At 40.1% G+C, this 144179-nt stretch overlaps 2 protein-coding genes and 3 long non-coding RNA genes across 10 annotated transcripts; 1 reads left to right on the top strand and 4 right to left on the bottom strand.

Moving 5' to 3' along the window:
- Positions 1–34428: 34428 nt before the first annotated feature.
- On the bottom strand, positions 34429–36258 carry LOC142172394 (uncharacterized). The gene is made up of 3 exons (XR_012701740.1): positions 36007–36258; positions 35593–35649; positions 34429–34743 (listed from the first exon to the last, which is right to left on the bottom strand). It is a non-coding gene; the product is annotated as an uncharacterized LOC142172394 (long non-coding RNA).
- A 632-nt stretch (positions 36259–36890) lies between these two features.
- Positions 36891–41746, bottom strand: LOC142172513 (uncharacterized). The gene is made up of 5 exons (XM_075236145.1): positions 40198–41746; positions 39963–40047; positions 38657–38937; positions 37802–38551; positions 36891–37171 (listed from the first exon to the last, which is right to left on the bottom strand). Exons 1-5 carry the CDS (start codon positions 41744–41746, stop codon positions 36891–36893), a joined length of 2946 nt encoding a protein of 981 aa, XP_075092246.1.
- A 366-nt stretch (positions 41747–42112) lies between these two features.
- Positions 42113–43924, bottom strand: LOC142172393 (uncharacterized). The gene is made up of 3 exons (XR_012701739.1): positions 43637–43924; positions 43223–43279; positions 42113–42373 (listed from the first exon to the last, which is right to left on the bottom strand). It is a non-coding gene; the product is annotated as an uncharacterized LOC142172393 (long non-coding RNA).
- A 13071-nt stretch (positions 43925–56995) lies between these two features.
- LOC107776387 (rho GTPase-activating protein REN1-like) lies at positions 56996–125947 on the bottom strand. Of its 6 annotated transcripts, XM_075236866.1 has the most exons (25): positions 125830–125947; positions 125647–125726; positions 125480–125551; positions 124939–124975; positions 122903–122979; positions 116988–117058; positions 116802–116880; positions 103750–103894; positions 102584–102703; positions 98424–98501; positions 86963–87018; positions 86793–86862; positions 86108–86192; positions 83710–83953; positions 68059–68250; positions 67065–67349; positions 66769–66818; positions 66163–66223; positions 65958–66041; positions 65351–65434; positions 60526–60639; positions 60282–60442; positions 59839–59908; positions 58274–58483; positions 56996–57771 (listed from the first exon to the last, which is right to left on the bottom strand). In XM_075236866.1, exons 2-25 carry the CDS (start codon positions 125674–125676, stop codon positions 57574–57576), a joined length of 2673 nt encoding a protein of 890 aa, XP_075092967.1. In that variant the 5' UTR covers positions 125677–125726; positions 125830–125947; the 3' UTR covers positions 56996–57573. The 6 variants fall into 6 exon arrangements, with proteins under 6 accessions (XP_075092967.1, XP_075092966.1, XP_075092968.1 ...); XM_075236865.1 differs by lacking the exon at positions 125830–125947 and having other exon boundaries at positions 125647–125818; XM_075236867.1 differs by lacking the exon at positions 125830–125947 and having other exon boundaries at positions 59839–59905; positions 125647–125818.
- On the top strand, positions 60956–65225 carry LOC107776388 (uncharacterized). Its single transcript, XR_001645931.2, has 3 exons — positions 60956–61125; positions 61206–61330; positions 64795–65225. It is a non-coding gene; the product is annotated as an uncharacterized LOC107776388 (long non-coding RNA).
- Positions 125948–144179: the final 18232 nt, after the last annotated feature.

Raw genomic sequence — 144179 nt, 5'->3', positions numbered from 1 at the left:
AGGATTAAAATGAGCTTGAATTGTAACTCGATTCGGAGACCATATCCAAAATAGTTAACTATGCAAGCCTCCGGGCCACTGTTACACCCCAAGTTTTCATACATGAGAGTACGTCGTAAGTCATTGATGTAAGCTCGGAAAAGAGATTATATTTGGAAGAAAATAAAGTAAGTTAATCATGTTACCTTGGAGGTTACAAATATTTAAGATCATGAATAACAAGTACCAAGAGGGTTGGAAATCTTAGAAGCTAAACCAATTGAAGAAAATAAGTTTCGTCAAAAGTCGATAAGTTTGGAATGTTATAACATGTACTTTGGGGTGAGACTAGGGTTCTTAACATGATAAGGAGGTTATTATATGAGTTATTTTAGTCGTATAATATTCACTTTCTACATTTGGAAGGCAAGCAAGTTGTGGAACAAGAGTTGGCAAAGGTCATCACAAGTTACATTCATAAATTTGCTGAAATTTAGGTCAAATGTATCTGAGAATTTCTCCAAATATACTTGGAATCATGGGGTGTTCTACCTACCAAATTGAAGTTCTACGAGTCTCGTTTCTAACGCATTAAACTGTTTGTCAATACGACATCAGAGTATAGAGATATTTGCATTTTCGCGAGACCGCGCAAGCAGCTCCCAATGGGACCCACTTAGGCGGTGGTTGACCTACTTCAATTTATAAACGATTTGGACGCCTATTTTTGCTCATTTTTCAACTAAAATTCGTCTCCAAACTTCTCCTAACCCTCCTAAACATATACCACAAGGGTTTGAAGTGATTCCAAAGTGATTACACCATATTTCAACATCAAAACTTAGTTCTAGTGAAGAACAACACCTCTTTGAGGTTGTGTTGTCATTGAGGATTGTTGTGGGCTATATTTGGATGAAATTACAAGTTGTTGCTGCTGTCTAAGGTGATTATAACAGCCTACTAATTGTGCTTAAGCTTTCTTGTATGTTGGTTAAGTTGTTAGGATGATAAACTACAAGATAATACTTGGATTAGCTTAAGTCACTTCTATGGTGTTGTATTGCTATTAAGGGTTGTTGTAAACTGAATATAACTTGGATTTTAACTTGATGTTACTGTATAAGGTATGTATATTGTGATCTTGCTTGTGCCTAAGGTTATCTCGATGTTGATTAAGTTAAATGGATGGGCTAGACATGAACTAGTGAATAAAGTTGCTAACTAAGGATAGTTGAAGTTGTGGATTATTTTTGTTGTTATAAATATATGGTATAAGGATGGAATCATTGATTAATGACTTCATTATCATGTTAATGATACTTTTATGTTGAAGTAAGAAGTCTATAAGGATTGATAAGGGGTATACAGATTCCAATCGGAGCTTGCCGCTCGTCGTAATGTAGTTGTGACTTGTTGTTGTTATATGGTGTCTTGATATTGATAATTATGTATTGATGGATTGATCTGGTAATTGTTGTTGGTATATGATATTGGAGGAGGCCCTTGTTACAAGGGAGATGCTGCCCAAATTTACGTAAACGAGCTACTAGCTTAAGTTATAGACTTAGCCTTTGCTCAGCACTGATTTTGAATCTCCTAATACTATGATAGATTGAGTTGACTTGTTTAAAGAGTTACTTGGAAGGGATTAGGGACTCAACGGGTTTAAGGTATGTTAAGGCACTTTCTTCTTTCTTTTGGCATGATCTAAAGCGAAATGAATACGCTACTTCATAACGGATCTACTCCTAGCAACTAAGGTTGTCCATGTTGTTCTTTCCTCATAAAATTATTCTAAGCAAGTGTGTATGATCCTTGAATCCTACTAAGGTTCATATTGAGGGCATGGATGTCCATAGTGCTCTTAAGTCACTCCAAAAGGTTTAGAAGGTGATTCCATGAGTTGAGCATGCATTATATATATGTATCTATTTTACTCTACCGAGCCGCGCTATAGTCGGCCGGGTACGACACCTATTGTGCAACCACTGATCAGTTGGTTTACCGAGCTCCACATGGCCGGGTACGATTCTACCGAACCTTATGATGGTCGGGTACACTTTTACCGAGTCCTTTTTGAGGCCGGGTACGATATGATGATGATGATGCCCACAGAGGCGAATGTTTTAAAAAGTTTATGTATATATATGTATTATGCATTTCATATCAGTAACCCCCAGAGGCACTCTGATGTTACAGGTTGTATCTCCTCTATCTCTCTCTTTACATTACCATTCTTGTTTATGCTTTCCTGCCTAACATACTCGGTACTTTATTCGTACTGACGTCCCTTTTGCCTGGGGATGCTGCATTTCATGCCCGCAGGTCTCGATTGATAGGTTGACAGTCCTCCAGTAGGCTATCAGCTCAGCGAAGGTTGTAAGCACGTGATTTTTGCTTTACCGGCAATCGCTCCAAAAAGAAAATAAAAAATAGCGACAAATGACTGCGCTATACAATGTTTCAAGTTTTCCGTTACATGTGTTGTTAATCATGTGCGGGTCTGTCCATTTTGCATTTAGTCCTACCGATCAAAATACAAAGCGTGTATGTCAGGGTAATTAAATTCGGTCGTTAAAAGAAAATCCACAAAAAATATGAAATGCATCTAGGTGGTGATTTAAACCTACTTGAACATTTCAATATGCGAGTGATAACTGTGTTAAAGGTTTAAATTAATAATTGTTTTAATTTCTATTTATTTAATTTTAAAATTAGGAAAAAAGAACAAAAAGAAAATAGTGCAAGATTAACCGGACTTGGGCCTATTTGTTTTGAATATTCTAAGCCCAAAAGCAGCCCAAATCAGCAGCCCAAGCGACCCATTCCCCAGGCCATCAAAACGACGTAGTTCAACACCAAAACTACGTCGTTTCAGGGATGATTAATCTGAGCCGTTCATTTCCAGTGATCCGATGGCCCTTATTAGCCCTCATGACCCGACCCATTCCCGTTTTTGACCGACCCCTTGATTAACCAAACGGCACCGTATGGTCTAGCCTCCCCAATCCTGGCCATCAATTTTAATCAATCCAACGGCCAGGATTGAATCAGCCTCCCCGTATATAAGCCTCCTATCACACCCCACGCCCCCTATTCTAACCCCCCCCACTCATCGTCTTCATCCAAACACTGAAGCCCCCCAAACCCTAGCAGCCGCCCTAGCTTCCCTTTCACCAGAACCCGGCGGCATGGACGCCGGTGGCCACCTCCTGAACACCCTAGGACCACCTCACTGTCCTGAACACAAATCCACTAACCACGAGCCTCGAATCACTTCCGTTCATCTCGAATCTTCATTTGAATATTTGAGTCGAACCCGGATCTATGCCAAACCATCCCATCTTCATACCAGACACTCCCCTGACCTTCCTCGTGACCAAACCAAGCTTGGTTTGGTCCGAATCTACCCACAACTCCTAAAAATCCAGATCTGGAAATCCAGAACTTGAAACACATGCACCTGGGGAACCCGGCCAGTTTTGACATGGGTTTGAGGTCTAATAGACCTTAATCAAGGTGTTCTCATGTGAGAACACCCTGATTAAAGTTTGTCCGGCCTCAAAAATTCGAAGTTGAATCAGATTTGGGTCTGTTTGATTTAAACATTTTGGTAAGTTTTCCTTTCTTTTGTTTTATTTCTAAATAAGTTGTCAGCATATCTCTTTGTGTTTGGTTGTTATTTTGTTATTTTTTTCATTCGGATTTCTTTCATCTCTGTAAAGACCTTTTTATTTGGTCGATTGTGTTCTGTGTATGATTCTGAATGTACTCTGTGATAAACATGATCGTCGATTAGTTTAATCGTCAGATAAGTTAACTCATATAGGCCCCAGTAATTGAACAAAAATTGACTGATGCCCTTTAGGTCCCTAAATGTATTGTTTATGTGAGCGATTGATTATTACCTGCTATAATTAGTATAGTCGACTCGATAAATGTCGTCGATTAGTTTTCTATAACTAATGAAACGAACGAACTAATAATGTCGCATGACTAATAAGCCTGTATTGTGGTTTGAATTGGGCATTGCCTATGAATATTAGTTTGTAACTACCTTGTAAGCAATTAAAAAAGCCAGGCTGGGGCAATTCTGAAATCGAATGGTTAAAGCCCAAAGTGCCCTGATACTGCAATGGGCAGGGCAGTGATAATCAAGGGCTAGCAAGGGTAGTCTGGGGTTTGAAAAGAAAAAAAATGATTAGTTTAAATGAGCTGACAAGTAGGGTACTAATTTGGGATTAAATTAATGCCAATGGGGAACAAGACATAAGAGCATGGGAATTTAAAATGAATACTAAAATGAACCCATAACTCTTGATTAAAGAAAGCCAGGCGTGGGGAACAAAAGGGCTGGCATCAAAAGATGCTTAAGGATGGGCTTAATAGGGATGGGCAGACTGCAAGTTGCAGGAAGCAGGCAGCTTAGCTGCACTAGGTCGATTAGCTTATAAAGAAGCTGTTTTAGAACATAAGGGGGCTGGACTTTTAGTCTTCAGAAAAAGAGAAAACAAAAGGCTGGAAAATTTTTAGTCTGAGGAGAGGTCTTGTGAGTTTAAAGAAAAAGACTGAAAACATAAGTTAATTTCCAGTAAACACTGTAACCAAACACTGTCTGAAAAGTTGTATAAGAGTTCATATTGGTCAAGCTGTCTCGGCCAAGTTCTGTGGTTTGCATTGACTGAGCTGCTTGTGATTGTTGAACTGTTGGTGTTGCTGCATTGAATACTCTGGTATTGCTGTTGTTTCATCACTCTTTCCTGGGATTGCTCATTTGGTGCTCGACTATTTGCTGGTTTTCTTTGTTCTGGGAAATATCGCTGGTTGTTTGTGGGCTGTGGAAAACATTTGTGGTTGTTGGATTGTTGCTATGTTATTGCTGTTTATCTGCTGTTGTTGTATTTGCCGCATACCTCTCAGCTGACAATTCTCCTTCTTCTTCTGCTTTGCTATACCAGGTACGCGATTAACAGTGCCAATGTAACTTGAGAGTTTAAGCATGAATATAAAAGAGAAGAGCTGAAGTTGTTTATTTCGTACATAGACTGTTATATTGAACCTCATTTAATGTATAATAGTTTACATTCTTGTTTAGATACTGAAGGTAGCCTGTGTGCCCAGTAGATATCAATATATGGTGATTGAATGTTAGTTTGTATATGTAGGCTGATAGATAAAAGGGTCCCTAATGCAGTAGGTTGTATCTTAGGTTTTATAAGGTTAGCATGTCCTTAAACACATAGAACTATCCATGTTAGTTAATTTTGTGTCCTTTTGATAAATTGTCCACCTATAATTGGCAAACCATTGCCTTAAAATAAACGGCGCAAGCCTGCACTTCTCAACCTCACGAAGGTCGATCTCGGATCAAACGAACCCAGCAGGCTTTCATCAGAAAGGCATCGGCCCAGGTCCAGCCGATACTGTGTGGGCTGGGTTTGGGCCCCCAATGCTCGATTAGCTGTCCATGTGCATGGCCATGTTTTCTTACTCTGCAAAGGCACTCGGAATTCCGTTATAATAACCTGCAAGCATGTAATTGAGTAGGGTCATTTTTTATTCTCAACTAATGGAGACAAATGCGGCAAGAAACGTAGTTGCTATAGGATATCCTTTTAAAATAAAAACGAGATGAGCCTCGACAAATAGAAACGCACAAGCTACGGGGCCCTCGCTAAATGTATATTATCGAAGCATTCAGTTTTCCAGGATGGGTCGTTTAGCAAACCTCACGGCCCTCCCAGAATAATAACGCGATAGCCTCTTTAAGCGCGTATTTAATAATTTTACCTTCTTAAAATCGGGTGCGCATTTATGTGACCCAAATCCAAATCTCGACGGATTCGAAATGTATTTCTAATCACGGGTACATTGATTGTGACGTGGTTCGAGATTCATGTCCATGACATCGCAAATTCCTTTTAAAAGTAGAATGAGACGAGCCTCGTCAAACAAAAAATGTACACAGCTGCGGGGCCCTCTAACTGTATATATATTAAAACACTTAGAATTCGGGACAGGCCGTTTAGCGAATTTTTCGGCCTTCCCCAAAACAACAATACGCTAGTTGCTTTAGGCGCGTCTTAATAATTTATTCTCCTTAATTCGGGTGCACATTTATGTGACCCAAATCCAAATCTCAACCGAGTCGAGATATGTCAACAACCACGGGTGCATTGATGTAACATGGTTCGAGATATGTTTTCACGACGTTGCAAGTCTTATAAAATAACAGTAAATGATAAAAGCGGTTTAAAGTTAAATTTTGCACATAAGTTCACACTTGTATAAAATCAGATAATCAAGCCGAATGTAACAGTTGAGCGACCGTGCTAGAACCACGGAACTCGGGAATGCCTAACACCTTCTCCCGGGTTAACAGAATTCCTTATCCGGATTTCTGGTACGCGGACTGTAATATAGAGTCACTGTTTTCCTCGATTCGGGATTAAAATTGGTGACTTGGGACACCCTAAATCTCCCAAGTGGCGACTCTGAAATAATTAAACCAATCCCGTTTCGATTGTCCTTTAATTGGAAAAAACTCCCTTGTACCCCCTCGGGTACGGAAAAAGGAGGTGTGACAGCTCTGGCGACTCTGCTGGGGACTGTATAACCCAGAACCAATGGTTCAGGGTTAAGAATTCGAGCTTAGAATAATTGTTATTATTTGGCTTTATTTGTTATCTGATTATTACATGTTTTTGAGACTAATGTGCTGAATGCTGCTGTTACCGCTTTGATATTATTTGAACTGTATATAAACTGTGTCGAAACCTTTCTCTTCTTACCTCCGGGGATGTGCTCACTGGTTGAGACTCCTTATTCTGTTAGTGTCATACCCTAAATAAAAGAGGCTCGGAAAGTTTCTAAACCGGCTGGCCTTTTGGTTCCCGGAAAGGAGCTCCTTCCTCAACTCGAGTTGTCCGCTCGGGTACACTGTCTAGAACACCGACCCATGTTTTGAACATAGAATAACGTGACTTCATGCCGGATCCCTAGTAGGAACGCTTATTTGCATCACGTTGCATATGACTTAGGGGACTCAACACAGGGGTTGGGTCCGTCTAGGACTAGCAACCTGATATGAAAAGACCATTCTGGTACATCCCATTGTTTTCCGTGCATTTATTTGTCTCATGCCCGCATGCTGACCGGTGTTTGAATATTTGGAATATTGTGAAAAAAAGGGAAATAACGGTTAGGAATTGATTGTTTATTGTTGAAAAAAAAAGAAAAAAAACAAATACTGTCAAAACTCTGCCAAAATTTTGAAAAGTCGTTGTTCTGTCTTTCAAAAAATAAAATATCAATAGAAATATATAGTTTGTCTTGTCGTAAAAAAAAAAGTCTTATTTTGTCTTAACTTTTATTATTTATTGCAAATATATGTATATATATAAGTAAAAATTTCAAAAGTTTTTCTTTACTTCAAAATGTATATATATCTTTATTTGTGGCAAAAGTATTTGTCTTGCTAAAGGTCTAGAAAAAGTCCTTTCAGGCTCCCAGTTTTCGAAACAAAAATCCAAAATATTTTCCGTTATTAACTTCTTTAGAAAGTATTTTATATATATATACGAAAATTCAAAATTCACAAAAATCGCATATATTTTGTTTTTATCAGGATAAGTGTCGTCTGTTAAAATCTTATTAATAAATGTGCAGAATGAGCACGATGCCGAATGAACCCTTTTTAATCATGAGCAAAGTTCCCCTCCAATTGCGGCTCTGGTGGAATGATTTGGGCAAAGAAGGTCATGACGAAATCAAGAAGTATCTGAAAGGCCTCACGAGTTTGTTGGATATCAGGCCACGAGGAGATATCATAAGGGCACTAGTCCCCCACTGGGATCCTGCGCACAATGTCTTCCGTTTCTCAGATTTTGAACTTACCCCAACTTTAGAAGAAATAGCAGGGTATATCGGCAGCACTGAGACTCCTTTGAGGCACAAATATCTGATTGCTCCAAGAGCTGTAGCAATACACCGGTTCCTGGATTCCTTAAAGATAGTCAGAACAATCCATAACCCTGACTTGGCAAAAGGTTTTTGCAGCATGAGTTTCATATATCAAAGATATGGTCACATAGGAGGATTCGACAAGCCAGAAAACCAGTTGTGCAGCAAAGGTAATCGCCAAAAGTGGGAAGAACATAGACGGATTGCTTTCATGATAGCTTTCTTAGGACTACTAGTATTCCCAAGAAAAGACGGGAATATTGACATAAAGATAGCAGGGGTCGTCAGTACGTTGCTCACACAGAGTGATAGTACGTTGGCGCCCATGATAGTATCTGATATATTCCGGGCACTCACTTCTTGCAAAGCCGGAGGAAGCTTTTTCGAGGGTTGCAATTTGTTGTTGCAAATGTGGATGATCGAACACCTATGTCACCGAGCCCAGTTTCTGAGCCATGGATCCGCTGGAAAGACCTGCATAGAGGAGTTCTATACCAGAGTTGATGAAACCTACCTACCAGAAGGAGTTATAGCATGGACCTCATATTTTCATACCCTCAACGCCAGTCAAATACAGTGGGCGCTAGGGTGGCTACCGATCGACGAAGTCATATACATGCCAGCAGCCAGGCCCCATTTTCTCTTAATGGGACTTAAAAGTATTCAACCATACGCGCCGCATCGGGTTTTAAGGCAACTTGGGAGGTATCAGATAGTGCCGAAAGACGAGGATCTGAGCATCCAGGTAATCGAGATCAGTCCCGACGGCCAGTTTCCTGAAGCAAGGGTTCGTCAAATTTGGAGCCAATGTCAATACTTAGAAGCAAATACTTGTGTAATGAATCGGGCAAAAGGGGAAGTTTCGCCCGGGTATCAGGCCTGGTACAAAGGGGAGACATTATCTGGAAGACCGACCAAAAGACCTCACCTGCAAGAATTTGCCAAATCTTCACAAGAACAGTGGGGCTGGTTGACCAAAGAGCAGGAATATCTTGTCAAAGCAGGCAAACTGAAGCAACAAGTTCAGGATATGAAGTTTGAGTGACAATTACAGTCTGCTGCCCACAAGGGAGAAAAGAACAAGTTAATCAGAGAAGGCGAGATCCTCAAAGCTCAGATCCGGAGAATGAAAAAAGAGGCTAATAGCCAGCTAGGAAGCCGGGCAGATAAAAGATTGATAGCAGGGTTAAAAGATCAGGTTGCGGAATGCCAGGAAGATTTGGAAAAAGCCAGGGCCAGCACAGCAAAATTGCGAACCAAGTGGGCAAAGGGTGCGATGGCTCGGAGGCAGCGCCTGCAACAAGTCATAAGGGAGTATGAACTGAGCATCGGGACATTAAGGGAAATGAATGCCTCTCTTCGAGAAAGGATCCTCAAGCAAACACGAAATGCCCAAGCCGACAGAAGGCAATATTACGATGCAATGACCAGAATGGAAAGGCAAATGGAGATGTTCCAGGATCAGCTTGCCAACAATGCGCAAACACTGGGATTGAAGAACCAACAGATAAGGCATTTGTTCACAGAAAGGGACAACATCCGGGGAAGGATTGATGAAATAGGGCATTACATCTACATGAAATGCTTGGCATATGAGCGAACACCTCGGAAGACCCTCCTTGTTTCCATCATGGGCTGCGTCCGCCGGATTATGAACGAGTTGAAGAGCTTGCAAAGAGACCTTACACCTAGAGCCGCGAAAAGGCCGGATGATGCCTCGCGGCCCCTTAAATTGGAGAATTAGTTTTGGTCAAGTCCTGTTTATTTGGCTTTGGTTGTTTTTCCATATGTTGTTTTCTTTTTTGTTAAATCGAGTTTAAAACCGTGGAGTCTGTACTATTGCTATTCCTTGCTTGATGTAATTTGTAATAGCAAAATTTTGAGAATGAATTCAATGATTTCACAAGAATTGTGTGTTTCTTTACTTTAAGGCAGAACTACGCCTGGTCTGATTCACGCGGGGACGTGATACGTAGGCAATCCCCATAAGATTCGACCGCTTTCAAAAAAAAAAAAAAAAAAAAAAGAGAAAATGTAAATAGAATAAAACGCAGGGTTTCGCAAAATACTTTAAAGAGACGAATGAACAAACCGGGATGACGCATGTGGATTGAAGCAAAGCATGTAGAAACGGTTAACTGCTTAGGTGCATTGCATCCTCTATGTGTTATGATCAAATCTGTTAAGCTCTAACACTAACAAAGTTTGTTGTTGTCTGATACCAGACAGTTAGTTGTTAAAGAATTCTGGCAACACATTCATACCAAACCAGATCCAATGGACCGGTAGCAACAAGCATGACTACTTCAGAGAATAGTAATGAGGAAGAAAGGCCGATGAGCCAGTTGCTAAAAGAGGCAATGGAAAAGATTGAAAGGATGGGACTAGAGATGCATGCAATGCAGCTAGCCCTGGCCAAAACGCAAAAGAGCCCCGAGACACTGGGACACGTGCCGGAGTACCCTCACTCTGGCCCTTCCACAAGCCGCCCAAATCCCCTCTATCATCAAGAAAGAAGCCCTCATGACTCCCAAGCTCCACCACCCCATCAACCTCTCCCAACACCCAATATTCCCATTTTTGTGGGACCTGCATCAGCCCCTTTGCAGCGAACGACCAGTGAGCCATTGTTTCAGGCTCACGATACACAATACTATCCCCCTGAGCCTACATTCCACGCACCGGAACCACAGGCTTACAATCCCCATTTGGAAGTACCGGCAGAGGTTGAGAAGCCGGTTAAGGCCCCTGAACAGGATGAAGTGTTAAGAAAGTTCAAAAGCCTGGAGCAATCCTTCAGGAACTTGCACGGGCTGGGCAATCAAGTCAGCGTGGCATACAAAGATCTGTGCCCTTTCCCAGATGTCCAACTCCCGGCTGGGTTCAAGATGCCCAAGTTTGATTTATATGAAGGGCACGGTGATCCCATGGCACATTTGCGGGGATTCTGTAGCAAAATGAGAGGGGCAGGAGGCAAGGATGAGCTTTTGATAGCTTATTTCGGCCAAAGTCTGAGCGGATCTGCACTGGAATGGTATACCAGGCAGGATTTCAGCAGGTGGTACACGTGGGATGACCTGGCGCAGGCTTTTGCAGGTCATTTCCAGTACAATATGGAGATAGTTCCTGACCGTCTCACGTTACTGAGAACTGGGAAGAAACCCGGGGAAAGTTTTCGCGAGTTCGGGTTCCGCTGGAGAGAATAAGCAGCTAGGGTCGATCCTCCCATGAGAGAGGGAGAGATGGTAGACTACTTTTTGCAGACATTGGATCCAACCTACTTTGGTCACTTGGTGACAACGGTTGGAAAATCTTTCAACGAGGTGGTCAAAATAGGGGTCATGATAGAAGAAGGTTTGAGGTCGGACAAGATCTTAAACTATTCGGCACTTAAGGCCACAACCCAGGCTATTCAAAGCGGCACGGGAGGTGCATTAAGAAGAAAGAAAGAAGAGGTTGCCACGATCGAGGCAGGCAGTTGGTCCAGGGCTAGTAGTCCACACTACAACCAACCCAGGCCTCACAGGTCAAACTACCCATACAACCCACCACAAAATTTCTATCCACCTCGAGAACCACATTGTTCCGTACACCAAGCCCAGGTATACACTCAGCCTCCGGTTCTCCCACAATGGCGCGCACCGGCTCCCCAGAACATATGTGCACCACCACAAAACACTTACCCTCCACCAAGGGCATATAGAAATCCTTCAGGGGCAGGTTTCCGGGGAAATCCAGATGCTAGGAATGACAGGTTGCGGAAGCAAAGAACCTTCACCGAATTGGGAGAAACCTACACCGCTGTGTTCCACAAGCTGCGGCAATTGGGTTTGGTTAGTCCTGTCCATACTCGGGAACCAAATCCCCCGCCTCAGAATTTGGATCGTTCAATCAGTTGTGAATACTGTTCAGGGATGCTCGGGCACGATACCGAGAAGTGCTGGAAGTTAAGGCATGCCATACAGGATCTTATTGACACCAATAAGATCGAGGTCCAGACACCAGAGGCTCCTAACATCAACCAAAACCCACTGCCAGCGCACCACGAAACTCACATGATTGAGTTGGTGTGTGAGGGAGGAGAATTAAGAAAACCCTCACAAACAGTGATGATGATCCAAGCTGCCCCAAAAGAAGTCTTAACCAGTGGAGAAACAAATGTACAGTCGCAGGGAGAAGGCGTCAAGCCGGTAGTAATATGGGGGAAGAGCCCGTCCGTCATAGCAAGCAAACCCGAGCCAAGCAAGTTGGTAATACCAGGGATCCTGCCCACACCGGCAGTCATGTTGAAAGGGGTATGTAGAGAACGGGTGACCATAAAGCCGGTGGTCCAACTGCCAATGCTTGACAGCAGGGCTGTGCCCTGGAAATATGAAAAAGCAGTGGTGACATACCAAGGAAAACAGGTGGAAGAAGTCAGTTGTGAAGCGCAAGGGCTGACTCGATCAGGTCGATGCTTTGCTCCGGTGGAGTTAAGAAAAACCAACCCAGTGGCAACCAAGAAGCCAGTGTCAGAAGAAGAGGCTGAAGACTTCCTGAGGAAGATGAAAGTACAAGACTATTCTGTGGTTGAGCAGCTGAGAAAAACACCTGCCCAGATCTCACTATTGTCATTACTCCTCCATTCCGAGGAACATCGTCGGGCCCTGTTAAAGATATTGAACGAGGCCCATGTACCCAGTGAGATTTCTGTAAACCACCTGGAAACCATTGCTAGCAAGATTTTCGAGGTGAACAGAGTGACATTCTCAGATGATGACCTGCCGGTGGAAGGTACGGAGCATAACAAAGCTCTATACCTAGCTGTCAAATGTGAAGACTCGGTGGTAACCCGAGTATTGGTGGATAACGGCTCAAGCGCCAATATTTGTCCATTATCCACCCTGGACCAGTTAAAGATTGACCGTGGAAGAATCCGGGAGAATAGCATCTGTGTCCGGGGGTTTGACGGAAACGGAACAGCCACTGTGGGGGATGTTGTACTTGAACTGACCATTGGCCCGGTCCTGTTTACCATGGAATTCCAGGTATTGGACGCCACGGTATCTTACAACTTGCTGTTAGGACGACCTTGGATTCATGCAGCTAAAGCGGTGCCTTCCACCCTACATCAGACAGTGAAGTTCGAATGGGAAAGACAAGAGGTCGTGTTGCACGGCGAGGATACAACATGCACCATGGGCGGAACCATTGTGCCTTTCATAGAGACCACTGATGACAAGGGTCCCTGGGTCTACCAGATTCTCGATACAGGGTCGGCCAACAAAATTTCTGAAGGAGAAATCATCCCGCACCCTAGGGTAGCTGCCGCAACAGTCATGATGATATCAGAAATGCTGGGTAATGGGTTTGTGCCGGGCAAAGGCCTGGGAGTTGAACTTCAAGGGATAGTCCAACCTGTCTCCCTTCCTAAGAATCTGGAAACTTTCGGGTTGGGGTTCAAACCAACTGCAGCAGACAGGAAGCAAGCGCGAAAAATGAAGAAGAGAGTTTGGTTTCTGCCTAAACCAGTGCCACGCCTCTCAAGGTCTTTTGTTAAAGCTAGTACCAAGGGGTCAGCGATCCCAAAGATTCGAGGACCTTTGATCGGCATAAGTGAAGACCTGAATCAGAGTTTTGAGAGACTATTCGCGGATGTCAGTATGGTGGAAGCTGGAGAGGGTTCCAGCAGAGTAGAGATACAATTCGTGGGGCCTGAGGCCAAGACCAACAATTGGACGGTTACTCCTCTTCCTGTCCGAGGGGAGTCTTGTTCTCCTTTTACTGGTCCTAATGACATGGCATGCACAGCGGATCCTCGACCTAGTCTAATAAATCAATCTGAATCTGACTCAATGATGCAAGAGGTCGTTTGTGATAATGAATCCGAATGTGACGAAGGGGAAGCCTTCGAAGAAATAAACCGAGAACTGTGCCAATTTGAAGAGAAACCCAAGCCTAACCTAAATGACACTGAGGCTGTGAACCTAGGAGACGCTGTTAACATCCAAGAGACCAAAATTAGCGTCCACATTGAGCCGAATGTCAAAGCAGAATTGATCGAAACTCTCAGGGAATTCAAAGATGTTTTTGCATGGTCATATGATGATATGCCTGGATTGAGCACCAATTTAGTGGTTCACAAACTACCCACTGACCCGGCATACCCTCCGGTCAAGCAAAAACTAAGGAAATTTAAAACAGAAATGAGTGTGAAAATCAAAGAAGAAGTGATCAAGCAGTTGCAATCGAAGGTCATTCGGGTCACTCGATATCCCGAGTGGCTGGCCAATGTGGTACCAGTCCCAAAGAAGGATGGAAAAATCAGGGTGTGCGTCGACTACCGCAACCTCAACAAAGCAAGTCCCAAGGACAATTTCCCGTTACCCAACATTCATATCCTGATCGATAATTGCGCTGGGCACGAGATCGGATCCTTTGTGGATTGCTATGCGGGTTATCATCAGATCCTAATGGACGAAGAGGATGCTGAGAAGACAGCGTTTATTACGCCATGGGGAACCTACTGCTATCGGGTAATGCCGTTCGGGTTAAAGAACGCCGGGGCAACGTACATGCGAGCAATGACTGCTGTGTTTCATAACATGATACACAAAGAAATAGAGGTGTACGTCGATGATGTGATCATCAAATCTTGGCGTCAGGAGGACCATGTGGTAGACCTAAGGAGATTTTTCCAAAGACTCCGGAGGTATGATATCAAGCTTAACCCGGCCAAATGCGCATTCGGGGTTCCATCAGGAAAGTTGCTAGGATTCATCGTCAGTCGACGGGGGATTGAGTTAGACCCATCCAAAATTGAATCCATCCGAGACTTGCCACCGCCAAGGAACAAAACAGAGGTAATGAGTTTGCTGGGTAGACTCAATTACATCAGCAGGTTCATCGCTCAACTCACAGCAACTTGTGAGCCCATATTTCGGCTACTGAGAAAGGATGCTGCAGTAGGTTGGACGGCAGAGTGTCAGGAGGCTTTCGACCAAATCAAAGGGTATCTGTCTAATCCACCCGTATTGGTCCCGCCTAAGCCCGGGAAACCTCTAATCCTTTACCTGATGGTTTTAGAAAATTCATTTGGTTGTGTACTGGGGCAACATGATGACACAGGAAGGAAGGAGCAGGCCATCTACTATCTTAGCAAGAAATTCACAGTGCATGAGGTCAAGTACACTCAACTCGAGAAAACGTGTTGCGCCCTAACTTGGGTAGCTCAGAAATTGAAGCACTACCTGTCTTCGTATACTACTTATCTCATATCCCGTTTGGACCCGTTGAAGTATATCTTTCAGAAACCTATGCCCACGGGAAGGTTGGCAAAATGGCAAATTCTGCTCACAGAATTTGATATCATCTACGTAACGAGGACGGCCATGAAAGCCCAGGCACTGGCAGACCATTTGGCAGAGAATCCCGTTGATGAAAAATACGAGCCCTTAAGAACGTATTTTCCTGACGAAGAGGTGATGCATACGAATGAGTTGGAATTACCTGAGGAACCGGGTTGGAAGCTTTTCTTCGATGGAGCTGCGAACGCAAAAGGGGTTGGAATAGGAGCAGTACTCATTTCTGAAACAGGACGGCATTATCCTGTTACGGCTCAACTGCGCTTCTATTGCACCAACAATATGGCCGAATATGAGGCTTGCATTCTGGGTCTGCGCCTGGCTGCCGACATGGATGTCCAAGACGTCTTGGTCTTGGGAGACTCGGACCTCTTGGTACATCAAATTCAGGGCGAATGGGAAACACGAGATCTAAAGCTCATACCATACCGACAATGCTTGCATGATCTGAGCAAGCAATTTCGATCGGTGAAGTTCAAACACATCCCGAGAGTTCACAATGAGGTTGCGGATGCCTTGGCCACCTTGGCATCAATGCTGCACCACCCTGACAAAATGTATGTTGATCCTCTACACATCCAGGTCCGTGATCAGCACGCCTACTGCAACGCCATAGAAGAAGAAGCAGATGGCGAACCCTGGTTTCATGATATCAAGGAATACCTCAGGATGGGGGCATATCCAGAACATACCTCTGGAGACCAAAAAAGAGCCCTCCGGCGTTTGTCGAATGGTTTCTTCCTCAGTGGGGGAATATTGTACAAAAGAACCCCGGATCTGGGATTGTTGAGATGCATAGACGCCAGGCAGGCAACAACGGTTATGGCAGAAGTACATGCTGGAGTTTGTGGGCCGCACATGAGCGGATATGTATTGGCAAGAAAGATCCTTCGAACAGGGTGTTATTGGCTAACCATGGAACACGACTGTATCACTTTCGTGAGGAAATTCCATCAGTGCCAAATACATGGAGACTTGATTCACTCTCCGCCAACAGAGTTGCATACGATGTCAGCACCCTGGCCGTTTGTAGCATGGGGCATGGATGTCATTGGGCCCATCGAGCCAGCAGCGCCCAACGGTCATAGGTTCATTCTAGTGACCATTGATTACTTCACCAAATGGGTTGAGGCTAAAACCTTCAAATCAGTAACTAAGAAGGCAGTGGTGGACTTTGTTCACTCCCATATCATCTGTAGATTTGGGATCCCAAAAGTGATCATCACGGATAACGGTACGAATCTTAATAGCAGCTTGATGAGAGAGGTATGCCAACAATTTAAGATTACACACCGCAATTCCACCCCATATCGTCCCAAGGCGAATGGAGCAGTCGAAGCAGCCAATAAGAACATCAAGAAGATACTGCAAAAAATGGTGGAAGGGTCCAGACAATGGCACGAGAAATTACCCTTTGCTTTGTTGGGTTACCGCACTACCGTCCGAACTTCCATAGGCACAACTCCTTATTTGTTGGTGTATGGAACTGAGGCCGTGATACCAGCGGAGGTCGAAATTCCGTCCCTCCGAATTGTCACTGAAGCCGGAATTGATGATGATGAATGGATCAAAGCTCGCTTGGAACAGTTGAGCCTGATAGATGAGAAAAGATTGGCAGCAGTGTGCCATGGTCAGCTGTACCAGAAGAGAATGGCAAGAGCGTATAATAAAAAGGTGCGCCCCAGGAAGTTTGAAGTAGGGCAGCAGGTATTGAAGAAGATCCTCCCACATCAGGTCGAGGCGAAAGGCAAATTCGCCCCAAATTGGCAAGGGCCTTATATCGTGACCAGAATATTGTCCAACGGTGCTTTGTGTTTGACAGATGTCGAGGGTAGATGTGTCGACATGGCTATCAATTCAGATGCAGTCAAGAGATATTATGCGTAATTTCTTTAATTATGGCAATTTTTGGTTTATTTGTTTGTATTTGGCATTTATTGAATAATGAGATGACGGAGGCAATTCTTTCTTCTATCCAAACACTTTTAACCCTCGCTTCCCCCTTTGAGCCTTAAGCAAATTCTTTCAATACCCCTCTTTTGGAATCACTAATGGGAAAGATATGAAAAAGAAAGAAAAGAAAAGAAAATAAAAAAAAACATGAAAAATAAAAAAAAAGAAAATCAAATGAAAAAGAGGAATTGGGAACTACGTTTGACCTGATTCCTCAAAGAGGATACGTAGGCGCCTCACGGCTCGGTCATAGTATGCATCATAGAAAATATAGGATGCATAATGTACATAGTGTGCACAATATAGCACAATGTGCGCAACGCACGTAACTCAACATAAGCGTAAAAAATAAATTCCCCAAGCAAGAAAACCGGGGCAGAGGTTATGTTTTAAATTCCAACAAAGGTCTGATTCCAAAAGTTGTAGCACATCACCCTTCAAGTTGTTTTCATTTTTATAGCCCTTCTTCAATCCCACACCAAAACCAACGTCAACATCCAAAAGACCTCCCGATCAATGTTCGAGAGATGCCAAATCCGGCAAATAAGACCGAGAATAATACACTGATCCCCAGCAAAGAAGAGGATCGTGAGACTGAGAATGAATTGATAGTCAAAGGAATCTCCAGAAGAGAGGGTCGTATCTACAACGCCCCGATTCATCGAAAGAAATAAAATGAGAGAGTCTTATCCGGTGAAAACCTTCACAGGCACCGAAAGGCGATGTAAGATGAGGGATATGAAATGAGAGAGTCTTATCGGTGAAAACCTTCACAGGCACCATAAGGCGCCGGGAGATGAGAGAAACGAGAGAGTCTCATTAGTGAAAACCCCTCGAAGGGCACTATGAGGCGACAAGACAGATCGGCAAAAGCTACAACATCCAAAACGGACACTCCTTTATCATCCCCCGCAAGTCAGACCATCGGGCAAATCAATTGATACAAATAGACTGGGTCGGAATCTATGGTGCACGCCATGATCACGGGGACCAATTGTGTCCTCCAGATAAGTTCTTTTGATTGTCTCCTCCCACAAAATATTGGTTCAGAAAGATTTTCTCCTTTCCATATCTTTATTTCTTTTCCTAAAATGTGTCTTTAAAGGATTTTTTAAAGCTTACTACCAGAAATCGAAGGGGAATTCATCCAATGCAGGAGAATACAAACAGTCTTAAAGGCCGGCCCCGGGCAATACAGGGATTGTGCTCGGAAATTTTGAAAGAAGTAAGCTCCAAAAGGGAGTGGTTTCGGGGGTTAGAAGCAGACTCCCACATCATGTGTTTAAAGAGAAAGCAGAAAAGGGGATAAATTGAAAACCAATCCCCAGCAGGCTAGAGACCCCCAACAGGCAACCTTGCCCACCAACCAATTATGGGGACAAAGAGCAAGAAAGGGGGAAGAGAGAAAAATGGCTCGCCAGAAAGGCACCACCACGATTAAAACTGACTAAATCCTTTTGTCTGTTGCAGGAGAGCAAAGAATTGATGATGGCAGCAAGATGCAACGCCATGGAAGTTACCAAAAACCGGGGCAGAAAATTTTCAGCCGATTGTCGAAAATTTTCTCGAAAAAACGGGGAAGCAATTTCAATACATTTTAAGTTCTAGGTCGCCCACCAGTATAATGCGGGAATACATTTAAGTTCTAGGTCGCCCACCAGTATAATGCAGGAATACATTTAAGTTCTAGGTCGCCCACCAGTATAATGCGGGAATACTTTTAAGTTCTAGGTCGCCCACCAGTATAATGCGGGAATACTTTTAAGTTCTAGGTCGCCCACCAGTATAATGCGGGAATACATTTTAAGTTCTAGGTCGCCCACCAGTATAATGCGGGAATATTTTTAAGTTCTAGGTCGCCCACCAGTATAATGCGGGAATACTTTTAAGTTCTAGGTCGCCCACCAGTATAATGCGGGAATACTTTTAAGTTCTAGGTCGCCCACCAGTATAATGCGGGAATACTTTTAAGTTCTAGGTCGCCCACCAGTATAATGCGGGAATACATTTTAAGTTCTAGGTCGCCCACCAGTATAATGCGGGAATACTTTTAAGTTCTAGGTCGCCCACCAGTATAATGCGGGAATACATTTTAAGTTCTAGGTCGCCCACCAGTATAATGCGGGAATACTTTTAAGTTCTAGGTCGCCCACCAGTATAATGCGGGAATACTTTTAAGTTCTAGGTCGCCCACCAGTATAATGCGGGAATACATTTTAAGTTCTAGGTCACCCACCAATATAATGCGGGAATATATTTTAGCTCTAGAATTTGGAATCAGTAGCCCCACCTGAAGACGGAAGGTTACAACAAAGATCCCCAAGCAGGAAACCATAAAATCCCCAGCACCAAGAAGCAGACAACTGCAGAGGCAAGCGCGCAATTCAAAAGGAAAAAGGAACGCATCTCAAAAGAAGCAGTTTGGGAGCGTTGTAGCATGCCCAGTATGACGATGCTGATGAAGAAACATACCACTGAAGAAACCATTGGAAAATTTAAAGAAGAAAGTCGTGTCCCCAGCGGATCAAGCAAAGTGATGAAACTGGCATTCAAACGTCAGCAAAGGACCAGCATCATCTCCCAAAGTCACAAGATAAAGGCATCGGAGGAAAGTGGTAGCCGACAAGAAAGCAAGGCAACAAGAACAAGTTGAAGATGGATGAGATTTCAGGATCCTCAGTTTAGCTTAGCTTCTTGTTTTCCTTTGAGCAATGTAATAGGGAGATCGGTTGAACAGTAGCATCCTACAGCAGCATACAACAGCGCACAACGACAGCAAACACTACAGTCGCACGGTAGTCCCAGCTGCCAAAATTTCCCGAACTACATTGACCTGATTCCTGTTCAGCCCAGGATATGTAGGAAACCTCTGAAGCAAAGGTTCGGTCAAATCCTTTTCAAAAAAAATGCTTCACACGGAGTATTCGGACGGGCAAAAATCGCTCGCTTTATCTTTGCGCGAAAACCTTCGTGTCTTCGGGCAAAGAGGGGCAGTTGTAAGCACGTGATTTTTGCTTTACCGGCAATCGCTCCAAAAAGAAAATAAAAAATAGCGACAAATGACTGCGCTATACAATGTTTCAAGTTTTCCGTTACATGTGTTGTTAATCATGTGTGGGTCTGTCCATTTTGCATTTAGTCCTACCGATCAAAATACAAAGCGTGTATGTCAGGGTAATTAAATTCGGTCGTTAAAAGAAAATCCACAAAAAATATGAAATGCATCTAGGTGGTGATTTAAACCTACTTGAACATTTCAATATGCGAGTGATAACTGTGTTAAAGGTTTAAATTAATAATTGTTTTAATTTCTATTTATTTAATTTTAAAATTAGGAAAAAAGAACAAAAAGAAAATAGTGCAAGATTAACCGGACTTGGGCCTATTTGTTTTGAATATTCTAAGCCCAAAAGCAGCCCAAATCAGCAGCCCAAGCGACCCATTCCCCAGGCCATCAAAACGACGTAGTTCAACACCAAAACTACGTCGTTTCAGGGATGATTAATCTGAGCCGTTCATTTCCAGTGATCCGATGGCCCTTATTAGCCCTCATGACCCGACCCATTCCCGTTTTTGACCGACCCCTTGATTAACCAAACGGCACCGTATGGTCTAGCCTCCCCAATCCTGGCCATCAATTTTAATCAATCCAACGGCCAGGATTGAATCAGCCTCCCCGTATATAAGCCTCCTATCACACCCCACGCCCCCTATTCTAACCCCCCCCACTCATCGTCTTCATCCAAACACTGAAGCCCCCCCAAACCCTAGCAGCCGCCCTAGCTTCCCTTTCACCAGAACCCGGCGGCATGGACGCCGGTGGCCACCTCCTGAACACCCTAGGACCACCTCACTGTCCTGAACACAAATCCACTAACCACGAGCCTCGAATCACTTCCGTTCGTCTCGAATCTTCATTTGAAGATTTGAGTCGAACCCGGATCTATGCCAAACCATCCCATCTTCATACCAGACACTCCCCTGACCTTCCTCGTGACCAAACCAAGCTTGGTTTGGTCCGAATCTACCCACAACTCCTAAAAATCCAGATCTGGAAATCCAGAACTTGAAACACATGCACCTGGGGAACCCGGCCAGTTTTGACATGGGTTTGAGGTCTAATAGACCTTAATCAAGGTGTTCTCATGTGAGAACACCCTGATTAAAGTTTGTCCGGCCTCAAAAATTCGAAGTTGAATCAGATTTGGGTCTGTTTGATTTAAACATTTTGGTAAGTTTTCCTTTCTTTTGTTTTATTTCTAAATAAGTTGTCAGCATATCTCTTTGTGTTTGGTTGTTATTTTGTTATTTTTTTCATTCGGATTTCTTTCATCTCTGTAAAGACCTTTTTATTTGGTCGATTGTGTTCTGTGTATGATTCTGAATGTACTCTGTGATAAACATGATCGTCGATTAGTTTAATCGTCAGATAAGTTAACTCATATAGGCCCCAGTAATTGAACAAAAATTGACTGATGCCCTTTAGGTCCCTAAATGTATTGTTTATGTGAGCGATTGATTATTACCTGCTATAATTAGTATAGTCGACTCGATAAATGTCGTCGATTAGTTTTCTATAACTAATGAAACGAACGAACTAATAATGTCGCATGACTAATAAGCCTGTATTGTGGTTTGAATTGGGCATTGCCTATGAATATTAGTTTGTAACTACCTTGTAAGCAATTAAAAAAGCCAGGCTGGGGCAATTCTGAAATCGAATGGTTAAAGCCCAAAGTGCCCTGATACTGCAATGGGCAGGGCAGTGATAATCAAGGGCTAGCAAGGGTAGTCTGGGGTTTGAAAAGAACAAAAATGATTAGTTTAAATGAGCTGACAAATAGGGTACTAATTTGGGATTAAATTAATGCCAATGGGGAACAAGACATAAGAGCATGGGAATTTAAAATGAATACTAAAATGAACCCATAACTCTTGATTAAAGAAAGCCAGGCGTGGGGAACAAAAGGGCTGGCATCAAAAGATGCTTAAGGATGGGCTTAATAGGGATGGGCAGACTGCAAAGTTGAGGATGCAGGCAGCTTAGCTGCACTAGGTCGATTAGCTTATAAAGAAGCTGTTTTAGAACATAAGGGGGCTGGACTTTTAGTCTTCAGAAAAAGAGAAAACAAAAGGCTGGAAAATTTTTAGTCTGAGGAGAGGTCTTGTGAGTTTAAAGAAAAAGACTGAAAACATAAGTTAATTTCCAGTAAACACTGTAACCAAACACTGTCTGAAAAGTTGTATAAGAGTTCATATTGGTCAAGCTGTCTCGGCCAAGTTCTGTGGTTTGCATTGACTGAGCTGCTTGTGATTGTTGAACTATTGGTGTTGCTGCATTGAATACTCTGGTATTGCTGTTGTTTCATCACTCTTTCCTGGGATTGCTCATTTGGTGCTCGACTATTTGCTGGTTTTCTTTGTTCTGGGAAATATCGCTGGTTGTTTGTGGGCTGTGGAAAACATTTGTGGTTGTTGGATTGTTGCTGTGTTATTGCTGTTTATCTGCTGTTGTTGTATTTGCCGCATACCTCTCAGCTGACAATTCTCCTTCTTCTTCTGCTTTGCTATACCAGGTACGCGATTAACAGTGCCAATGTAACTTGAGAGTTTAAGCATGAATATAAAAGAGAAGAGCTGAAGTTGTTTATTTCGTACATAGACTGTTATATTGAACCTCATTTAATGTATAATAGTTTACATTCTTGTTTAGATACTGAAGGTAGCCTGTGTGCCCAGTAGATATCAATATATGGTGATTGAATGTTAGTTTGTATATGTAGGCTGATAGATAAAAGGGTCCCCAATGCAGTAGGTTGTATCTTAGGTTTTATAAGGTTAGCATGTCCTTAAACACATAGAACTATCCATGTTAGTTAATTTTGTGTCCTTTTGATAAATTGTCCCCCTATAATTGGCAAACCATTGCCTTAAAATAAACGGCGCAAACCTGCACTTCTCAACCTCACGAAGGTCGATCCCGGATCAAACGAACCCAGCAGGCTTTCATCAGAAAGGCATCGGCCCAGGTCCAGCCGATACTGTGTGGGCTGGGTTTGGGCCCCCAATGCTCGATTAGCTGTCCATGTGCATGGCCATGTTTTCTTACTCTGCAAAGGCACTCGGAATTCCGTTATAATAACCTGCAAGCATGTAATTGAGTAGGGTCATTTTTTATTCTCAACTAATGGAGACAAATGCGGCAAGAAACGTAGTTGCTATAGGATATCCTTTTAAAATAAAAACGAGATGAGCCTCGACAAATAGAAACGCACAAGCTACGGGGCCCTCGCTAAATGTATATTATCGAAGCATTCAGTTTTCCAGGATGGGTCGTTTAGCAAACCTCACGGCCCTCCCAGAATAATAACGCGATAGCCTCTTTAAGCGCGTATTTAATAATTTTACCTTCTTAAAATCGGGTGCGCATTTATGTGACCCAAATCCAAATCTCGACGGATTCGAAATGTATTTCTAATCACGGGTACATTGATTGTGACGTGGTTCGAGATGCATGTCCATGACGTCGCAAATTCCTTTTAAAAGTAGAATGAGACGAGCCTCGTCAAACAAAAAATGTACACAGCTGCGGGGCCCTCTAACTGTATATATATTAAAACACTTAGAATTCGGGACAGGCCGTTTAGCGAATTTTTCGGCCTTCCCCAAAACAACAATACGCTAGTTGCTTTAGGCGCGTCTTAATAATTTATTCTCCTTAATTCGGGTGCACATTTATGTGACCCAAATCCAAATCTCAACCGAGTCGAGATATGTCAACAACCACGGGTGCATTGATGTAACATGGTTCGAGATATGTTTTCACGACGTTGCAAGTCTTATAAAATAACAGTAAATGATAAAAGCGGTTAAAAGTTAAATTTTGCACATAAGTTCACACTTGTATAAAATCAGATAATCAAGCCGAATGTAACAGTTGAGCGACCGTGCTAGAACCACGGAACTCGGGAATGCTTAACACCTTCTCCCGGGTTAACAGAATTCCTTATCCGAATTTCTGGTACGCGGACTGTAATATAGAGTCACTGTTTTCCTCGATTCGGGATTAAAATTGGTGACTTGGGACACCCTAAATCTCCCAAGTGGCGACTCTGAAATAATTAAACCAATCCCGTTTCGATTGTCCTTTAATTGGAAAAAACTCCCTTGTACCCCCTCGGGTACGGAAAAAGGAGGTGTGACAAAGGTGTTGGTACACTCCACTTGCTCCGGAGTTGCCTATTTGGTCAGTATGCTTTGGATATGTATTGATTGGTATGGCGGGGCCCTGTCCCGACCTTTATGATTTTATGTACTCTTAGAGGCTTGTAGACAGATGTTAGGTGTATGGATATGGCCTTGTCGGCCTATGTTTTGAGTTTACTAATGGTAATGTCGGCCTTATAGGCCCATATGTCACATATATTAGTTTGTATATCATGTTGGGTCTTCATATGTTGAGTATTCCCTTATGTTTTATTCTTTTTATCTCATGACGGGTTTTCTGGCTCATTTACTCATGATAACATAATAAGAAAGATATGTTACATTAGTACTCGGTTGAGTAAAGCACCGGGTGCCCGTCGCGGCCCTTCGGTTTGGGTCGTGACATCCACATACTAAAAGGTCTCAACGACCAAACGGCACAAGTGCCACTGTCGCCAGCCAGAAACTCAAGGGAATTTAAGGGTCGATTACAGCTCAAATCGCAACGTGACTCAAAGACTGGACCTGGAAATTGCAATATGCCTAAGGGAACGACATAAGTGCCACTATCGCCGGCCAGGAAATCAAGGAAATTTAAGGGTCGATTACAGCTCGAATCGCAACGTAACTCGGAGACTAGACCCGAAAGCTGCAATATGCCTAAGGGCACGGTATAAGTGCCATTATCGCCGACGAGGAAATCAACAAAATTTAAGGGTCGATTATAGCTTGAATCGCAATGCGACTCGGAGACTGGACTCGGAAGCTGCAATATGCCTAAGGGCATGGCATAAGTGCCACTGTCGACGACCGAGTAAACCTCCAGGCCACGCGCCCGTACGGTCACTTCAGCCTAGAGCACAAAGGGCCATCATCATTCGCCCATGAAGGCAGGAAAGAGCTTGAGGGTCAATTGAAGCTCGAACCACAATGCGACTCGGAGACTGGACCCAAAATAGTTGGAATGGAAAATGCCCAAGGGCAAGAGATAAAAATGACTACTACCTGCCCACACGGGCACAAAAAATTCGAGGAGAAGAAGGCTCGAGTCGGAGCCTGACTCAGAAAATAAGCCTAAATAGCCAGGCCAAGCATGGAGGCCCCAGCACCTGCTCACGTCAAGAATCACGCTTAAGAGCCCCCGGATCTGTCCGATCAGTTTCGGACCTATGAGGATCTCGCCAAACACCAAAACCAATATGCCCGATTGAAAGCAACGATAGAAAAAAGGTACAGGAGAAATAAAGCTTCAAGTTTCTTCTTATATATTACATGCGCGAAAAAGCGCATTCTCCACCTATAGGCATGACCTACGTATATCAGAAACAAAGCGACAAAATCTACACTCTGCGCTAAAGGGCTAAAGCTTGTCACATTCACCCTCCGCATCATCAACAAGAAGTGATTGAGCATCACGCTCGTCCGCCCTTGTTCGAGCCAACTCCTCTGAGAGAACGAAGCCCCTTGCACCTACCTCCTCGAGTATCTCTCTCCGGGATCTACAGCGAACATATTCCTTGCTCCTCTTCTCCCGGTCGAGGGCTCACTTCAGCTCAGCTTGGGCATTAGCAGCATCTTTCATACGAATCTCCATCTCACGATCAGCCTTGGTTCGACTTAATGTCGCTTCTGCCCGGGCATCAATTATCTCGGCTCTGACCTTCGTGAAAGATTCAAGTTTCCCAATCATATCCGCTTGAACTTTGGCATTGTCATGAGTCAAGCTGAGTTGGACCTTGAAGGCATGGACCTTAGCCGAGGCGCTCATCTCCTCTAAAGCTCGAGCCTGCACTTGAGCTCTTAGCTCCTCGCAAGCAACTGATGCGGTTGACGTCGCCTTTGAGGCACTCCAAGACCTCCTCCTTTTTCTGCATTTGATACGGCAAAAGGAAGTTAGCCTTGAGGTTATAAAGGAGCGAAGCACGTACTACAGGAAGTTACCTGCTCCATCAAATAACTCTCATAGTTTGATCTCAGGTACGCCTTATATCGCCAATGCTGCAACTCAATTTCCTTCTCCTTGCTAAGAAGCCTAAGGGTTTCGCCCTCATCCAGAATCTTCTGGAGCTTGGCCCCTTGACGAAACAGCTCAGACCTAAGCCTATCATAGGCCTGCACAAGAAAGGTTCAACAGAGGGAGGAGGACACGGGATACAAGGAAACTGTGCATAAACTCACCACAAAATGAAGCTGATGAACTTCCTCAAAGTCAGAGCACACTCCTATTGATCCTGCCCATGCGGCCCCAAAAGAACCGACCTCGGGCATGGCATGATCGCTCAAAGGAATCATTGGCCGGGAGTCGGGCACTCCGGGAGCAGCAGACTCGGGCGACGCCCCTTCCTCAGAAATGTGAGCCCGACTAGCACCGCTAAAGGCTCTGTCGCACTGCGGGTGCTGATCCCTCTTATTGTCGTTGTCCCTTGGTCCGGAAGCCATTGATCCCCTCCTTTCTTCAGAAAAACATTGCCTCATCCCAAGGAACCGCTCGATATCTGCAAACGGCGAACCTAGTGCAATTAAAAAGGGAAAGTGTTACCTCGGGTATACGAAGGAAAAGTCAGCATACACACATACCTTGGTATTGCGCTCCCCGTTTGGTATAAAGCACAACTCGCCACCTATGCTCGTCGGAGGATGAATGGGTCACCAGCCTCCGGACCCAGCTGGACAGGTCATGGACTTCACCTGGCATCCACGAAGTTGCTGCAACAAGGGAGACAACATTATTACTCAGCTGGTTTTCGCTATATGCGGAATTTGAAAAAGCGCCAAATGCCTCACTCACGTGCATGGTTCCACCCTTCGGGAAATGGCAAAAACTCCACAGGGATAATATCGGTCGTTCGGACCCGGATAAACCAACTGGCCCACTCTCGATCCCCTCCTTCCTCATCATTAACAACAAAGGGCGTGGACGAACGACACCTCAGAGTTAGCAGGCCTCGATGATGAAAGGGTCGATATAGCCTGACAAGATGGTCAAGCGTGAATTCAAGCCCGGCTTTCTCCGCGAAGAATCTCATCATCAACCCCGTTCACCAAAATGACGGATGAATCTGTGCTAGGGTAACTCGATACTTCGAGCAAAAATCAAGCACAACCCTATCAGGGGGCCAGATACGAAAGGGTATAGGTATACACTCAAGAATCTATCAGTAGAGTCTGCAATGCCCTCATCTGGGGAAAGCACCTACAGTGTTATCCCCTCGCTCCACCCGCAGTACCTCTTTGCCATCTCCAGGTGTTCCTCTCTTATCAAGGATGCCGTCTCCAGAGAAAAATTCCTCGGTTCGTGAGCATCAGGAGCAGCGCCCCCTGTCCCCTGCCGGATTGGCCCCGAAGTGGTTTCCATGACTATGGTGAAACTAACAGGTCAAGGCAAGGGCGCGCACCAACACTTTTTGCGCCTAAAGTGATGAAGTACCCCACGCTAAAGCAAAAAGGCGGCTATCTAAAAATACTGAAGTCTTGCAAAGGAGCTGAAGTCGCCCCACGTATATGTGAGAAGTAGCGACGATTCGCCTGCTCGAGGCAAGCCCCGGGAAGCCAACAACCTCGAAACAGATCAATAGATCGATACCTGATCTGGAAAGCACCCTTCAATGAGGAGTCAAGACTCGAAGGGCCGTTCATATTATCTCCAAGCTTGAGGCAGCACTGTATATCAAGAACCCCCGGCCCAAAGAAGTCAGACCTCGATAAGTTTTAAATGCTGACACTCGACGTAAGGCAAGCACCTGGTCTCGTGATCCCCTTTTTCTGAAAATAGGAATAAACACAGGAAGCTTCGATCGCGAAAGCTCCACGAAGGTCTGAGGAAGTGCCCAAAAATAAGTAAACTCCTCAGCACAAGTCAATCTTATACATTCTAAAAGGGTTATCTACATCAAGATCAATAGGGACCCCTGGGTACCCAAAGATGGCCTTCATCTAGGATAACATTCCCATGGCCCCGAAATTCGACGCATGATCTCCAAACAACTTGGAGGGCCTTGATGGCCCAGACCTATCATATCAATCCAAGATTGGTCCGAAGCACGACGATGGGTTCGGAGGAGAGCCATGTCGATCAGTAAAAGATCAGAGTAAACGCTCGCGTCAAGTCAGATATCAGCAGTCAATGAGTAAAGGAAGGCATTCAAAGAGCCTCGAAGGGCATGAGAGCATATAGAAACAAAGCAAAGTAAGGAAAGCAGAAGTCAGCAAAGTATATTCTTATTCATAAAAATTTGCGTACAAGCAGCCCTCGAGGGGTCGTTACATACAATTACAAAATCCTACAGGAGTCTACACCTAAAGCGGAGGAACGAAAGGATGTATATGTGATGAAACTCGGACGCCCAGTCTGCCCTCGAGAGTCCATCTCCGGTATCAGCATCCTCGGGCGCTGCACCCTCGAGCACGTATCCTCGAGGGTGATTCCTTCGACCTTCACCTCCCATAGGTTCCCAGCTCAATCCCCCGAGGGATACCCACCGGAGAAGATGAAGAAGAACAAAAGGAGGGGACGTAGAGGAGGCAGAGAAAAGAGACATGGCCCGCCGAAGCCAAAGGTTGAAGATTCGAAGAGCCCCAACCTCAACGGCCGGTAGCGCCACTTTATCCCTTGGGAAAGAAAAAACCCTAGGGTTGAAGTGTCACACTAGGCCTGGGTAGGAGAGGGAGTAGCGGTGCATAACCCGAACGACTATCTACGTAAGGGAGGAACCGACTCCCCGTCCCTCATCACCTTGGGCCAGAAGAAGCAGCAAGGTCTAGCATACCGTCGCCCACAGCAATAGCGGGACAACACGTTTATGTTCGATGAAGGGAAGCCCCGGTAGAAGGCCACAACACAGTCTGAGGGAACTCCTCCAAACGGTCCTTAAGATCATAAGCCCCTGTCATGATGTTCAAGGGTGAAAGAAGATGATAAGAAGGAAAAGGCAAGCAAGCCAATGAAGGCACCAGGATAGGAAAAAAAAGCCAAGGTACCCCCATTTATAAGGGATTACGACACGGTCATCTAGGCTTTGGAAGACTGACCGACGGGCACAGTTAATGCATCCATAGAAAACCGAACCGATGGCGGTACCTGCACCTTGGGAAGAAAGAATCAGGGAGTGCAACGAATGAGGTCAAAAAGCACGAGACCGTGGATGTCCAATCACCGCGAATCTTACACTAGGGGTCGCATCATCGATATGGCGTCGCCGAAAGAAGCTCGAGGAGTCAAGTGTTAGAATCATTTCCCATCACTTCGTTATGGGAAACGCGAAGACTATTTGTATGCGGCAAAATCAAAAGACGTGATTTCTCGCTATCAAGACATTTCGGAAGCATGCCTTGGGACCCCGAGAGCGGGAGGCCGTGACCGAGTTCTCGGACTCGGGGCTCGTCGAAGCCCGACTCGAAGGAAACAAAGAATGAAGTCAGGACAGAGGAGGAAGCCTCCTGATAGGCCCTGCTTATTCAGAGCCTATGCTGAGACATCACGTCAAGCCATCTGATCGTCGTACTTTGTAATTAATCTCCACTTGATTGTAGCTGAGTCTCTCCTCCTATATAAAGGGGACTCACCCTACTTTGTAAAGGGCTGATGATGCTCCATTCTCTCCACAAGTGTAATAATATCTCTCTCTCTCTCTTTTCTTCTAAGTTGTTCGCTCTCACTGGCTCGAGGCCGCTTTAGTATTTATAATTCTCTTATTTGTTCCTCATTACTTTGCTCAATATTGGTAACATAGAGCCTTGCTCGATCATATCTCTGCCTGTTATCCCATTTCCGACTGCCCCCGATAGTTCAAGATCGATATTAGCGCCGGCCCCGAGGTCCCATCGACCATCTATGCACCCGGGCAACAACCCCCTTTGGTTTGGTTACTGACTCTTTTTAGCTCGAGCTCCATCGTTAAACTTAACATTCTTAGCATCAACTTCTCTAAAAACTAGCTCGGGAATAGATCACATATTTTTATAATCCCATTTACAAATTTAATTGTTGTTACCATTTTCACGGTAAACAGTTATATACGCGTATATATGTAAATATATATATATGGGATATGGGAAAAGGTTACGGCGTTATATACGCACCACCACCTGATCAACTGGTATATGATGATGATGTTGCCCACAGTGGCTGAAATATGATTCAAACGGCGTTATATACGCGTATATATGTATGTATATGTATATGGGATATGGGAAAAGGTTACGACATTATATACGCACCACCACCTGATCAACTGGTATATGATGATGATGTTGCCCACAGTGGCTGAAATATGATTCAAACGGCGTTATATATGCGTATATATGTATGTATATGTATATGGCATATGGGAAAAGGTTACGGTGTTATATACGCACCACCACCTGATCAGCTGGTATATGTTGATGATGTTGCCCACAGTGGCCGAGATGATATGATGGGATGCCTCAATGGCTTGATGATATTATGTGCACCCATAGCTATGATTGGCATGACATTTATACGCATCTGCATGATATTATAAACGTTTCAAAATTTACAGAGTTATTCAGATTTAAAGGTATTTATGTATTCCATGTTTTATTTATGTCTTTTACGTGCTTATATTCATGCCTTACATACTCCGTACATTTTTCTTACTGACACAATATTTCATGGGGCCTGCGTCTCATGCCCGTAGGTGCAGGTAGGCAAGCTGACGGTCCCCCTTCTTAGGATTCTTGATCAGCAAGATTTGGCGTGCTCCACTTGATCCGAAGTTGCTTTGTATTTTGGTACGATACATATATATATATATATATATATATATATATATATATATATATATATATATATATATATATATAGGGGTATGACGTGGCTCAGTCCCATCTTTATACAGTTATATTTCTATTAGAGGTCTGTAGACAGTATGTCTAGTTGGGTTGTATGTGGTCTTGTCGGCTTTCAGTTTTGGATGTATAATTTTCTATAGCAGCCTTGTTGGCTTGCCCACTGTATTCTGCACGTGTACGTACATATTCCTTGATGGTAGGTTTCCTTCACGTATGTTATTTTCATAATACAACAGATGTTAACAGGTTCATATCTTAGACGCATGCTTAGGGGTGTTTGACAGATAGGACTCAAGTACCCGTCGTGGCCCATCGGTTTGGGTCGTGACAAAAACATTTTCCATATCAAAGGTTACCATAAGAAGAGTGGGGGGAGGGAAACGTTACCATTCTTAAAGACTTAACTATCAACCATTTATGATCCCTTCTACCAAATGGATTCCAAAAGTGAAAGTCAAAATCAAGAGTTAAAATACTCAGTTTTGGAGGAATTTCCTTTTCGTTCTGTGAATGTCCAGAACCTTACATTATAACATTATTTTTTGCCACATCTCTTTCTTGTATCACCTTTGTTGCTTATAATTTGTTCCAACGTGTTATGCTAATTCAAAAAAAAGCCCGGTATAATCTTTCTCAAGAATATTATACGGATTTTTCCTTACTTCGATCCGCTGTTACGTGTTTCTGCAAAAGCGAATCGGTTCAGGTATGTTAAGTCTATCCCTTCTTTCCTTTTGGCATGATCTATACGACACGAACGAAACGAGCAAATACACAACTTCCATAAATAACTTTATTCCTAGAAATACTAGAGATGCTTATGTTCTTTATTCCCCATGTGCCATATTATTCTATCATCTGTTCATGGGTCTAAAAAAATACGTAAATTGGTAAAGTTTATTTCATGATATTAATCAAAAACATAATGATCTTATGACACTCCAAAAGATTTTATTGATGTACTTCTCATACATTGCATTCATTTACATTGACCCAGGACCAGATGGCGTTATATACGCGTATATATGTATATATATGTACATAGGATTTGGGAAAAGGTTACGGCGTTATATACACACCACCACCTGATCAGCTGGTACACGTTGATGATTTGCCCACAATTGCCGAGATGATATGATGGGATGCCCTTAGAGGCTTGATGATGTTATGAACGCATATACCCATGCATGGTATGACATTTATATGCATATGCATGACATTATAATATTAAATGATTCACAGAGATATTCAGATACACATGTTGAGTCTTTTACTCCATGTTTCTCTCATGTCTACTGTTTACTAATTTTCATTCCTTACATACTCGGTACATTATTTGTACTGACGTCCCTTTTGCCTAGGGACGCTGCGTTTCATGCTTGTAGGTCCCGATAGACAGGTTAAGAGTCCTCAAAGTAGGATGTCAGCTCAGCGGAAGGTGTTGGTGTGCTCCATTTGCTCCGGAGTTGCTTATTTGGTTAGTATGATTTAGACGTGTATTGTTTGGTATGGCGGGACTCTGTCCTAGCCTTTATGAAAATTATGTATTCTTAGAGGCTTGTAGACAAATGTCATGTTCGTAAAAAGTTGTATGACCTTGTCGGCCCATGTTCAGTACCCGAGTGGCTATTTTAGTCTTATAGGCCCGTACTTCATATGTATAAGTTTGTATTCCTGCATGCTTTACTCCGGTCTATTTACCTATGATAGAATGATATGAAGGATACATTACATTGGTACTCGGTTGAGTAAGGTACCGGGTGCCCGTCGCGGCCTATCAGTTTGGGTCGTGACATAAACGAAGTCTTTTCCTGGTCCTCTAGGTTCATCTAAATCTGATTGTACCTGGAGTAGGCATCGAGAAAAGTTAGGATCTCGTGGCTAGCCGTGGCATCGATCATACGATCGATGTTTAGCAAGGGGAAAGAATCTTTTGGACATGCCTTGTTCAAGTCCTTATAATCTACGCACATTCTAAGTTTGTTTCCTTTTTTAGGAACTACAACTAAGTTGGCTAGCCACTCAGGGTAATTTACCTCCCGAATAGACCCTATTTTAAGAAGTTTGGTTACCTCGTCCTTTATGAAAGCATGCTTTACCTCGGATTGAGGCCTCCTTTTTTGTTTTACCGGTTTGAACCTGGGATCTTTACTTAGCCGATGTATGGTGATTTCCGGTGGAATTCCTGTCATATCTAAATGGGACCAAGCAAAGAAATCCATATTATCAATAAGAAATTGAATGAGTCTTTTCCTGAGTTCGGGGGTCAATTCCGTTCGTAGGTATACCTTTCTCTCGGGCATGTACTTTATCAAAATGACATGTTCTAGCTCCTCGATAGTTGATTTGGTTGCATCAGATTCTTCGGGAACGACGAAGGTTTGAGGAGTAAGGAAATCCTCATCTTCATCTTCAATTACCTGTTGCTCCGACTCCATCGAGGCTGGAGGCGGTGATTGCTATTTGGCCTCCTGCTTATCTTTAGTGCTCGACTTCTTCGAGGTCGAAGGCTCTAGAGTCGGCACCACTTCCTCGATTGAAACATCTCCTTTGTAGCATGTTGCTCCATGTAGACTGTTTTTACTCCTTCCTCTGTTGGGAACTTCATCATCTAGTGAAGAGTTGAAGGCACTGCCCTCATATTGTGTATCCACAATCTCCCGAGGAGTGCGTTATACCTCATGTCACCTTCGATGACATAGAACTTTGTACCTTATATGGTCTCGGCTACATTTAGTGGAAAGATAGTTTCTCCCTTTATTGTTTCGCTTGCCATGTTGAAGCCATTCAAGACCGAGGATACAGGTACAATCTGATCTTGTAGGCCAAGTTGTTCCACGACCCTCAATCTGATTATGTTTGCTGAGCTACCTGAATCCACTAAAACACGTTTAACTTAAATTTTATTCAAAAGGATAGAGATTACCAGGGCTTCATTGTGAGGCTAAGATATGCCTTCTACTTCGTCGTCACAGAATAATAAGATGTCCTCGGGCACATAGCCCCGAGTCCATTTTTCTCTAGTGATTGGTACTTTGGTGCGCTTGAACACAGGTCGTTGAGAGACATCATGTCACACCCCAACATTGGGAGGTGTGGCTGGCACCCGATGCCCGAAGGCCCGAGCGAATCAACCATGAGATATGATCTGAAATATAATAACCTGCAGGCAGAAGAGCCCAACACGACATATATATATATAAAAACTAGGCCAACAAGGCTGTAACAACAGTATAACAGCTATCCAGAAGGTCGATAGGGCGATACGAAAAATATATATATACAATGACCGCTAGTCTGCAAGCCTCTAAGAGTGTAAGACAATCTCAACAGGGCGGGACAAAGCCCCCGACATGCCCAAAACCACACATATACATCTGTAATAGTACCTATGGACTCAAAGTCAGCAACTCCGAAGAAGTGGAGTGCGAAACCCAATGCTGATCCTGGGGGTCCTACTGAGGAGGCACGCCACTCTGTCTATTCGAACCTGTGGGCATGAACACAGCGCATAAAAATGCGTCAGTACGAAATATGTACTGAATATGTAGGGCGACAAGTGTAACATGAAAAATGTAATTAACAATAGAAGAGACATAGAGATAATTTGAATTTTGAAACTAGCCTCGGTAGGAAACTAAAATTCAACATGGATATAAATGTATGCTCGTGACACCGTCGTTCACTATCGCTACTTATAATATATCACATTATATAATAATAAATCCCTCTGTGGGGCTATAATATCCATAACATACCCGGCCATAATAAAGGCTCGGTAGAATCGTACCCGGCCACGTGAAGCTCGGTAATCCCAACTGATCAGTGGTTACACAATATGTGTCATACCCGGCCGTCTATAGTGCGGCTCGGTAATGAAAGTAAATACATACATGTACTAAATCATGAATTATATAGGTGCAATGCGAAACCAACCTTAAAAGACGTATTCTAAGAAGAGTCGAAGTGGCCTATCATCATTATTCCTCAACTATCATGGTTGTTGCTAAAATATATAATTTTTCAACTACGAGCCAACAAGTACTAAGAACATGAGAGTTATGTATTATGAATACCTTTGAAGTAAGTGTTCCTTATTCATGATTTATATGAATGTCGAAATGAGAACGAGTAAAAAGGCTCTAGTTCTTTTTAAGCAAGGAACAAGGAAATCCGAGAATTCATAGATATCCTCTAGAGTAAGCAATCTATGAGAAAAGATCAGGTCTAAGCATCTTTATAAGCTGAAGGTGAAATAACTCGAATCCGACGAGACAATTCGATAAACGTTTATTCGAATTCTAGTCATGCCGAAAAGTATAGCGAAAGCCCCACATACCTTGTCGATGGGGTTATATACTGTTTCCAAGACCTCAAAAGCCTTAGGAATGATTTCCTACATAATACAAACCATTAAAAAATCAAATTCAAGCTCATAGCTTAAATAATTCTTCATTTAGACATTTACGCGAACAACTTGTGGCCATGAATTTGTAGACTCTTTTGTAGATTAATTTCCCCCCAACACACCACCAAATTTTTCTTTACTACATCTCCTCATCAACAGAATTCCATCCATGTCTTCACAGATCAAAACAACACAATAAAACCATATAGAACAGCCCCAACAATCAAGCCATATTAATAGAGGTTTCTTAAGAAAAATCAAGAATATTTCTATAGAGGTTTCAACTATTTCTTAAGAATTCTTATGGTAGAAGTTTACAAAGATCAAAGAGAAGTTAAATCATACCTTACGTGACCAGAATTACTCAAAATTCGAAATTACTTCAAGGCGGAGTCTTGCTATGAAAAGTGAAACACCGAAGAATTCACGATTCCGAAGCTACCATGGTGTTCTCCATCTTGAGGATGACTAAATTGTTGTTATTCTTGGCTAGATGGATGGGAGAAGTTTGAGAGAAAATCCCTAGGTTTTTGGTTCTGTTTTGGAGAGGATAAAACGCAGGGGTTCTGTTTTAAAAATTGACTTAAATAAGGAAATTTTGACTAAACCCGACTAGGCACACTGTTCCCGTAATAGTGTGCACCCCTGTACGAAAATGTTAATATCTCTCTACTCCGAAGTCGTATTAATGAACGGTTTGTTGCGTTGGAAACTAGACTCATAGAACTTCGATTAGGTAGGTAGAACACACCATAACTCCCAGTATATTGAGAGAAACACTCATCAACATTTTATCCAAATTTCAGTAAAATTTAAACCCGTAACTTGCGCGCGATCTTTGTCGAATTTTTAATCACAACTCAAATGACTTCCGATCTTAACGTATAACTATCGCATCATTTAAATATCTCATAGAAATTATCTTCCTATCGAATTAGCCCATTTACAGCATGATAACGCCGAATACACAAGGTGTAACATTCTCCCCTCCTTAAGAACATTCGTCCTCGAATGTTAACGGTTAACCTAACTTCTGAATTTTTTTTTAAAAAAAATTTCACCAGAGTTTCCCCTATAAATAGAAATATCCAAAACCTGTCATCAGCCCAAACATACATATCTAAGGCCACACAGGGCTACACATCATAATAATAACATCAACTTGGCCTCACACGACCATTTACTTATACAATAATGATAATAAGAAGGTTAGCCATAACTTAATTACCTCAACTGTCACTGGTTGATATATGTGCAACACCTGCCATATTTGTCTCAAGCATATCGCCTGAAGACTCAAATAAATAGGGGTATCTGGACTTCATGTCCTCCTCGGCCTCCCATGTCATTTCCTCTACATTATTGCTCCTCCAAAGTACTTTTACTGAGGCTACCTCTTTAGTCCGTAGCTTACGGATTTGACGGTCAAGAATGGCAACAGGTATTTCTTCATATGACAAGTTCTCAGAAACTTCAATATCCTCGATAGGGCTGATGCAAGAAGGATCACCTAAGAATTTCCGAAGCATGGAAATGTGAAATACCGGATGGATTGCTTCTAATTCTGGTGGCAGGTCAAGTTTGTAGGCTACTCACCCAATTCTCTGAACAATCTGATATGGCCCAACATATCTAGGGCTGAGTTCTCCTTTTTTACCAAATCTCATTACACCCTTCATAGGCGACACTTTCAAGAATACCCAGTCTCCCACAGCAAATTCCAAGTCTCGACGTCGGTTATCTGAATATGATTTCTGTCGACTTTGAGCTGTACGCAACCTTTCCTGGATCAACTTTACCTTTTCTACAGCTTGCTGTACCAATTCAGGTCCTAGCAACTTTGTCTCGCCAACATCAAACCAGCCAATAGGAGATCTGCATTTCCTCCCATATAGTGCCTCATAAGGTGCCATCTGAATACCTGCATGATAACTATTATTGTAGGCAAACTCAATAAGCGGTAAATGATCTTCCCAACTTCCCTTGAAGTCTAAGACACAAGCTCGCAACATATCTTCGAGTGTCTGAATAGTGCGTTCGGCTTGTCCGTCGGTCTACGGATGAAATGTTGTACTAAGGTTAACAAGAGTACCCAAACCTTCTTGAAAAGACCTCCAGAAATTAGCTGTAAATTGGGAACCTCTGTCAGATATAATAGAAAACGGAACTCCATGTAGCCGAACTATTTCCTTGATATACAGGCTCGCATAGTCTTCAGCTGAATAGGTGGTCCTAACTGGGTGAAAGTGAGCTGATTTCGTCAGCCTATCCATAATGACCCAAATAGAATTGAACTTACGGCGAGAATTGGGCAATCCTGTAATGAAATCCATATTAATCGATTCCCATTTCCAAGCTGGAATCTCAATATTTTGAAGTAGCCCTCCAGGTTTCTGGTGTTCAGCTTTAACCTGCTGGCAGTTAGGACACTGAGCCACAAATGTGGCTATATCTTTCTTCATGCCGTTCCACCAGTATAGCTGACGAAGATCGTGATACATTTTGGTTGAACCAGGATGAACTGAGTACCGAGACTGGTGCATCTCTGTCATAATTTGCTTACGAAGCTCCCCAACATTAGGTACACACCATCGACCTTTATATTTTAGAATTCCATTATCAGATTGCTCGAACAACTGCTTCTTCTGAAAAGGGATGCTCTCTTTAATTTTGAGTAACTCCGGATCCTCAAATTGACGCATTTCTACCTCAGCTACCAGTGATGACCCCGCAATATTTTGGACTACTACACCCTGGTCACCTGTATCATGTAGCCGTACACTCAGGTTAGCCAATTGATATATCTCTTTAGTCATTTCTAATTTCCCAGCTTTTACATGCTTCAAGCTGCCCATGGATTTGCGACTCAATGCATCAGCTACCACATTCGCTTTGCCCGGATGGTACAAAATATCCACATCATAGTCCTTCAGCAATTCAAGCCATCTTCTTTGTCTCAAGTTCAAGTCTTTCTGCTTAAATATATATTGTAAACTTTTGTGATCTGTATAGATATCCACATGAACACCATAAAGATAATGACGCCATATTTTCAAGGCAAATATAATGACTGCTAACTCAATATCGTGAGTCGGATAATTGTATTCGTGCTTCCGCAACTGCCTTGAAGCATATGCAATAACTTTTCCATGCTGCATTAGAACACATCCCAATCCAACCCTGGATGCATCACAATATACCACATAACCTTCAGATCCTTCAGGAAGTGCTAGAACAGGTGCTGATGTTAAGCGTTTCTTCAACTCATAAAAGCTCCTTTCACATGCATCAGACCATTGGAACTTAACGGCTTTGTGTGTCAATTTTGTCATGGGAGCAGCAATAGAAGAGAAGTTCTCAACAAATCTCCGATAATAACCAGCTAAGCCCAAGAAACTACGAACTTCCGTAGGAGTTGTGGGTCTAGGCCAGTTTTGTACTGCTTCAATTTTCTGACCATCTACCTTAATACCTTTATCGGAAACGATATGCCCAAGGAAAACCACTGAATTCAACCAAAATTCACATTTGGAGAATTTAGCATATAATTTCTGATTTTTCAAAGTCTGCAACACCACACGCAAATGATCCTCATGTTCTGCTTCTGATTGAGAATATACCAGAATATCATCAATGAAAACAATTACAAATATATCTAGAAATGGCTTGAAAACCCGATTCATTAAATCCATAAAAGCTGCTGGCGCATTAGTAAGACCGAAAGACATCACAAGAAATTCATAATGGCCATATCTAGTCCGGAAAGCCGTTTTCGGAATATCTCTCTCCTTAACTCGCAATTGGTGCTAGCCGGATCGAAGGTCAATCTTTGAGAAATATTTGGCACCTTGCAACTGATCAAACAAATCATCAATTTTGGGTAAAGGGTACTTGTTTTTGATAGTCACTTTGTTGAGCTGGCGATAGTCAATACACATTCTTAACGAACCATCCTTCTTACGAACAAACAATACTGGTGCACCCCAGGGAGATGTGATGGGCCTGATAAAGCCCTTATTTAGAAGATCCTTCAACTGGGCTTTCAATTCTTTTAACTCAGCAAGAGCCATTCTGTATGGAGGAATAGATATTGGTTGAGTATCTGGAAGCATATCAATAGCAAAGTCGATTTCTCTTTCTGGAGGAAGACCAGGAAGTTCATCAGGAAATACATCAGGAAATTCATTCACGACGGGAACCGATTGAAGGGTTGGAGATTTCACCTCCATATCATGCACTCGTACCAAATGATAGATGTACCCTTTCAAAATCATCTTCGAGCTTTAAGGTAAGAAATAAACTTTCCCTTAGGCGCTGCAACATCACCTTTCCATTCAATAATAGGCTCACTTGGAAAATTAAAACGAACAATCTTTGTCGAGCAATCTACATTGGCATAACAAGAAGCCAACCAATCCATACCCATAATGATATCAAAATCAACCATTTCTAGCTCATGCAAATCAGCTAACGTATGGCGGTCATGAATCTTCACGTCACAACTTCGATATACCCGTCTAACTACAACAGACTCACCCATTGGCGTAGATACCTCAAAGGACTTTTGCAACAATTCAGGCTCTCTATCCCATTTACTAGCAACTAAGGGGGAGATATACGACAATGTAGAACCAGGATCTATCAAGGCATACATATCGATAGAAAAGACAGATAGTATACCTGTAACCACGTCCGGAGATGACTCTAAATCCTGACGACTCAATAAAGCATATATGCGATTCTGCTGACCTCCTGAACCAGAAGCTCCAAATCTTCCCCTACCCCTGCCAGCTGATGTCTGCATACTCTGTCTAGGAGGACGTACCGAGGAAGAAGAAGCCCCTGCAGATGCCGTCGGCTGAGCCATACCCCCTCCACATGTCATCGGACAATGTCTCATAATATGACCTGGCTGTCCACATGTATAACATGCATCAGAACCCTGGCGACATGGTCCAAAATGATTTCGGCCACATCGATCACATCTAAGAAACTGAGGCCTCATCTGACTGAACTCGCCTCTAAACTGTGGACCTGGGGTCCGTGAACTCTGACCTGGACCAGAATAAGTGGTCCGATCCTGACGCTGTCCCTGAAACTGTGGCGGTGCACTGGCTGCCGGATAAGACTGGCGCCGGGGAAACTGTGGCCTAAATCCACCTCGAAACTCTCCTATGTTACCTGCGAACCGCGCCCTCTTCTGTTGCCCTCTATCATGCTCTCGATTGGCTCGTTGTTGCCTCTTGCGATCCTCTAGACCCTGTGCATATGCTTGAATACGGGCAATATCCATTCCTTGATTTAGAGAAGCTGTAGTGCACTCATTTATCAAGTGTGCCCCCAAACCACTAACAAACTGGTGTACCCGATCACTCATATCAGCAACAATCGTAGGAGCATACCTAGCCAAAGAGTTGAACTGCATGCTATATTCCCGAACGCTCATATTACCCTGTTCTAAGTGTAAGAACCTATCTCGTCGGGCTCTTCGAAGCTCGATTGGCAAATATTGCTGTAAAAATGCCTCAGAGAACTCCTTCCATGTCACTGGTGGCACATTAGGCCCCCGAGTTTGCTTCCAAGTCTCATACCATGTCACAGCAACATCACGTAGTCTATAAGAAGTAAACTCCACTGACTCAACATCCGTGGCATGTATAATTTGTAAGGTCCATTGCATAAGATCCAGAAAATCCTGTGGGTCAGCATTATGATCAACCCCTGTAAATACTGGAGGATCCAAGTTGATAAAGTCTCGAACTCTTGCACTCACGGACCTATCAGCAATACCGAAGGTCTGGTGTTGGGCCTGGGAGGCCACTATTCGAGTCAGCAATTGTACAGCACTCCGCATGTCTAGGTCCTGATCAGGAACAACTGGGAGAGGGCCTGGAGGTATGTTAGCTCCTCTACGCTCTTCCGGGGGTGGTGGGGGTACTGCCCCGGAAGCCTGAGAATCAACCTCATTCTGTGGCTCATGTTGATCTACATTAGCAGGTGGCACCTGACTTGTGCCCTCTCCCGCCTCCTCATCCAACCTCTGAATAAATTTCATAGCCACTTGTCGTCTCCTAGTGTTAGGCATCACTGAGAAGGTAAACAAAAAGAGAATTAGGAATGAACACTTATGATTAGGCTCTATTGCACGATCTAGATCAAGAAGAAAGTAATAATCCTAAATGCCCAATAGCCTCATGTTTATAAGTGTGGTGCACAACACACCATAAACAAGACTCTACTAGACACGGCTTGTAGACTCCCTAGGACTGACCTGCTCTGATACCAAGTTTGTCACACCCCAACATTGGGAGGTGTGGCTGGCACCCGATGCCCGAAGGCCCGAGCGAACCAACCATGAGATATGATCTGAAATATAATAACCTACAGGCAGAAGAGCCCAACACGACATATATATATATATATATAAACTAGGCCAACAAGGCTGTAACAACAGTATAACAGCTATCCAGAAGGTCGATAGGGCGATGCGAAAAATATATATATACAATGACCGCTAGTCTGCAAGCCTCTAAGAGTGTAAGACAATCTCAACAGGGCGGGACAAAGCCCCCGACATGCCCAAAACCACACATATACATCTGTAATAGTACCTATGGACTCAAAGTCAGCAACTCCGAAGAAGTGGAGTGCGAAACCCAACGCTGATCCTGGGGGTCCTACTGAGGAGGCACGCCACTCTGTCTATTCGAACCTGTGGGCATGAACACAGCGCATAAAAATGCGTCAGTACGAAATATGTACTGAATATGTAGGGCGACAAGTGTAACATGAAAAATGTAATTAACAATAGAAGAGACATAGAGATAATTTGAATTCTGAAACTAGCCTCGGTAGGAAACTAAAATTCAACATGGATATAAATGTATGCTCGTGACACCGTCGTTCACTATCGCTACTTATAATATATCACATTATATAATAATAAATCCCTCTGTGGGGCTATAATATCCATAACATACCCGGCCATAATAAAGGCTCGGTAGAATCGTACCCGGCCACGTGAAGCTCGGTAATCCCAACTGATCAGTGGTTACACAATATGTGTCATACCCGGCCGTCTATAGTGCGGCTCGGTAATGAAAGTAAATACATACATGTACTAAATCATGAATTATATAGGTGCAATGCGAAACCAACCTTAAAAGACGTATTCTAAGAAGAGTCGAAGTGGCCTATCATCATTATTCCTCAACTATCATGGTTGTTGCTAAAATATATAATTTTTCAACTACGAGCCAACAAGTACTAAGAACATGAGAGTTATGTATTATGAATACCTTTGAAGTAAGTGTTCCTTATTCATGATTTATATGAATGTCGAAATGAGAACGAGTAAAAAGGCTCTAGTTCTTTTTAAGCAAGGAACAAGGAAATCCGAGAATTCATAGATATCCTCTAGAGTAAGCAATCTATGAGAAAAGATCAGGTCTAAGCATCTTTATAAGCTGAAGGTGAAATAACTCGAATCCGACGAGACAATTCGATAAACGTTTATTCGAATTCTAGTCATGCCGAAAAGTATAGCGAAAGCCCCACATACCTTGTCGATGGGGTTATATACTGTTTCCAAGACCTCAAAAGCCTTAGGAATGATTTCCTACATAATACAAACCATTAAAAAATCAAATTCAAGCTCATAGCTTAAATAATTCTTCATTTAGACATTTACGCGAACAACTTGTGGCCATGAATTTGTAGACTCTTTTGTAGATTAATTTCCCCCCAACACACCACCAAATTTTTCTTTACTACATCTCCTCATCAACAGAATTCCATCCATGTCTTCACAGATCAAAACAACACAATAAAACCATATAGAACAGCCCCAACAATCAAGCCATATTAATAGAGGTTTCTTAAGAAAAATCAAGAATATTTCTATAGAGGTTTCAACTATTTCTTAAGAATTCTTACGGTAGAAGTTTACAAAGATCAAAGAGAAGTTAAATCATACCTTACGTGACCAGAATTACTCAAAATTCGAAATTACTTCAAGGCGGAGTCTTGCTATGAAAAGTGAAACACCGAAGAATTCACGATTCCGAAGCTACCATGGTGTTCTCCATCTTGAGGATGACTAAATTGTTGTTATGCTTGGCTAGATGGATGGGAGAAGTTTGAGAGAAAATCCCTAGGTTTTTGGTTCTGTTTTGGAGAGGATAAAACGCAGGGGTTCTGTTTTAAAAATTGACTTAAATAAGGAAATTTTGACTAAACCCGACTAGGCACACTGTTCCCGTAACAGTGTGCACCCCTGTACGAAAATATTAATATCTCTCTACTCCGAAGTCGTATTAATGAACGGTTTGTTGAGTTGGAAACTAGACTCATAGACCTTTGATTCGGTAGGTAGAACACACCATAACTCCCAGTATATTGAGAGAAACGCTCATCAACATTTTATCCAAATTTCAGTAAAATTTAAACCCGTAACTTGCGCGCGATCTTTGTCGAATTTTTAATCACAACTCAAATGACTTCCGATCTTAATGTATAACTATCACATCTTTTAAATATTTCATAGAAATTATCTTCCTATCGAATTAGCCCATTTACAGCATGATAACGCCGAATACACAAGGTGTAACACATCAACTCCGCCAATGATCATGTGGATTACATGTTGTGGTTGTTCTTGTTCATTTTTCCTTGCATCTCTCTCCCTAAAGTGATTCTTAGCTTGATCACTTAGGAATTCTTGAAGGTGGCCCTCGTTGAACAACCGGGCCACTTCTTCCCTTAGCTACATGCAGTCTTCTGTTCTATGACCATGTGTGCCATGATATTTGCACATCAAGTTCGGGTTTCTTTGAGAAGGATCGGTTTGTATTAGCCTGGGCCACTTGGTGTCTTTGATTCTCCCAATAGCTAAGACAATCCCTGACGCATCTATGCTGAAGTTGTACTCTGATAATCGAGGAGCCTCTACGGGGCCGGTATGTTTATCGAACCCGCTCTTACTCATGAGTACCCAAGAACTTTGACCTCGATTGTTTCTCCGATTGCTCCGAGGAGTGTTACGGCTTGGGTCGATGTTCCTTCGATCAGCATATGGCTGATACTGTTCTTTGTTGAATCTTGATTCCCGGTCTGTGTCCCTCGAGGGCTTGGCTGCGAATATGTTAGGATGAACTGAACCCGAGGGGGCTCCCAACTGGTCATCCTCGACCCTAATTTTTGACTAGTAACGATTGTGCACATCTGACCATGTCACAGATGGATATTCGATCAAGTTCTACTTTAATTGTCGAGATGCAATCGAGCTTCTTTCATTCAAACCCTGCATGAAAACTTGTACTTCCCAGTCATCCGAGACCGGTGGTAACTCTATTCGTTCCATCTGGAACCTAGATACGAATTCCCTTAACATCTCGTCGTTCCTCTATTTTATCTTGAAGACGTCCAATTTTCTCGTGGACCACCTTTATGGCCCCAGCGTCAAACGAATCAATAGAGTTAGTGTCACGACCCAAACCGATGGGCCGTGGCGGGAACCTGGTACCTTACTTGACCGAGTACCAACGTAACGTATCTTTCTTATTACATCATCATATACATGTGACATACAGGCCTAATAGGCTAACATTATCATTTATAAACTCAAAACATAGGCCGACAAGGCCGTACAATCTTTCACGTATACGACATATGTCTACAAGCCTCTAAGAGTACATATATGTCATAAAGGTCGGGATAGAGTCCCGCCATACCAAACAATACACATCTAAATCATACTAACCAAACAAGCAACTCCGAAGCAAATGGAGCGCACCAACATCTTCCGCTGAGCTGATAGCCTACTTGGAGGGCTCTCGACCTGTCTATCAGGACCTGCGGGCATGAAACGCATCGTCCCCAAGAAAAAGAGACGTCAATACGAATAATGTACCGAGTATGTAAGACACATAAATAAGTACATAAGAGACATGGAAGAAATATAGAGTACATGACTCAACCTGTAAGTCTGAATAACTTTTGTAAATCATAAATTACTTTTAGCGTCATGCATATGTGTATGAATGTCATGTCGTGCATATGTACATGTTTCATAACATCATCAGCCTCTGAGGGCATCCCATCATATCATATCGGCCACTGTGGGCAAAATCATCATCGTATACCAGCTGATCAGGTGGTGGTGCGTATATAACGCCATAACCTTTCCCATATCCCATATACATATATACATACATATATACGCGTATATAACGCCTTTGAATCATATTTACATTATGGGCAACATCATCATTATATACCAGCTGATCAGGTGGTTGTGCGTATATAACGCCGTAACCTTTTTCCCGTATCCCATATAAATATAATACACATATATACACGTATATAACGCCATCTGGTCATAGGTCAATGCACATGTATAAATGGGTGAAATGTATGAAAAATACGTGATAATCTTAATATTCCTTTCGGATAAACTATTTCAACTACGTATTATTGTGAGACCCATGAACAGAAGATAATAATAATTCTCATGGGGAATCAAGAATATAGACACCCCTACTATTTCTATGAATAGAATAATTTATAGAAACCTGTGTATTTGCTCGTTTCTTTAGTATAATTTGGACCATGCCAAAAGAAAGAAGGGATAGCCTTAACATACCTGTTCCTGGAGTTATTTGAACGGAGTGAAGCTTCTGCTTCCGTGAACTGTGTTGAATGAAATTCTGCCTGAATCCCTTTTAAATTTTGAACGAAATTGTGGTGGCCTTTTGAAATTTCTATAGAAATATTTTTGGCTAAAGGGTGGAATTGTTTGGACAAAATAGCAGTCACATTCTTGGTTTCAAACCAAGAACAAATTGAAGCTAAAGTCATGAGATGTTAAAGACAGCCAAGAATGAAGTTTGCTTCCGTTTTCTTGGTTTTTAATGGACTTGATATTAATTTGATGTATCATATTAGTGGGTTTATCAGATTCCTTGTAGGGATAAGATTAGACACTTATTTCAATTGTTTATGAGTTATCCTTTTTAATTAGTGGCCTTGTGCCACGTGGGTGGGGTGGTTAGTTTATTAAATTTTACCCACTTAGTTAATCGGGTAATGTCCCGTTACCCGGTAATTAACCAATTACCCGAAAATTTGAGAATTATTCTCACTTACTTGAAATATTACTCATTTTTCACATACCTTATACGCCTTACTATTATGGTCATGCGGTACCTTGTATGGTACTAGTTCATAAATATCGAGTATTTTAGCTTGAGCCGTATTTTATTCCAAAATACCAAATTTCAACGAAATTCATTTTCTTCGACTTGCTTCCCCGCTCACCTTCACGAATTTATTCATCACTTACAATCCTTATAATCTCCAAATAATCTTTTCCTTGGACTGATGTCAATTACCTTACGTAAAATTCAACGTACAATACTACAAGGTGCAACACTGTCGTAACTTATTACTGCGAAGCGTAGCATCACCGTAATGTAATACTGCTCGGTAGAACACTATCGTAACTTAATACTATTGGACATAACATCATCGTAATATATTACTGCAGAGGGTAACATTGTCGTAATATAATACTGCAGGACGTAATATTGATGTAATATTGCGGGGTGTAACATCATTCCCCCCTTTGGAACATTCGTACTTGAATGTTGTCTAATGCTCTTATCATTTTCATAACTTATATCTTCCGAATACTTTAGAACTTTCCTTTCCATCTAGGCGACTGTTCTGTGAATAAGTTCAAAGTCTAGGGCATCCCCCCTTAGGCCTCCTTCTCACACTATAACTTGTAGTCGGAATCCTTCCAATCTTGTAACTATTGCTACCTTTCAGCATGCAACCTGTATAGTTTTGATCTCATAAGTGTCTTCAATCTCTAGGCTTCACATGTAGAGCTTGATAAGATGTCCCTTTGGGTATTTATGAGTATACTGAAGTTCTTCGCCCGGTACTTGGTTGAATTCACAAATATTGTTATATCTCATCGCATAGGTCTGTTTAACCATTCGTATGAATTTACTTCCATAACTCTTACTTTAATTTATTATTGCTGAGGTCTGCTACCAAATCCCAGCTTACTCTCGTTTCTCATTCCATATGTATAAATTTAAGTCCTTTAATGCTTCCTCATTACTGTTCATCCTTAGAATGACGGCCTAATCTTATCTCATACTTTGTAACTTTTGTCCATCCATTATTGATTCACCTCAATATTGATCTACAATATACCACTGATAATTTAACCTTTTATGTAATATTGCTGCTAGGATTCACGTTTTATTGGGGAACATCTGAAATGATTAGATTGATCCACCTGGGGCGATACCCTGCTTTCATAGCTGTACCTCACAGCATCCCAATGCGATTCACCTTGCATGGGTACTTTAATCCTGTCCAATTTCATAAGATCCGTTTCTTTTCTTCGTTGAATCATTACTCAATTGAAGGCCCAAATGTCATCTTTTATCTATCACAATTACACCCCCAATCTATTACCAGGGTGGCATTCTCAATGCTAATAGTTTTAGACTCATTTGAGTTCATTCAGGCTATAGTGAGCTTTGTATAATTTAGAGAAACCATCTACTCTTCTTGTTTTCATGGGCTTAATCCTGAGGACTTATCCATTTTTATTACCTTCTCACTCGCCCTTTCTTATCCTTACTCTTGTCTTCTAGAACCTTGTCGCTTCACCATACAATGGCTTGCGACCTACACAACTCTATTTATATTACTTGCAACCTTTCAACTTGCTTGCATCATAGATTTTCTTATGTCATTATGGGACATCAAGCGAGACATCACATTGTCTCTAACTCTTCTTTACTGTCTTAATTAGCCTCCTCGATACCTAGAAACCATAGGCTATGAGATATGCCACTGACTATGCCACTATCATTCTTGGATATTGAATCCTAGCATTTCTAGCCTTTTATCCGAAGTATGGACTATTCACATATTCTACCTTTGAGTATCTCGTACCCTGTTCACCTTTACCTTACTTACCTTAAAATCTCGCATTGTATCTTCTATCTCTTTCATGACCTCCCTTCTACATAGGTATAATTCACGTCCATAACTTGAAGCTCTATTATAATTCTTACACCTCTGGTGCATACACAATCCGGTGGGAGCTTCGTACTGACTTCTTATGAGGATGGTACTCTTCAGTTGGCTTCATCATAAAGCTATTATAAAATATGGCTACTGCACTATCTTTCTTATACCTCTGCTACTTAAGAGTGATCCTGAGGTCTATAATTCTCTTGGTCCCTCCTTTTTTGCTTAGTCGATGTAACTCTTTAGTCTCCTCTTCTTTCTGATCAGCCTCTATGTAGGCTTAAGATATCTTCCGACCTGCGGCTTCTGGTATTAGCTATTACTTTAGCCTTTCATAGGCGCTGAGGGATATTTATGATAAAATCCTTTAACAATTCAATCCTTCATCTATGACCTGAGCTAAATTCTTTCTTTTAACATATACCAGAATCTTCTACGGCTGTATATGATGCATGTATAAAACTCCAAACTCTTAAGTGCGTTCATAACGTTACCAACTTGGGACCATTGATCGAATAATCTCTTTCGTTTCTTCTTAGCTTTCTTCAATGTAAGCTATTACCTTTCCTGGTCTTTCTGCCCCCTTGTTGCGTGCATACGTAGCTTATCTTAGTTCTCACGCATGCTAGACTTTTCGTGCAACTCATACGACTTTTGAATATTACTTTTAATTTTTCTTCTCGTTCATTATCCACGGTAGGGGCCACTTTCCTTTGGAGTGCTTACAATGTTGTTGTGAGACTGTTGTTACACGACCCTTTCCTTTTTAGGTCATTGTGCTTAGGTTGAAGCCTTCTTCCTTATTTCCTCAGCAAGTATTTCGTTATAGTACTTAGGGAGAACCCTTGATTCCTATAAAGTTGTGAGCTTATTATGAACCTTTTGATGTCCTTCCTTGCCTATAATTATCCATAGTTGCTTACCTCCGTGCCTTTGTGCTTGTAGGGTTGCTTCTGAACTGATATTTTAACTGTCTCCCCAGTGACACTCTCTTTTATTCCCGTAACATTCATACGGTACCTTTAACTACCTTGACTCCTATCTGAATATATTTCAAGTATTACAATAACATTACTGTGAAGCTAAATTCAATATATTGGGTTTTACTATGTTTATCTTGCACGATCTATTGATTTGTCTGTAACCTCCTGTCTAGCCGTAACTAGGCTCATCCTTAATCAACTGCTAACTACTCGTTGGTCCATTATCACATAAATATTCCACATAATCTTTCTTGGGTTATTTACTTTGTCTTAACTTACGTCTCGCACTAGCTCCTTATTTATCTATAACATTCCAGGCAGGAAGGCCTCACTTCTTCTCCTTGACGTCGTGTTTTCATAATGTTCTGGGATCGTAGTCTATCTGTAGGTTTTGAATAGTGCAATCTCATCTCTTTCTTATTTTTATTGCATTTTTTCTTTACCAATTCGTAGCTACTAGAACCACTTAATTCTGACTTAACACCACATCACTCCACATTCCCCCCTTTAGGGGAGTACTAAGAGTTGAAGCCACGAGGATCTACCTATAGATGTGTTACCTCTTCATCTTTGGCGTCTTTTCACATCATCGATGACCCTTACTCGCCTTGCGGCAATCCTTCTGTATCAAAGATAACAAAATTCCTCACTCACGAGGGTGATACTTAGTGTAACTGGCACATACAATCCCTTAAGCTTAACTTTGCTCACATTGCTTGCTTTAGGGAAGCGTCTTCCTGAATAACCATTCTCTGAATTTCTCATGAATCTTCCTCTATGGTCCATTCTATTATCGCCGGAACGCAATATGAAGTTCTCATGATGCCGACCACCATCAAATCACTCAGTCCCTAATTCATGTTTAGTTTATCTTTTTCCACCATTCCAAGCTGACTTCTATTACTCTACGGTCTAACTTTTTCTTCTGAATCACTTTAGCGTCGTGAACTTGTTTCTCGAAGTGAGGATACGACTTTATGGCCTATATTCTTTTGTTACCTCAAGGCCTGTCACTTCTCGTCTTTTCCTTCACTTGACTATGAACTCTGGAATACTGTCATCTTTTTGGCCTACCATTGTCATCCATGTATCACATCTTACTCTTAATGCTTCATTAGCTCTCTTCTTATTTCCTGCTAACATTTCTGTTTATCACTTTATTCTGAATACTTCAACAAGATATTCTTTTGCTTTTAGTTCCCCTCTGCACCATCCACTAGCTCTTTGGGTTGCCTAGCATTATCTCTCTACTAGGGACGGGAGCCATACTGAGATAATATTTATCCTTTTCAGGCTTTCAGTGCCTGCCTTTGTAGTACTCATGTATAGCTGTACTATTTTAGAGTGCACCATCTAGGTATCTCATAAGGAGATCTATTTTCACCTTTTTAATATCCTTTCGAAATGTAAATTAGCGCAAACTATCCATCCATCATTTTGGTTACTCTAACCCCACCCGGATCATGCTATCATATCCTTCTCTTAAACCATATCTGTTAGCTCTCATAGGGCATGACTAAGATAGGTGTGGCCGATTGTACGTACATCTGTTATTGTTAAAGGTAACTCAAAATGCTTATACCGAGTGAAAATAGATGGTGCACTCTAAAATAGTAAATGATAAATAATGATAATCTTTATTAACTAGGTACCTCGTACCTTTCTTCACCTTGCTTCTTTTACTTGCTGAAACTTGTGTCTAACTTTCGATTCTGTTATTCCTTTTTACCGTAAGAGTGGATAAGTATTCTTTCCTTAAGGCTCCTTATCAAGAACCTTACACCTTTTAGTACACGCATGATTTGTCGAAGACCTCACATTTATTCATCATAATCAAGATGCAAAATCGAGTTCCTCTAACTCAACACTTCCACAGTTATATCCCTTATCGACCGTCTTTCTGAATGTAGGCATCGTTTGATTATGAACAAAATAGAATTTCGAAATTTGAATTCTTATAAGTGAGCTCTACCACTTGATCTAGAGTAAGAAGAAATAGTGACAATCCCAAATGCCCTATAGCCTCCTGCTTATAAGTGTGGTGCACGACATACCCATAAATAAGACTACTAGACATGGCTTGTAGACTCCCTAGGACTGAACTGCTCTGATACCACTTTTGTCACGACCCAAACCGATGAGCCGCGACGGGCACCCGGTACCTTACTCGACCGAGTGCCAATGTAACGTATCTTTCTTATTACATCATCACATACACGTGACATACAGGCCTAATAGGCCAACATAATCATTTATAAACTCAAAACATAGGCCGACAAGGTGGTACAATCTTTCACATATATGACATATGTCTACAAGCCTCTAAGAGTACATAAATATCATAAAGGTCGGGATAGAGTCCCGCCATACCAAACAATACACATCTAAATCATACTAACCAAACAAGCAACTCCGAAGCAAATGGAGCGCACCAACATCTTCCGCTAAGCTGATAGCCTACTTGGAGGGCTCTCGACCTATCTATCGGGACCTGCGGGCATGAAAAACAGCATCCCCAGGCAAAAGGGACGTAAGTACGAATAATGTACCGAGTATGTAAGGCACATAAGTAAGTACATAAGAGACATGAGAGAAATATAGAGTACATGACTGAACTTATAAGTCTAAATAACTTTGTAAATCATAAATTACTTTTAGCGTCATGCATTTACGTATGAATGTCATGTCGTGCATAGGTATATGTTTCATAACATCATCAACCTTTGAGAACATCGTTTGAATCATATTTCAGCCACTGCGGGCAACATCATCATCGTATACCAGCTGATCAGGTGGTGGTGCGTATATAACGTCGTAACCTTTTTCCATATCCCATATACATATATATATATACATACATATATACACGTATATAACGCCGTTTGAATCATATTTCAGCCACTATGGGCAACATCATCATCATATACCAGCTGATCAGGTAGTGGTGCGTATATAACGCCGTAACCTTTTTCCCGTATCCCATATAAATATAATATACATATATATGTTTATATAACGCCATCTGATCATGGGTCCATACACATGTATAAATGGGTGAAATGCATGAAAATACATAATAATCTTAATATTCCTTTCGGATAAACTATTTCAACTACATATTATTCTGAGACCCATGAACAGAAGATAATAATAATTCTCATGGGGAATCAAGAATATAGACACCCCTACTATTTTTGTGAATAGAATAATTTATAGAAAACTATGTATTTGCTCGTTTCTTTAGTATAATTTGGACCATGCCAAAAGAAAGAAGGGATAGCCTTAACATACCTGTTCCTGGAGTTATTTGAACGGAATGAAGCTTCTGCTTCCGTGAACTGTGTTGAACGAAATTCTGCCTGAATCCCTTTGAAATTTTGAACGAAATTGTGGTGGCCTTTTGAAATTTCTATCGAAATATTTTTGGCTAAAGGGTGAAATTGTTTGGACGAAATAGCAGTCACATTCTTGGTTTCAAACCAAGAACAAATTGAGGCTAAAGTCATGAGATGTTAAAGACAGCCAAGAATGAAGTTTGCTTCTATTTTTTTGGTTTTTAATGGACTTGATACTAATTTGATGTGTCATATTAGTGGGTTTATCAGATTCCTTGTAGGGATACGATTAGACACCTATTTCAATTGTTTATGAGTTATCCTCTTTAATTAGTGGCCTTGTGCCACGTGGGTGGGGTGATTAGTTTATTAAATTTTTCCACTTATTAGTTAATCGGGTAATGTCCCGTTACCTGGTATTTAACCAATTACCCGAAAATTTGAGAATTATTCTCACTTACTTGAAATATTACTCATTTTTCACATACCTTATACGCCTTACTATTATGGTCATGCGGTACCTTGTATGGTACTAGTCCATAAATACTGAGTATTTTAGCTTGAGCCGTATTTTATCCCAAAATATCAAATTTCAACGAAATTCATTTTCTTTGACTTTCTTCCCCTCTCACCTTCACGAATTTATTCATCCCTTACAATCCTTATAATCTCCGAAATAATTTTTCATTGGATTGATGTCAATTACCTTACGATAAAGTCGACTTAAAATATTGCAGGGTGAAACATTGTCGTAACTTATTACTGCGAAGCGTAACATCACCGTAATGTAATATTGTTGGGTACAACACTGTCGTAACTTAATATTGCAGGACGTAACATCAATCGTAATATATTACTGCAAAAGGTAACATTTTCGTAATATAATACTTCGGGACGTAATATTGATGTAATATTGCAGGGTGTAACAGTTAGGGGCTAAGTTGTGGTACCAAATCATAGCGCTTTTCGACAGCGTTTCTCCAAACTTTTTCAACAAGACCGATTTAATCTCATCGTCATTCTAATCATTCCTTTGATTCTGCAAGTGTATGAAGTAATATGCTCGTTAGGGTCGGTTGTCCCGTTATATTTGGGTATATCAGGCATGCGAAACTTCTTGGGAATGGGCATCAGAGCCGCATTTGGGGGGAATGGTTTTTGTATGAACTTTTTGGCGTCTAAACCTTTCAAAACTGGAGGTGCCCTCGGTATTTGGTCAACACGGGAGTTCTAAGTTTCCACCTTCTTATTTTTTCTCCGGACTCGATCCTCTTGGTAAACTCCTCGAGCATTCTCATAATCGTGGGGTCAGTCTCCGAGCCACTTTCATTGGGCCTTTCTGCCGCTGGTTCAGTACACCGAGTGTTTACTGGTTCGACTGTATTCGGAGTCTTATTCTGACTCTAAAGTTGAGCGATGTTGACTTGCTGAGCCTGCAGCATCTCAAATATCACTTTGGAGGCTGATTCCCCCATCTCCCATTCCTTGCGTTCTTTGGCCATTGGACCGGGCTTCCCAGCGTATATTTCCTTCAGGGTCCGTGCCTAGATCTGCATTCAGAGCAATGCGCGAATTAACATCAACAGGTTTCACATTTAGCACTTCCCTGGGTTTATTTGTGGTACACCGACTCCTGCGTTGTTGTTTTCTCCAAGACCTTTGTTGTCATAGGGGTGCGTTTTGTGAGCTAGACATGTTTCAGCCTGAAAATCAAAAAATCTTGACAAGAAAAAGTGTAAAAGCAATGTGTGTAACGAAAATCAGTAAAGAAATAATCACTATTATCTTTAGCCCCACGGTGGGCGCCAAACTGTTTACCTCGAAAATACAAGGAACAATTAAATTTGATTTGTGGTTTTAAAGATATGTGATTTAGTTTAATACCAATTAATAATCAAGAAACATGAAATAGAAATGAAAGAGACAAGCGAATCAAACCAATGTTACTTGACAGTGGTGGCCTCGAGCTTAGTGACCTCGAGATGGGCTTAGAGCAATAAGAACAATTAAGTAAGAAAAGTAAAGTAAGAGCAGTAAAGCTAAGGACAATTCTAATGGACAGTAGGCAAAAAGGTAGAGAGTATATTTTTTTCTCAATGATTAGATGATGTTAAAAATGATTGGGGTCCCCTTTATATAATAGGGGAACTCCTAAATAAGGTATATTTCTATTTACAGTAAGGAATATTCTTGGTACAGCCTAGTACAGAATTGTACAATCCTATTCCGGGATTTGTGCCATGACTTTGGGGACGAGGCAGAAATATAGCCCGTTCTGGTACAAATCCATAACGGTACTATTTCGGGGTCGAGCACACTTGGCCCCGGTATTCCTCGCACTCCTATCTCCGGGCATCGCTCTCTGTCTTCGAGCTCAAGTCTGGTCAGCCGGTCTCGAACTCGACCTCGTCCGGACTCGGGCCTAGGGCAAACCCTCGAGCCTATAAATCGGAGGCATACGATTTTGACCGTATACACATTCTTTTACTGCAAAACCCGTGTTCCTTATTACAAGAAAAAAGTTGAAATTTATTAGAACACTGAATTTTAATCATGGGTTTGAAAGGATTTATTGAAGGTGGTATTGCTTCATTAGTTGCTATCAGCTCAAGGAGAAAACCATGTTCCTAAACCAATCATCAATCCACAAGTTTACGCTCTTCGTCTTGCTCTCGCTTTCAATAGTCCAACTATCAACAATACAACATTAAGAAATCTCAATCAGAGCCGCAACTATCTGTTAGGACTGGACCCGTTTAACTCTGTTGGAATAACCAAACAGAAGGTGTTCCTATCCTCCACAGTCGTACGCGAAACATTATACTCCACTACCAGACTTGGATGTTTTCAAACAAAAGAAGATGGGACGCAAGATAGCTGCAGGGTTACTAGTGTTGGGATTAAACCCCACACAGAAGTAATATTCATGGTAATAAAGCGGTATAATAACGTAGCACCGAGATACAGTTATCAACAATAATAAAAGAGCGATAACAACACCAAGATTTTTACGTGAAAAACCCTTCCGAATAAGGAAAAAAAACCACGACCTTGAGAGGAGCAACTGATATCACTATAATAAGGAATTTTATACTTTGTAAGCCCGAGTAAAATACTATAAAAACCACTACAATACTCAAAAAAAAATAACCCTCTTTTGATATTTTCACCTCACTACTATATCGCTCACACTTTTTATTTTCTTCACACACTATTTTCTTTTATCATGTCTGTGATGCCTCAGTCTTTCTTTCTCTCTTTGTTGGTGTGACTAAAGAAGTGAAAGAGGTCCTCCTTTTATAAGAAAAAAGAGTCGTTCGCTCCAAGTGTGCTACAAAAGCATTTTTAATCTCGTCCACTTATCTAAACTTTGGCTCCAAGTAAGATCTTTGACCAAAGATCTCTGTTATAGTATAGGCACAATAGGCATAAGGCTATTGCCAACCAATGGGATGGACCCCACAACTAGCAGGTGGCATTGGCGCGGGTATTGGGAACACAACTAATGTAGCCATGGTTCATATCGAGCTTTACTGCTAGGTTTGTGGGGTGGAGGCGTGGAGGCAGTATGCAAGAGCAGTTTATAGAACTATCCTATCCTAGCAACAGAGAAAGAGGAGCGAAGAACCCAAGTAACCACCAATTGATATTTCTGAGCTATGGAGTTTTTCCAATGTCCCCTTCACTTTCTGAGCAGTGATCGGATGCAGTAAATTAAATTGGATTTTTATGTCAGATAATCATTTCATTAAATCGTCAAGATGCTTAAGAACATGCATAATGTGTTTATGGACTCTTCTTATCTCCTATCAAACGTACTGAATTATCTATATAAGAAGGTATTCTTTTTCTTTCTAACACAAAAGGTGCAAAATAAGTCCCTGTGTCGACCTTGGATGTCCCAAAACAACCTAGAAAGGTGAACAGGATTGGCAAACTTAAACGGCTTGAAACAATAAATTTGAGGCAATAACCAGGAACCTAACTAATCATGTCTTCCAAAAATTCTCTAGTGTGGAAGCATCCAACTTTCTTTACAGTTGAATGGAAACAAAACTATCTTATCTTAGGTACTTCAGGGACACCATTCCTCTAATTGACACTCGAAAGAAGTGTTGCAAGAAAATTTTACACCTTAATCCAGTAGGCATAGTTGTTTCGTTCTCTACCGGACATACAACTATAACAAAAGTATCAGCTTTGTGTCAGATCAAGCAAAATTTGGTTTAGTGGCACTGCAACAAATGCATTACACCTCAGCTGATGGATGACCTGTACATATTTGGCCCAGCAAATTCTCAGAACTTCGACTGAGGCAAATTCTCAGAACTTCGACTGTGGCAACATTGGCATCACAATCAGTTCTCAACGGACCAATCAAGATCGTATGCAAAAAGCATGCTCATCGTCTTCTTATCTGGTCCACAAGCATCTATCTGATAATCATGTGATCGTCTCAAATATGTCCTTGAAGGAAGCAGAGTTCAACCCCACTTGGGAAAACTCTCTGGTTTTCCTCTTTCAGAATTTGGAAGGACTTAAGATTTTGTTCCTTGATCTGGTTCACGAAGAACTTGATGGCTATCTGATCCACTCTTGTCAGATGTTTGACTTGGAGATTTGTCCAGAGAGTGGTGAGATTCAGACCCTTCACTTCTTTCAAAGTTGTGGACAGGCTGATCAAAATTTCCTTTGTCAAGATTTAGGAGCTCATTTGTAGCTGGAGTTCGATGTTCCTTCAAGTAGAGCCTGTTTGTTAGCTTTGATAATACAGATATTGTAGCATTGGGTCATTCAGAAATGTAAAGGAGCAAATTCTTCGCAAGCAAAAGATATGAAGGATGACTAGATCTTATTAGAAAAGGTACACAATATATATAAATACAATACAACGTTTATTTGTAGGCATGCTTTCTTATGTAAAATACCAATGTTAAGAGAAACAAGATCTTGCCATATGCACAAAAAATAGATGAATCTTCCTGTTCATCTTCCTCCCCAACCAAAAGTTAATGTTCAATGATTTAAAGTGTCTAACCAAGGCAGTCTGAAAAATATAATATTTGATCCAGGGATATGAGAAGAAAAGGCAGGCTTTTGTCCAGTTTGCTAAGCAGAAGTTATTCTATCCTATGAAATTACACCAAGTTCCTCAACCAAAGATTTATCAGGCTTTCAGCTCATATCCACCAAATAAAGACAAAATCCTAACTTCCTCAAATGAATAGTAAAACTTACCTCATTTGTGGAACCAGATTTTCTGGCACTGGTCGAAGGCCCCTTGCCCATTCCCGCTTCCAGAGACGAGGAAGTGACCAAAGCCACAGAAGATTTGGGACTGCTTGATGAATCTGATTGCGTACTCTGAGGTAGGTGTTTATTTCCTGATAACTGAGATTCATGCTTCTTGTCCTTGTCACAATCTGCCTTGTTTGAACAAGTCTGATGCTGAAGATGTTTTATTTACAACTACATTGGTCATAAACCTTAATACATTGATAATCCATGAAATATTAAAGGAAATTTTTTTAGGCATCTATATCAAGCGGAACAAAGGCATACTAACTTAAACATGAAAAAAATCACAATAAACTCAAGTAATGATTCCAAATTCACATAAGGTATATTAAAAAAAGTCAAGCTAAAACATTACCAATATTTATACTACCTACAGTCCAAAATAGATAGTGAAACTAAGTGTGCTTGAGATTAAGTTTTTTCCATTCTATTGGCATCTTTTGACTAAAAGTGGACCAAGTTTTTTTGAAGACAGGAGAGGTGTTAAAAATAGCAACACATTGAAATGCTCACAGGAATTCAGGCATGTGTTCAAATAGACACACACATGTCTGGAACTGTAAACGGCATTGTTTCAAGAATATGCAAGAAGTACAAATACATATCTGCAAATGAAAAACTCTCTAGCTATGTTGTGCAGACTCTCCAAAATGCTGCTGCACCCGTGTCAGATTCTCCAACAATGTACTACTTTTGGAGGTTCCAACACGCACCCGACGACGTTTTCAGAGAGTCCAAACAACATAGCTCTCTAGTACACCTCAACAGTATAGAAAGTTCACGAAGTTTTTGCCCATGTTCATATAGAAACTATGTCGTTTTCCTTTTCAATTCAGTAAATATTCAATTTTCGGATAGATATAACTGATATTTTATCCACTTCCTTTTGGAAAAGATTTGAATGTTAAGACATGTCACACATTGAGCACAAAGTTTGTATTGTGCAAAAATGATTTTCCTTTGACATGAGGAGATGATAAGAAAAATAGGCAAGGAGCATCTTCCTTTCCGTTTTATCGACCATTTCATGGAAATGAATTCGCTGTGGAAATCTTTGTCAAAGGAAATGACAAAGATCCTCTGAATGAGGTTCAGACCTTGGTTCTGGGACTACATTCCGTACTTCAAACATCAATTATGAGAAGAATTGACAGGTCACACATACAGCATATGGGGTGGTACATTCTAAACCATTTACACATAAAGAGTCAAGATGCTGCAGTAGTATGACAATATCCCTCTGATAAAGAAATATCAGAAGAGTAAGATGATTATCGTTTTCAATTGCATGGTTAAACAGTTTGTACCCATTTTTCTGACAAGACATAGTAATGATTAATGGAGAGCTTGATGATGTAGTACAGAGATTCAATAAAATATCAACCATCCAAATTTGCCATACTCGACCAATTCAGCTGATTAGCATGATTTTGCAGTTTTCTACCTTACATTATTGCTAAGCCAAAGTAATCTGCTTTGGTCAAAAGACAATGAAAAACATGTACCTCATCTCTGGTTGACTTCTCAAGATTTTGTGAAGTAGCATTAGTTTCCACATCCTTCTGTTTATCGCTGCTGCACCAATGTCACGTTGATGAAAAATAAGAAACCAAAATAAAGCAGGATATGTTGAAATGAAAATGCTAAGTGGTCTCATGATTTTGAAGCATCAAAATGCCCTTGAAACTAAAACCTACATGCTAAAAGGCTTTGTGCACAAGCATCCAGAAAAAAAAATGTTCATAATGGAGACAAATTTAACTTTAACGCATGCATCATTCTGTCCTTGCATTTTCTTTCCTTTTCTTTTATAATGAAAGATTAATTAGCAAGCTTGCAGAAGTAGGAAGTTAGATAGCCACAATAAGTAGAGATAAACAAAGTTTGACCAGAAACAGTAAGGTCATGAAGCAAATCTGAAACAAGGAGGAAATGATGTGAGCCTTACTTTTTTCCTTGATAATTTAGTCTTTGCTGAGGTTGGTTTCTCTCATCACGACAAAGTGTGGAATTTTGTTCACCTTGTTCATTACGCTGCAGTCTAAGATCATTATCCCTCTGTTTGGAATTGATATCTTCCTCTGCTTGACCAATCTCCACAATCTCTTCCTTCAACCATACCACAAACAAAATGATCACTTCCAGCATAAGCCAGCCATTCACCAGAAGTGACTAGTTTAGTATAAACTGACCATTCCATCAATATCGGAAGAGGCGGGTGACATGACCAGAGGCATGTTGACTCCAGCTTCCAGAAGTTTCTTTAACTCCATTTCCTTCTGCAGTTGCTCCTGAAGCTGTGCCACCTGCCCATACCAACAATGTCAGTATGTTTAAGGGAAAGGCTAACACTATATTTACTATTCTAAGACAGTAATCACTAAATGAAAAATAAATACATAAAAATTAATAGTCTCAGTTTAGCTATTTAATGGAAGAATCTTCATGGAACTTTAACGAGACCATCATTCTGAATCAATACTTCCACATTAGGAATGATATGTTGTTAGGATCTGGTAAACATTGTTAGGATTTTATATATATACATCAGTTAGGCTCATTCAGATTGATTCCTTTCCTACAATTATGTACTTTTGATTCTCTTTGCTTTCGTAGAACACATAGACGTTACTATGTAAACTCAAATAGCATGAGGGAATAATCCAAGCAGTGTTTCTCTCTCAATACAGACAACAAGGGTAGTCGACAGTTTTGGCTCAACTTCTTTTTTGTCAAGACTGAGTCCATTGTGGCTGATGTCACGGACTTCCCGGAGTCTTAAAACCACGCTAGTAAGTACTTTTACTTGTCTACGTTCTTTCATGTGATCATACATATTTGACTTTGTGGATTGACTCTTCTCATCTTGTAGCTACTGCTCGGAGCCTCCAATTGGTGACGCATCTCAATTTGGTCAGGCAGGTCCTTCCTTGTACTGTGGGAATCCGAGATTGGCCTAGCTTCTGGCAAAAGTACAAACCGGCTCCCCCCAGAAAGGTAACATCGATGCGTTGTTTTTGGATGGTGTTGTATTCGTATCCGTCGGTCTTATTGTGTTTATCTTTGTGTTTCTTTCTAGGCCTCGCCAAGGAGGTTGTCAAAAGGAACCTGGCGCTGACACCTTCTTTTAGGAGGAGGGGCGTTGCCTCCTCTACTCCTGCCGCCGTTTCGACTACTATGTCTGTTCTCCCTTCGGCTCTTTCCCGGGTTGACGACGATGAGGTTTCCCCGCGCGGCACGGACTTGAGGCCCCGGAAGAGGAGGGTCGTAGATGGGGGAGCTGGTGTACCAGTGGTGGTTAACTTATCTGAAGTCTCCTCCGAGGTCGAGGTGCAAGATGTTGTGACGACCTCGGCCGAGGGAGATGTTGGGGCGGCCCCAGAGGTGCCTTGGTTGGAGGAAGCCGACATTGCAGCTTCTTTGCGGTCCGAAGGGGATGAGGCCACCATGAATGCCTTTTATGAAGATCCTGCGCTTCCTAGGCGCGAAGAGGCTCCGCCCACCGAACTAGCCCATGCAGTTTCCCCGGCCGATAAGGGAAAGGGAAAATTGCTAGCCGAACAATGTGATGAGCAGGCTGAGCCCATTGGTGATGAGTTCGATTCTGACTTTGATCCCGAAGAGCATGAGATGATCGATAGCGGGACGACTCACATCAAGGTGAGAGCAGAAGGGGGTTCGAGGAACATCACAATCCCGGTGAATCACGACCTGCTTAAAAATACCGAGGATGTGATTCAGGCATTCGGCCCCTTCTGCTCCGATGCTAAGCACCAGACTCTCGGGGAGTTGAGTGGCAGTACTCTTTCCAAGAGCATCGTCGGCCTTACTCTCAGGGTAAGTCATTTGTCTACCCGTTCTTGATGCTCTTTCATTTGTTCCTTGAGTTCTTTGTTCACGTTCTCCATCTCCTCCATTCTTTTTAACACGGCAGCGAGGGCGCTATTACCTGTACTGTCACCTGCACGACATTTTGTTTCTTTCTCTTTCAAGACACCAATTTACCTCCTACTAAAACACAATCTCCATAAAAAGAACGTTTATCAGACGGTGATCCTGCCCAATTAGCATCTGGGTATCCAACGATTTGCTCATGGCCTTGATCCTCAAACAATAGTCCTTTTCCTGGAGTTGATTTTATATACAGAAGAATGCGGACAACTACATCCCAATGACTATCACAGGAAGAATCCATAAACTGACTTACAACACTCACAGGAAAGGAAATGTCAAGTCTAGTCACTGTGAGGTAATTTAATTTACTAACGAGCCGCCTATATCTTGTAGGATCGCTAAGCGTCTCCCCCCTGCCCTGGCAGAAGTTTGGAATTCGGATCCGTAGGAGTGTCAACATGTCTACAACTTGCCATTCCTGTCTCCTCAAGAATGTATAAGGCATACTTTCGTTAAGAGATCTCAACACCTAAGCTAGACTGATCGACCTCAATACCTAGAAAATACTTTAATCTGCTCAGATCCTTAGTCTGAAAGTGCTGAAAGAGATGTTGCTTCAACTTAGTAATACCAAGTGATCAGCTTCTCTACGAGTCATGCCAAACTCCTGGATAATTGTACTGAACTTACCAAATTAGGCTCGAGGAGACTGCTTTAGACCATAAAGTGACCGGCGCAAGCGACATACAAGGCCACGAGACTCCCCCTGAGCAACAAACCCAGGTGGTTGCTCCATATAAAGAATAGAGCACTTCACGAGTGTGTCCAAGTTTATGACAATAAGAACACTTGGGTCTAGATCTTCCAAAACGACCTCCTCCTTGTCTATTCTCCATAGTTTGAGATGTCCGATTGTCCACTGACTGGGATGCAAGGACAGAGGAATCAAGTATCTGTGATGAAATCACTGGGTGACTTGGTGCTGCAGCAAGGCGAAGTAATCGAGAGAATAATTCATCAACTGTAGGGACAGTCGGACTAGCCAAAATCTGGTCAAGTACTAAATCAAGGTCATTAGGAAGTCCTGCGAGTGTAAGAACTAGAAACATCTTCTATCGTTGCTCTTGTTGCTTTTCAATACTAGTAGAAACTGGCATCAACTTCTCAAATTCTTCCATGACTGCCTGTACTTGTCACAAGTAAGTAAACATATTCAATTCCTGTTTCTTCAAGCTTGTCATTCGCGATATCACATCATAGAAACGAGATATGTCATTAGTGTATAAAGTACGAGCCTTTTCCAAAACTAAATAACATGTCTGGAATGGACGGAAGAAGGGCATCAACTTGGAATCAATAGATCGCCATGGGGTACTACATAACTGAGCATCGACCTTTTCATCTCCTTCACTAGCCCTTTTTGTTAAATGATCTTGAACACCTTGACCTTTACACCACAATTCGACAGACAAAGCCCAAGCTAAATAGTTTGAACTTCCCATTAAAGGTTCTGAGGTAATCATAATACCGGAACTTCCGGAACCCGTGTTTTTAGACCCCAAAAGCATCAACTGCCAAAAGACATTGTTAGATAGAAAAGAGGTTCAGCAAATTAGCACCAAATAAAATAAAGAATCAACTGTAGTTGCCGGAGAAACAATGCACTTCCGGAAAAGTACTGTAGCTGCCGGAATTTTTTTTAAAGTGCTCGGAATTTAAAAATAAAATTATGGGTAGGCTCGGAATTTGAAGGCGATCCATCTATTCTGAAGAAATTTCGTCAAAAAGTGGCCGGAAAGTGCTCTATGCGCCGACGCGTAGAGTAGATCTCGCTGGAAAAGCAAACCGCTGATTGGCGTGTGGCAGCACGTGAGATGTCAGTTGCCGAAGCTATTTGTTGGGGTTTGGTCGGCGGAGGTTGGGGGACCTTGTGATGGTGTTGGTTTTTGCACAACACCGATGGAAATTGGTTTGACGAAAAACAACCCTAAAAGGATCGCCGGAATTTAAGCGTGGCGACACTTTCAGCTGGGTTTTCTTTCCCGGATGTTTTCTCACTGCCGCTCTGATACCATGTGAGGAATAATACACGAAAAATTATATTATTGATGTTAATTGTAATACAATGAACCATATTTATAAGTACACATAATATATAACCTACTCCTATTACTTATGGGACTAGGACTAATTACATATATATTCACATAGCTATTCTAACAGAAACTTTGATCATTTAAGTGAATCACCTATGCCTTATCTTGCATTTTATAAGCTTTATATGTTGAATTCTAACATTCTACTTGATGTCGCTATTATTTGTTTTTGACTTGTTAGTTGAGATAGAATTATCCATGTTGAGTTGATATTTTTTGATTTGATATATGATGATATTGTATCTCTTTTCATAGTCTTGCTGTAAATAATTATGAACTATACATGTTTATTTGATTAAGTAAATGTCACATGACTTGAACTTCGTCACTACTTTACCGAGGTTAGTTTTGATACTTACTAAGTATATGTTGTCCCATACTCATACTACATTTCTGCACATTTTTGAGCAGATCCAGGCATTGGCAATAGCGGACTTCAGGAGTGAGCCTTGTAGTCGTCAGAGGAGACTCGAGGTAGTGCTGCATGATTGCTCGCAGACCCTTGGAGTCCCATTCCCTGATCTTTCGTATTTTTATTTATGCATTCGGACAATATTGTATTTTTGAGAGATTTCATAGTATTCTGTTTTAGAGCCTATGACTTCATACTACCAGGTTATGGGGATTTGATGTTGTAGTGTCCATATGCTATCTATTGTTGAAGTCTTAATCCGCTAGTTATGCTATTTCAGTTACCCCTCCGTTTCAAATTAGATGAGGTACTTTCCTTTTTAGTCCGTTTCAAAATAAATGACACATTTCTAAATTTGGAAATAATTCAACTTTAAACTTTTCATTTTACCATTAATGAGAAGCTTTTATAACCATACAAATGTCATGGCCCCACAAAGCTTTTACCCCTTAAGCTTTTAAGACCAAAAGTTTCAAAAGTCTTCTTTTTTTTTTCTTAAACTCCGTGCCGAGTCAAACTACCTTATCTAAATTGAAACGGAGAGAGTATATTTACCTTGATTATGTTGGTTTGCTCTATAATGGATGTTGGCTTACCTAGCCATAGAGGATAGGTGCCATCACGACCGTTGGTGGCATTCTGGGTCATGATAAAGTTGGTATCAATTAACTTAATTATGCCAAGGTATTGAAAACATTTACTAATATGTGCCCATAGAGATTTTAAAAATTAAAATTAACTTAATTATGACAAGGTATTGAAAATATTTACTAGTATGTGCCCATAGAGATTTTAGAAGTTAAAGCAAACAAATAGCAAATTGTCTAACTGGATACTAGTAGTTGAATTACCCATTATTTCTTCATAAATGATCTAAATTCAAAATTGATCTTCAAAGTTTTTTGTTGAAGAAAGTAGATATGCAAATAAATCCTAGGTAATGACACAATAACAAGAGTGCATGGGTAAAGATCTGAAATCTCAGTCAGACCTCATGGAAAATATAGTTTAATTATGTAGCAAGCTCATAAAGCCATACACGTGCAGAGCATGGAGAACGGAGAACACTTGTTAAGAAAAGATGGAAAGTAAAACATTCACCTGCACTCAATGTCATAAGAAGAACAATAATAAAAGCAAAAGGAAAGTGTCAGGTGCATACATCCTTCTCAAGTGCCAGACGACGCTCGCGCAATGCATTCTTTCGATTCTCCATACTTTCTTGCAGAAGGGCATTCCCCTTGGCCTACAAAGAAGAGATGTGTCACACCAAGACCAATTTTCAATACTTAAATAAACAAATTATAGAAAAATAACAAAAGGAAAAGTAATGCATTCCGTAAGAATGAGAATCTCATAAGAGGTACCTGCTCTGCAATTTTGGATTGCAAGTCAGTTTTAGTGACCTCAAGCCTTTGGACTTCAGTCCTAAAGCAAGTCCAAATGCAAAGATACCAAAAATGAGAAATTTAATCATATGTATATAAATGTAAGAAATTTAAGGCAGGGTAGGGGATTTTTCTGTTCATTGCTGATTACACTTGTTGCATGAATGCTGTTTACACTATAGCGTTTGATCATATTGGGTGTTCTTATTTTTCTTTCTCTACTTAGTCCAAAATTTCTCTTATAAGTTGGTTCCTCGTTGTTCAAGAACTTACTTTTACTTACTGCCTCTGTCTCAATTTATGTGACACTCTCTGTCCCAAAAAGAATGACACCTTTGACTTCTATATTTTAAAAATTTAACTTTAATCTTCTCAATTTATTTTTAATGAGATGATATATAGACATACAAATGTCTATGGCTTATTTTAGACCACAAATTTTGCAAGGTTTTTTCTTAAATTTCATTCCTAGTCAAACACCATCACTCAAAATGGATGGAGTGAGTACTAATTTTCTTTTATATTATACCTTGGTTTAACCCTATCTTCAACGTAAAATCAACTTCTGATAATTTTATCACTTACACGTCATCAAGAGGGACATTGATAGATTCCATCGAGAGGTTCTTCTTGGCCTAGACTCAGAAAAGAAAAAACAATAATAGAAGTATCAAAAATTTACACCCAAGTACTATAGTCAAAACAGATGTAATAACGCCGAATACCACATTTAATTTAATCTCACAATGCTAAGCTTAAGGAATAAATATATGTGAAAGTCCATATGGAAAAGTGATAACATGGTGGCATACCAGAAAAATAGACTACACAGTTTATTTTGAAAAGGTAATTGTCAGCCAAAAGCATTCAATTATACTTACAGGAGAGCGCCCCCACAGAGCAGGGCGCTGAATGCTTTGGGCAACTCTACTTTGTATATCTATTGACTTTTGGGAAGTAGATGTCTTTGCCAGTTCAGCTCCCAATTGTTCACCACATTCATTTCCTTGTGTCCTTGAATTTTCATTACTTTGAACTGGAACACTCTTGCTTCCTTCCACTGGATCATGCTGAATAGAAGTATGAGGTGGACTTCTAGGCAAGCACCTACTGGCTTCGCTGTCTGCTTCGGGAGACTTGGAACCAGATTTAGAAACTTGAGAGCTCTGCGACATTAATCTATATCCTTAGGGAGAAGTGACAGAAGTTGACGTGCGGAGGAGCAAATATGTACTAAAAATAGTTCAAGAGGACTGCATGAAAGCAGAGGGATAACTAACATTATCAGCAAGCTTTTTTAGAGATTTTCCATTTCCTCAAAATAGTTTTCGACTATATTCAGGTAATCAATATCATTTTGCACATCGAAATCATGCAATACAAATTGGTTAAACATCTGGGTCATGGTGGGATCAATTTTTGTTGATCTTCATATCCACTAAATACTACTCCCTCCGACCCATCTTACATGAAGGTGTTTGATTGGGCATGGAGTTTAAGAAATTAAAGAAGATTTTTAAATGAGTGGTGGTGAGAGTTCCCAACTTTTATACTAAACGGTTCCCAACAAGTCATGTCCTTAAGGATAAAATGGGGATGCTACGACTAAATAGTTTCCAAAAGAGAAATGTGTCATTCTTTTTGGGACAGACTAAACAGGAAAGCGTGCACATAAAATGGGAAAGAGGAAATTACAAATTGACAAGCAAACCACAAGTTTTCAAGGACAGATATACAAGCAGCATGCAGCCCCTGAAGGGCGTGAAGGGATGGGGTTGATTTAAAAAGTCCTTAGCATCACACAGGATCAGCGGAAACGCACGAGATAACAATAATAAGGCTGACAATAGGATAATGAAGGGAATAGGAAAGAACCTTGTTACTATCTTCACATTCACCAACCTCACTGGTTGTTGGGCTGGACTCACGTTCAAAATCATCATCAGTATCAGCATCAGATCCCTCCTGTGAATCATCCTCATAGCTTTCATCATCATCAGTAAGTTCTTCACTCTCGCTTCCACTACCGTCCGAGTCGGAGTATAGTTCAGGCGATACAGAGCCTTCCTGCAAAGAGTTTCAACTGCTACGTGAACAGAAGGGGACTGGAAATCAACATAGAAAACTTCATTTTCTGCAGAAATTTCCTAATCCAGGTTATTCAAGCATTTACCTATAATACTCTTTCTGCAATTTTTTTGGAAACTGATCCTAAGGAATAACCACATTAGGCATGGAAGTATTGCTTATGCTATATTTCTGTTAGTTAATGATTTATATTGCTGTGTTTCTATTTGTTAGAATAGTTATGTAAATAGGAGTAAATAACCTAATCCTATATGTATTAGGAGTAAGACATGTTATGTATATATATATATAGAGATATATAGGGCTCATTGTATTGTGTTTAACATAAGAGAATAATATCAATAATATTTTCTCCCGTGCATTCTCACATGGTATCAAAGCAGCAGTGAGAAAACATCCGGGAAAGAAAACCCACCCAAAAGAGTCGTCGTGTATCAATTCCGGTGACCTTTTAGGGCTGTTTTTCGGAAAAAATCAATTTCCATCGGTGTTATGCAAAAACCAACACCACCACAACATCCCCCAACCCCCGGCGACCAAACCCCATCAAACACCTCCGGCAGACAACCTCTCATGCGCCGCCACGCGCCGCCCGACGGATTTTTTTCCGGCGAGATCTGCTTCACGCGCCGGCGCGTGGAGCCCTTTCCGGCCATTTTTTGACAACGGATCTTCAGAACAGTTGGGTCGGCTACTAATTCCGACCCTACCCATCCTGTTTTCGTTTGATTCCGACCACTTTGAGTTTTTTCCCGCATCTACACTGATTTTTTCCCGCAGCTACAGTAATTTCCCGGCAAAAACAGTGTTTCCTTCATCTGTTTCAGCGAGTTTTCACGATGTCTTTGGGAGTCAATTCTTTCGGGTCTAAAAACCCGGGTTTTGGCAGTTCTGGTGTTATGATTACCTCAGAACCTTTAATGGGTGGTTCAAACTACTTAGCTTGGGCTTCGTCTGTCGAGTTGTGGTGTAAAGGTTAAGGAGTTCAAGATCATTTAACAAAAAAGGCTAGCGAAGGTGATGAAAAGGCCAAAACACTGTGGGAGAAGGTCGATGCTCAGTTATGTAGTATCCTGTGGCAATCTATTGATTCCAGCCCTTGTTCCGTCCATTCGAGACATGTTATTTAGTTTGGGAAAAGCCTCGTAATTTATACACTAATGACATATCTCGTTTCTATGATGTAATATCGCGAATGACAAGCTTGAAGAAACAGGAATTGGATATGTCTACTTACTTGGACAAGTACAGGCAGTCATGGAAGAATTTGAGACATTGATGCCAGTTTCTGCTAATATAGAAAAGCAACAAGAGCAACGACAGAAGATGTTTCTATTTCTTACACTCGCTGGACTCCCTAATGACCTTGATTCAGTACGTGACCAGATTTTGGCTAGTCCGACTGTCCCCACAGTTGATGAATTATTCTCTTGATTACTTGGCCTTGCTGCAGCACCAAGTCACCCAGTGAGCTCATCACAGACACTTGACTCATCTATCCTCGTATCCCAGTCAGTGGACAATCGGGCATCTCATACTATGGAGAATAGACGAGGAGGAAGTCGTTTTGGAAGATCTAGACCCAAGTGCTCTTATTGTCATAAACTTGGACACACTCGTGACGTGTGCTATTCTTTACATGGTCACCCACCCAAAAATGCTTATGTTGCTCAGACTGAGACTACAGGTAACCAGGGTTTTTCTTTATCTGAAGGGGAGTATAATGAGTTCCTTCAGTATCGAGCAAGTAAGCAGACATCTCCACAAATAGCCTCTGTTGCTCAGAGTGATACTTCTGTTGCTGGTAATTCTTTTGCTTGTGTTTCCCAGTCTAGTACTCTTGGACAATGGGTTGTGGACTCAGCCGCTTCTGATTATATATCTGGTAATAAATCACTTTTGTCAAATATTGCGTATTCACAGTCTCTTCCCACTGTTACTCTTTAGCCAATGGATCTCAAACCAAAGCAAAAGGAGTTGGACAAGCGAATCCCCTACCCTCTGTCACTCTAGATTCTGTTCTCTATGTCCCTGGCTGTTCTTCTAATCTTGCATCTGTTAGTCATTTGACTCGTGCCCTCCATTGTGGTATATATTTTATTGATGATTCCTTTATTATGCAGGACCGCAGTACGGGGCAGACGATTGGAACAGGACTTGAATCAGAAGGCATTTACTACCTTAACTCACTCAATTCCTCCAAGGCATGTCTAGTTACAGATACTCCGGACCTAATTCACAGACGTTTAGGATATCCAAGCTTATCCAAGCTTCAGAAGAGGGTGCCTAGTTTGTCTAGTTTATCTACATTAGAGTGTGAGTTATGTCAGCTCGGGAAACATACCCGAGCCTCCTTTCCTCGTAGTATTGAGAGTCATGCAGAGTATGTTTTTTCTTTAGTTCATTATGATATATGGGGTCCTAGTAGAGTCAGTTCAACCTTGGGATTTCATTATTTTGTTAGTTTCATTGATGATCATTCAAGATGTACTTGGATTTTCTTAATGAAAGATCGTTCTGAGTTGTTTTCTATATTCCAGAATTTTTGTGCTGAAATTAAAAATCAATTTGGTGTTTCTATTCGTCGCAATGATAATGCCTTAGAATATTTATCCTCTCAATTTCAGCAGTTTATGACTTCTCAAGGAATTATTCATCAGACCTCTTGTCCTTATACCCCTCAGCAAAATGGGGTTGCAGAGAGAAAGAATAGGCACATCATTGAGACTGCTCGCACACTTCTCATTGAATCTCATGTTCCGTTGCGTTTTTGGGGCGATGCAGTTCTCACATCTTGTTATTTAGTTAATCGGATGCCTTCCTCTCCCATCAGAACCAGATACCGTATGCAGTATTGTTTCCCCAATCACCCTTACTTTGTTCCCACTCGTGTTTTTGGGAGAACTTGTTTCGTTCATAACTTAGCCCTTGGGAAAGATAAGTTAGTTCCTCATGCTTTCAAGTGTCTTCCTTGGTTATTCTCGTGTTCAGAAGGGATATCATTGTTACTCACCTGATCTTCGTAGGTACTTTATATCCTCTGACGTTACATTTTTTGAATCTAAACCTCTCTTTACCTCTTCTGACCGTTCTGACCACCTTGCTATATCTGAGGTCTTACCTATACCGACCTTTAAGGAGTCTACTATAGCTCCTCCTTCACCTTCCGCCACAAAAGTCTTACCCGAGTCTACTATAGCTCCTCCTTCACCTTCCGCTATAGAAGTCTTACCCATTCCAACCGTTGGGGAGTCTAGTGTGGCTCCTCCTAGACTCTCTGCCACAGGAACACCACTCTTGACATATCATCGTCGTCCGCACCCAACATCAGGCCCAGCTGATTCACGTCCTACACCTGACCTTGCTCCTCCTACGGACTTGTCTCTTCCTAGTACATCGATTGCACTTCGGAAAGGTATACAGACCATCCTTAATCCTAATCCCCATTATGTCGGTTTGAGTTATCATCGTTTGTCATCACCCTATTATGCTTTTCTATCTTCTTTGTCCTCTGTTTCCGTCCCTAAGTCTACAGGTGAAGCATTGTCTAATCCAGGATGGCGACAGGCTATAATTGACGAGATGTGTGCTTTACATACGAGTGGTACTTGGGAGCTCGTCCCTCTTCCTTCAGGTAAATCTATTGTTGGTTGTCATTGGTTGTATGCAGTCAAGGTTGGTCCGGATGGTAAGGTTGATCATCTTAAGGCTCGTCTTGTTGCCAAGGGATATACTCAGATATTTGGGCTCGATTACAGTGATACCTTCTCTCCTGTGGCTAAGATAGCATCAGTCCGCCTTTTTCTATCCATGGTTGTTGTTCGCCATTGGCCCCTCTATCAGCTGGACATTAAGATTGCTTTTTTACACTGTGACCTTGTGGATGAAGTTTATATGGAGCAACCACCTGGGTTTGTTGCTCAGGGGGAGTCTCGTGGCCTTGTATGTCGCTTGCGCCAGTCACTTTATGGTCTAAAGCAGTCTCCTCGAGCCTGGTTTGGTAAGTTCAGCACAGTTATCCAGGAATTTGACATGATTCGGAGTGAAGCTGATCACTTTGTATTCTATCGGCATTCTGCTTCGAGTCTCTGCATTTATCTGGTGGTCTATGTTGACGACATTGTTATTACCGGCAATGACCAGGATGGTATTACTAAATTGAAGCAACATCTCTTTCAACACTTTCAGACTAAGGATCTGGGCAAACTAAAGTATTTTCTGGGTATTGAGGTCGCTCAGTCTAGCTCAGGTATTGTAATCTCACAACGAAAGTATGCCTTAAATATTCTTGAGGAGATAGGAATGACAGGTTGTAGACCTGTTGACACTCCGATGGATCCGAATTCTAAACTTCTGCCAGGACAGGGGGAGCCTCTTAACAATCCTGCAAGATATAGACAGTTGGTTGGTAAATTAAATTACCTTACAGTGACAAGACCCGACGTTTCCTTTTATGTGAGTGTTGTGAGTCAGTTTATGGATTCTCCGTGTGATAGTCATTGGGATGCAGTTGTTCGCATTCTTCGGTATATAAAATCAGCTCTAGGCAAAGGTTTATTGTTTGAGGATCGAGGCCATAAACAGATCGTTGGATACTCAGATGCTAATTGGGCAGGATCACCTTCTGATAGGCGTTCTATGTCTGGATATTGCATCTTAGTAGGAGGAAATTTGGTGTTCTGGAAGTGCAAGAAACAGAATGTGGTTGCTCGGTCTAGTGCAGAAGCAGAATATCGAGCGATGGCTATGGCGACATGTCAGCTAATTTGGATCAAACAGTTGCTCAAGGAGTTGAAATTTGGTGAGATTAGTCAGATGGGACTTGTGTGTGATAATCAAGCTGCTCTTCATATTGCGTCAAATCCAGTGTTCCATGAGAGAACTAAACACATTGAGATTGACTGTCACTTTGTCAGAGAAAAGATACTCTCGGGAGATATTGCTACAAAGTTTGTGAAGTCGAATGATCAGCTTGCAGATATTTTCACCAAGTCCCTCACTGGTCCTCGTATTAACTACATATGTAACAAGCTCGGTACATATGATTTATATGCACCAGCTTGAGGGGGAGTGTTAGAATAGTTATGTAAATAGTAGTAAATAACCCTAATCCCATATGTATTAGGAGTAAGACGTGTTATGTATATATATAGGGCTCATTGTATCATGTATATATATATATATATAGGGCTCATTGTATTGTGTTTAACATAAGAGAATAATATCAATAATATTTTCTCCTGTGCATTCTCACACTATTAAGGATAGTAAACTTATTTTCATGCTCCGCAAACCACACGAAGATGGGTAAAGTAGCAAAGGCAGGACTTTTCATATGGTTAACCTACGGTTGACTAGAACTATATAACATAGGGTTGCAGGAATTGCATCCAACGGCTACTGGAAATCAGCTAAAGTGGTAAAGGAGGGATTTGTGGAGAAGTTTAATATTTTCAACATGTGGATTAGCGAATTAAGCTTCACAATCTGAAAAGATTGTAGTTCACTTCTAAAGCAATTCTTTTATCTTCTACTTTTTTGCAAGGTATAATGATCAAGTCATGGAGGTTGACAAAAGGCCCCATGTATCCATAACGCAGGAGTCAATGAAAATGCCCATAACATTCAATATACAAATATCCAATGGCAGATTAAAAAGTGATATATCATCAAACTGAGGTTCCAAATAAACAGAAGTTCTCAATACAAAAGCGATGTCGGTTAGTATGAAAATACAGATGTTAAATAACTAGTAATGTATAGTGTCCCACATCAGGAAGTAGATACCTATTATTATGCAATCACTGTATATATATAGGGCAATGTACTACACTTTAGACATAATTAATAAAAGATTTCCGTGTTATACTTCTCACATGGTATCAGAGCATCGGTGAGAAACTCTGGAAAGGTCGAAAAGTCGTTGTGCATCAAATTTAAGCGACTTTTTCAAGATTAGATTGCATCACCTCTCTGTTGTTGAGTGTTGTGCTAAAACCAACACTACTAACATACTCGGAAAGCTCCGGCCACCAAACCCCAAGAAACAAGTTCGGCAGAAACCTTCCCACGCACCGTCACGCTCGGCAAGAAGTTCTAATGCCGGCGAAGCGTCTGTCACACGCGTCGGCATGTGGACCCTGTTCCGGCCAGGTTTTGACGAAAGTTCTTTTGGACAATGTGTTCGCCTATCAATTTCGAGCCTACCCATCATATTTTCTTTTTATTCCAATTACTTTAAATTTGTTCTGGCAGGTATAGTGATTTGCTGCAGAAATAGTGATTTTCTGGCAAAAACACTTTTTCCTTCCCTATTTTAGCGAGATACAGTTGATTATTTTTATTATTTGTTTCTAGGCCTCTCTCCAATCCAACGATGCCTTTGGGATTTGATGTATTTGGTTCTAAAAATACGGGTTCTGAAAATTCAAGTTTGATGATTACTTCGGAACCCTCAATGGGAAGTTCAAACTACTTAGCCTGGGCTTCTTCTGTTGAGTTGTGGTGCAAAGGTTAAGGTGTTCAAAATCACCTAGCCAAGAAGACTAGTAATGGATGTTAAATAGTTGGTAATGTATAGTGTCCCACATCGGGAAGTAGATACCTATTATTATGTAATCACTGTATATAAATAAGGCATTATACAATACTTTAGGCATAATTAATAAAACGCTTTCGTGCTATACTTCTCACATGGCATCAGAGCATTGGTGAGAAACATTCGGGAAAGAAAACTCCGCCAGACAGTCGTCGCGCGTCAATTTTCGGCGACTTCTAGGGTTGTTATTGGGTTACCTATGTTTCCCTCAGTGTTGTAGTAAAACCAACACAACCACAGTGTCCTACACTCTTCGACGACCGGACCCCAGCAAACCTCGCCGGAAAATAACCCCGCACGCGCTAGCCAGAAGAAGAAAAAGTCCGGCAAGATCTCCTCACGTGCCGCATGAGCTACCATCTGGCATTTGGTGACAAAACTTCTTTTGGAAAGCTTACTCACGAGGCTATTCCGAGTCTATTCATCCAAGTTACACCAAATTTTGATGACCTTTTTATTCTCCGATGAAATTTTCGGCGACTGTTCAGTTTCTGGTGAGAGACAATGTTTTTCCTTCACTGTTCCTGTGATTTTTTATTGTTCTTGATAGTCTATGCTGCTTGGTCCAACAATTTCTTTGGGACTTGATGTTTTTGGTTTTAAAAGCATGGATTCTGGAAATTCAAGTTTGATGATTACTTCAGAACACATAATGGGAAGTTCAAACTCCTTAGCCTGGGCTTCTTCTGGTGAGTTGTGGTGCAAGGGTCAAGGTGTTCAAGATCACCTAGCCAAGAAGACTAATGATGGAGATGAAAAAGCCAAAGGACTTTGGGAGAAAGTTGATGCTCAATTATATAGTTTGTTGTGGCGATCGATTGATTCCAAGATAATGCCCTTGTTTCATCAATTCCAGACATGTTATTCAGTTTGGGAGAAGGATCGTGCTTTATACACTAATGACATTTCTCGCTTTTACGATGTGATATCTTGGATCACAAACTTAAAGAAACAGGAATTGGATATGTCAACTTACTTGGGACAGGTGCAGGCAGTTATGGAGGAAGTTGAGAAGTTGATGCCAGTCACTGCTAGTGTTGAAAAACAACAAGAGCAACGAGAGAAAATGTTTCTAGTTCTTACACTTGCTGGATTGCCTAATGACCTTGACTAGATGAGAGACCAAATTTTGGCTAGTCCTTCAGTCCCTATAGTTGATGAACTACTCTCTCGATTACTTCGTCTTGTAGCGCCACCCAGTCACATAGTGGTCTCACTACTAACTATTGACTCATCTATTCTCACATCTCAGACAATGGGAAAATCAGACATCTCAGGCTATGGAGAATCGACGAGGAGGAGGTCGTTTTGGGAGATCTCGACCCAAGTGTTCTTATTGTAATAAACTTGGACACATTCGTGAAGTATGTTATTCTTTACATGGTCGACCACCCAGAAACGTTCATGTTGCTCAGACCGAGACTATAGGTAACCAGGAATTTTCTTTATCTGAAGTGGAGTATAATAAGTTTCTTCAGTATCAAGCAAGTAAGCAAACGTCTCCACAAGTAGCCTCGGATGCTTAGATTGATGTTCCTGTTGCGGGTAATTCTTTTGCTTGTATTTCTCATTCTAGTACTCTTAAACCGTAGGTCATGGACTCGGGAGCTTCTGATCATATCTCTGGTAATAAATCACTTTTGTCGAATATTTTGTATTCACAGTCTCTTCCTAAGGTTACTTTAGCCAATGGGTTCCAAACTAAGGCAAAAGGAGCTGGACAAGCTAATCCCCCATCTTTTGCCACTCTAGATTCCATTCTTTATATCCCTGACTGTCCTTTTAGTCTTGCATTTGTTAGTCATTTGACTCGTGCCCTTCATTGTGGTATATATTTTATTGATGATTCCTTTAATTATGCAGGACTTAATACGAGGCAGACAATTGGCACAAGGCGTGTATCACAAAGCCTTTACTACCTAAACTCACTCAATCCCTCCACAGCATGTCCAGTTACAGATCCTCCGGACCTAATTCACAAACATTTAGGACATCCGAGTTTATCCAAGCTTCAGAAGATGGTGCCTAGTTTGTCTACATTAGATCATGGGTCATGTCAACTTGGGAAATGTTAAGTAGTTAGTCATGTTTAGTGTCCCACATCGGGAAGTAGATACCTATTATTATGTAAATACTGTATATAAATAGGGTTGTACAACACTTTAATCAATATATAATATTTTTCTCCCGTGCATTCTCACATGGTATCAGAGCAATCGTGAGAGATTTATCATTGTGCATAAATTCCAGCAACTCCGAAAAGAGAAATCAGTCAACCGGAAGTCTTTTCCGGCAAACACAGGTCTACCGCAACTAAAAATACACTTTTGGTCAGTGTTGTGCAAAAACCAACACCACCACAAAGTAGATCGGCCTCCGGCAACCAACCCATAAAAAATTCTCAGTCAGAAAATCCTTCACGCGCTCCCACGCGCCGCCCGAAAAAAAATTCCGGCGAAGTTCCGACGTCACGCGCCGGCTCGTGGGGCACCTTCTAGCCATTTTTTGGCAACAACTCTTCAGGACAGCTTGTTCACCTTGCAATTCCGAGCCTACCCATCCAATTTAAATCAAATTCTGACGACTTTTATATTTATCCAGCGTGAATAGTGATTTTTCGGTCGTGAGCAGTACTTTTCAGAAAAAATTTGCTTTTTCTAGTGCAACATTATAATGGCACTCATATCTGAAGCCTTTAACTCACAATCCATTGGATCCAATGCATTGAATCCAATCCAGATGGTTTCTTTACCGGATTATATTGAGTTCCTTCAGTACAAAACATGTAGACACACATTTTCAGGGATAGCTTCCGCTGTTCAAACAGATAGTAGTGTGACTTGTGTCTTCCAATCTTCAACTTCTGAGTCTTGGGTCATTGATTCAGGTGTATCTGATCATATTTTTGGTAACAAATCTCTTTTCACTAGTATTTCATATTTTCAATTGCTTCCAACAGTTACAATAGCCAATGGGTCTCAAACCATGACAACTGCAATAGGTCAAACAAGTCCACTTCCTTCCTTACCTTTAGATTCTGTTCTTTATGTTCTCGGTAGTCCTTTTAATCTCATAACCGTTAGTCGCTTAGCCATATCACTTAAATCTGCTGTTTTATTTGTTGATGACCTTGTTTTTATACAAGAATGCAGTACGAGGCGAATCATTGGTACCGGACGTGAATCAGATGGACTTTATTACCTTATCCTTGCAAAATCACATGGACTCACATCTAGTCTTCCTTCAATAACTTGTCCCTTTACCGAGTCACCAGATTTATTGTATAAACGGTTGGGACATCCCAGTTTGTCAAAACTTCAGAAAATAGTACCTGGCTTATCTCACTTGTCCACTCTAGAGTGTGAGTCATGTCAGCTCGGTAAGCATACCCGCTCACATTTCCCTCGGCGTCTTGATAATAGAGCAGAGTCACATTTTACTTTAGTCCATTTAGATGTTTGGGGTCCTAGTCGGGTCAGTTCTACCTTAGGATTTCGCTGCTTTGTCAGTTTCATTTGATGAATATTCCAGGTGCACTTGGATATTTTTGATGAAAAATCAGCCTGAGTTATTTTCTATTTTCCAGACCTTCCACGCTGAAATTCAAAATCAATTTGTAGTTTCTATCCGCACATTTTGTAGTGATAATGCCCTAGAGTATCTGTCTTCCCCATTTCAGCAGTTTATGAACTCTCATGGGGTTATTCATCAAACATCTTGTCCGTACACATCTCAACAAAATGGGGTAGCTCAAGAAAGAATAAACATCTTATTGAAATTGCTCGTACCCTACTCATACAATCTCATGCTCCATTGCGTTTTTAGGGGGATGCAGTTCTTACATCTTGCTATCTTATTAATCGTATGCCATCTTCAGCTATCCAGAATCAAGTTCCATTCTGTCTTGTTTCCCCACTTACCTTTGTTCTCTCTTCTACCCCGTGTCTTTGGAAGTATGTGTTTTGTTCATAACCTTACTCCAGGAAAAGATAAGTTAGCTCTTCGTGCTCTTAAGTGTGTATTTCTGGGTTACTCGAGAAAGCAAAAGGGGTATCGATGCTATTCTCCTGACCTCTGGTACCTTATGTCTGCTGATGTTACCTTCTTTGAAACCCAATCATACTTCAGAGGTCTAGATAATCACATAGATATTTCTGAGGTGCTACGAGTTCATCTTTTGGAGATTCAGTCACTATCTCCCATTCATCTTCCTCTACAACTCCAGCTCTACCACCTACTGCTCCAGTTGCCACTCCACCACCTAGTCTAGTTCAACCACCTAGTCCAGTTCAACCTTCTGCAGCTCCACCACTCTTGACTTATCACCGTCGTCCACGTCCAGCATCAGGCCCAGGTGATTCACGTCTTGCATCAGATTCTGCACCTACTGCGGACTTGTCTCCTCTTAGTCAACCAATTGCATTCCGCAAAGGTGTACAATCCACCAATAATCCTAATCCCCATTATGTCGGTTTAAGTTATCATCGTCTGTCATCACCTCATTATGCTTTTATATCATCTTTGCCCACTGTTTCTATCCCAAAGTCTACAGGTGAGGCACTATCTCATCCAGGATGGCGATAGGCTATGATTGAGGAGATGTCTGCTTTACATGCGAGTGGCACTTGAGAGCTTGTTCCTCTTCCTTCGGGTAAGTCTACTGTTGGTTGCCGTTGGGTTTATGTAGACAAAGTCGGCCCGAATGGCCAGGTTGATCGTCTTAAGGCTCGTCTTGTTGCCAAAGGATACACTCAAATTTTTGGGCTTGATTATAGTGACACTTTCTCTGCCGTGGCTAAAGTAGCATTTGTTCGTCTTCTCTTGTCCATGGTTGCAGTACGTCATTGGCCTCTTTATCAGTTAGACATTAAGAATGCTTTCCTCTACGGTGATCTTGAGGAAGAAGTTTATATGGAGCAACCACCTAGTTTTGTTGCTCAGGGGGAGTCTAGTGGTCTTGTATGCCGATTGCGAAGGTCACTATATGGTTTGAAACAATCCCCTCGAGCTTGGTTTGGTAAGTTCAACATAGTTATTCAGGAGTTCGGCATGACTCGTAGTGAAGTTGATCACTCTGTGTTTTATCGACATTCTGCTCCTAATCTGTGTATTTATCTGGTGGTTTATGTTGATAATATTGTTATTACTGGCAATGATCAGGATGGTATTACTAATCTGAAGCAATATCTCTTTCAGCACTTTCAAACTAAGGATCTGGGCAGATTGAAGTATTTTCTAGGTATTGAAGTCGCTCAGTCTAGCTCAGGTATTGTTATTTATGCCTTAGTCATTCTTGAGGAGACTGGAATGATGGGTTGTAGACCTGTTGACACTCCTATGAATCCGAATGCTAAGCTTCTGCCTGGACAGGGGGAGCCTCTTAGAGATCCTACTAGAAATAGGAGGTTGGTTGACAAATTGAATTACCTCACACTGACTAGACCTGACATTTCTTTTACTGTAAGTATTTTAAGTCAGTTTATGGATTCTCCTTGTGATAGTCATTGGGATGCAGTTGTTCGCATTCTTCGATATATAAAGTCAGCTCTAGGCAAAGGGTTACTATTCGAGGATCGAGGCCACGAGCAGATTGTTGGGTACACAGATAGTGATTGGGCAGGATCACCTTCTGATAGACGTTCTACATCTGGATATTGTGTTCTAGTAGGAGGTAATTTGATCTCTTGGAAGAGCGAAAAACAGAATGTAATTGCTCGATCTAGCGCCGAAGCCGAATATCGGGCCATGGCTATGGCAACGTGTGAGCTAGTTTGGATCAAGAAGTTGCTCAAGGAGTTAAAGTTCGGAGAAATCAGCAAGATGGAACTGGTGTGTGATAATCAAGCTGCTCTTCATATTGCGTCAAATCCAGTGTTCCATGAGAGGACTAAACACATTGAGATCAACTGTCACTTTGTTAGAGAAAGATACTCTCAGGAGATATTATTACAAAGTTTGTAAAGTCGAATGATCAACTAGCAGATATTTTCACTAAGTCTCTTACTGGTTCTCGTATTAGTTACATCTGTAACAAGCTAGGTACATATGATTTATATGTACCGGCTTTAGGGGGAGTGTTAAGTAGTTAGTCATGTTTAGTGTCCCACATCGGGAAGTAGATACCTATTATTATGTAATTACTGTATATAAACAGGGTTGTACAACACTTTAATCAATATATAATATTTTTCTCCCATGCATTCTCACAGGAAACATAGCCTAGCCATCTTTCCGCGTAGTGTTGAGAGTCGTTCAGATTCAATTTTTTCTTTAGTTCATTCTAATATATGGGGGCTTAGTAGAGTTAGTTCATTGATGATTATGCAAGATGTACTTGTATTTTCCTAATGAAAGATCGTTCCGAGTTGTTTTCTATCTTCAAGATTTTTTTTGCTAAAATTAAAAACAAATTAGGTGTTTCTATTCACACTTTTCGTGGTGATAATACTTTAGAATACTTGTCCTCTCAGTTTCAGTAGTTTATGACCTCTCAAACAATTATCCATCAAATATCTTGTCTGTATACCCCTCGGCAGAATCGGGTAGCATTGAAAGAATAGGCATCTCATTAAAACCGCTTGCACACTTCTAGTTCAGTCCCATGTTCTGCTGTGTTTTTGGGGCGATGCAGTTCTTATAGCTTACTTGATTAATCGGATGCCTTTATCTGTTATCCAAAATCAGATTCCACATTCAGTATTATTCTTTAAATCACCCTTATACTCTATTTCTTCTCGTGTTTTTGGGAGTACATGTTTTATTCACAACTTAGCTCCCGGAAAAGATAACTTAGCTCCTCGTGCTCTTACGTGTTTGCTCCTTCGTTATTATTGGGTTCAAAAGGGTATCGCTGCTACTCACTTGACCTTCGTAGCTATCTTATGTCAGCTGATGTCACATTTTCTGAGTTTCAATCTTACTTTACTTCTTCTGATCATCTTAATATATCTGAGGTCTTACCTGTACCTACTTGTGAGGAATCCACATCCATAGCACCACCACAACCACGACTACCTATACAGATTTTTGAGGAGTCTATAGTTGCTCCTCCTACATCCCCAGCCACAAGACCACCACTCTTGATTTATCATCGTCGTCCACGTCCAGCATCAAGCCCAGATGATTCACGTCCTGCATCAGATTCTGCACCTACTACGGATTCGTCTCCTCCTATCCACCAATTGCACTTCGAAAAGGTGTACGATCCACACTTAATCCTAATCCCATTATGTCGGTTTAAGTTATCATCGTTTGTCATCGCCTCATTATGCATTTGTATCATCTTTGTCCACTTCTTCCATCCCTAAGTCTACAGGTGAGGCACTATCTCATCCAGGATGGCGACATGCTATGGTTGAAGAGACGTCTCTTTTACATGCGAATGGCACTTGGGAGCTTATTCCTCTTCCTTCGAGTATGTCCTGAATGGTCAGGTTGGGCAGCTTAAGGCTCGTTTTATTGCAAAAGGATACACACAGGTATTGAGGCTTCATTATAGCGACACTTACTCTCCCGTGGCTAAAGTAGCATTTGTTCGCCTCTTTTGGTCCATGACTGATGTTCGTCATTGGTCTCTTTATCAGTTAGACATTAAGAATGTTTTTCTCCACGGTGATCTTAAGGAATAAGTTTATATGGAGCAACCACCTAGTTTTGTTGCTCAAAGGGAGTCCAGTGGTCTTGTATGCCGATTGCGCAGGTCACTCTATGGTTTGAAACATTCTCCCCGAGCTTGGTTTGGTAAGTTCAGCATGACTCATAGTGAAGTTGATCACTCTGTGTCTTATCGACACTCTACTTCCAATCTCTATATTTATCTTGTGGTTTATGTTGATGATATTGTTATTATCGGCAATGATCAAATGGTATTACTAAGTTGACGCAACATCTCTTTCAGCACTTTCAGACTAAGGATCTGGGCAGATTAAAGTATTTTCTGGATAGTGAGGTCGCTTAGTCTAGCTCAGGTATTATGATCTCTCAACGAAAGTATGCCTTAGACATTCTTGAGGAGACATGAATGAATGGCTGTAGACCTGTGGACACTCCTATGGATCCGAATCATCTGCCAGGAAGCCTTTTAGTGATCTTACGATATATAGGAGGTTGGTTGGCAAATTGAATTACCTCACAGTGGCTAGACCTGAGATTTCTTTTCCTATGAGTGTTGTAAGTCAGTTTATGGATTCTCCCTGTAATAGTCATTGGGATGCAGTTGTTCGCATTCTTTGATATATAAAATCAGCTCCAGGGAAAGTATTACTATTCGAGGATCGAGGCCATGAGCAGATTGTTGAATAAACAAATGTTGATTAGACAGGATCACCTTCTGATCGGGCAATGGCTATGGCAACGTGTGAGTTAGTTTGGATCAAGCAGTTGCTCAAGGAGTTGAAGTTCGGAAAAATGAGCCAGATGGAACTGGCGTGTGATAATCAAGCCGCTCTTCATATTGCATCAAATCTGGTGTTCCATGAGAGGACTAAGCACATTGAGATCGACTGTCACTTTGTCAGAGAAAAGATACTCTCAAGAGATATTATTACAAAGTTTGTGAAGTCGAATGATCAGCTTGGAGATATTTTTACCAAGTCTCATACAGGTTCTCCTATTAGTTGTTGTTGTAACAAGCTCGGTACATATGATTTATATGCACCGGCTTGAGGGGGAGTGTTAAATAGCTAGTAATGTATAGTGTCCCACATCGGGAAGTAGATACCTATTATTATGTAATCACTGTATATAAAGAGGGCATTGTACAATACTTTAGACATAATTAATAAAACTTTTCCGTGTTATACTTCTCACTACAGAAATGAAGATGAGAAAATAAACTTTACCGCAAACAATTTTTCATACTCCTCTAGCAATGTGATAACAATAGCTTGAGCATGGTTGGCTGCAGCAGCTGCCTGTATAAGTTGAACAGAGCCGTCACTGCCCATTGCAAAATCACTTTCCATCTCACATTCTCCAGCTAGAAGTGGGCGAAGAAGTAAAGGTGCCATGCAAGCTGCCACTGCTGGTGTGCTCATTCTATTCTTAGTTTTGTGAGAAACCACAGTCTGCATCATCATAAGAATCCTGATGCACACATGGAAAAACATCATGTAAGACTTACAAAGTATACAATAATCCAGGAGAAGCTGAAAGTCCAAAACTATTCTTTTCTTTTTACAAGTTAAAATATCCAAAACTTCAGTTCACCAGTTAGCAAGCTTGATAATAGAGGAACAATACTAGCTTGAGTTTTGCTAACATGTCAAACTTAACCTGCATTTCGCCTATAAAGACAAAATCGTTCATTGTCTACAGTCACTTATGATTCAGATTGAACTGAAATAGGATTGTTGAATGAGGAGAGAGAAAAACTGCTTTCTTGACGAATAAACTCAGTTCAAGTGTAGTAGTTGTTAGACTACTCTAATAAGTATGTTACATTATTTTCAAACTATTTGCTTCAAAGCAATATCCTAATTAAAATACAATGTTCTAGAATATCCTACCCGGACATATTCTTGACGCACCCCTGAGCATACGAGTCTTTGACATTAGCACCAAGCCCTAACCTCTGCTTCTGAGAGGACCGTGCTAATTGGCATTTAATTAATTGTTCCTGTCTATTCAATTTGACTGACCCTATGGCCATAGATCGAGGGTTAGATTGTGATGCATGCCAATTGTGAACAAAATCAAGTAATTTAGGTTCTGAGCTTGACAAGTAAAATGTTTGATTTTCAGACCTAGTGACAATGAATTGGGATATTCCAACAGGTCACCAATCCTTAAGTTCTACAAGAAAAAGAAAGTGGCAGTTTTCGGCTACTGTTTGGTGTTGTGCCGCATCAGCTAATCCTTTATTAGGGGTCTTGGGAAGAACAAAGTATATCAAGGTAGTCAATGAAAAACAGTAGCGACGAGGTGATGAGGAAGCTATAAAATGGGATGATGATTTTAAGTGGAGCAAATACCCTTTCTAATGACTTACTGTAAAATTTTGATTGTTGATAAGGCAAAGAGAACTTCTAGCACTTTTTATTTTTCTTGTTTTGTATACTGATGGCCTGATATTAATTTAAATGGAGAAACATGGTCATTGAGGATTCATTATAACCGATCTCAACTAGTTAGGGATTGAGACAGTATTTGTTATTGTTGTTGTTGCTCAAGAGGCAAAGAGGCTGACATGACAAGCTGACTAAGCAGATAGCGTTGACGTAATAGCTAATGTGGACGGCAAAGAGAACTTCTAGCACTTTTTATTTTTCTTGTTTTGTATACTGATGGCCTGATATTAATTTAAATGGAGAAACATGGTCATTGAGGATTCATTCCAACCGACCTCAACTAGTTTGGGATTGAGACAGTATCTGTTATTGTTGTTGTTGCTCAAGACGCCAAGAGGCTGACATGACAAGCTGACTAAGCAGATAGTGTTGACGTAATAGCTAATGTGGATGATGACATGTGGACTAACAAGAAACTGAGAAGTGTACCTGGTGCTAACATATAGGATATATGGCATGTTAGCTGAGGTAGGTAAACACATTGAGAAGAAACAGATAGTGTTGCATCAAATCTAGTGTTCCATGAGAGAACTAAACACATTGAGATTGACTGTCACTTTGTCACAGAAAAGATACTCTCGAGAGATAATGCTACATAGTTTGTGAAGTCGAATGATCAGCTTGCAGATATTTTCACCAAGTCCCTTACTGGTCCTCGTATTAGTTACATATGTAACAAGCTCGGTACATATAATTTATATATACCAGCTTGAGGGGGAATGTTAGATAGTTATGTGAATGTATATAATCAGTCCTAGTCCTGTATTATGTAATAGGAGTAGGTTATGTATTATGTATACTTATAAATAGGGTTCATTGTAATATAGTTAAAACATCAATAATATATTTTTCTCCCGTGCTTTCTCACAGTCCCATAAGAGTTGTTCAATCAATTGATTCAAAAGAATCAAAGCAAAAAAAGATTGCAAATCTAACAGCATTGAGAAGAGCATAGATATCTAAACATGTATCTAGCAATTCTATAAATATCTACATGCATAAAGCTCGACTGGAAACTCAAAGTTACGTACTTGAAAATGAAATAGTCAGAAGGAGGAGCAGTTATGGTGACATCACCAAAAATTATAATAGAATGAGGTATATGGGAACCAACAAACCGTGAAGCATCAGATGAAAATATCAGATAAAATCGATAAGATGTAATAAGAACCTCTGCAGCAAGCGACGATTTGGCTCTGGAAACGTCTCACATATGGCTGACCGCATGCTATTGACTCGATTGACACGCTCAGTTCCTGAAAATGATCATAAACTCTGCCAGTGTGAGCTTGCTCACGCCAGAATAAAAGAGGAGGGTTGCGATAGGCTAAATACCAGCATAAAACTAGCCAATACATGATGAATCCTCAAAATATCTTGAAATAATTTAATCAACAGAGAAAGCATATTAGCCTAGAACTGATATATTCAATGAAGAGAGTATTATTATGCAGAACCTTTACAATAAGCCTAGACAGTAGTCAAGTAGTGATATATACAAGTTTCAAATTTATGACACTTTTGTTTTTCTGGAACGCCTCAAAATGTTTGACACCATCCTATTACTATACAACTTTTACCAAATTTCAAGAATTCAAGTAAACAATTTCAAAATTTTATGTGATGTCTTCTGTATCAAACAAACATTACGATTTAATATTTTGTTCCACTATCACTAATACAATGTATAATTCATATTAGCATCTTAAAGCCTAGTTAAACAATGTCATATAAAATGTGATGGAGGGAGTATGAAAAACATTTCTTCTTCTTTCTTCTATATGATCTCGGTTACATCAAGAAGGAAATAAAGGGTCCAAAGGAACCCAGCATTGAGATAAAAAAGAAAAACTTACGAAATGCTTCCAGGAGGGCATTGCAGCAAGATGCAGGAACTGGAGATGACGGTAACTCCCGCAGAATGTACTGAAGAAATTTAGCAGAGAAGTTAGCAATTGTAGAAGGAAATGGCTACAAATATCTAACCTAAGAGTTTCCCTATTTACTTAGGTTTAGAAGGATATACCTTGACACAATCAGCAATAACATGTGCATCCTCATCAGGAGAAAACTCACTATTCCCTGAGTTAAAAAAATGATTTAAGTAAATTTCATTTCAGTTGTATATGCAACATGGGCTAGAATGTTTTGTTAAATTGAGAAAATAATTCCTAAAATTTGATGCATCACATCAATGGTCCAGGGGAACATGTGAGATATTAATCTTTTGTTTTTGATAAGGTAAAAGATTTTATTAAACTGGTACCAAGATGGTACAGAAAAAACATGAGACATTAATATTTTTTCACTTAAATTCAGAAAATTCAGACAACAATACTCAAATGAAAAGAAAGAAAAAAAGAAAATTATGGGTAAAAGAACTCTTTGTGCCTTAATGTCCAGCAGAAAGTGTACACCAGGGATTAACAAGTATATATTCGGGTTATAAGCTACAAAGATTAGTTTATCAAAAGGAAAAAAAAACAACGGCTATATGACTAGCAATTGTATAGCATCTAACCCAGCTAAGATCATATTCACGGAATAACGTAAAATAAACATATAAAAAGCCACCTTCACTCACTAGCTCACAGAGGTGTATGGAATGTATTGGGCCATGCCCATGTTGTCCAGCCAAAGGCCTAATGGCCTAATCCTATTCTCTTTTAGTTTCCATTCCTATTCAGAATTAGATTTGATTTTTATTCCTATTTGAAGTTCGTTTTGGCTACAAGAAAAAACACCGCTCATCATCGATAAATAGAGCAACCTTGGAGAATTGCTCTATGATCATTAATATAAGTCTTTGAAAGATTTTAGCACATAAGAGTGGTTTTTGAGAGAACTTCCATCTAGAGAGACGAAAAAAGAAAAAGAATTCGTTTTGCTGCAGAGTTTATTCCGACTAGCCAGCTTCAAATTATGTTTTTCGATTCGTTCACTGTTGGATCAGGCTGAAATTTTGACAGAGTGTTCCTAACATCTTGGTTTTTGATTTGAATGGCGGAGATCGGATTTGGAGGCATGTAGCAACCGATTTTGAGCCTTGATAGCTACTCCGTTTTTTTTATTTCTCCTCTTTCTTCAATTGATTTATTGTTGCTATTGTTGCTCCGTATCTGGCACTTGTTGTGTAGCCAATTTGGAGAACTTTTTAACCCTTTTATTGTTATAGTAGAGCCTTTTGGATCTTTGTGGTCACATGGTTTTTACCTTCGATTTGAAGGATTTTCCACGTTAAAATTTGGTGTTCATTATCGCTTTTATTTTCGGGTTTGCTTCTTCCTCGACATAACAATGGTATCAGAGTCTTGGCTATTTATCTGGGGTTTTACGTAATGGAGGCAAAGATGAACAAGATGGTATGTGTAAATGAGGGCAATTATAATATTTGGAGAATCATTTGTTGTTTGTGAAGAAGATGCATCTACCCATTTTTGCAGCTTATAAACCCGAGAGTATATCTGATGAAGATTGGAATTCCAAGAACCAACAAGTATGTGGATATATATGACAATTGGTTGAAGATAATGTTCGCAACCATATTGTGAATGAGACACATGCGAGATCATTATGGGAAAAGCTAGAGACTCTTTATGCTTCAAAAACTGGGAACAACAAGTTGTTCCTGCTAAAGCAATTGATGACCTTTAAATACAAGGAGGGCAGCCCTATCCTTTGATCATATAAATGATTTTTAGAGTGTCCTTGATCAGCTATCTGGAATGGGAGTTAATTTTGAAGATGAGATACAAGGACTTTGGCTTGTTAATACTGTGCAAATTCTTGGGAAACACTTTGTGTTTTTTTGACAAATTCAGCTCCTAGTGGCAAGGTGACCATGGAATATGCCAAGAGTGGTGTGTTGAACGAGGAAGTAAGGAGAAAATTTTAGGATTCATCCTCACAAGATGATGTTATGACCGGGGGAGAGTTAGAACAAGATGTTCGAGGAACAAAGGTAAAAGCAGAAGTAAGTCAAGGTCCAAACATCATAATTATTCGTGCAACCACTGTGGCAAGAAAGGACAAATCAAAAGATTCTGCCAAAAGTTGAAGCAAGACGGTAGAGAAGGAAAGAAAGTTAAAAATAACGAGAACAATGTTACTGCTATTATTCGAGATGACCTTCTTTTTGCTTATGATGAAAACGTCATCAATTTGGTATCCCATGAGACGAGCTAGATAGTAGATTTTGGAGCTACCTCACATGTCACACCAAGAAAAGACTTTTTCTCATCTAATACTCTTATTGACTCTGGAGTGTTAAAGATGGGCAATACTAGTGAGGTTAAGGTGTTTGGTATTGGCATAATTTATTTGAAAACTAATAAGGGTTCAACGGTAGTTCTTCAAAATGTCAAGCATACTCCAGATTTTTCTTTCAATTTAATCTCCGGAGGAAGATTAGAAGATGAATGTACCATAATGCCCTCTTTAATGGTGCCAATGGAAGCTCACAAAAGGCTTATTAGTAGTGGCTCGAGGAGTCAAGTCTTCTCATTTATATGTGACACAAGGCTCTATTCTTAATGACTCCATAAATCTGGTGGAAAGTAAAACTTTATTAGAATTGTGGCACAGAAGACTGCATCATATAAGCGAGAGGGGGATTACGTGTTTAGCTAAGAAAAGTTTGCTTTCTGGAGTGAAACAAGCAAAGCTGAAAAGGTGTGTTCATTGTTTAGTTTGCAAACAGAAAAGGGTTCCTTTCATAGCCATCCTCCTTCAAGAAAGCCTGAATTATTGGAGCTAGTACACTTTAATTTGTGTGGTCCTTTTAAAGTAAAGTCAAAAGTGGTGCACTTTACTTTGTGACCTTCATTGATGATCATCCTCGCAAGCTCTGGTGTATCCTTTGAAATCCAAAGATAAGCACTTGACGTGTTTAAGGAAATTTAGGCCTTAGCTGAGAGACAGAGAAGAAAGAAAAATATATTCGCACTATCAATGGTGGCGAATATTGTGGTCTCTTTGATAACTATTGTAGAGAACAAGAAATTCATCATCAGAAAACTTCGCCCAAGACGCCTCAATTGAATGATTTGGCAGAGAGGATGAATAGAACTCTAGTTGAGAGAGTTAGATACTTGCTTTCAGAGGCTAAACTTCCAAATAAATTTTGGGCGGAAACACCTAACACAGTTGCTTATGTTATCAATTTGTCTCATGTTGTTGCTTTGGATAGTGATGTCCTGGTTTGCCCAGATGTTTCTTATGATCACCTAAGAGTTTTTGGATGTAAAGCTTGTGTGCATGTTCCTAAAGATAAGAGATCGAAGCTGGATGTCAAAACTAAGCAGTGCATCTTTATTGGTTATGGTCAAGATGAGTTTGGATATTGTTTTTATGATCCGATTGATGATAAACTTATTAGAAGTCGTGATGCAATATTCTTTGAAAACTAGACTATTGACGATTTTGACAAAGCTGAGAAGATAGATTCTCAGAATAATGAGAGCTGAGTTGATATTGATCCAGTTTTATTGCTAAGGCACCTATTGCACATGAAGGAACACAAGACAATAATGAAGATAATGATCAAGATCAAAACGATCATCATGGTGTAGATGTTATGGATGCTCCAATTAATGAAGTTGTGGTTGATCAGCAATCAATTTCTGCTCAAATAACTACTTCGAATGCTACTGAAACCTCACTTAGAAAATCTACAAGGGAGAAGCAAAAATCCATGCGCTATCCTCCTGATGAGTATGCACTTTTAATTGATGTTAGAAATAGCTATGTAATTGTCCCACATTGGAATAGGAGTAGTATCCCCTTTGCATAGAGTAGCTATAAATAGCACCTCTTGTATTGCATCACATACAATATCAATATATCATATTTTCTCCCGTGCCTTCTCACATGGTATCAGAGCTATCGTGAGAGATTTATCGCTGTGCATAAATTCCAGCGATTCCGGGAAGTAAAATCAGTCACCGGAACCCTTTTTTTCCGGCGACTTTCAAAGTTGTTTTGCGTCTGCTTTGTCTCGGTTAGTGTTGTGCACAAAATCCAACACTACCACAAGAGTAGTCACTGTCCGGCGACCAAATCCCAGTGAAAATCTCCGGCGGTACTGTAGCTGTCCAAAGAAAATTTTCCGACGAAGTTCCAACGTTGCGTGGGCCACTTTCCGGCTATTTTTTGGCGACGACTCTTCAGGACAGATTATTTCCCTTGCAATTCCGAGCCTACCCATCCAGGTTACACCAAATTCCGACCACTTTTATATTTTTCCGGCGTGAATAGTGATTTCAAAAAGTTGACTTTCGGCCATTTTTTTGAAAAAGTTCCTTCAGAACAGTTGGGTCTTCTGGTAATTCCGATCCTACCCCTACTATTTTTATTTCATTCCGACCACTTTGAATATTTTCCGGCTGCAACAGTAACTTTCCAACTGCAACAGTAGTTTACTATTCTGGTTCAGTGTTCCTTACTCTATTTTCAGTGGATTACAGTTGATTATTTCTCTTATTTGGTAATAATTTACAAGATGGGAATTGATGTTTTTGGGTCTAAAAGCATGAGTTCTGGAAACTCTAATGTTATGATTACCTCGGAACCTTTAATGGGAGGTTCAAACTACTTAGCTTGGGCTTCATCTGTCGAGTTGTGGTGTAAAGGTCAAGGTGTGCAAAATCATCTGATTAAACAGTCTAGCGAAGGAGATGAAAAGGCGATAGCGCTTTGGGCAAAAATTGATGCTCAATTATGTAGCATCTTGTGGCGTTCTATTGATTCTAAGTTGATGCCTTTGTCTCGGCCATTCCAGACATGTTATTTGGTTTGGGCAAAGGCTCGTACGTTATACACTAATGATATATCTCGCTTCTATGATGTGATATCACGGATGACAAACTTAAAGAAGCAAGAATTAGATATGTCTACTTACTTGGGTCAGGTACAGACAGTCATGGAGGAATTTGAGACATTGATGCCAGTTTCTGCTAGTGTGTCAAAACAACAAGAGCAGCGACAGAAAATGTTTCTAGTTCTTACACTCGCTGGACTTCCTCATGATCTTGATTCAGTACGAGACCAGATTTTGGCGAGTCCGACTGTCCCTACAGTTGATGAATTATTCTCTCGATTACTTCGCCTTGCTGCAGCACCAAGTCACCCAGTGATTTCATCACAGATACTTGATTCCTCTGTTCTTGCATCCCAGACAGTGGATGTTCGGGCATCTCAAGCTATGGAGAATAGACGAGGAGGCGGTCGTTTTGGGAGATCTAGACCCAAGTGTTCTTATTGTCACAAACTTGGACACACTCGCGAAATGTGTTATTCCCTTAAATGGCCGTCCACCCAAAAATGCCTACGTTGCTCAAAGCGAGACTACAGGTAACCAGGGCTTTTCTGTATCTAAAGAAGAATATAATGAGCTCCTTCAGTATCGAGCAAGTAAGCAAACATCTCCACAAGTAGCCTCAGTTGCCCAGACTGACACTCCTATTGCTGGTAATTCTTTTGCTTGTGTTTCCCAGTCTAGTACTCTTGGACCATGGGTCATGGACTCAGGCGCTTCTGATCATATCTCTGGTAATAAATCACTTTTGTCGAATATTGTATATTCATAGTCTCTTCCTACTGTTACTTTAGCCAATGGATGTCAAACTAAGGCACAAGGAGTTGGACAAGCCAACCCATTGTCTTCTATCACCCTAGATTCCGTTCTTTATGTTCCTGGTTGTCCTTTTAGTCTTGCATCTGTTAGTCGTTTGACTCGTGCCCTCAATTGTGGTATATATTTTATTAATGATTCTTTTATTATGCAGGACCGCAGTACGGGACGGACAATTGGTACAGGTCGTGAATCAGAAGGTCTTTACTACCTTAACTCGCTCAGTCCTTCCACAACATGTCTAGTTACAGATCCTCCAGATCTAATCCACAGACGTTTAGGACATCCGAGTTTATCCAAACTTCAAAAGATGGTGCCTAGTTTATCCAGTTTGTCTAGATTAGATTGTGAGTCGTGTCAGCTTGGGAAACATACCCGAGCTTCCTTTACGCGTAGTGTTGAGAGTCATGCAGAGTCTGTTTTCTCCTTGGTTCATTCTGATATATGAGGTCCTAGTAGAGTCAGTTCAACCTTGGGATTTCGTTATTTTGTTAGCTTTATTGATGATTACTCAAGATGTACTTGACTTTTCTTAATGAAAGATCGTTCTGAGTTATTCTCTATATTCCAGAGTTTTTGTGCTGAAATCAAAAACCAATTTGGTGTCTCTATCAGCATTTTTTCGCAGTGATAATGCCTAAGAATATGTATCTTCTCAGTTTCAGCAGTTTATGTCTTCTCATGGAATTATTCATCAGACATCTTGTCCTTATACCCCTCAGCAAAATGGGGTTGCAGAAAGAAAGAATAGGCACCTTATTGAGACTGCTCGCACACTTCTAATTGAGTCTCGTGTTCCGCTGCGTTTTTGGGGCGATGCAGTTCTCACAGCTTGTTATTTGATTAATAGGATGCCTTCATCTCCCATCAAGGGTCAGATTCCACATTCAATATTGTTTCCCTAGTCAGCCTTATACCGTCTTCCACCTCGGGTTTTTGGGAGCACATGTTTTGTTCATAACTTAGCCCCGGGGAAAGATAAGTTAGCTCCTCGTGCTCTCAAGTGTGTCTTCCTTGGTTATTCTCGTGTTCAGAAGGGATATCGTTGTTATTCACCCGATCTTCATAGGTACCTTATGTCAGCTGACGTCACATTTTTCGAGTCTAAACCTTTCTTCACAACTGATGTCACTTCTGCTGACCACCATGACATATCTGAGGTCTTACCTATACCGACTTTTGAGGAGTTTAGTAATCCTCCTCCACCTTTAACCACAGAGGTTTCACCCATACCAACTTTTGATGAGTCCAGTGTTATCCCTCCTAGTTCCCCAGCCACAGGAACACCACTCTTGACTTATCATCGTCGTTCGCGCCCTACATCAGGCCCATCTGGTTCTCGTCCTGCACCTGACACGGCTCCTACTGCGGATCCTGCTCCTAGTACACTGATTGCACTTCGAAAAGGTATACGGACCACACTAAACCCTAATCCTCATTATGTTGGTTTGAGTTATCAACGTGTTTCATCTCCCCATTATGCTTTTATATCTTCATTGTCCTCGGTTTCCATCCCTAAGTCTACAGGTTAAGCATTGTCTCATCCAGGATGGCGACAGGCTATGAGTGACGAGATGTCTGCTTTACATACAAGTGGTACATGGGAGTTTGTTCCTCTTCCTTCAGGTAAATCTACCGTTGGTTGTCGTTGGATTTATGCAGTCAAAGTTGGTCCCGATGGCCAGATTGATCGACTTAAGGCACGTCTTGTTGCCAAAGGATACACTCAAATATTTGGGCTAGATTACAGTGATACCTTCTCTCCAGTGGCTAAAGTGGCATCAGTTCGCCTTTTTCTATCCATGGCTGCAGTTCGTCATTGGCCCCTCTATCAGTTGGACATTAAGAATGTCTTTCTTCATGGTGATCTTGAGGAATGAGGTTTATATGGAGCAACCACCTGGTTTTATTACTCAGGGGGAGTCTCGTGGCGTTGTATGTCGCTTGCGTCGGTCACTTTATGGTCTAAAGCAGTCTCCTCGAGCCTGGTTTGGTAAGTTCAACGCGGTTATCCAGGAGTTTGGCATGACTCGTAGTAAAGCTGATCACTCTGTGTTTTATTGCCACCCTGCTTCAAGTCTATGTATTTATCTGGTAGTCTATGTTGATGATATTGTTATTACGGGCAATGATCAGGATGGTATTACTAATTTGAAGCAGCATCTCTTCCAGCACTTTCAAACTAAGGATCTAGGCAGATTGAAGTACTTTCTAGGTATTGAGGTTGCTCAATCTAGCTCAGGTATTGTTATTTCTCAAAGGAAATATGTGTTAGACATTCTTGCGGAAACAGGGATGACAGGTTGCAGACCTGTTGACACTCCGATGGATCCGAATTTGGTGAAATCAGTCGGATGGAACTTGTGTGCGATAATCAAGCTGCACTTCATATTGCAGCAAATCCGGTGTTTCATGAGAGAACTAAACACATTGAGATTGATTGTCACTTCGTCAGAGAAAAGATACTCTCAGGAGATATTACTACGAAGTTTGTGAGATCGAATGATCAACTTGCAGATATTTTCACCAAGTCCCTCACTAGTCCTCGCATTGATTATATATGTAACAAGCTCGGTACATATGATTTATATGCTCCGACTTGAGGGGGAGTGTTAGAGATAGCTATGTAATTGTCCCACATTGGAATAGGAGTAGTATCCCCTTTGTATAGAGTAGCTATAAATAGCACCTCTTGTATTGCATCACACACAACATATCAATATATATCATATTTTCTCCCGTGCCTTCTCACAACATCTATATCTGAGTTATGAAAAAGTCATGCAGGATACTCACAAAGATCAGTAGATAGAAGCAATGAAAGATGAGATGAAGTTACTCCATGAAAATGGCATATATGAGTTAGTGAAATTACCGAAAGGTAGGAGAGCTTATCAAACAAATGGATATTCAGAATAAAGCAACATCAACATACCTTTGCGCCTAGGTACAAGGTGAGATTAGATGTTAAAGGTTTTGGCCAGAAGAAGAGAGTTGACTTTGAGGAAATTTTCTCCCCTGTTGTGAAGATGTCTTCTATTCGTGTGATTCTAAGCTTAGCCACGAGTCTAGATTTAGAGGTTGAGCGGATGGATGTAAAGACTGTTTTTCTTCATGGTAATTTAGATGAAGAGATTTATATGGAGCAACCTGAGGGTTTTGTAACTAAGGGAAACGAAAACTATGTTTGCAAATTGAAAAAGAGCATGTATGGATTGAAACAAGCTCCAAGGCAATGGTATTTGAAGTTTGAATCTGTCATACAAAAATAAGGGTATAAGAAAATTTCTTCAAATCACTATGTATTCTTCCAGAAGTTCTACGATGATGATTTTATTATCTTATTGCTTTATGTGGAGGATATGCTTATTATTGGCAAGAATAAATCCAGAATTGAAGCCCTTAAGAAGCAGTTGAGCAAATCATTTGCGATGAAGGACTTAGGGCCAACAAAGAAAATCTTGGGCATTCAAATCCACTGACACGGAGATAGAAAGGAGTTATTTTGTCCCAAAAGCAATACATTGAGAAGGTACTCAAGAGGTTCAATTTGACAGATGCAAATATAGTTAGTACTCCTCTTGCTATACACTTTAATGATATACACTTTAAATTGAGTATTAGTTAGAGCCTATCAACTGATGAAGAGAAAATGAGATGTCTCGTATTCCTTTCTCTTTTGTTGTTGGTAGTTTAATGTATGCTATGGTTTGCACTAGACCAGATATTGCATATGTCATTGGTACTATTAGTAGATTTTTTTCTAATAATGGAACAGAACATTGGGATGCAATAAAATGGATATTAAGGTATCTGAAAGGTACTGCGGATTTGAAGTTGTGTTTTGGTAGTGGCAAGCTCAGGTATATGCAACACGGGGCTAGAATGTTTTGTTAAATTGAGAAAATAATTCCTAAAATTTGATGCATCACATTAATGGTCCAAGGGGACAAGTGAGATATAAATATTTCATTTTTGATAAGGTAAAGAATATTATTAAATTGGTACCAAGATGGTACAGAAAAAACATGAGACATTAATATTTTTTCACTTAAATTCAGAAAATTCAGAGAGCAATATTCAAATGAAAAGAAAGAAAAAAAGAAAATGATGGGTAAATAAACTCTTTGTGCCTTAATGTCCAGCAGAAAGTGTACACCACGGATTAGAAAGTTATATATTCGGGTTATAACCTACAAAGATTAGTTTATCAAAAGAAAAAAAAAGCTACAAAGGTTATATGACAAGCAATTGTATAGCATCTGACCCAGATAAGATCATATTCACCGAATAACTTAAAATAAACATATAAAAAGCCACCTCCACTCTCTAGTTCTTAGAGGTATATGGAATGTGTTGGGCCATGTCCATGTCATTCAGCCAAAGGCCCAATGGCCTAATCCTATTCTCTTCTGGTTTCCATTCCTATTCGGAATTGGATTCGATTTTTATTCCTAATTGAAGTTGGTTTTGGCTTTAAGAGAAAACACCACTCATTATCTATAAATAGTGCATTGGAGAATTGCTCTATGCTTATTGATATAAGTCTTTGAAAAACTTTAGCACATAAGAGTGGTTTTTTAGAGAGCTTCCATCAAGAGAGAAGAGAGAAGAAAAAGTATTCGTTTTGCTGCAGAGTTTATTCCAACCAGCCAGCTTCAAATCACGTTTTCAGATTCATTCATCGTTAGATCGGGCTAAAATATGACTAAGTGTTCCTAACATCTTGGTCTTTGATTTGAACAGTGGAGATCGAATTTGGAGGCCCGTAGCATCTAATATTGAGCCTTGAACAACAATTCCGTTTTTGTGGTTTCTCCTCTTTCTTCAATTGAATTGTTTTTGCTATTGTTGCTCCGTGTTTGGCACTTGTTGTGTAGCCAATTTGGAGAACTTTCTAACCCTCTTATTGTTGTACTGGAGCCTTTTGGATCTTTGTCATCCCGTAGTTTTTACCTTCGATTTGAAGGATTTTCCACGTTAAGGTGCATTGTTCACGCTGGAAAAAGTGCATTGTTCACGCCGGAAAAAAATAAAGGTTGTCAGAATTTGATATAATTTATATGGGTAGGCTCGGAATCACTGGACGAGTAAGTTGTCTTGAAGAAGTTTTGTCAAAAAGTGACCGGAATGGTTCACAAGCGCCGAAAAAGTTACTGTAGCTCGTAGGAACCCTAGTTCGGGCGGCGCGCAGAGGTGCGTGAGGGACTTTCTGCGGGAGCGAATGACTAGGGTTTTATCGCCTGACTTTTCCGAACAAGATAGTAGTGTTGGTTTTCACACAACACTCACCGATGAGGAAACAACGCAAATCAATCTTGATTCGTCTACCGGAAAGACACAAGGTGACTGAATTTTTTTGTTCCGATGAGACTGGAATTTCTGGGGTTTGGTCGCACAAGGGTTTCGAATTTAATGGTGGTACTGGTATATGTACAGTACCACTGTAGCAATAATGAACCCTGCGAACAAGACAAAGTTGCCGGAAAATTGCACGGCGATGAGATCTTTCTTCCCGGATGTCACTGGAATGACGCACAACGATAATTTTCTCACTGAAGCTCTGATACCATGTGAGAATGTACGGGAGAAAAATCTATTTATTAACAATTATACAATGATCCCTATATATAATACCTATATACTCTTACTACATATAAGACTAGGACATATTCTACTCCTACTACATATGAGACTAGGACTATTTATACATAACTATCTAACATCCTCAATTTCCAAGGTAAACACATTTTGGCAAGCATTAAGTGACCACAACGCAAACATTGAACAAGATAGATATGGTATACTGGCAATAGAAGATTCAAAGAGGAAAGAAACTGAATTGCAGTAAGCAAACCCTGTTCATATTCCCGTATCCGACGTTCGACATTTTCAACATCTGCTGCTTGCCGCAAGATACCTTCAACTCTCACTCCTGGAAAATATTATAAATCAGCATCATGAAATGAGAATTCACAGACATTAAATAACTAAATAAACTTTACAACTAATGAGAAGCATTAGTTGAAGATTATAGCTCAATAGAACTTTGGCATATTGTGTACCCAGAAATACTGCACTTAGAACACCAAAGCAGAGAGAGGATGTAGTTCATCTTCTGGTTGAAGTAAATGCTTTATTTATAATCCTTGACTACACAAAATAATGTAATCCGAGTTCCAGAAAATGTCAAAGTAAAAGGGTCTCAGAATAGCCTCCTACTTTATTGTTTAAGCAGCAACTCACTGATACCTCCATTCACTGTTTTATATATGTACATGTAATTTACCTATTTGAATTCATTAGTTCCAATAATTTCACTTTCTAGAAAAAAATTGCCATAAATCTATAATTAGGAGCAACAAACTGATCAGATGTAGGTCAACAACAAGCAGGGAGGAAAAAGGAATTTAAGAAATGAGTAGGAAGTTCTTGTAGAGCGTAGGTAGGATTTATCGAAAGACATTGTAAGTGCACCACATTAATCATTTTCTTTAACAGGCAGATGATGATGCATTCAACTTCTAAAAATTATTGTCTTTAAAATGATTCAATCTCCTTTAACATCTTCATAAAGAACTGACTCTTTCTTCCTCAACTAGTTCATGAAGAAGGATAAAATGCATACTGAGCTGAGTTATACCTTCTCAGCGACCGCAATAAACGGGAAGAATCAATTTTTGTTCCTCATGGTTCACAGGAACATTGGTTCTGTGAGAATGAAGAGCAGAAAAAGGCGTAATAATGACCTGATTAATACAAGACACCTATTTATGTGTCAAACAAAATACACATGTATTTAGCCAACAGAACTTCTATTCTATGAACCTGTACTCCCCCCCCCCCCAAAACTTGGAACTTGTTTAAGCTTAAATTATGCTCAGTTCTAAATTAGATGGATAGTGTATGTGCAGATGAGTGTGTATGATGTTGAAATGTGTTCGGGATGGTAACATAAGTGTTGGAGATGACTTGGTGATGTGTTGAGAACGAGAACTTGCAGAACGACTTTCCAAGCACTTAGGGAGCATAAGTTGTATGCTAGATTCTCCAAGTGTAAGTTTTGGCTCGAGGTAGTGCCATTCTTGGGCCATATTGTTGCAAGTGAAGTTATTAAAGTCGATCCATAGAGAGAGCTGGATCCGAAATTTGAAGTTATGGGTTGAGATTTTAGCCCTTTTGAGTTAATGGGTTCTAAATTAATAATTTGTACATAGTAAATGTATTTCTTAAGACAAATACAGGTTTTAAGCTACTGAGCTCTATCAAACCCGTACTTCAAATTGTACACCGGCCCTTGTCCATAGAAAGTAGAAGCAGTCCAGAGTTGACTAAGACCGATGATACCAACAAAAATTTAGAGTTTCATGGAATTGGCCAGGTATTATAGGTTCATTTAAGGGTTTTTTTACTCTTGCTGCGTCATTGATAAGGTTGACAATGAAGAAAGACGCAAAGTTTCAGTGGTTCGACACTGGTGAAAAGAGTGTCTAAGAGTTTTGACTCAGCACCGGTGTTAACCTTGCTGACAGGTTCGGGTGGTCTCGCCGTGCATGGTGATGCTCAAACAGTTGGGTTGGGATGTGTATTGGAAAATGGTAAGGTCATTGCCTACGCTACAAGGCTATTGAAGAACCATGAACAGAACTACCCCATCGTGATTTGGAATTAGCCACGGTGGTGATCGCTTTAAAATTTGGCGTCACTACTCGTATGGTGTACATTTTGAAGTGTACACCATCACAAGAGTCTCCAATAAATTATCTTTTTTTATCACCAAGAAATCTCCAATGGCCAGTAGCACAAGGTTTGAAATTCGATGGATAATAGGCATTGCCCCTCTACTCTTCTCCACTTAAATAACAGACCTTTTGTTTGCGGTAAGGTTCAAAATCATGACGTGTGCCTTAAATAGTTTGGAGTTGTCTCGAAGTGATATGGTAGCCAAAAGGAAAGTTTTTGGAGTTAGACAAGGATTCGAACACAAGGATCCTTCCCTGCACTCACGATAAATGCAAGTAACAAGCAAAGGTTGAAGTAGCCGAAAAATATGTTCACGCCATAACCTCGCATCAAGCAAGTTAGCGTGAACCATGATTTTTCTAGGCCTAGCAAGGGACCAAGCGGAGCAGTAGGGAGAAATCGTGTGAGTAACGCAAAGGCCAAGATGGAAGGCAGGGCAGGGGCGAGTATTGGTGTTGCGTCCCCAAGAATTGCACGAGAAAAAGTACACTCGCGTAACGCAGCTAACACGCAAACGATATTTAGGTGAGGTTGGGAAAGAGTGAGGAAGCACAGCTACGCCTTGTTGCGTGAGTATCGCAAAAGCCATTCCTTGGCAAGCCACCAGGCCGCAAAATATTCTCGTGTCATGTAAGTAACGTGTGAAAAGCCCGGTCAGCCAACACATATGAATAGAGCAAGTTCGGGTATTGAGTCTTTGAGTTAGGGCTTGGTTCCAAAAGAGGGACTTCCTCCCAAGGATAAATCCAACCACCCAAGTAAATTCATTTATGGTACTTTGGGTCAAATACAACCTACTAATGCTAGTCCTATCAATCGCATTTTTGAAATTTTTCTAGAAAAGGTAAGAATCAAGATATGGTTCTCATGTCAAGTACAAATGTTAACTCCATAGAGCCATAGCTCCAGCAACATGTGAACTTATATAGCTATAACATTTATTTGAGGAGTTAACTTCAGAGAGGCAACGCAAATTAAATTCATTTGTGACAACAAAGCTGCAATAAGCATTGCACTTGTTGCTCTTGATCTAATATTCATGAGAGGACCAACTTATAGATTGATTGTCATTTTATCTATAAAATATAAAACTTATCTCCTCTAGTTTTGTTGGCTCAAACAATCACTTGGCAGACAAATTCACTGAAAGCGGTGTAAGGATCAAGGATCAAATATATGTGGTGGCAAACTTAGAGTCTAAGATCACTATACTCCATTTTGGGAGTCTAATAATATTGACCAGATTCGTTAGAATATTTTTTTTTAAGATTCCATAAAATGTTCTGCATATACACTGTAATTAGTAGTAGAATATTCTACATATTCTCTATATTAGTAGTAAAATATTTGCTTACCATATTAGGAGTAGGAAATAATTGGTTACCATACTATTGCTAAGACTCGTAAGTGATGAGCTCTTCTTGTACATTGTTAATCCATTCTTAGAGCAAGACCTCAACAGAACAGAAGTTATTAATAGGGAACATTGTTATCAAAGGCTCATTTAAGGTGCGTTTAAGCCCTGAAGCTCAGAAAAGCTTAGGGAGGGTGCTTCGCCTTGCTTTTGCTGCACTCTAGTATATGCAAGGCACTAAGGTGTGTGCCTCATCGCCAATGAGCTCTATATTGAATCGAGTGGTACTAAACAACAAATATTATCGGCAAATAAGTTTATTACTCCCTCGTTCCAATTTATTTGAACCTGTTTGACTGGGCACGGAGTTTAAGAAAGAAATAAGACTTTCAAAACTTGTGGTTATCCTAATATTTGTGTGACTATAATTCTTTTAAAACTTGTGATATTAAACATGCCAAAGTATTTGTGTGGCTATAAAAGCTTATCAATAAGGGTAGAACTAGAAGTTTAAGTTAAATTGTTTCCAAATTTAGAAAGAGGTCATTTTTTTTAGAACAGACCAAAAAAGAAATAGGTTCAGATAAACTGGAACAGAGGGAGTAGTTGTTAAGGAAAATATTAAGAATGAATTTGTTTCTTTTATCATAAATGACATATGAATTTTTAATTTTTTTCCTTAGTTGCATCTTTTTTACTTAAGCCCGCACTTTAGTTGCGGTTTGGGCTTAAAGCCCCAATCGACATGGAGCGCTTTTAGAGCTTTTTGCTTTTGACAATACTGATAGGGAATATGTTGCACTTACCTTTAAGAGGAGAAATAAATATTTCAGGAATATGAAGCTCAGAATCTAGAAGAACTAATACATCCAGACATCAACGTTTAATATTAATTTGATACAGTAGGAGGAGAAGCTCACCATGCTCTTCTATGAACCTAAGGGCCTTCTCCAAGAATGATGGGGTTCCATCAATATCTTCCAAAGCAAGTAAAACTGGCTGACCAAGGACCAAGGACTTCACAGGCTCTCTTTCATTTGCTACAGAATCAAAACCATGAAATTAAAAGTTAGATCCATGAGAAAAATCATTAAAACACCTTTACGGACAAGTTATGAAAGGATTATCATGTGGTGCATAATAAAAAAAGATTGTTATACAGGAACTGTCTTACCAAATTTTAAGACATAGCTTTACTAATTGGTATACAAGAGCTAGTTTAGCTTTACAAAAAAGAATTTTAGTTCAAAATTATTACGATTTCTTACTACATAATACTGTTGATGACTTCTATTTTTATAGAAAAAGATGTTTCTCTTTAGTTGCTACAGCACACGCCTACTTTGAAATGCTTGCTTTTTAACTTTAAGGGAGTTATTTTCATCTTAGGTATTGTTTTCTAGGCATTGCTAGTTTATGAGTTCTTATACTCCACATTGTATCCCAACACAAAATAATAAATACATTCCCATGTAAGTTAAAAGATCTCAGCTTTAAGGGTTAATAGATAATCTCAGCAATATTTATTTGGCAACTCGAATGGGTAACCAAATGATTATCTTTTAACCCTTAAAGCCATGCAGGTTAGGTCAATGCAGTTGCAACATTCAGAAAACCTCATCGGGCATAAGCCCTTGAAATAACTCTGTTGATATGTGATAATCATTTCAGGCCAGATGAGCAGCAAAATCTCAATGAAGTGGTTGTACAGTTGCACTGTGGACGAGTAGATTATAGTTAGACATTGTGATGCTGAGATTTAATGACATCCCCTTCAAAGAGTTTGGCATCCCCTAAATGTAACCGAACTGTTGCCAGCCCTTCACCGATTTTAATAATGCAAAAGAAATAGATATTCACAACCAAACACACAGACACATTTAGACAAAATGATGAATGTTATAGCTTAAAAATCAAAAAAGCACAAGCAGAATGAAATTCTGTTTTCTCGCAAAAGAATTGTCTTGTAAATCAAATGTAAGGAAGGCTATATAATAGGCAGATTTTCCCCACAATTTGTTCTTATAACTGACAGATATACGTCAAAGGTTCACATCATTTATAACCATATGAATGAGAAGCTTACACTGCTCTGATGAATGGTCAACTGCATTTCCCTGATCATTCCTAGATACTCCATTTTGGGTAGTTACAGGATCAGCACTTGGTGCACTTGCCAAAGCCTCCTCAAGTGCTGCTTTCCACTCAAGCAAATCCTCTAGTGTTTCAGCCTGTGGCAGGGAACCTCTTAGAACTTAATCAAGCAAGCTTCATATATTTCTAGAAGCACATACCCAGAGCAATGATAGTACTAATGATGATGAAATGACAACAATGTAAAGCATAAACAGAAAGTTGAGAGAACCCTGTTAGAAATGGCAAAAGAAGTTTTACTGTCATGAATTCATTGCTGTCATGGTAACAGAAGATAATTGCCACCATAAAAACCAAGGGCGCAAGGACGTGACTGACTAAACATGAAAATAAATGTAGACCATTAGCCTACAGTTTTCACAATGTACTTGTTAGAGATAGCTATGTAAATGTTAGAGATAGCTATGTAATTGTCCCACATTAGGATAGGAGTAGTATCCCTCTTGTATAGAGTAGCTATAAATAGCACCTCTTGTATTGCATCACACACAATATCAATATATCATATTTTATCCCGTGCCTTCTCACATGGTATCAGAGCTATCGTGAGAGATTTATCGCTGTGCATAAATTCCAGCGATTCCGGAAAGTAAAATCAGTCACCGGAACCCTTTTTTTCCGGCAACTTTCAAAGTTGTTTTGCGTCTGCTTTGTCTCGGTCAGTGTTGTGCACAAAATCCAACACTACCACAAGAGTAGTTACTGTCCGGCGACCAAATCCCAGTGAAAATCTCCGGCGGTACTGTAGCTGTCCAAAGAAAATTTTCCGGCGCAGTTCCAACGTAGCGTGGGCCACCTTCCGGCCATTTTTTGGCGACGACTCTTCAAGACAGATTGTTTCCCTTGCAATTCCGAGCCTACCCATCCAGGTTACACCAAATTCCGACCACTTTTTTATTTTTCCGGCGTGAATAGTGATTTCAAAAGGTTGACTTCCGGCCATTTTTTGAAAAAGTTCCTTCAGAACAGTTGGGTCTTCTGGTAATTCCGATCCTACCCCTACTGTTTTATTTCATTCCGACCACTTTGAATATTTTCCGGCTGCAACAGTAACTTTCCAACTGCTACAGTAGTTTACTATTCTGGTTCAGTGTTCCTTACTCTATTTTCAGTGGATTACAGTTGATTATTTCTCTTATTTGGTAATAATTTACAAGATGTCTTTGGGAATTGATGTTTTTGGGTCTAAAAGCATGAGTTCTGGAAACTCTAATGTTATGATTACCTCGGAACCTTTAATGGGAGGTTCAAACTACTTAGCTTGGGCTTCATCTGTCGAGTTGTGGTGTAAAGGTCAAGGTGTGCAAAATCATCTGATTAAACAGTCTAGCGAAGGAGATGAAAAGGCGATAGCGCTTTGGGCAAAAATTGATGCTCAATTATGTAGCATCTTGTGGCGTTCTATTGATTCTAAGTTGATGTCTTTGTTTCGGCCATTCCAGACATGTTATTTGGTTTGGGCAAAGGCTCGTACGTTATACACTAATGATATATCTTGCTTCTATGATGTGATATCACGGATGACAAACTTAAAGAAGCAAGAATTAGATATGTCTACTTACTTGGGTCAGGTACAGACAGTCATGGAGGAATTTGAGACATTGATGTCAGTTTCTGCTAGTGTGTCAAAACAACAAGAGCAGCGACAGAAAATGTTTCTAGTTCTTACACTCGCTGGACTTCCTCATGATCTTGATTCAGTACGAGACCAGATTTTGGCGAGTCCGACTGTCCCTACAGTTGATGAATTATTCTCTCGATTACTTCGCCTTGCTGCAGCACCAAGTCACCCAGTGATTTCATCACAGATACTTGATTCCTCTGTTCTTGCATCCCAGACAGTGGATGTTCGGGCATCTCAAGCTATGGAGAATAGACGAGGAGGCGGTCGTTTTGGGAGATCTAGACCCAAGTGTTCTTATTGTCACAAACTTGGACACACTCGCGAAATGTGTTATTCCTTAAATGGCCGTCCACCCAAAAATGCCTACGTTGCTCAAAGCGAGAACTACAGGTAACCAGGGCTTTTCTGTATCTAAAGAAGAATATAATGAGCTCCTTCAGTATCGAGCAAGTAAGCAAACATCTCCACAAGTAGCCTCAGTTGCCCAGACTGACACTCCTATTGCTGGTAATTCTTTTGCTTGTGTTTCCCAGTCTAGTACTCTTGGACCATGGGTCATGGACTCAGGCGCTTCTGATCATATCTCTGGTAATAAATCACTTTTGTCGAATATTGTATATTCACAGTCTCTTCCTACTGTTACTTTAGCCAATGGATGTCAAACTAAGGCACAAGGAGTTGGACAAGCCAACCCATTGTCTTCTATCACCCTAGATTCCGTTCTTTATGTTCCTGGTTGTCCTTTTAGTCTTGCATCTGTTAGTCGTTTGACTCGTGCCCTCAATTGTGGTATATATTTTATTGATGATTCTTTTATTATGCAGGACCGCAGTACGGGACGGACAATTGGTACAGGTCGTGAATCAGAAGGTCTTTACTACCTTAACTCGCTCAGTCCTTCCACAACATGTCTAGTTACAGATCCTCCAGATCTAATCCACAGACGTTTAGGACATTCGAGTTTATCCAAACTTCAAAAGATGGTGCCTAGTTTATCCAGTTTGTCTAGATTAGATTGTGAGTCGTGTTAGCTTGGGAAACATACTCGAGCTTCCTTTACGCGTAGTGTTGAGAGTCATGTAGAGTCAGTTCAACCTTGGGATATCTTTATTTTGTTAGCTTTATTGATGATTACTCAAGATGTACTTGGCTTTTCTTAATGAAAGATCGTTCTGAGTTATTCTCTATATTCCAGAGTTTTTGTGCTGAAATCAAAAACCAATTTGGTGTCTCTATCCGCATTTTTCGCAGTGATAATGCCTTAGAATATGTATCTTCTCAGTTTCAGCAGTTTATGTCTTCTCATGGAATTATTCATCAGACATCTTGTCCTTATACCCCTCAGCAAAATGGGGTTGCAGAAAGAAAGAATAGGCACCTTATTGAGATTGCTCGCACACTTCTAATTGAGTCTCGTGTTCCGCTGCGTTTTTGGGGCGATGCAGTTCTCACAGCTTGTTATTTGATTAATAGGATGCCTTCATCTCCCATCAAGGGTCAGGTTCCACATTCAATATTGTTTCCCTAGTCAGCCTTATACCCTCTTCCACCTCGGGTTTTTGGGAGCACATGTTTTGTTCATAACTTAGCCCCAGGGAAAGATAAGTTAACTCCTCGTGCTCTCAAGTGTGTCTTCCTTGGTTATTCTCGTGTTCAGAAGGGATATCGTTGTTATTCACCTGATCTTCATAGGTACCTTATGTCAGCTGACGTCACATTTTTCGAGTCTAAACCTTTCTTCACAACTGATGTCACTTCTGCTGACCACCATGACATATCTGAGGTCTTACCTATACCGACTTTTGAGGAGTTTAGTAATCCTCCTCCACCTTCAACCACAGAGGTTTCACCCATACCAACTTTTGAGGAGTCCAGTGTTATCCCTCCTAGTTCCCCAGCCACAGGAACACCACTCTTGACTTATCATCGTCGTTTGCGCCCTACATCAGGCCCATCTGGTTCTCGTCCTGCACCTGACACGGCTCCTACTGCGGATCCTGCTCCTAGTACACCGATTGCACTTCGAAAAGGTATACGGACCACACTAAACCCTAATCCTCATTATGTTGGTTTGAGTTATCATCGTCTGTCATCTCCCCATTATGCTTTTATATCTTCATTGTCCTCGGTTTCCATCCCTAAGTCTACAGGTGAAGCATTGTCTCATCCAGGATGGCGACAGGCTATGAGTGACGAGATGTCTGCTTTACATACAAGTGGTACATGGGAGCTTGTTCCTCTTCCTTCAGGTAAATCTACCGTTGGTTGTCGTTGGATTTATGCAGTCAAAGTTGGTCCCAATGGCCAGATTGATCGACTTAAGGCACGTCTTGTTGCCAAAGGATACACTCAAATATTTGGGCTAGATTACAGTGATACCTTCTCTCCAGTGGCTAAAGTGGCATCAGTTCGCCTTTTTCTATCCATGGCTGCAGTTCGTCATTGGCCTCTCTATCAGTTGGACATTAAGAATGTCTTTCTTCATGGTGATATTGGGGATGAGGTTTATATGGAGCAACCACCTGGTTTTATTGCTCAGGGGGAGTCTCGTGGCCTTGTATGTCGCTTGCGTCGGTCACTTTATGGTCTAAAGCAGTCTCCTCGAGCCTGGTTTGGTAAGTTCAGCACGGTTATCCAGGAGTTTGGCATGACTCGTAGTGAAGCTGATCACTCTGTGTTTTATTGCCACTCTGCTTCAAGTCTATGTATTTATCTGGTAGTCTATGTTGATGATATTGTTATTACGGGCAATGATCAGGATGGTATTACTAATTTGAAGCAGCATCTCTTCCAGCACTTTCAAACTAAGGATCTAGGCAGATTGAAGTACTTTCTAGGTATTGAGGTTGCTCAATCTAGCTCAGGTATTGTTATTTCTCAAAGGAAATATGTGTTAGACATTCTTGCGGAAACAGGGATGACAGGTTGCAGACCTGTTGACACTCCGATGGATCCGAATTCTAAACTTCTGCCTGGACAGGGGGAGCCGCTTAGCGATCCTGCAAGCTATAGGCGGCTGTTGGTAAATTAAATTATCTCACAGTGACTAGGCCCGACATTTCTTATCCTGTGAGTGTTGTAAGTCAGTTTATGAATTCTCCCTGTGATAGTCATTGGGATGCAGTTGCCCGCATTATCCGGTATATAAAATCGGCTCCAGGTAAAGGATTACGGTTTGAGGATCGAGGTCATGAGCAGATCATTGGGTACTCGGATGCTGATTGGGCAGGATCACCTTCTGATAGACGTTCTACATCTGGATATTGTGTTTTAGTAGGAGGAAATTTGGTGTCCTGGAAAAGTAAGAAACAGAATGTAGTTGCTCGGTCTAGTGCAGAAGCAGAATACCGAGCAATGGCTATGGCAACATGTGAACTAGTCTGGACCAAACAATTGCTCAAGGAGTTGAAATTTGGTGAAATCAGTCGGATGGAACTTGTGTGCGATAATCAAGCTGCACTTCATATTGCATCAAATCCGGTGTTTCATGAGAGAACTAAACACATTGAGATTGATTGTCACTTCGTCAGAGAAAAGATACTCTCAGGAGATATTACTACGAAGTTTGTGAGATCGAATGATCAACTTGCAGATATTTTCACCAAGTCCCTCACTAGTCCTCGCATTGATTATATATGTAACAAGCTCGGTACATATGATTTATATGCTCCGGCTTGAGGGGAGTGTTAGAGATAGCTATGTAATTGTCCCACATTGGAATAGGAGTAGTATCCCCTTTGTATAGAGTAGCTATAAATAGCACCTCTTGTATTGCATCACACACAATATCAATATATCATATTTTCTCCCGTGCCTTCTCACAGTACTATTGGTGCAAATGGCACTTTTTGAGGCAGTATCATCAAGGTAGGGGTAAGGTCTATTGGAAACCACCTCTCTATCCTTAAGGTAGGGGTAAGGTCTGCGTACACACTACCCTCCCCAGACCCCACTTGTGGAACTATTGGTGCAAATGGCACTTTTTGAGGCAGTATCATCAAGGTAGGGGTAAGGTCTATTGGAAACCACCTCTCTATCCTTAAGGTAGGGGTAAGGTCTGCGTACACACTACCCTCCCCAGACCCCACTTGTGGGATTATACTTGGTTTTTTGTTGTTGTTGGTTTTTTGTTGTTGTTGTTATCGTTGTTGTTGTATCATCGTCCATTGCAACAGAACCTTGTGAAATTATTACACGTCGTAAGTTTAATAACCTTGATACCGTTATATATATATATTTGATATGGTATTTTAAGTGGAACATTTTTGTAATTTTTTTTGAAAAATATGATTTTATATAGTTATTAATACTACTACTTCCGAATATACTTTAAATTGTACACTTAATATGTTTGTGAGATTTTCTTTATTGTAAAGATAAAAATTATTTTCTCACAAGAAATGAAGGTTATCTTTTTACCATTTTAAGAATTACGCGTATGAAAATTTGTACTCTTTATATGAGATTAGGAAAATTAGAAGTTAAGAAAATATGTGTATTTTTACATGGATGTTTTAATGAAATAATAGCGTATGTATTAATTTTATATGGTACCACATGACCATGATAGTAAGAGGTATAAAGTGTGTTAAAAGTGAGTAGTATTTTAAGTAATTTGAGATAACTTTTAATTATACAGGTAATTGGTTAATTACCAGGTAACGGAATATTACCTAATTAATTAATTGGATATGGAATAAGATTAAAGCCCCTCCCCACACCCACGTGGCAGCGAGACACAAACCAAACAAATGACTCCTGGTCATTTATGATTAGGTGGCAACCAATTTGGTTACTTAGTTATAATACTAGTATTTATTTTGAAACTACCCCATGAAAGATTGCTAGCTAGGCCTACACGTGCTATATCAATATAAGAAGGATTGAGCTCTACTGAGGGGATCCATAGCTCAAAATATTTGTTGCATAGTTACTGTCCTCTTTGGTAGTATACGTAAGTGTGCATTGAAGAAGATTTCATGGTCTTCAATAACAGCATCTTAGATCCAATAAGGGAGTGATTAAGTGAAACTTGGTACTTGTATAGGAGATTAAATTGGTCACCCAATTTATAATCTGCTCTAGTCACAATCTTTCCGTTTCTGAGATCCAAAGTGTAGTGCTTGTACCCTCTTTTATTGCTATGAAGATCCTGTGGCTTATCTGAAAATAGATATGCTGAGAAGCCTCTAATTCGATCCGCCGTTACTTGTTTTTCGTAAAGACGTGTGTTAGAGCGATTGTCAAGAGAATCGGCTCAGGTATGTTAAGGTTAATCCTTCTTTCTTTTGCATGATCCAAGTAACGATACGTAAACGTAATGATATTCCATAGGTGGTTCTGTTCTTAGCAGTTAAGGATGTCTATGTTATTCATTCTCGTAAAGTGATATTCAAGCATGTCTAAGTACGTATCTAGTTCCCTATTGAGGTATATGATAAAGATATTAATGTTCATAATATAAGTGATACGTGCATCTTCATGCATTTACCACCGTGCTATGGCCGGTTAGGCAGTTATACATTTACCACCGTGCTACGGCCGGTTGGACAAACATGCATTTATCACCGGGCTGCGGTCGGTCGGGCAGTTACTACCTGTTGGGCAGTTATGTATCATTGTTTACCACCGGTTGGGCAGTCATGCATTTACCACCGAGTTACGGCCGGTTGGGCAGTTACACATTTACCACCGAGCTACGGCCGGTCGGGCAGTCATACATTTACCACCGTGCTACGGCCGGTTGGGCAGTTACCACTGATCAGTTGGGCAGTCATGCATCATACGATATGGATAATAGTCTCAAAGAGAAGCATTATATATATGTAAGTATAATAAGTATGCATATGCGGTGGCACTTCGGAGATTCAGGTTGATTCTTATATGTCCTTAATTAATGTTGACTTATTATTGTGTTTCAGTTCCGCCTTACATACTCAGTACATTATTCGTACTGACGTCCTTTTGTTGGGGATGTTGCATTCATGCATGCAGGTATAAATAATCAGTTTGACGAGCCCTCATAGTAGACGAGATTGGCATTCACCAAAGGATCGGTAAGACTCCACCTCATTCGGAGTGCAGCCGAGTCTATGAATCATCGTGTCAGAGTTTGCTACAGACTTGTAGGTAGGCCGGCACCTTGTCCCATTTGATGTCAAATAATCTTCGAGGCTTTGTAGATAAAGGTTCATTATGTACAGTATGTCAGAGGCCTTGACGGCCCATATGTATTCATGTTATAAGAACTATGGTTCATTGATACGAGTTGTGGCCCACTTATAGTTATACATTACAAGTTGTAGCCATGTTGGCCTATGATAGTTAGAAGAAAAAAAAAACAAAGAGTTACAGAGTGGTTCGCTCGGGCGAGTACGGCACCAGGTGCCAGCCACGCCTCCCCAAGTTTGGGGCGTGACAAAGTGGTATCAGAGCGGGTCGTGTCTTAGGGAGTCTACAAAGCCGTGCCTAGTAGAGTCTCACTTATGGGTGTGTTGCACACCACATTTATAATTGAGAGGCTATAGGGCATTTAGGAAATGTTACCCTTCTTTTGTTTTCAGATCGTGCCATTGAGCTGAGCCGCAAGAAGTCAATATGAAGTTTGCGCCAGGTTTTGTATGCACTAGAGGTGCAGGTATTACAGTAGAGCTTTAAGGCGTAATTTTCACCTATGTTAAAGGGAGGTTATGAAAGAAACAGAAGATACGATGCGAGATTGAAGGGTAAGTAAGGTAAAGGTTAGGAAGATACAAGATACTCTAGTACAAAAGGTTGTTAATAGTCGAGACTTCGGATATAGATTTGGTTTTAGTTTAGTTACAGAGGAGACCCTAGTGAAAATTTTGAAAATCTCTAAGAGTTACATTCGAGGACGAATGTTCTAAAGTGGGAAGGATGTTACACCTCGCAAGTTTAATAACCTTTATATATATATAATTTTATATAGTTATTAATATTACTACTTCCGAATATGCTTTAAATTGTACACATAATATGTTATAGTTTATGAGATTTTCTTTATTGTAAAAATAAAAATTATTTTCTCATAAGAAAAGAAGGTTATCTTTTTACCATTTTAAGAATTAAGTGTACGAAAATTTGTACTCTTTATTTGAGATTAGGAAATTTAGAATTTAAGAAAATATGTGTATTTTTACATGGATGTTTTAATAAAATAATAGTGTGTGTATTAATTTTATATGGTATCACATGACCATGATAGTAAGAGGTATAAAGTGTGTTAAAAGTGAGTAGTATTTTAAGTAATTTGAGATAATTCTTAATTATACGGGTAATTGGTTAATTACTGGGTAACAGAATATTACCTAATTAATTAATTGGTTATGGGATAAGATTAAAGCCCCTCCCCACCCCCACGTGGTAGCAAGACACCAAACAAACAAATGATTCTTGGTCATTTATGATTAGCTGGCAACCAATTTGGTTACTTAATTATAATACTAGTATTTATTTTGAAACTACTCCATGAAAGATTGTTGGCTAGGCCTACACGTGCTATATCAATATAAGAAGGATTAAGCTCTAAAACGGGAATCCATAGCTCAAAATATTTGTTGCATAATTACTGTCCTCTTTGGTAATATACATAAGTGTGCATTGAAGAAGATTTCATTATCTTCAATAACAGCATCTTAGATCCAATAGGGGAGTGATTAAGTGAAACTTGGTATTTGTATAGGAGATTAAATTGGTCACCCAATTTAGAATCTGCTCTAGTCACAATCTTTCCGTATCTGAGATCCAAAGTGTAGTGCTCGTACCCTCTTTTATTGCTATGAAGATCCTGTGGCTTATCTGAAAATAGACATGCTGGGAAGCCTCTAATTCGATCCGCCGTTACGTGTGATCTTCGTTACGCCTTCCGCATGTGTAGGCAGTAGAATCTATCCCGGGGTCGTTACATTTGTTAAGTTAAACCCGGCCAGAAGCTTTGTTGCCGGAACTATGTGTCCCCTATTAACTTTGCTTCTCTAAAACTCTCCATTGTATGATATTGGCTGAACTACCTGGATCAACTTACACATGATTAATTTTGAAATATAAAACATTAAGAGATATTGCTAGAGCATCATTGTACAGTGGAAGAAGTCTATCAATCATCTTCTGTGAAAGTGATGTCATCTTCTAAAGCTTCTCGGATCCTGTTGCCATGAGTTATCGATATCTTCGTCTTCTTTACTGCTGAAAATGTGACCCCATTTACCTTGTCACCGCCAAAAATCATGTTTATCGTCCTACGAGGTGACCCTGCAGCCGGTTTAGATGGCTCCCCAGTGTCTCGATTTTTTCCATAATTATTTTTGGCCCGATCACTTAGAAATTCTCTAAGGTGACCATTCTTCAACAACGCTGCAACCTCTTCACGAAGGTGCTGGCAGTACCCAATCATATGACCATGTGTTCCATGAAACTCACATCATAGATTAGGATCCCTTTGACTAGGATCCGATCGAATTGGTTTCGAAACCTAGCCTCCTTAATGTTTCTCATAGCCGACACTAACTCTACTAAACTAATGTTAAAGTTGTAGTCGGATAACCGAGGATACGCTAAATCTCAGGACTCCGATGCTACTTTCTCTTGTAAAGTTCTGCTACTTCGACCACGATGCATTCTTCTATCGGAAGCAAACCTATCCGATGACTGAAAACCTTTATTTTTTCGCCCATCAGCCCTTTTGTAAGGCTGAAACCGACCTGTGGAAGATCTCCGATCTGCATCAACATCAGCTTTAAACCTTTCCTGATTCTGATCACGATTACGTTCTTTGGAAGATACCGAGGAACTCAGTTGATCATCTTCTATTCTAATCTTTGACTCATAGCGATATGTGGTTGCCTGAAATTCTTACAAGCTTTCCTTCAATTTCCTGGAGGCATTGGAGCTCAATGGGTTGAGACCCTTTGTAAACTCTTCAGCTGCCAACTCATCCGGTACTGCTAGCAACAACATCAACCGGAACACGAACTCTTGCAATAGTTCGAATTCTCCTTGGGCTATTCTGAATATTTCCGCGTTCCTTGCTTGGACTTTTCTTGCCCCAGCATGAGCTTGCAAGCATTTCAAAAAAATCAATGGAATACTCAGGTAAAAGAGAATACCAAGTTAAAGCACCCTTCGTCAGGGTTTCACCAAATGTTTTCAACAAGACAGATTCAATCTCGTGTTGGGCCAAGTCATTTCCCTTTACAATCGTAGTATACGTCGTGATATGCTCCTATGGATCCGAAGTCCCATCATACTTCGAAATATCCAACATCTTAAATCTTTTTAGAATCAACTCTAGGGCCGAACTTGGTTTGAACGGCAACAGTGTATACTTCTTGGAATCCGGTCCCTTTAGCACTGATGCCGCTCCCAGGATCTAATCCACTCGAGCATGAAATTCTTTAGCATTTTGGTCCATTCGTTCATTCATTTCCCTCATGAATCTCATGAGCTCGGTTTTGAAAGGATCACTATCATTATTGTCATTCCTAGATCCACTATCTGTACCACCTGCTTCGTTAAAACTGAACTCCTCCTTTGGAGCGTCATTACCGGTTCTTTGAACTGTTTGATTTGCAGGAACGCTGGGAGGAATCCGAACTCCTCCATTTGATTTATTGGAAGCAACCGAAAGGTCCTGCTTCAATTCTGCCATCACCCGGTCTTGCCTTGAGAGGTGATTCATAATTTCTCTTTGTTGGTCCCTCAGAATTTTGACCGTTTCGAACAACGTGTTCATCATCCGCATCATCAGGAGTTGGACTTCTTACATGCCAGATTTTGACTTTCGCGAACTTGAGTTGTTTCATCTTCTTCGTTGCGAGTTTTGCTAGTTGAATCATCACGTTGGAACACATCCTCACGTTCGATTTGTGCTCCAATATTGTAGGAATTGTTTACATTGTTAGCTGCCATATCTGATTTTTCTTTTGCTAATAGGAAAGAATCAAACTTTGTTAGAGACACATGAATGGATCAAAGTAATTACACAATTGTATATGTCCCATGGTGGACGCCAAACTGTTTACCCGTGAAACGGTACAGTTGAATTTGTAACGTGGTTTATAGACATGTGAATTGATTTGATCTAGAAATATGAAATAAGTAAGAAAAAAAATAAGATTATAAAATAACTTAAAGGAAATACAAGCCTGGCTGTATGACGAGCCTCTTCGGAAGCGATAATAAGAACAATGTTAGGAACAAAAAAAGCAGGTATTTTTATAGAATGATAGCAAGTTACAGTCTTTGAGTATAGATGATTTTTCGTGCCTTACAATGGATACCGATTCTCCTATTTATAGCTCTATTTAGAGAGACAAGATCCCGAAATCAAGCTCCTCTTGAATGAGAATAAAACTGCCATTGATGGCTGCATAACGGTTGGCTATTAATACAGAGATTCTTTGTAACGGCTGTTCATTGAATGTTGTTTTTCTCAAACGATATCTTTCTTTCAAATCTTTGTTATTGGTTCCCATGCCTTCGGAATTTACACGGTACCGGACTCATGTTTGTATAAGATGTCAACTATTAGCTGACTCACATAATACCTGTCTCCGGTTACACGTGTCTCCTTGTCATTCATTCACATATCGCTAACTAATTTTACCTCATACAGTAGGGTGTATGCAGACCTTAACCCTACCTTGTGAGAGGTAGAGAGGCTGTTTTCGTTAGACCCTCTGCTCAAGAGAAATATTTTTGGAACAGGTTTAAAAAATACCAGGGTAAAAAAGTATTGACCGCAAAATAGTAAAGATAACCAAAGTAAAAAAACCAATAATAGTAATAAATCTGGAGAATAATATAATAATAGAATAATAACAAAAATACTGATAAAGAAAAGAGGGACCAGATGAAGTGCTCTAAACTAGAACCATGATCTCCTACAGAAAAGAGAGAAATCGCTCGACTACGTACTAATCTTCTATCCTAATCTTCGACCTCCACGCTATCCTATCTAGGGTCATGTCCTCGGTGAGCTGGAGATGTGTCATATCCTGTCCAATCACCTCTCCCCAATTCTTCCTCGATCTACCTCTACCTCTCCTTAGGCTTGCCCACTTTTTGTGGGCTAAATTTAACACCCTAAATAGTAATGCAGCTAAAAGTCAAGAACGAGAATGGGAAGTAGCACCGCAACTCCGGACCGAAAGCACACATGAATGGCAAGTGTGTAAGCGCATATTTTCTGTCTTTCCTTTCCCTTCCTAGACCGCAAATCAATGCAATATAGAGCAAATTCTATTTGCATGTATAACAGCATGAGAGAATGAATATCAAAGTTTAACAGGAATATGAAAACAATATTAAAGCTAAAAAGAAGCAACCAAAAATATGGGCACCTTAAGTGTGACAGATCGTCCATCACGGCCATCAGGAAAGAGCACAGTCAACAGCTTTTTATCTTCTTTGACAACCACGCTGAAAAATCAGAGGAAAAATAGCATCATTTACCACTCTGGTGTCACTTGAGAAAAGAAAGCCACACTAGTAACTATATGAATCATAGCAAGAAATAATTAGCCAACCTGCCTGAATTGTTGAGATCAATACCTCCAAGGGTTAAATTCACTTCACCTCCCTTTTGCGGAGCAGCATTCTGAAAAGAATCAGCCAAAGAGATGAAGTAACACAGAATAATTTCTAATAAATCAACAAATTCTTCACCAGTGAAGATATTGCATTTTGGTGCATAAGATGAACACTAACAAATAGGATTTGTGGAACAACTGATACTACTACAAAGTCAAAGCAAGAAATTGAACAGAGTAATACAAATGTATCAAGAATCTGGTCTCTGCGATTTTGTGTAGCCAATGGGAATTTTCATGAGTAAATGACAAACTTTAGGCCTGAATGAGGCAAATCAACTGTATATTTCGATATTAGTTTAACCCCATGTCAAGAAACTATATGAGGCAAAGCATTTCGAAGTTCAGTTTTAACTTTTTGTTCTTTAAATGAACCTAGAAAATTTCGGAGGATTTTACATAATTAAATTGCAAGTGAGAGGCGTTTCTGAAACCATTTAACTACTCGATTATTCACATTAAGCCCTTTGACTGCGATTATTCACATTAAGCCTTTCCTCTTCTCAAGAAGAGGAAAGGTGATCAATAAACATTCAATGGGGAATCAGCTCTTAGGTAAACAGTACAATAGTAGGTGTTAGCTGGATTACTCTGAAGCTTGGAAGACCCATACAAATTACATGACAAATAAAAAAGAAGACTCGGGAGAAGGAATTTCTTCTGCCTGGAAGCATCCTTAAAATATAGTAATAGAAACCGGCTTACCTACCTTTGACATAGGTTGAAAAGAACACACTTGTCAGATCCCACATTAAAGAAAAAATGATGTAACAAAAAGAAAGGGAAAAGCTAATGTACCGTAACCATATACTCTTTAAAATGAGATTCAAACTTCACTAGTTCATATAGAGGCTGCTTGTTCAATCTTCTTAGCAGGCATACAGATTTCATTATCAAGTGTAACAGATTATGTGTTAAACTTCTAGATCATATATTTTTCCAATCCTTGACCAAATTAACTCACTAAAAACAACATGGATATTAGAGCAGGTCAAGACATCGTTCTCAGATAGAAGACATAAAGAGTAATGATTGTTTAATTAACACAAAGTTTTAGCTAAGATTGATACTACCAGTTGAGATAGAAGATGCTTTCAGGCCATGGCAACATCACTAGTACAAGAATCATGGTTCTCACTACAACAACAACAATAACCCAGTATAATCCCACTAGTGGGGTTTGGGGAGGGTAGTGTACGCAAACCTTACCTCTACCCTGGGGGTAGAGAGGTTATTTCCAATAGACCCTCGGCATCCTTCCCTCCAAGAACTCCCTACCTTGCTCTTGGGGTGACTCGATCTCACAACCTCTTGGTTGGAAGTGGAGGGTGCTTACCATCAGAGCAACCCACCTTGTCAATCATGATTCTCACTCTAAGCACCAAAAAGTTTTTACTCTTCGATTGCATCATAACATATTAGCCATCAGCAACAAAACTCAAATGGTAAAGTTGACCAAATAGAGGGCTGGCACTGCCTGAACTTTCTCATAATTTGGTAGTAGGTGTTGACATACAAGTTGTCTAGCACATGTACTACATCATAGCTAGCACATGTATATGAGTTGTATAGTAGGTGTAATACAAGTTGTGTACCACATGTATACACATGTACTACATCATAGCTAGCACATGTATATGAGTTGTATAGTAGGTGTAATTAGGTATATGGCAACTAATAGATTAGGTGAATTAGTATTATAAATAGGCCTTGTAATCTTCTCTTCTAGATATGAAATATAGAACTTCTTTGGTTTCTAACATGGTATCAGAGCATTGAAGTTTTTTCATCAGTTTGTTGTTGGGAATTTTTTTTTCCCCGTTCAAATTATTTTTGTTCAGAACAGTCTTTCGCTGCTTTGATTCTATTTCACTATTTCCGGTCATTTTTTGCCCCGACCACTTCTTTACAGATTTTTCTATTCACTATTCCGACCAAAGTGGTACTGTCAGAATTTTTTTTTCCTGACAACTTTCATTTTCCAAGATCACTGTTCCGGCAATGTTCACTGTTCACTGTTCACTGTTCAAATATTACTATTCACTGTTCACTGCACTGTTCAAATTTCACTGCATTGTTCTTGACTATTTGATTCTGCTATTATTCGGGTGCAAGATGACTGAAACGAAACCTACCGTTGATGTCATTCCGGTTATGTCCAAACTTACGGAGAATAAGTTCATGGGTTCCAATTACATGGATTGGAGTAAGACGATCCGTCTCTATTTGCGGAGCATCGACAAAGAGAACCACTTGGTTGATGATCCACCCAAGGATGAGACTAAATCAGTCTGGTTAAAGGAGGATGCAAAATTGTTTCTCCAAATCAAGAATTCGATGCACAGTGAGGTAAATGATCTTGTTTCTCATTGTGATTATGTGAAGGATCTAATGGATTATTTAGATTTTTTGTACTCTGGCAAAGGAAACTTGTCTCGCATGTATGATGTGTGCCAGGCATTTTACCATCCATCCATGCAAGATCGCTCTCTCACCACTTACTTCTCAGAGTTTAAGAAGGTGTATGATGAGCTTAATGTTATATTGCCGTTTAGTCCAGATGTGAAGGTACAACAGGCTCAGCGTGAACAACTGGCGGTCATGAGTTTCCTTTCTGGTCTTTCTCCCGAATTCGAAGGGGCCAAATCGCAGATTTTATCTGGGACTGCTATCTCTTCCTTGAAAGAGGCCTTTACAAGAGTGTTGCGTACTGAAAAGTCTCATCCAGGTCCGACAGCCACGATCGATAGTGGTGCTCTGCTTAGCCGCGTCCAAAAGAATAGGAGTCATAGTAATCACAATCGAAGTAGCGATAGTCGAGACCTAAAGCAAGGGGAAGTTGAATGTTTTTATTGTCATGACCTCGGTCATACCATACGTTATTGTGTGAAGCTTCAGAATAAGAACAAAAGATCTCAGTATGCCAACATCGCCACTTCCGAGACTATTTCACCATCTCAGTCATCATCTCCTCCTATCAATACTATCCCCGAGTCAGGTAAAACCACTAAGTGTCTCCTCTCTTCGTCATCCAAATGGGTCATTGATTCTGGTGCCACAGATCATATGACAGGTAACTCTAAACTCTTTTCCACTTTTCAGTCACATACCCAATGTTCCACAGTTACTTTAGCCGATGGGTCTACCTCATATGTTTTAGGGTCTGGCACTGTTAACCCAACATCTTCTCTTTCCCTTAGTTCCGTCTTAAATTTGCCTGATTTTTCTTTCAATCTAATATCTGTCCGTAAACTTACTCGTACTCTAAATTGTTGTGTCTTATTTTTTCCCAATTATTGTCTTTTTCAGGATCTTACGACGAAGCAGATTATTGGTAAAGGTTCTGAGTCTGGGGGTCTCTATGTTCTTGAATCACAGGTGCCGAAATCCATTTCTTGTTCAACTGTGTTGTCTCCCTTTGATGTACACTGTCGATTGGGTCATCCATCCTTGTCTAGTTTGAAGAAGTTATATCCTCAGTTCAGAGTATTTCCTCTTTAGATTGTGAGTCATGTCAGTTTGCTAAACACCATCGCCTTCCAAAAACAGGTCGACTTACCTTTTGAGTTAGTTCACACCGATGTTTGGGGTCCATGTCCTATTATCTCTAAAACTGGTTTAGATATTTTGTTACCTTTGTGGATGATCATTCTCGTGTTACTTGGTTATATTTAATGAAAAATCGTTCGGAGTTGTTTTCAATTTTTTGTGCTTTTTGTGCTGAAATAAAAACTCATTTTAATGTTTCCGTTCGTAATTTAAGGAGTGACAATGCAAAAGAATATTTTCGGATTTGTTTAAAGATTATATGGCTACAAATGGTATTCTACATCAATCTTCTTGTGTTGACACCCCTTCTCAAAATGGGGTTGCGGAACGAAAAAATAGACATCTTCTTGAAGTAGGCCGAGCACTCCTCTTTCAAATGAAAGTGCCAAAATGTTTTTAGGCTGATGTCGTCTCTACAGCTTGTTTTTTGATAAATCGTATGTCATCTTCTGTACTTCATGGTAATATTCCTTACAACATTCTTTTTCCTCTAAGCCATTATTTCCTATTGAACCCAAAATATTTGGTTGTACTTGTTTTGTTCGTGATGTTCGTCCACAAGTAACTAAATTAGATCCAAAGGCCCTTAAGTGTGTGTTCTTAGGGTACTCACGTCTTCAGAAAGGTTATCGGTGTTATTCTCCAGATCTCAAAAGGTACTTAGTGTCTGCCGATGTCACATTCCATGAAAATTATCCGTTCCTTTCTTCATATGTTTATAACAGTCCTGAGGAAGAAGATGATACTTTCGTCTACACTGTCACACATCCAGTTAGTTCTCCAACACCTCTTCCTCAGTCACCCGTTTCCCTCGATCGACCATCCGAGCAGCCACCTGTTCTTCGTGTGTATACCAGGTGGCAACAAACATCAGAACTCGATCCTTTACCTACTTCTGCTTCGTCGGTAGATCCAACCTCCTGTGTTTCAGATCCTAGTTTGGATCTTCCTATTGCCATTCGCAAAGGTACACGACAATGTACTTATCCTATTTCTTCTTTTGTGTCTTATGACCATTTGTCTACTTCTTCTAGCTCGTTTATTGAATCACTAGATTCTGCTAGGATACCTAAAACTGTTCGTGAAGCATTGTCCCACCCAGGTTGGCATGATGCAATGATAGAAGAGATGATGGCTTTAGATGAGAAGGGTACTTGGGAGTTGGCCGATCTGCCCACTAACAAAAAGGCTATTGGGTGCAAGTGGGTATTTGCTGTTAAGTTTAACTCCGATGGGACAGTAGCTCGCCTTAAGGCACGCCTTGTTGCAAAAGGGTATGCACAGACCTATGGAGTCGACTATTTGGATACTTTTTCCCCGGTCGCCAAGTTAGCTTCTGTTCGATTATTCATTTCCATGGCAGCTACTTATGATTGGCCTCTGCATCAGCTTGATATAAAGAATGTTTTTCTACATGGAGATCTTCAGGAAGAAGTATATATGGAGCAACCACCTAGGTTTGTTGCTCAGGGGGAGTGTGGAAAGGTATGTCGTCTTCGAAAATCTCTTTATGGGCTGAAACAGAGTCCTCGTGCTTGGTTTGGCAGATTTAGTGAGGCTGTTCTAGAATATGGGATGAAGAAAAGCAATTGCGATCATACGGTGTTTTATAAAAAGTCTGATGATGGTATTCTTTTATTGGTAGTATATGTTGATGACATCGTTATTACTGGAAGTGATATTACAAGAATTTCAACTCTAAAGTCTTTCCTTCACACTCAATTTCAGACGAAAGATTTAGGGCAACTAAAGTATTTTTTGGGAGTTAAAGTTACACGGAGCAAGAAAGGCATCTTCTTGTCCCAAAGGAAATATACTCTTGACTTGTTAGCTGAAACTGGAAAGTTGGGATCTAAACTATGCAGCATGCCAATGGTTCCTAACACACAACTCGTAAAAGAAGACGGTGAGTTATTCGAAGATCCAGAGAAATATAGGAGATTGGTTGGGAAACTGAACTATCTTACAGTAACTCGTCCCTTTTTTCCTTTTTAGTTTTTATTTATTATTTTTTTGGAATATTGTTGTCTTTTTGAACCTTCTATATAGCTTCATACAGGGAAACAACCCCAAACTAATAATTTTCTAACTATTAACCCATGTAATATATATATATATAAAGAGTTCATATTCAGATTCCTTCCCACAATGAATTGGTATAACAGAAGTGATCCAGAAAGCTTACTAAGACAATTATGGTATGGATTACAAATGGCAATGCCTTATAAAGCTAGTAACCAACAGAGTCTGAAGCATAGTAGTAACAAACAATCATGGGTACAGTTATAAGAGAGGAAACTCACTGGATCACTTCTATAAAAGACCAACGAGTTTTCTGTTAGAGTGAACCACCTCTTCTTCCATGATGTCCAACCAATTCCTATTGCAAAAGAAATCAGAAACATCTAATTTTATGATAATGAAAAATCTCTCTTACTTTTCTTGCTTTCTAATAAAAATATAGAACATTTGTCAATGTTCACATAAACCTAATTATCAAATATACATTCACACGAACCTCGTGACACATATTTTAAGCATAAACATTACAAAGTACTCACTTGAGATAATGTGATACAAGACTTTAAATCATATAGAACAAAAGAAAGCATAAGACAGGAAACACAAAAGCAGCTATCTATCTAGAAATACAACTTAATGAAATATAAATACTTTGCTTGTCAATAAAGAAAAAAGGAAAGTGGAAATATTAAAACAATGAAAAAAAAGGTTTTATAGTCCAAAGATATTTAATAAGACAGCATGCAGAAAAATAAAATAACAATGATATTTTAGCTAATGAGAAAAGAACTGAGACGCCATCCTCAAAAGTAAAAGAGAAATCTGCATTAAATGATATACCGCTGAACGTATCTGTAGATAAATCAAAATAATATATATCAAAATAAATGATATATATGGCACTACCATTTCTTGTTGTCAAAAAATATATCACTCAAAACTATTACTACAAGAGGGTAGACTTCAAGCATGGCATGGGAGGTTTAAATACAAAGACCTTCTTGTGGAAGATGCTTTCTTTTGGTTCTCAAGGAAGAACAACAGAAACTGAACTTATCATGGTTTCTTTTTCTTTTATTTTTTCACTTTTTGTTGATGAAACATGACTGAAAGCATTATTATGGGTCACCATAGTAGGTTGTGTCAAATAAAAAGGTAGCAAGACCATGTTATTTGTGCAGCCAAGAGTAGATCGTGCACCACACAAGCAATAAAACAAAGTGAAGGCTGTAAAGCAAGCAAATTCAGGAAGTCCATATAGTTAAGACAGAGATCATTAACCCTCAAAATTTTCCTTCTTCATCTATTGCCCCATTTTTACGGACTCCATTTAGTTTGCAGCACTGGGTTCAATCCATCTTTTTTCTTAATTTTTTTAACTGCAAATGGCGAAATATACCCCTGAACTATGAGAAAATGTTTAAATATACCCTTCGTTATATTTTGGATCTAAATGTACCCTTATTGTGATACTATTGGTTCAAATATACCCCTCTTCTGTTAAGTTCCCCTCTTCTGTTGAGTTTGTCTAAGGTGAACATCCAATCTTACGTGACACTATTGCCACATGGCATGCCACTTCAGCGCCCTTAATCCATATATAAAAGACAAAAATTTGAAATACAATATTTTTCATGGTAGTGGTAATAGTGGTGGAGGGGAAGAAAATTTTAGTGGTGGAAAAAAAATAGAAGGGAGGGAAAAAATGGTTAGGGGCGCTGAGGTGGCAAGCCATGTAGCATCCACCTCATCAAATGTCAGTGCCACATATGATTGGATGTCCAATTTGGACAAACTTTGAACCAATAGTACAACAACAGGTATATTTGGACTCAAAGTATAACGAGGGATAAATTTAAACCTTTTCTTATAGTACTGGGGGTTTATTTGGTCCTTTTCCCTTTTTTTAATATATGGTCTCTTTGAAAAGTGCCCAGATCAACCAATTATAGAAAAAGATGTGTATTCAAATCCTATAAAAGTGTGTTAGTCTTTTAAAAATATGAATACTTACGGAAGCTTTCAGATATAGAGCTGAAACATAGGAATTATCCACTATCCACAACCCTCAACAGCACCCTTTCACCTTGCATTCTAACTCCAACTCAATTGGATGCCAAGAGACAAACCCCATAATATGTTTTAGATTTTAACTATATAGACAACATTTAACATTTTAGCATCAGAGAGCAAGAGGAAAATGAAGAATATGACTTCTAAATCATAAGCAAAAGCTAGACGCAAGAAGAAGAGAGGAGAGATCAAGACCATTTCCTAAGTTTATGCCAAAATTCAGCATAGAAGATGGAAGACTGACCTTTTGATGATAAAAATAGAGGGCCACTCTTGTAAACCTGCCAAGAGAAATTTCATTTCAATAAATTTAACTTCATCAAAAAAAAAAAAAAAAGTTCCAACGAATCCCGTTGTTGTCATCCATACAAGGTATATCAACTATAAATTCTACCAGTGGTTGAATATTAGTAATAAGAACATTATAAAGTGAAGTAAAAGCTATTTAGGCTCGATAGAAAAACAGCAATTCTCCCTATGATTAATTGATACAGACTTATAAAAGAAATTATCTCTTTCATAAAAAGTAATGCCCGTGACATAATGACAGAACAATAACTTAGAAGATGCACTGATTGCTCTCATTACATTCTTTGTTGTGCAAGAGAGCTACCATCAAATGGACTAGGCTTTACGCAAACACTGAACGAGTAGCAAGGACTAATTATGCTTATAATCACTTTGATCCAGAAAATCCAGAACAAGAAAATAGAGTCTTGTCTAGTATATGAACTGTTAAGCACAGAGTGGAAATGTATTAAGAGTTGTAAACAGACCAGAGTTACCTTATTCCCAGAATGCAACTGTGCTTGATCATTCGCCCCAGGTGGTGCAGGTGGCTGACGACCCACTTCTACCTGAAAACAGAAAAATGTGTGTTAACCCAAATCAAAGAAGAATCATAATATCCATAAAAATTCCAATTATGAAATACTGAAAAAATGATTATTACCTGGGGAGCGTCAGCATTTTGATTAGTCATGGTCTCGGCGTGAATAAGGTTCGCATTCGCTATCAACAACACAAATTATCCTGCATTGAGGACAAGCACATTCAAACCCATATTAAACGAAATGAAGATATTACTTTTTTCCTGCAGCGATGAACGAGAAATAATACATGCGTACTTTCTTACTTGCTTTGAATTTAAAATATTCAATTTGGCCTTATTTTTTTTGGTGTGTAAATGAAGTGACAACGACGTCGCATTGGGAGGACTTTTTGGTAACGAAAAACCGAAAGTCAAGCAAAGAAGAAAGACAAACGCCAACTTTAACGGAGCATCCCTGGGGAGACCTTTTCTTATTGTTTTGCTGACACGTCGCCCGTATATGTCTCTTCCTATTTTGCTGACTGAACATATGCACCTTGTTTTGGAGGCAATTCTTCTCCTGCTCATTTCTTGAACTAGCCCTTTCTTGGGGCTACTTTTTAAATTTTGTTTCTCTTTTAAAAAGATTTTAATAAAAATTAGTCTCTCGGTACGTGTTTATTGATTTATATAATATATATTTTGTAAATTAATATTAATATTATTAAATAAAACTTTAGATAATGATATATACATGAAAAAATAATAAAGTATAAGCTTTTACGAATTATCAAGATGGATCAATATCATCTGAGATTACGAAAATGAACAATCAAATTTTTATAAGATATATGTAATTTTTTTACTTATTTTAATTTAATAAGGTACAAATATGTATGAAGCGTATTTTGAAGATGATCCTCACTTTAATGGAACGTCTATCCTATCATTTATAGAAGTTGGACTATATAAAAGGTAATATAGAAAAAGCAATAAAAGATAATAATGAAGTTGAGAAAGTAGAACCTGGTTTTGCGGTTCTACTTGCGTCATGTCTTTAATTCTATTTTGTAGTCATAACACTTCTCATACAAGTTTCTTTTTAATTCATCACTTAGACCGTCCATGAAATCTCCATAGTCAAAACTATCATGGTAAACAATTTAATTTGGCGATATGAAAATTAAGATAAGCCTTAAGATATATGAAGAGATATTTATGTTGCAACAAAAGAAAATCATCACACTTGATCAAAATCAGCGATTGGTGACAAATTCTCTATGCATTGTGATCATTAAATTTTATGGTGAGAATACCAAGTTATCGATCCCTTTGTCATAGAAAATATCTCTCTCTCGTAAATGACATGAAGAGGAAGATTCTAACAAGAAAACTTTTCATGACATTATCAAGGTGAAAGGTAAAGAGGATAAAACTAACTATATACAGAATCAAGAATTAGAATGGGGATTGGATTACGGGGAGCAGGGGAAGCAGTTAACTACTTTGAGACGCTTTTTTCTTTAGGAGTTTCTCATCTTCAACACCTACACTGCATTAACCAGATTGTAACTCAAGCAAATAATGATGTTCTGACAGCAATCCATGATGAAGAGAAAATTAAAAGAGCTATTTTTTTACATGGATCCCAACAGTGCTCCCAGCCAGATGGATATGGAGGGGCATTCTTTTAAAGCTACTCAGGAATTATAAATTTTGCCCTAGCTAATATGGTACAGTAATTATTCAGTGGCTCTGGACTTTCTAAGTTTTACACTAGCACTTGTTTAGTTGTAATTCCAAGGGTGAAAAGTCCTTCGTGCTTTTGTGAGTTCAGGCCAATCAGTCTAAGTAATTATTCTAGTAAGATCATGTCTACGATTATGAGCTCCAGATTAGCCTCTATCCTTCCGAAGCTTATCTCTAAAATCAGGAGGATTTGTTCATGGAAGGTTGATAACCAAAAAAATTTTGGTAGCTCAAGAGCTCATACATGGGATTAAAAGGAAGAGAAGATGAGGGAATGTAATCATTAAACTCGAGCAGATTACAACCCATTCTTGTACATACAACCAAACTCTAGTCTACAAGTGTTGTCATGCCCCAAATCTGGGCCTGGACGTAACACGACACTCGGTGCCTGACTACGTGTGACCGAACGAACTAACTAGCTGGCTGAATCAACATGTGATATCATAACAGACTAAATGCGGAAGATAAACTAACACATGTTGATATACTGAAAGTCTAAATGATAAAAATCAAAGTGCGAAAATACTAGTACAATTCTGAAATATATTTGTAGCCAAAATAGCTTAATATGAAAAGCCTGCGACTCTGTCTAACTATTACTCTAGTCTATGAAGCCTCTAATGAAGTACTGAAAACACTGACTGTCTGAAAATACTGAAGGCTGTAAGGTAATGATAATGGCCCGAAAGAACTGGGATCACCAAATAGTTGGTACTAGAATCCTAGCGCTCTGAACCGTCAACCTGTAAATCATTACATGCATCGTGAGATGCAGGCCCCGGGCAAAAGGGACGTCAGTACATTTGAATTGCACTGGTATGTAAAGCAACTGAAGGAAAGAATTATAAATGCTGAAACTGAAACTAAGCTGATAACTGAGAATTGATAATTGATAACTGAAATGATAACTATTGAAACTGAAATGATAACTGATAACTGATAACTGATAACTGAATTGATAGCTGATAATTGATAACTGAACTGATAATTGGTAACTGAAATGATAACTAATAATTGAACTGAACAAAGGAAGTAAGGATATGAATACTCCCTCTTCTGAATGATGAACAACTTGTTTATCTGAATATTAAACTACGGCCTCAGGCCCAATATATATGTGCACAAACTGCAACATCGGGCCCAAATATACGTATACATAACTGTGGCCTAAGGCCCAAAGATGCATAAAGCATAAACTGCAGGCTCAGGCCCAAATACAGGGGTTCAACATTCAGGGATTTAAAATCAAGAACTAAGAATCATACTACAATACATGATACTGAAATAATGAATCATATTGAGTTACACGATACTCGAATGATAAATAGAACTAGACTGAGACATGTATTCATGAACTAATTATGAAAACTGAAACTTCAACTGTTTATGACATGCTGAGTAATCTAGACTGAGACTCATGGGCATCAAACCCAAGTCTATATTGATTATGCACTGATTTCGCAACGTTTAGAATGAAAGTCATGAATAAGTTACGAAGCTAGAAAATAGAAGTTCTTCGACTATTCATGGAACTAAGGCATAATTACTTTCTGAGGAAACTAGTAATAGTCATATTGAATGGGACGTAGGGAGAATCTTAGACATTCCCAAACGTAAAGAGAGTTAGCCTCACATACCTCAATTTCGCCCCTTAGTGATACTATAATGATCCACAATACTAAGAACCTTCAATCTACAATAGCAACATCAAATGGAACCCAATATTAGCAACAAATTCCATAACTAAAGTCATTTAGGCATATTATCAACCACCTTGAAGGCATAAATCTCTACATCTCATCACCATATAATTAGTTCATCTAACTACCACCATTCATCAACAATTTATCCCACCATCATGATTAATCAATTTATAACTTAATTCCAGCATCACATATATGACCATCTATCCACACACAACCAACAAAGTTCCACTAAATAATCATCTTTCAATCTCTACAATTGTTGTGTAATTAAATTGGGAACTTATGGCTTCCAATCATCATACCAAGAGTTTCAATATTTACTTATACTCATATTCCCTTAGTAAATCCATACATGTATGTCTAAGGGTGTAGGATTACCTTTTGGAAGAAATCTTGCAAAACCCTCGTTTGAGTTCTTGAAGAAATCTCTTGAAGATCTAAGTATTTTATGTGTAGATTTCATAAATACTAGTGTAGAAATGATGGAATTCACACCAAGATAATGGGGATTTCTTACCTTGAAGATAGGAGGGTTGGAGGTCTTGAGAGAGTGGAGGAAAACCCTAAAATTCGTCCAAATGAAGTGGGGAAAATAACCCCCGAAGGTCTTATATCAAAATAGGGTCGGGTTGAAAAAAAACAAGATTTGCACAGCCGCGGCGCATGGGGCACCAGGTAATGAAAAATGTGTCTAGAAACGAAATTTGGAAGTGTTCTGTAAATCTACACAGCCGCGCAGCATGGGGCGGCGCGGTAGTGTAAAATTCTACCAACTTTTGGTAATTTGGTCATAACTTCTGGTAGGAGTGTCCAAACGACGAACGGTTTGAAGTGTTAGAAACTAGACTACAAGATCTTTCATTTGATAGGTTGTGAATCACTTGACACCTTATATAAATGTAGATATGCTCGTGCAAAGTTTGGTCTTGTGTGTGGTTATTTGGAATTTTAGTCTATCATGAAATTTTCAAACTTGACTTAGACTTAGGCCTCTTCTTGGATCCCAAATCACTTATGATATGCCTCATACACTTATTATCATATCCAGTTGATAACCATCACATTAATACTCATTTAATGCATCCACAACTAAATCAAATTTATGGGGTGTTACAAGTGTCACGACCCACAATCCTAACCTGTCGTGATGACGCCTAATACACCAGTTAGGAAATCCAGAACATAACGATAAAGAACCAGAACAACAATAATTACAGAAATAACATAAGTCTAAAACCTCAATGCAATAAATTAATACCAATACAAGGTAAATCCCTTAGAAATTGATAAATACGAAGTCATGAGCTCTATAACGGAATACAAGTCTGAAATTGAACAATAATAACACTTTCTAAACTGTAACAACAATACGTAAGGAAAATACAAGTCAAAACTGCAACCAAGGATGCAGCTCTACCTCGCCTCTTGAACTTAGTACAACGAGCAAGCCTACTGTTGTTAACTTGTCCTCATACCTGGATATGCACAATTAAGTACAAAGTGTAGTATGAGTATATTTGACCCAATGTACTTAATAAGTATCGTAATTAGCCTCGGTGAGGTAAAAAAACAAGAATTGTAAATGAAACTAGCGATAACCTATATAGTTTTATCATTTAAACAAATATAGAACAATAATGAAATCAGGTCATAAAGCACATGAAGAAACATCTATGTGTAAGTGTACAGTTACTCAAATACGGTGTTCAATCAATGTTTAGTATATAGAGAAGATATGCAGCCAAATCAGGTAATTAACCATGGATTGCAAGTAAAGATGAAATGCTAAATCCAAACAAATACTGGCCAGATTTTCCCAACCTTTCCATATCCGTACCAAACCACTGATCAATTTTCCTCAATATCTACGTTACATCATCAAAAGAGAAATATGAGAGGGTGACCCTATGGGATGGATCTGTATCCATACGCTAGACACACAATTCATGTGTTGCACGAACAACTCACGTGTTAATAATATAACCCGCACGGACAACTCACGTGCTAATAATATAAATATTTGGATCCGCACGGACAACTCACGTGCCAATAATCTCAACTCCATGGAAAACTCACGTGCCAACAATCATAATCCGCCCGGCGCGATCACAGGCTACCAGCCCAGCTCATAACACAGAGAAAGCAATTATACGAGAATACATGTACATGATCAATTATTACTAATTTTATACTCCTGGACTGGTATATCTAGCATGCTATAGTGTAAGCATGTGCAATGTGTGCTATCACAGCTAAAATAAATAATTTTATCATGGAATAGCAATTTTATGAATTCCAATTGGAAAAGTAACTTCAATGAAACCTTAACATGTTACAAATAGCTCATTGAGGGTACACATAGGAGAAACAACAAAGTTTAAAACTTAACAATCAATTCAAGGCATGACATAGCCTGTATACTACCCCGAGCATGGATAAATAACCTGGTGTTAGCACATGGTATGACGACTTAACCAGTCGTCACATGAGTTACCGCTTTGTTTTCCCTATTTCTGCTTCTTATTACTTTGTCTATCGGTTCTATATGTGATCGGGTTGGTTGGCTCGGTTCGGAAAGGATTTGGTAAGGTTTGAGACACTTAGTCTCTTTTGAGGAAGCTTAAATTGGAAAAGTCAACCGAATATTGACTTATGTGTTAGAGGTCTCGGATATGAGTTCCAATGGTTCGGATAGCTTCGGGAAGTGATTTGTGGCTTAGGAGCGTGATAGAAATGAGCTTTGGAGGTTCGGAGGAGATTTAGGCTTGAATTGGCGAAGTTGATATTTTGGCGATTTTCAGTTGGTATGTGAGATTTTGATATAGGGGTCAGAATGGAATTTCGAGAGTTGCAGTAGTTCCATGGTTCATTTGGGATGTTTGTGCAAAAATTCAGGTCATTCGGACGTGGTTTAGTTGGGCTTTTGATCAAAAGCGTAATTCGGAAGATTTTGGAAACTTATGCTTGAATCCGATATGTTTTGGTTGAATCGATGTTGTTTGAGGTGTTTTGAAGATTGGGTACAAGTTTGAATAAGGTTTTGGAATATGTTGGTGATTTTGGTTGAGGTCCCGAGGGCCTCGAGGTGATTTCGGATGGTTGACGGAGAAGTTTGGAATTTTGGTGAGCTGTAGATTTTTGCTGCTTCTGGTATTTCCGCACCTGCAGATTGGGGACCGCAGGTGCGATCTAGCAGATGCATGAAAAGGAGACGCAGAAGCGGAATGGAGCTAGGGAGGTAGGTAACCCCAGAAGCGGTTAGTGGACCGCACCTGCGATAGTGCAGGTGCGGCTGGTGCATCACAAATGCGGATCTAGGTAGAATAAGTGGGAATCGCAGAAGCGGTTCTTTGGCCGCAAATGTGGTACCGCAGAAGTAGGTATATAGCCACAAATGCGAAAATGCCTGTGCCAAAAGGTATAAATTGTATCCTTCGCGATTTTTGAGCTATTTTACCATTTCTAAGTCGGCTTTGGAGCTTTTTCGACGACTTTGAAGAGGGAGTTCAAGGGAACTTCATTGAGGTAAGGATTTTGGACCTAAAACTCGTTCCTATGGTATTATTTCACGGATTAGAGCTATAATAATGGAACTTAAGTGTTAAAATTTGGGGAAACTAGGGCTTCGCATTGAAGACCTAGACTTGAGGATTTGAGGGACCTATTGTGGTCAGATTTTGGTACTTTTGATATGTATGAACTCGTGGGGAGATAAGGAATCCATTGATGTGAATTTTATCGAATTCTGAGATGTGGGCCTAGGGGTCGGGTTTTGGTAATTTCGGGATTTGCATCGTATATTGATTATTTTCGCTTGGGCTTCATTCCCTTAGCATATTTCGACGTTGTGATTCTGATTTTGGATAGATTCGACGCAAGTGGAGGCCGATTCGAGGGGCAAAGGCATCGCAGGCTAGAGATTTGACTGGATTGAGTTGAGTAATGATTGTAAATGATGTCCTGAGGGTATGAAACCTCGGATTGCACATCGTTGTGCTATATTGAGGTGACGCACACTCTAGATAACGAGCGTAGGGTCGTGCACTGTTGGGGAATGTGACTTTGTCCATCCCAAATGAGTGTTTTACTGCGTTTTGACTGAAAACTATTTGCTATCATCATGTTTTGGGCTGAATGCCATATTTGGGCTTCGTGCCAACTATTTAAACCCTTAGAGGATTTTTATTGATATTTCCTCACTGTTTTGACTTTATACTTGAACTCAGTCATGCTACATCCTAATATTTTTCATAACTCAACCATGTTAACTCTACTTTAACACTTAAATGACATTTTAAATGATATTTTGGGCTGAGCACTATGTTTTACTATTGCCCGAGTGGCTATGAGATTTTGACTGACTAAGGCCGATGACCTATGTTGTGAGGAAACACTAATTATGATTATGAGGCCGAGGGCCTGAGATATATACGCCACGATGTGGCTTGTTGATATGAGGCCGAGGGCCTAGTGATGATGCCATGAGATGGCTTAATATTGCACTTGGGCCGAAAGGGGCCCCTCCAGGAGTCTGCACACCCCCAGTGAGCGCGGGTACCTATTGTAACGTGAGAGATAGCTTGAGGGGCTGGTATAGTTGACATCGTAGCTCGAGAGGCAATCCTTTATGTGCTTATCTGTCTTATTTGTCTGTCATTTACCTATTTAATTGTTAAATAGGCATTTCTTGAAGTTTAAACTAAAGTTATATGATTTTACATATCTTTGCTGAATCACTTTTCTTACCAGTTTTACTGCTTCATTATAGCCTATAATGTGCCTTACGTGATTTCATGCTCTCAGTCGTTTATTTATGATTATTACTCACTGAGTTGGAGTACTCACTTTACTTTCTGCACCCTATGTGCAGATTCAGGTGTATCTGGTCCCGCTCACGAGTGTTGATCTTTCCAGCTCAGGCGGTTCCGAAGATTCTCTAGTAGCTACTGATGTTCGCAGCCCAGAGTTTCTTCCCTATCTTATTTCTCCTTGTTTTAGTTTTTGTATTAAACTTTGTAGACTTTTCTGAGTATTCCGGATTTTTAGATGCTCATGACTAGTGACACCCCGGTATCGGGTTGTGTTGGGTTGTATTCCGCAAATTATGCTATTATTTGCTACTTTGAGATTTTATTTATTATGCTTTAAACTTATTCTATATGGTTTAACTGTTAAAAATTGAAGTGTGAAGTGTCGGCTGGCCTTGTCTTCACGAGAGGCACCATCACGACCAGGATAAATACCCAGGTGTTAGCACATGGTCTCAAACCCCCACACATATGCGCACCTATAGCAAGTAGCTATCATGAATAATTCAAGAAACTAGTGCTTCAACCAAGTTTAGATAAGATACTTACTTCAAGCAAACCAAATCACTCCGCTAATAAGCCCTTCTCGCGTGTATCAACCTTCAAAAGGCTCGAATCTAGCCAAAATAATATAATACTATCAATAAAAGCCATAGGAAGTAATTCCTAAAGATAAAGCTAAGCTTTAAATCAAGTCAAAAAATTAACCCAAAAATTCAACCCCTGAGCCCGCACCTAGGAACCTGATAAAATTCACAAAATCTGAACACCCATTCAATTACTAGTCTAACCATACCAAAATCATCTCATTCCAACCACAAATTGACCGTAAAATCCTTAGATTTCACTCTCCAATAACAAAGTCCAAAAATCCGTAAATTCTAAATTAGATTCATGAGAAATAGGTTAAATAATCAATTGATATTCAATATTTATGGACAAGAGTGATTAAAAGTCACTTACATCCTCAATCTAGGTGAAAACCTCTCTAAATATCGCCATAGTCCGAACTCCAAAATTCCCAAAATGAAAGAAAGACTCAAACCCTCGATTTTAAATCACTACTAGCGATTTCGCTTTGACGGACCAAACCCGCGCAACTACTTTTTTGCTTTTGCAGAAAAAGATTCATTTAATCAAAGTTCATTAAACTCCCGACCTGTCGCTTCTACAGGAAATTACAAGTCAAAACTGCAGCCAAGGATGCAGCTCTACCTCGCCTCTCGAACTCAGTACAACAAACAAGCCTACTGCTGATAACTTGTCCTCCTACCTGGATATGCACAATTAAGTGAAGAGTGTAGTATGAGTACATTTGACCCAATATACACAATAAGTATCGTAATTAACCTTGGTGAGGTAAAGAAGCAGGAATTATAAATGATACTAGCGATAACCTATACAGTTTCATCATTTAAACATATATAGAACAATAATGAAATCAGGTCATAAAGCACAAGATGAAACATCTCTGTGTGTATGTGTACAGTTACTCAAATATGCAATTCAATCAACGTTCAGCATATAGAGATGATATGCAGCTAAATCATGTAATTAACCATGTAAATTATAAGTAAAGATGAAATGCAAAATCAAAACAAACACTAGCCAGATTTTCTCTACCTTTCCATATATGTACTATACAACTGATTAGTTTTCCTCAATATCTGCGTGTACACCATCAAGAGAGAAACATGAGAGGGTGACCCTAGGGGATAGATCTGTATCCACAAGCTACACGGACAACTCAGTGTTGCATAGCCAACTCATGTGTTAATAATATGACCTGCAAGGATAACTCACATCCCAATAATATCATCCGCACTAACAACTCACGTGACAATAATCACAATCCGCCCAACTGGTCACAAGCTACCAGTCCAGCTCATAACATAGAGAAAACACTTATACGAGAGTATATGTACATGATCAATGATTACCAATTTTATACTCCTCGACTGGTATATCTAGCATGCTATAGTATAGGCACTTGCAACGTGTGCTATCACAACTAAAACAAATAATTTCACCATGGAATAGCATTTTTATCAGTTCCAACGGGAAACTAACTTCAATGAAACCTCAACGTGGTACAAACAACTCACAAAGGGTACACATAGGAGAAACAACTCAGTTTGAAACTTAACAATCAATTCAAGGCATAACATAGCCTATACACTACCCCGACTATGGATAAGCAATCGGTGTTAGCACATGGGCTCAACCCCCATACATGTGCGCACTCGTAGCACATAGCTATCACAAATAGCTCAGGCAACTAGTGCTTCAATCAAGTTTAGATAAGATACTTACCTCAAGCAAACCAAATCACTCCGCTAACAAGCCTTTCCCATGAGTATCAACCTCCGAAAGGCTCCAATCTAGCCAAAAACGTAATACTATCAATAAAAGCCAAAGGAAGTGATTCCAAAAGATAAATCTAAGATCTTTAACTCAAGTCAAACAGTCAACCCCCGGGCCCGCACCTCGGGTCGCTACTTAATTCATAAATTTCGGACACCTATTCAATTACGGGTACAACCATACCAAAATCATCTAATTCCAACCATAAATTGACCCTCAAATCCTTAAATTTTACTCTCCAATAGTATAATCCAAAAATTCCCAAATTCTAACTTAGATTCATGAGAAATACGTGAAATAATCGATGGGTATTCAATATTTATGGACAAAAGTGATTAAAAAGTCACTTACCTCTTCAATCTAGTTTAAAACCTCCCCAAAAATCACCTTAGTCCGAACTCCAAAATTCCCAAAATGAAAGAAAGAGTCAAACCCTCGATTTTAAATCACTGCCAGCGATTTCGCTTCTACGAACCAAATCTGCGCACCTGCGCATCTGCTTTTGCGGAAAAAGCTTCATTTATTCAAAGTCCATTAAACTCCCGACCTGCCGCTTCTGCGGTCAAAAATACCGTTTTTGCGGGTCTACTTTTACGGTCAACCTCACGCTTTTGCGCATGCGCACCTATGGAAACTATCCGCATTTGCGGTCCTAGCCCCTCAAGTCCAAAATCTGCTTATGTTGAACTCCCTTCGCAGAAGCACCTTCGCTTCTGCAGAAATACTGCTCACACCTGCGAAGTTCCTCCGCCAAAGCCAAATTCCGCTCCTACATCCTTCTAGTCGCACCTGCGGCAAAGCCCACCGCAGGTGCGATTACACCAGCAACTCCAAAACGCTTCAGCCATGCTCTAAGTCCAAATATCGATCTGTTAACAGTCCGAAACTCACCCGATGCCCCCGGGACCTCAACCAAACATACCAACAAGTCCTAAAACATGACACGAACTTAATTGAAGCTTTAAATCACATCAACCAACATTGAAATCACGAATCCCACCCCAATTCAAGCCTAATGAAACTAAAGAATTTCCAACTTCTAAAACAATGTCGAGTCATATCAAACCAACTCCTATTTTAACTTCCGAAACCAAAATCCAAGCATGCTATCAGCAAAATTAACTCTCAATCGAACTTCTCAACCTTTCAAACCTTCAACTTTCTAATTTCCTACAATTCAAGCCAAAATGACTTGCGGACCTCCAAATCAATATCCAGACATACGCTGAAATTCAAAATCACCATAAAAAAAATCAAAACCATTTAAACTCCATTTTGGAGTCGTCGAACAAAAGTCAAACTCCGGTCAACTCTTTTAGCTCAAGCTTCCAACCTTAGGACTAAGTTTCCCAATTCACTCTGAAATATCCCCGGAACCAAACCAACCACCCTGACAAGTCACCTAACCATAAATCAACATAAAAAAGAAATAATTGGGGGAAAGGGGCAATAATACTCAAAATGATCGGCAGGGTCGTCACAACAAGCCTCTAAAAGTACCAAAAGAAATTACATATGCTAGACTTGGTCGGGACAGGGCCCCTTCATACCAGAAATGACTAGAACATGTTCTTTGATACCTAACTACTTTCGAATAGCTGCTCTAAAGTAGTGGAGCGCAACGACCAATCAACTAGAGTAAACACCCTATGGGGGAGGGATGTCACCAGGCCTATCTGTATCTATGGGTATGAATACAACGCCCAAAAGAAAGGGGAATCAATATGGAAAAAGTATCGAGTATGTAAGGCTAAGAAAGCATGCAAAATTAGTGGCATAACTTAAAAAATATGTGTACTTCTTTCAACCTGTATTCCGTAGACAAGCCACTGGGGGCATAAACTGTAACAACTATAAATTAAGAAAATATGCAACCTTTATGTAAGGTTGAGCCACTCATGGAGGCTACACAATACATGCAACATAATGTTACTTAGCCCTTCTTTGTGGTTGTCACGACCCAAAAACCGACCCGGTCGTGATGGCGCCTATCGTGAAACTAGGCTAGCTGACACAACTCCGGAATCAACCATTTTCCAATAAAAGTTATTTTATACCATTTATAAACCAATAATCTTATAATGAAAATTTAAAAGAAAAGTGAGGAATAATTACACAAGCCCGACATTGGGGTGCCATTAGTCATGAGCATCTACCAAGGTCTGAATACAACAAAAATCCAAAAATGTACTAAATACAGTAATGAAAATGAGGGGAAGGAAAGCAGTGCTGCGAACGTCGTGCAGCCACCTTGCTAACTCCGATGACTCCGCCTATGAGCAATCAACACCCGCTACCGGGTTCTGAAATACCTGAATCTGCACACGAGGTGCAGGGAGTAATATGAGTACTCCAACCCAGTAAATAATAAGAGTAAATAAAGACTGAGTAGTAAGAAAATGCGTCAACCACGTCATAGCACCACAGTGATTACAACCTGTTTCCAAATCAGGATACCACTTAAATCATTTCGTTAAACTCCCACTTTCGTAAAATCCTTTAAAATGATATTTCTATCCTTTTCAATATAGGTTTAATGAAATATATATATATATATATATATATATATATATATATATATATATATATATATATATATATATATATATATATAGTGAAAGTGATGAAAATCATAATCGGCCCCTCGGGCGAAACATAGTTCATATACAGCTTCTCGGCAAAACAGAAATTCATACCCATTTCATAACTTAAAACTTCAGTTTAAATGAAAGTTGTTTAAAGCAGTTGTTCAACATTTTCAATAGAGGCTCGGTCTAAAGATGAGTGAAAGCAATAATTAAATCAACATATTCGATAGAAACTCACTTTAAGGAGGAGTGAAAAACACTAAGCTCAAAACGAGGCCCCTCAGGCGAGCATCACTCGTGTACATGTATATAGATAGCCCCTCGGGCAAGCCTCTCATTCACTCGTGACTCAACTCTTACCAATCAACGCTCACACTCAGCACTCACACTCAATATGTACCATATAGCAACCACTGCAGTGTATAACCCGATCCATATATTGCTGCAGCGTACAACCCGATCCATATATTGTTGCGGCATGCAGCCCGATCCATATATATAGTCGACTGCGCTCATTGGGGGTGTGCAGACTCCGGAGGGGCTCCTACAGCCCAAGCGCTATATCGCTGTGGCATGCATCCCAATCCAACATATCGATGCGGCATGCAGCCCTATATATATATATATATATTGTTGCGGCGTGCAACCCGATCCATAAATGTATAATCCTCACAACCAGGCTCTCGGCCTCTCTCAGTCATTAACCTCACAATTAGACCCTCGGTCTATATCAGTCATCAACTTCACAATCAGACCCTCGATCTATCTTAGTCATCAACCTCACAATCACTTGGACCATCAGTAAAACAGGGAACTCAGCCCAAACAGTTTTCACATTTTAAGAAGTAATGTGATAAAACCAGATTTAAACAATAAACAGGTAAAACATGACTGAGGATATGCTTTCAAAACAAATAGAGCGAGGAAAAATAGTAAAAGTTCCCCTAAGGGTCTCAACAGGTCGGCACAAGGCCCCAAACATGGCATACAACCCAAAATATAATATCAATCTCTAAAATATGGAATATCAAAATATTTCAAATCAAATACGCGACTTATCAGTCGTACGGGATGGACCAAGTCACAATCCCCAACGGTTCACAACTCCATGCTCGTCATCTAGCGTGTGTGTCACCTCAAAGTAGCACAACGATGTGAAATCCAGGGTTTCAAACCCTCAGGACAGTATTTACAATCATTATTTACCTCGATCTGGTCCAAACTCTAGTCTGCGATGCCTTTGCCCTCACGAATCGACCACTAGATGCTCCAAATCTAGCCACAATCAGTACATAACTATTAAAATATGCTAAGGGAACAAAGCCCACTCGAAAATATCCAATTTACATCAACAATCCCGAAATTTCTCAAACCCAGCCCCCGGGCCCACGTATCAGAATCCAATAAAAGTTATATCAATAGAATTCTCATCCTCTCACGAGTCTTTACATACCAAGAACATCAAAATCGGACCTCAATTGCCCCTTCAAATTCCCAATTTACACTCTCCAAATCCAAGACCTAATTCCCCAATTTTTAGGCTTTAATTTCCACATTTTTGATGATTAAACAAGTAAGAATCAACATAGGATCAAGTATGGAGTTCAAAAATCTTACCTCCAAGTGTTCCCCTTCGATTCCCTCTTCAATCCTTCTCAAAAGCTCCAAATATCGCTCAACAATGGAGAAAATAGACCAAAAATCGCGAAACTCACTTTTAAACATTCTGCCCTAGAAAAAATTACCTTCTTCGCAAACAAGACCGGCCTCCCGCGTTCGCATAGATCAAATTCATTGCCTCTCCACTTTTCCCTTCGCGAACACGGACAATTCCACGCGAATGCAATGCTTTGCCATACCAGGCTTTCGCGAACGCGATGCAACTCTTGCGAACGCATAGCACATGGGCCTGGGTGCCCAACGACCTTACTCCTCTACACGAACGCGAGCCCAGTCTCACGTCCGCGATGCACATGAATCCTCTACCTTCACGTTCGCGTTCGCGTTCTCATCCTCGCGAACACGTAGAACAAAAATATCATCACACAAAACACCTTCGCGAACACGAGTCCCTGACCGTGAACGCGAAGAACAATTTGTCTGCAACAAAAACCAGCAAAAACTGCCAAGTCCAAAGTCCTAAATTGATCCGTTTAACCACCCGAAACTCACTCGACACCCTCGGGACCTCAACCAAACATGCCAACATATCCCATAACCTCATTCAAACTTATTCCAACCTTCAGAATGCTCAAAATAATATTAAAACACCAAAATCACATAGGATTCAAGCCTAAGGGCTTCAAGAACTTCCAAATTCCGCTTTCGATCAAAAAGTCTATCAAACCTCGTCCGAATGACCTGAAATTTTGCGCACACGTCACAAATGATACAACGGAAGTACTGCAACTCTCGAAATTCCATTTTGCCCCCTATATCAAAACTTACCTATCAACCGAAAAATGCCAAAATCTAATTTTCACCAATTCAAGCCTAAACTTTCCACGGACTTCAAAAATGCATTCCGATCACGCTAATACGTACCAAAGCACCTAACGAAGATAACCAAATCATAAAAATTTCGATCCGAGATCATATACCAACAAGTCAAATCTTGATCAAACTTTTTTAATTTCAAGCTTCAAACTGAGAACTGGTCTTCCAAATTCATTCTGGTTACCCTAAAAACCAAAACCAACAATTTACATAAGTCATAATACATCACACAGAGCAAGTCATGCCCGAGAACTAGCGAGCAAAGTGCAAAAGCTCAAAACGACCGTTCGGGTCGTTATAGGGGTATATTACTTCATATCGTACTCGGCCTCGCAGAGGACTCGATAAAGTTTATTTCTTTTGTCACATCGTACCCGGCCTTAGGTGGTCCTAGTTGTACTTGGCCTCAAGAGATCTCGGTCATACCCGGCCATGTAAGGGCTCGCTAGTGTCTATTATCACATCATTCCATACTCGTCCCCATAAAGAGCTCGGTCATACCCGACCACACAAGGGCTTGGTCGTACTCGGCCACACAAGGGCTTGGTAGTGTATCACATTGTGTCTCTTTGTGCTAAATTAATCAGTGGTTGCACAATAGGTGTCGTATCCGACCATCTATAGAGCAGATCGGTAAAGTAAAAATAGATACACAAACATGTAGGTGCAATGTAGAATCAATTTTAAGAGTTATTAAGATTAGACTCAAAATGCACCATATGTTCCGACCTCAAGATATCAGCTGGAATTATTATAGACTTTGAATTGAATGTTACCAGCAAGAATGTACAAGAATAGAACAATGTCATTGAGAGGGGCTTAAAACTACCAAACCTTATAGTGCAGGGATCATTTAGAAGGAAATGGAGACTTACACTAACTCATCCCAAGAAAGAAAGTATCCCTACATACCTTGTCGAAGAATTAGCTATACTCCTAAGATGATAAATTCTGCCTCCAACAAATCTCTAAAATCAATACTACAAGATGATAGATATAACAACGACGATCAAGCTCCTTGATACCAGATTCTCCAAAATTCGCCTTCGACCTTGTCTTAAACTGTTTAAGAATTCTAATTGGGTGTTGAGCATTTTGGGAGAACAAATATTGGTGATATCTTCTAGAATGAAAGAGAAAGAGTTTTAATGCCCTTTTTATTCAATTCCAAGCATAGAAATTTCCACCACTTCCACATGAAAAATGGGTCGCCCCCGGTTACAATAACGGGCGGGACAGCTGGCGCAAGCTTGCTGAAGCATGCAATCCCCTTTGCATTCACACGTGACACCGGCCAATTGGTTGAGCTAAAACCAAACTCACAACTTTTAAATTTTCAGGTGTGGGGTGTAACATCATCCCCCCTTTGAAACATTCATCCTTGAATGTTGAATCGTAGTTACTTCTTGCAAATTTCTTTAGTCCTAAAGTCACGCTTACCATGGTAGTATCTTTGTTGTCTCCGCATCACTAAACAAGTGGGGGTACCTAGATTTCATATCTTCTTCATATTCCCATGTCATTTCTCCTACATTGTTTTTCCTCATTAGTACTTTAACAGAAGCCACCTCCATGGTTCGCAGCTTACGCACATGACAATCTAAGATGGATACTAAAATTTCTTTGTAATATAGGTCCTCTGTGACTTGAATGTCTTCAATAGGGATAATGCGAGATGGATCGCTTAAGCACTTTCAAAGCCTAGACACATGGAACATTGGATGGACTACTTCCAGTTTCGGGGGCAGTTCAACCTTATAAGCCACTTGACTGACTTTCTGAATAGTTCTATATGGTTGAACATATCGGGACTGAGTTTGTCCTTCTTACCAAACCTCATTATGCCTTTCATGGGTGATACTCTTAGGAGTACCCAGTCTCCCACGAAAAATTCCAAATCTTGTTGTTAGTTATCAGAGTAAGATTTTTGCCTGCTTTGGGCAGCCAACAATTGATTTCGAATTACCTTCACTTTTTCTACGGCATGTTGTATCAACTCAGGACCAATAACTTTATTTCACAAACTTCGAACCAACCAATAAGAGATCTACACTTTTGCCCGTATGTGGCCTCATATGGTGTCATCTGAATTCTAGCATGATAGCTATTGTTGTAAGCAAACTAGATGAGTGGTAGGTGATCGTCACAACTTCCTTTGAAGTAAAGAACATATGCTCGTAACTTGTCCTCGAGCATTTGAATAGTGCGATCGGCCTGGTAATCTGTTGTGGATGGAAAATGATACTAAGGTTGATCCTTGTACCCAACTCTTTTTGGAATGATATCCAAAAGTTAGCCGTAAACTGAGCACCTAGGTATGATATGATAGAGATCGAAAATCCATGGAGTTGAACTATTTCCTTTACGTATAACTTAGCATAATTTTCAGTTGAACTAGTAGAAAATGAGCTGACTTGGTGCATTGATCTACAATGACCCATATGGAATCAAATCATTAGCGTGATCGTGGTAACTCGGTAATGAAATCCATGTTGATTCCCTCCCATTTCAAGTTTAGAATCTCCTATTTTGTAGAAAAACTCCCGATTTTTGATATTCAACGTAACTTGTTGGTAATTTGGACACCAAGCAACGTATTTAACAATGCTCCACTCATGTCGTTCCACCAGTATAGTTGTCAAAGATCGTGGTATATCTTGGTTGACCCTAGATGAATAGAATACTGGGACCAATGAGTCTCCGCCATGATCTGCTCTTGGAGTCCCCCGACATCTGGCACACACAACCGGTCCTTGTATCTAAAGACTCTGTCTTCGGATATCTCGAACACTTGCTTCTTTTGAAAGGGAGAGTTCTCTCATATTTTTGCCAAGGTTGGATCGTCAAATTGTTGTGTTTTTACTTCGGCCACTAGCAAGGATTCGACAGCATTTTGAACTGTGGCTCCTCCACTACCGGTATTGATCAATCATACACTTAAGTTAGCCAACAAGTACAAG

The sequence above is a fragment of the Nicotiana tabacum genome, chromosome 18 (assembly GCF_000715075.1).
Source record: "Nicotiana tabacum cultivar K326 chromosome 18, ASM71507v2, whole genome shotgun sequence".
Classification (NCBI taxonomy): Eukaryota; Viridiplantae; Streptophyta; class Magnoliopsida; order Solanales; family Solanaceae; genus Nicotiana; species Nicotiana tabacum.
This window is presented reverse-complemented; position numbering and strand designations above follow the sequence as displayed.

Coding starts and splice junctions, on each gene's coding strand:
- LOC142172513 (XM_075236145.1), bottom strand. CDS start 41,746: ATGCCTAACACTAGGAGACGACAAGTGGCTATGAAATTTATTCAGAGG. Junction 40,048..40,197: donor TGAGGTATCTACGCCAATGG/GTGAGTCTGTTG, acceptor ATGCCAATGTAG/ATTGCTCGACAAAGATTGTT. Junction 38,938..39,962: donor GTTGCAGCGCCTAAGGGAAA/GTTTATTTCTTA, acceptor TGCATGTGAAAG/GAGCTTTTATGAGTTGAAGA.
- LOC107776387 (XM_075236866.1), bottom strand. CDS start 125,676: ATGACTAATCAAAATGCTGACGCTCCCCAG. Junction 116,881..116,987: donor GATCTCAACAATTCAGGCAG/GTTGGCTAATTA, acceptor CTGATTTTTCAG/CGTGGTTGTCAAAGAAGATA. Junction 58,484..59,838: donor AGAAGTCAACCAGAGATGAG/GTACATGTTTTT, acceptor AAACATCTTCAG/CATCAGACTTGTTCAAACAA.